This window comes from Mercenaria mercenaria, chromosome 5 (genome assembly GCF_021730395.1).
Source record: "Mercenaria mercenaria strain notata chromosome 5, MADL_Memer_1, whole genome shotgun sequence".
In the NCBI taxonomy this organism is placed as follows: Eukaryota; Metazoa; Mollusca; class Bivalvia; order Venerida; family Veneridae; genus Mercenaria; species Mercenaria mercenaria.
The window spans coordinates 41983814-42127992 of NC_069365.1; the positions used below are offsets into that span (position 1 = coordinate 41983814).

Genomic DNA, 144179 nt, shown 5'->3' on the forward strand with positions numbered 1-144179 from the left:
CATGAGAGGGAGTGTCATGCACTGGTCCCTTCTTTTGAATTACTTCCCTTTGCTGTTACTATAAATAGCTTATATTGTAACTTTTTCATTACAAGGCGTAGGGAAAAATGGAAACCACTTTTCTCTAGTACAACATGCATGTTACATCCAATTCTGAGGTGTATTTTGAGCTATCTCTACCTGGTAAGGATTTTTATATGGACTAGTAATTTTTTTTTTAACTTTTTTTTTTTTTCTCTCTCTCTCTCTCTCTCTCTCTTTAAAGATTAACTTCCCTTAGTTGTTACTATAAATAACTTACATTGTAACTTTTTTATAATTGACCCTAGGGAAAAACCAAGACCACTTTTCTGTGGTACAACATTGATGTTACTTTCAAATTTTGGGTGTATTTTAAGGTATCTCTACCTGGTAAGGATTTTTTTTGTGGACTTAGAAAAATAAAAGAATTACAATAATTTCTAAAAAAAAACATTGTAAACAACTAGAAAATTAAAATTCCATTTGCAAATACAGGTGCTAGTGTAAAGAAATTTGCTGTGACGGGCGTATATTGTGACATTCTGGCACTCTTGTTTAATTGATAAACTTGTCAAAACAATTGTAATTAATTAATTATTTTATAAAATAATTAGGCACAACCCTGCCCTTAGCAGAAGTGATAAATTAAGGTCACATTTTGTGTTCAGTCTGAAATGTTACGTTGTCAAAGTGTCATCACTGACAGGGTCCTAAAATCCTGTGGAGGGGACAGGAGTGTTCTTTTTGTATCCTATACAACATGTACAAATTTATAATAGCCCTTTCCCATCAGAGACCATCATATTAGACAAGGTTCATCACTGGGACACCAATAGTTTGCGGTGCACACCATTTTTGCTGAGTGGATGAGGAAGTGGACATAGAATCTCTCGATCCTCACAGCTGTGGGTTAGTAACATCATTCTGTAAATTGTTCATCCTGAAATGATGTCAGTTGCAACACCTAGGGTCTTAATTCACAATTCAAAGCTGAAAATTCTGTCTGTCGGTCAATATGTAGACCAATCCATTTCTGGATGATAACTCAATAACGCTTAGATCTAGGATAATGAAAGTTGATGGGGAGGTTGGTCATGACCAGCAGGTGACCCCTATAGATTTTGAGATCTGTTGGTCAAGGTCAAAGCGACCTGGAACAGTTAAATGGTTTCCGGAAGATAACTCAAGAATACTTGGGCCTAGGGTCATGAAAGTTGATAGAGAGGTTGGTCTTGACCAACAAATGACCCCTATTGATTTTAAGGTGAGTAGATCAAAGTTCAAGGTCACAGTGTCCTGGAACAGTTAAACGGTTTCCGGACTATAACTCAAGAGCGCTCAGACCTAGGATCATGAATGTTGATAGGGAGGTTAATCATGACCAGCAGATGACTGCCATTGATTTTGAGGTCAGTAGATGAAAGGTCAAGGTCACAGCGACAAGGAACATTTAAACTGTTTCCAGATGATAGCTTGAGAACGCTTGGGTCTAGGATCACGAAACTTTATAGGGAGGTTGCTCATGATCAGGAGATGACCATATTGATTTTGAGGTCAGTATGCCAAAGGTCAAGGACACAGTGACCCAGAACAGTTAAGCATTTTTTTTGGATGATAACTCGAGAACGCTTGGGCCTAGGATGATGAAAGTTGATAGGGTGGTTGGTCATGACCAGCAGATGACCGGTATTGATTTTGATGTCAAAGCTCAAGGTCACAGTGACCCGGAACAGTTAAATCATTTCAGGATGATAACTTGAGTACACCTGGGCCTAGCACGAAATTTGATAGCGAGGTTGATAATGATCAGCAGATGACTTCTATTTGTTTAAAGGTCAGTAGGTCAAAGGTCAAGGTCACATTGACCCAGAACAATAGAACTTTTGTGTACAGTGTCCAAATAATTTCTGTTCCTTGTGCAGTTACTGAATGCATTAAGAGGGGGCGGGGGTTCATGTCCTATAAGCTCTTGATCTCTAGCTTTTTGTCGAGTCCGCATGCGGAAGCGAAGACATAGTTGTCCAAATGCCTGTTCGGTGTATGTGCGACAGTGCATGCGTCCGTCCGTATTTTTCCAGACCATAACTTTGACATGCATGCAGCAATCTTGTTTATATTTGGCGTACATGTTAACCTAAGTGAGACGGAGTGTCATGTGCAAACCCCAGGTTCCTATCTCAAAGGTCAAGGTCACAGCTGGAGGTCAGAGGACATGTCAGATCTTGTCCGGCCCATAACTTTGACTAGTCTGGCTACCGACTAGATAATCTTCTTTCTTTTTTAGAAAAAATAATTCTTTTATATATTCTGACTTCATCAGTCTTTGCTCTAATTATCCAAAATTTGAATAGCCTCTGATCTCCTATGAACAAAACAAACGGTCTGAACACAGACTAAACTTTGACATGCATTAAGGAATCTTGTTTATATTTTGCATTTTTGCATAAATGTTTAATTCAATGAGACTAACTCTATCTCAAAGGTCAAGTCACAGTTAGAGGTCAAAGGGCGGGCTCGACATGTTGCCCGTGGGCATTTAGTTTTGTACTTTGATGTAGGAAAACAGTAAATGCACTGTCATAAATCGCAATCTTTCTACTAACTTTGCAGCAAATTTAACGTGACTTTGATCATGCAGTAAAAAGTTATGCCTCTGTTGAAAATAGTAATCTAGACGAACCCGGCGCACACTGATCATATTTCAACGACGTTAACGACGTCATGACCACCGGGATGCTTTCATTTATGTTTGCATTAACTTATTTTCGTAACTTTCTATATTAAGTTTTACTTAAGTTAATTGGATAGAAGTTCGTTTTAAGAAAGATTTGGAAATAATAATATTATTAATATTTTGCTTAAGAATTAATTTCTATTATATAGAAATACTTTTATACAAGTTTGTTTCATATGAATTGTCAGAATCATTTAAGTTTGGTTTGACTAGTGGTACAAACTTACTGACTTAAAATTTGGCAAGATATTATTATAAATAACAAAAAAAAAAATAATATTGTACAGGTAGTCAACAGTTACAACGTTTTTGAGTTTTTGAAATAATGCAGAAAATCATTTCCAGCTTTCATAGCCAAATCATTGGCTTATCGATGAAATTGTCTCCCTTGAAAATACGCTCTCGGCGTTATCGATTTCTTGATCCTTTGATTTTGCTACTGTAGAGATATATAGAAAATGATTTTTAGCTCATCTGATTTTTTGGGGAAAAAATGATGAGTTATTGTCCTCACTTGGTCGGCGTCGGCGTCGGCGTTGCCCGGTTAAGTTTTATGTTTAGGTCAACTTTTTTCCTTAACTATCAACTTGAAAGCTATTGCTTTGAAACTTGCAACACTTGTTCACCATCATAAGCTGACTCTGTACAGCAAGAAACGTAACTCCATTCTGCTTTTTGCAAGAATTATGGCCCCTTTTTGACTTAGAAAATATCAGATTTCTTGGTTAAGTTTTATGTTTAGGTCAACTTTTCTCCTGAACTATCAAAGCTATTGCTTTGAAACTTGCAACACTTGTTCACCATCATAAGCTGACTCTGCGTTGTAGTATAACAAAACTTGTGAAAGTCTTGGTATTTCTATGATTCTGTTTTATCGAGACGTGTTTTTAGATTTCGCAAATCAAGCTATTACGTGAAGATCATGAGCTCATTTTGGAATTAATCAACAAACTGTTTTCCTATTTTGTTAGTTTAAAATGTACAAAAATGTAAAATATTTAAGCTAAAATGTAGGTTTAAATGTATAAGTTGCAATTCTTCAATTCTTTATGTTTTCATGACAGATGTCAAAACTTTATTGTTACCTCAACTTTGACACATTTATGCAATTTAATTTTTGATAGTGCAGATTGTGCTAAACGGTTTCTAAATGTATTTATTGTAAGGTCATTGTGATCTTCTTGATAATTTAAATGTTAAGCATTCCTGACTGATAAGGTGTTGATTGCTGTCAAAACTTTTTAATATTTTTAATACTTGTAATTTTATTTCCATGTACACTTTCGTGAATTTGAGTGGATTATGCTGTTAATTACAGTCACAATAAGGGTCATTTTAATTGGTCAGTTATTATATGTTAAGAACGAATATATTTTCAAGCAGATTTCTAAGTGAATAGATTTGGATTTATAAAGTAGAAACATTGTGGTTCTCCACTAGAACACTAAAATTGTCAATACTTAAATCTTTTTTCTAATTGTTATATTCTTTGGATATCCGTGTAAAAAATGTTGATTGTTGACTTTAAACTGCGTGGTTTCCACTGAAGAATAATAAAGACGAAAATCTGGAACTGTGTTTTGTAACTTGGACGTAATATGTAGTGCCATAGTACCTAATATTCCATTTAATCAACGGCATTTCAATATTTCTTGGGATAGATGAATGATGATTCATACATTAGCATGTAAAAGACATTGATTTTACGAGTATTTCAGTTGATTGTCAAAGTAATGTTATTCAGGCACCAATGGTCACATTCAGTCTGAAAATGTGTCCCAGTTCTCTCGTTTTAAGTATGTTATTAACTGAAAAAGATCATGCTGGATCCTACAATGTTCAAAAATGAGTTTTACACTTTCTGTAACATTTTTTGTAGTAACAGATTGATGAAGAAAAAGTTTCTCCTTAGATCGACCCTTTTTTCCATTTCGTTTCACTTTCAAGTATACATTTTGCTTTCTAAGATCATTTAGCAACTTTTCGCTTGACATTTCTATCAGCATATCTTCAATATCACCATTTAACCAAAAGAACACGTTTCTCGCCTTTAGTTGTTCTTTTCTTTTAGCACTCCAGTCTGGTTTCCTTTGGTTCTTTTCGAAATCTTCTTTCCCTTCACATTTGTCTTTTGATTTTGTTCGCAGTTTAGATCCAGAGTTGTGCACTTTTGCACCACCTTTGTCACCATTCACATCTAGGTTTGTTTGTGTCTGTTTGAGTTCTTCTTCATTTGCATCTCGGTCAACAATAATTAGATGACCTAATTTAAGTTTATCTTTACTACATACATCGTGACAAAGTGTCATATTTCCTTTACCATTCATTTTCACCAAAGTAAGTTCTGAAAGCGATGCTTTCAACTTGCTGTAGCTTTCTTTATCGTTTTGGAATATGTTGAGATGCTCAAGCTCGTCAGCCAATATCTGACGCCTGAACTCTGTCAAAAACAACAATTCTGAATCTCCTTCAAAGAAAAGAACCTTTTTTGCAAATAGAATATCTGAGACATGGTCTGACGTCAGCAATCGCAATGTCTTCATGTTAACATTGTTTGTTTGTGCGTCGACAATAGATCTGCCCGAAATGATATGACAATATTCTTGTCGTCGCTTGAAGACGAAGCAGTTTGATAAAGACCAGGGTGTTATTAGTGATGTGTGGTGCGTTGTCAGAATCACACGTTTTTTATGTTTACTGATCACTTGCATCATCCGATCAATATACTGCGGGTGCATACCTCTGTCTGGTTCCTCGAGGATTATTGTCCTATATTGTTTACCAGACATGAGAATAGAAAATATTTTGGCCTCAAGAATTCCCTCTGGAGTTTTCAGCAACGCATACTTTCTCTTTGGTAAATCAATTTTTCCATCGACTAATTCAAAAGTATAGTCATCAGACTGTGTTATCATTTTAAAAATGTCCCTTTCTGTATCTTTATCAAATTTTGTTTCGTCAGAATCTTCTAAATAACATTTGATTATTTCACATCTTTTTTCCGCCTCCATGTAATTATTTTTTCTTTGGTTTGGATGAATTCGTGGGCTTTCAGACCACTGTAATGGTCCGATTGAACGCAGCGGAAATGTAAAGACAATTTTAGTTGACAGAGTTTCCAGCAATTTCTGGCAGTCGTTACACTGTTCCTTTTGTTTTGGTTTGATTTCCAGTACATTATTTCTACGAAAAACGGCACCCAAATATTTTTTTATATCTTTGCCTGCCGACGCTTGTTTTGTTACTGCATCGATGAAACGTTTCCTCTTGTCCGCAAATCTATCGCTTGTTATGTCATTTAAATCAACACTTTTTATGCGACAGTCATCGTCAGTTGACCAAGTCACTCGCATCAGGTTGACATGCATAGGTCCAGACTTCTTCATGACAAACTTGTAAAAGGTTTTGACCATTTGTTTATCTACAATAAAACAATCATAACGATCGTCTATATCTGATGAATTAAGACCGTTTGTAAACACGTTCAAACAATCTGAAAATATAATAAGCTGACAGCTATTCAGATAGTGTATATGGCACGCGAATTGCACAATAATTTACGGAACCTTTGTCTCCAAATGAGAACCTAGGTTTTCGGTTGAGAACTTAGGTTCTCGGTCGAAAACTTATGTTCTCACTTCAGATCACAAGTTTTTCAGAGAACTTAGGATCTCAGAATATTTGTGCAAATGGCCAATACTTAATACAATTCCCAGATCATCTTCTGGTGCAGTTTTAATGTAATCGAGCCAATAGGTTTTTATTGACAAATAAAGCATGACAAAGGGTGCCTTGGTTTCGATTGGATTTTCCTGAGATAGCAGTTTCCGAGGAATTGCCTATAGAAAGATTTTATTTTTCTTACTAATTGATCAGTAGTTACAAAACCCTGTTGCAAGTAAAGTATAATGTAGTATGTATTAACGTACAGCCAACGAAATCCAGTCAGCTGAGGAACTGACCATCTTAGGCTCTCTGTTTTAACTGGAAAGAAAAAGAAACTTGCCATCTGAATTGAAAACTAGCATTCGACTCGGAAATTTTGTTCATTTTTCAATTCAAAAACTAGTTTTTGAACAAGACTTGTGATCTGCAGTGAGGACCTGTGTTCTAGGTGAGAACTTTTAGGTTTTGACTTGAGCACCTAGGTTCTCACATATCACTATAGGTTCTGGGACTTTTTATGCGATTAGCGTGCCATAAGTGTAGAAAAAGTCTGGTCTTCATGTTTGGACATTCACTAGCATGTAAAGTACATACAGTTAAAACGAAAATTTCTATATTTTATCATGAATTTTATTTAGAGTGTGACTCTTTTTATAAACAAAATCATCGAGAACCTGTCAAACTGAAGCGCTGAAACTATGATGTCAAGTGTCATTTTTGTAGCATTTATTATTTATTTTCATCCGTTTATACTTCTTTTTCCTTTAAAATGCACTTTGCGTGACCAATGTAATATATGAATGGATCCCTCGGAAGCACAATGTGTTGATTCAGAAATGCTATTGAAGTAGCATTGCCGTTTACTTATTGTGCGTTTTGATATTAAACATTTATTAAAATCAAAAAAACTGAGAATTTTAACATACCTTTATTTAAGCTGTTGGTGAGCCACATCCAACAATGGACGATAAACCCCCATAAATACATCATAAACCACATAAATCGTCCATTTTCAGTTTCATCTTTATCATACTTCTTTTCATGTTCAGGAATGACGACGATGCCACATATAACATGTTTGTCTTCGGTCGCACCATCATCAAAATTACAAATAAAATAGGACATCTGATTGGTATTAGGCAACGATGAAACAGATGTACTTAGCTCTGCTTTCAAGCATCGGCGAATTCCTTCTAAAACAGAACTTTTGCCTGAGCCATTTTCTCCAATGAAAGTAACATGTCCGTCATCATAAAAGTCCAAAACCTGATACCCCTCAAACTTCACAAAGTTCTCGAAACAAACAGAACGAAGCATGGCTATTGGTATCATAAATCTGAAAAAGAACGAAAAGATTTTCATTCTCTATTTAATTAAGTTACCCACTGAAACCACTACTTGTATATGATTCCAAGATGTGGAAATATTCTTACCTTTATTGTATGTTTTTGTCTTATCTTATGCTGTAAACAGATTAGACCTACCATGTACTTTTAATCAGAGCTGTTTCAGATCGTTCAGCACGATACTAATGTTGTTTTAGTGGTCCTAATTAGGTTTTTAAGCTAAAACATTTCGGCTTTAATGTTTCCAATACCAGTACCTTCCTTGTTTGGCGCTCAGCATTAAAAGGGAAACTTGCTTCACTTCTCTCATACCCTTAGGGCGATGGATTCAATCAGGAATGAGATGTTGAGAGGTATTAGTATAACTTGTAGAAATTGATTCACAATGGACCAAAATAACTTAGTATAAACCAAACTATATCTATTTATTACTTGTTTGGAGTCATTTGCTTACAGTACATGTCAGACTCTCATTCCAGTTATATTCTGCGTTCAAGCCATATTTTTGTCACGGTCACAACCTTTGGTCTGACGGGATCCCCGTGGCCGAGAAATTTAAGTCGCTGACTTCGAATTACCCAGGTTGCCTGCTCGTGTTGCAATAGCGCACTGAGGGGCACGTGGGTCTTCCTCCACCATCAAAGCTTGAAAGTCGCCAAATTACCTGTAATTGTGTCCGTGCGACGTTAAACCCATCAAAACAAACAAACTCTCGTATGACACTGGTACTGATTTATCCAGGAAGCATACAAAGAGTGATTAAAATAAGCTTTAAGATTTCTTTGAACTAAAATGAATGAGTATACACAAAACGTACTAAAATGGTGGCCAAAATTCTGACGTAAAAGACTACATTCATGGGACATAAACTGGTCCAGGATAAAACTGAATATCCAACCAAAATACAAAAAAAAATGTTTATGGGACGTGGTTTCATTTATATTCTAAGGCGAGTATACATAAAAGTGCAATTGTTAAATTAGCACATGTGAAGCGAATTGCAGCTGCAGACAGTGTAGCAAAATTTGCTTTAAAACAATGTTTTTGAAAATGCTAAGTCTAACACTGAATGTAGACAAAGCAACTACAGTATTGTGTGTTTATATTTGTTACGTTCAATTTGCAAGTTTTTGTTTCTTTGTTTATCATATCTAAAATGTTGCTTCAGTAATATTACCAGATAAAACTTGTGTCAATATGTTGTTACTTACCTCTTCTCAAAAAGTTAGACAGGTTACACAGGTTACTATAACTGTTTTTCAAGAACGGAACCAGTAACGGACAAATATTATTCTCTTTGGGGACCTCAAAAACTTATTTGTAATCTGGGCCATTTACATTTGAAAATCTTACTAACTGTACATTAGGTTTTCAGTGACGTAACAGAATTACTGAAGCGTAGTGGATAGAAGATAAAAGGCTAAAGTGCATGACTGGTGATTAATCCCTCTGCTGTTAGTAGCTACGCTTTCTTATGATGGTTTCTTATGATTCTTTGATGGTGCGGTGACTGCTCATGTGTGAGACTCCGTGTCATAAATTCTACAATGGAGGGAGGGAGTGGATGTTTGTCTTTCAGATTGCTAGTTTTACCCATAAAACTTGTGCCTTCAGACAGGTTCTTGAAGACATCGGTATACTGATACATCGGATTAACCCCGTTTATGCATACAGTAAGTTTTGTCACTTATATTAGAGCTTGTCTCAATGGTAATTATTTCATATACACTGTCTTTTCTAATCAGTTTATCCTTTTATGTACCCCTACTCCCCACTCCAAACATACACACGCACGCACGCACGCATACACACACTTTTCTCCATCCCCATTTATGATCTCTGTCATCTGCTATATTTCCAGAACATTTTCTATTTATGGTTGGCTTATTTGCGATGTGTCGCTCTGGATTCGCTTGCTGTGCTCAATTCAGGGAGTCAGCTCTTATCTTTTATATTTTAGTAGGGAATGCTTAAATTTTATGAGTGGATGAAGGAAAAGCTATAAACGTTTGACGCAATTTTGAGTTAAACAATATTTACAATTTACCACACATTTAACGAAGGAAAGATAGTAAATGAAAGCTAGAACTTATAGACATCTTACATAAATAATGTTGAACTGCATTTAAAGCAAGCATTAAACAATTTACAGATTATGGTTGACAAATATATCACTATACCATTATGAAAATGACACAGAGTAAATCCAATGAAAAAGTCAAATAATGGTACATTGTACTATTTACTATAATTTGTATGGCAATCTTAAAGTATTTATAAGTATAAAAGACTAAGTCAAATCAGGTTAAGGTATCCGGTACTCTAATAAGCAAGTTCTATATAAACAGTGCTATTAAAATGTATCAAATATTGATACCTGGTACGCTCATATAATTTTGGTATCATTTAAAAGTGTATTGTCTAAAGAAAAAGAAGACATAAAGTGTAAGATTTATCATTTCACAATCAGGTAACATGACTGTAGTGATTCTTGAAAATTATTATGGCCATCTTATTTACTAATTCTTACTCAGCAGATACATCGAAATGCTATCTTTATGTGGATACCTTATGAAGTTTTAGCAAATAGTGACATATTTTGATAATGGAACATTCGTTCAATTGGCAGTCTTTCCAAGTCATGTACATTTAGTTTAATAAAAATATCAGCATGAAGCTTCGCGATTTTAATGACATGTTATTCAAAGTCTTGTAAATGTAGTGGTAGAATACACATACCCTCCCATTTTGATGACGTAGAAGGATTTTGATGACGTAGAAGGTATGTAGCCGTATACGTTAGACAAAAACAACAAATACGAATATCTACTAGGGAAAGCAACGTTCCAAAACGCAGCAACGTTTATCACTCGGACGAGCACACGACCAATACACACGTACACGCACGTACGTACGCACACACGTACGGAGAGAGAGAGAGAGAGAGAGAGGGAGAGAGAGAGAGAGAGGGGGGATAAAACGAATAAAACGCAATACAATGAAGCACGGCAGAATCATCGCAAAGAAATCGGAAACTCTCTTAACACTAGAAATGAAATGCGTAAAGGAGAAATTGTATAATGATTAAAAGCCAAGACTATTCGAATTATTCGGACAGTTGTATATTTAGTAAAGAGACATTATTAAAAGATTTCAACACGTCCATTTGAAGAGCGATTATCATGGGAAAAATATTTTATGGCGGCCATCTCGGATTAGGTTGCCATACTGTACTTTTTTATGTTTGCATATAGAGCTTAACTGTAGCTAAATATTACTTTCTGCTACATTTTGAAAAACATTTTCTCGCCGTGTATACAATGCTAGAGCATTTTTACAAAGATGTTAATTACGGCGGTCATTTTGAATTTTGGTGGCCATTTTGAATATCTACAACCTGCTTCCCAATCAAAAATAAAGAACAATACATTCATCTACAATCATGCCAAGTTTCATAGTTTTCACAGGAAGTGCACAAGTGTTTCACGAATTTCTTGGACTAAATCCTTTATTATTTACATTATACTGTATTGCATCTGACCTCGCCTATACATTTTTGTTAACGCTTTGAAAAATCAATGCTTCTTGCTTTGAATATAACGATTAAAATGTTAATGTTGAAGATATAATAAATTTATGATTTAATCTTTCCAAGAAAACGCCAGTCTGCTTAATATGGTCTTTGTAAACTGAAATGGACATGTCAGACCGGCTACACAAATATAGTTTAGTAACTTACGCACACATTATTATCCAAAGTTATATTATAACGATTTATGTTCCTCGAAAATTTAACAACTCAGTCAGCGAACGCCTTAATAACAGTCTATAGAAATAACTGGTTGATTTAGTTTGTTTTCGTTATTACTTGAACAATGATAATACAAGTGCATATTGGTCTTGACGATATATATGTATTATTTGTTTTTTTTCTCCTATCAATCTAACATAAACCACGATATACTGTTGTGCACAGTCCCTCTAATCTAAAGCATATGAGCCACGCCATGACAAAACCAACATAGTGGCTTTGCAACCAGCATGGATCCAGACCAGCCTGCGCATCCGCGCTGTCAAAGCCTATTGCAATTAGAGAAACCGTTAGGGAACAGCATGGATCCTGACCATACTGCGCGGATGCGCAGGCTGGTCTGGATCCATGCTGGTCGCAAAGTCACTATGTTGGTTTTCCTATAGCACGGCTTATATACTGATTAACTTCCCATGAGATTACGACAAGTATCGAAATATCATCGATTTATAGCGTACAAATTCCCCATTATCTACGTTTAACTATTTTTGCCTTTTTATAAATGCGGTTATATAATGTTTATTTAAAGGCACCGCTCCATAGCTTAAATCTGTTAACATTAATGCAATATTAGATGTGATTTGATACGTGTACTTGTACGACTACGTGTAGTGAAGTCCGTTAGTTCTATAAATAAAAAATAAGCGTCTACTGAAATTGCGTTCACTTTGATAAATTTACACGTCTGAAACGTGTAAGTGTGTTTTTACCGTTACAATTTAACCAGTTAGACAAACATTTGTGAATAGCTTGCAATTTTCGAAATTTTAACTTTCAAACAGAATAAAGAAGAAAACGTTTCAACATGCATACCGGTACAAGTATGTAATAATAAACGTCCAAGAAACCACATTTTTGTTAGTACAAAAAGAGTCGCAAGTCAAAATTCTACCGAGAGTTAAGGTTCTGGGCCATCTTCCTAATCTAATGTTGATAAACAAATCTGCACAGTTTTCAAACCTAGTGCTCTCATATTATGCAAGGGAAATAGATCTAAACAAATAGAATTCAAATTTGCTAAGTATGAAAAGGGCCATTTCTATAACTCTTTCTTGGCCTACTTACACATCTAATAATGATGAAGAAGCGTGTAAAGTTTTAAAGATATAGTTAACTTAGTTTTTTAGACTCTGAGTGCACATATACATACGCTTTAACCATCACCGCTGGTTAAGTGGCCAAACACCTTTTATATTTTATTTCAAAATTTAGACGGACTGAAAAATAAAATAAATTATATAAAATGGTTTAAAACAGATTTATCACATCAAAAAAGATTTGATTCACAATATCTTTTTATTTCATATAAAGTATTATAGCCCCACTATGAAATATGCTTATTATCAACAGTAAACTATGGGACTGGTGCTGCTTCTATCTTAACAGAAGTCATAGGGTTCTAACTTCTAATGTACCACAGGATCTATTATTTTCTTTGCTACTTCTCAGACAAGAATAATAATCAAATTTTATGCACTGTTCCTTGCAAAAAATAAATAAAGTCTATGGGCTATTCAATTTAGATAGCGTAATTTCGCTAAGGCATTTTGAAAAAAAAGATGATATTATTTTGCAGAGCACCGTCCTCCACTTAACGTAAGTTCGCTAAGAGCAAATAAGATATAAATTATTGGAATCAAGTGTTATTAGTACCAGTTCGTTAGTTAGGGGATAAGTGTATATTAAGAACTTCGCTTACGCCAATACCTGAAAAGCAGACACTTTGAATGAGGCTGTTATTTTCCAATCTGACTAAAGTACATCTCCAATTAACGATACTCACATTGGATCTGAAGACGTGTTATTGATAGCCTCGTTCTGACGACACTTCTGCTAACCATTCAGAGCCTTACTTACAACATTTTGTATGTGAAAGTAGAAGTTTAAAAAATCTATATTTAGCCTAGTTTATTATGACGGCCGCATCATGACTGCGCCGTTGAGTTTTGAGAATTAAAATAGCAATATCGGAAATCTAATATATACAGAAGACGAAGTGAATGAGTCATTCTCAGATCTTCGTTTAGAAGATCAAGTTTTTTAGTCAGATTGGTTATTTTCAAGATTGAAAATAGCGTAGTTCCGCTTATACACTACAGAATAATATGTTAGTTCACGTCATCCTTGAAAGCAGATTAATTGATAGGGAATCCTTGGAGTAACTTATTGTTTATTTTCATGCGTAAAAATCGCAATTCTACCTTTTTAAATTTCTTTGTTTGGTTTAGAGTGACATTGCAACAATTTAGGTCATATGGCAATTGTCCAGCTTTTGTTGGTGGAAGAAGACCCTGGTGGCCCCTCTAGACTTTTTTTAACAATTATATTACGCCGAACAAACAGTACAAAAGTTCTAGAATGCATTGTAACCTAACTGATATTCTTGTCTAGATATTTTATCCACTGCACAGGCAGGATATAATACCATCGCTTATTACATCTGTTTTTAGTCATGAGATTATGAAAATAAATGAATAACATACATCTGCTCTTTACACATACAAAAGGTGTCAGTAATGCTTTTCAGTGAATGGTACATGTTACACCTGAAATGCGGAAGAATATGTATTATTTATTAAATAAACGATAATGGTTATTAAGAATATACTTCAACGAAGACAAAACAAAATGTACATGATAACTACATGAACATAAAACTGTTTGCAACCTGGTATAAACACGTTACAATATATAGATATCGCTTGAACTGAGTTTGCCAATCCAGGGTAAAATTTGACAAACTAAGGGCCATAGCGCCAATAAAAAATATTGAAAATGTCAATAATTGGCACAATAAGCCTTGGCACTGATTAATCCTGTAAGGTTTGGTAAAAAAGGGCCCAATAAAATATATAATGTCATAAAACTCGACAATTGCAATAACACCATGGAAAATCGGAACATGCCGAGGATGTCTACAACTGGGCCTGGCAAAGGTGTTAATCCGCATTGCTGTTTCACAAGATTTGCACAGATGATCTTTGTGACATACAGACAAACTAATAAATAAACGGACAAAACAGTATCGATATGTCTGCACACCATGTATCATTGAAGGTTCTATGTACACCGTATGTACGACGTATGAATACATCTGCGTATGTCCCTAAATTGTATCTTGTAATATGTGTAAATGTTGAGTTTTGCTCTGAACATTCAGCTAAATTTGAACACATGGTTACATGCGAAGAGGTCAGAGAGCTTATATTTACGCCACCGTGCAATTTTAATGTAGATGTTTTAAGGATACAAAAATTGCGTAAAGTAACGAAAAACGAAAACATTGACGAAAATTAGAGTGCCAGGTCAATACTAACGGACAATACCTGATTAAGTTTTACATGTGCAATAAATATGCATATCTCGATAGTCTAGCGGTTGAGCGTCCGTTTCAAGTGTGGTAGGACTGGGTTTGTTCCCCGGCCGCATCATATCAAATGCGTAAAACTTGTACCAGTACCTTCCTTGTTTGGCGCTCAGCATTAAAAGGGAATTTTTCTTCACTTCTCTTATACCCTTAGGGCGATAGATTCAATCAGGAATAAGATGTAGAGAGCGATTAGTATCAATTGTAGACTGAAACTGATTCACAATCGACCAAAAATAACTTAGTATAAACTAAACTATCTCTATTAATTCTTTGTTTGGAGTTATTTGCTTACAGTATATATAAGACTCTTATTCCAGCGATTGTGCGTTCCAGTCCCATTTTTGTCACGGTCACACCCTTTGTGTGACGGGATCCCAATGACCGAGAAATTTAAGTCGCTGACTTCGAATTGCCCAAGTTGCCTGCTTGTGATGCAATAGGGCACTGAGGGGCACCCGGATCTTCCTCCACCATCAAAGCTTGGAAGTCGTCAAATTACATGGAATTGTGTCCGTGCGATGTTAAACCCACCAAAACAAGCAAACTGTCATAAGACGCTGGTACTAATTTATCCAGGTAGAGTATAAAGAGTGACTAAAATAAACTAAAATGAATGGGTATACACAAAACTTACTAAAATGATGGCCAAAGTTCTGACGTTAAAATGTAGATCTATCGGACATTAACTGGGTAAAACTGAATATCCAACCAAACTACAAAAAAAAATGTGTATGGGACATGGTCTCATTTATATGCTAATACATAAAAGGGGTCGATTGCCATTGTTAAATAAGCAAATTTGTTACGTTTTGAAACTGTACAATAGGTTTTCAGCGACGTAACATAGGCGTCGTGGATACTAAGAAGATTATATAATAAACTTTGTAAAGCATAGTGTACGACTGGGGATAATCCCTCTGCAGTTAGTAGCTACGCTTTCTTGTGATGGTTTCTTATGATTCTTTGATGGTGACTGCTAATGTGTGAGACTCCGTGTCATAAATTTTACAGTGGAGGGAGGGAGTGGATGTTTGTCTTTCAGATTGCTAGTTTTATTCATAAAACGTGTGCCTTCCGACAGGTTCTTCATCGGTATACTGATACATCGGATTAACCCCGTTTATGTATACAGTATGTTTTGTCACTACTATTAGAGACTGTCTCAACGGTAACTATTTCATTTAAACTGTATTTTCTAATCAGTTTATCCTTTTATTTACCCTTACCGCCGATCCCCGCTCACCCCGCTACACACACACACACACACACACGCACGCACGCACTTTTCTCTATCCCCATTTATGATCTCTGTCATCTGCTATATCTTTCCAGAACATTTTCTATTTATGGCTGGCTTATTTTGCGATGTGAAATTGTATGATTGAATGAATTGAAAATCTATAAAATTTTGAAAGACAATATTTACAATTTACCACACATTTAACGAAGGAAAGATAGCAAATGGAAGCTAGAACTAATAGACATCTTACATAGATAATGTTGAACTGCATTTAAAGCAAGCATTAAACAGTTTACAGATTATAGTTGACAAATATATCACTATCCCATTATAAAAATGACAGAGTAAATCCAATGAAAAAGTCAAATAATGGTACATTGTACTATTTACTATAATTTGTATGGCAATTTTAAAGTATTTATAAGTATCAAAGACTAAGTCAAATGGAGATTTAAGGTATTCGGTCTTTTAATATGTGTGTGTGTGTTCGGGTTTAACGTCTTTTTCAACAATTTTTTAGTCATATAAACGACGGTGTCTACTTGTAGCAGTGAGCACAATGCCCAACTTTATAGTGCTGCCTCACTGGAATATCACGCCGTAGACACGTGACATGATACCCCACCCAGTCACATTATACTGACACCGGGCTGACCAGTCCTAGCACTACCCTCTTAATGCTGAGCGCCAAGCGAGGAAGCTACTAGTACCATTTTTAACGTCTTTGGTATGACGGTCTTTTAATAAGCAAGTTCTATATAACCGTGCTATTAAAATGTATCAAATATTGATGCCTGGTAAACTCATATAATTTTAGTATCATTTGAAAGTGTATTGTCTACTGAAAAAGAAAATATAAAGTGTAAGATTTATTATTTCACAGTCAGATAACATGACTGTAGTGATTCTTAAAAATATTATGGTCGTCGTATTTACTAATTCTTACTCAGCAGATACAATTCTTTCAAATGCTACCCAAGAGAGAGAGAGAGAGAGAGAGAGAGAGGGAGAGGGAGAGGGAGAGGGAGAGGGGGCAGAGAGAGGGAGAGAGAGAGAGAGTGAGAGAGACGGGGTGCAAAACGAACAAAAAAGAATACAATCAGGCATGACAGAAACATCGCAAAGAAATCGCAAACTTCCTTATGGAAAACTAGTAGTGAAATGTGTAAGGAGAAATTATATATAATAATAACACTAAGCTATTCCAATTATTCAGACATTTGTATATTTAGTGGAGATACATTTTTCAAAGACTTCATCATAAAGCTAAGCAAGCGACATTTAACAACTCACCAAAGATCTTCAGTTTCTGTTGTACAATATCTAAAAACTGAAATTGAAAGTAAGTTTTAAAAATTGTTAATTTTTCATTTTATACATGTTTTATTACAAGCTTCTTCAATCAATTTAAAGCGCGTAAATCGGGGGCCAAATGGGCATTATTTCACTCGTGGAATGAATTTTACATAAAATAGGACACGTTTCATGCTAATACTCGCATGTTTTCGAGTTGTTTACTTGAAAACGAAAGTAGGGTGTTTATTCTGCGGACCGCTTTCTGAAATGCGGCAATATGAGGGTACCTGACTTCAGTTGACTTGTATTTGACTGCATACTATTCAACACCCCTTTTTCTTTTCGTTTTCTTGAAGCAAATGTATGGATATCTTGTGGAAAATAGGTCTACGATGGAGTGAAAATCTAGAAACAGTAACAAAATTGGTCTGAAGTAGCTGGATTTTATATGAAACAAAGAACAAATTCTTTTATTGGTATATAGCCTATAAGAGCTGAAATAAGACTTTTCTTGAAACACATCACAATTAGTCTTCATAGTCACAAATCGATTGTATATGTTATAAAATGATGTTTTCAATGCAAAATAATCATAAAATTTGAAAAAATTTGAATTTTGACCATATTTTGAGTAGATGCGGATATTTCGGCAGCAATTTCTGCAATAGAAAGGCCAATATTTTGTCTCCAGAATGTGTGAAAATGCACAAAATGCGTCCGTTTGAGTCATATTCATGACGGAATGAATGATATTTCAGAATCAAAGTGAAAAATAATGCATACAGGTGAAACTTTTACCAAAATTTACAATGAAGCGCGCGACCACAGAGCCTAAATTTAGCCCAGAAAATGGGTAGGGGGTGGCCTCACTTAAATGTCTATATTTCTCTAAAATCTTGAATTTTCACAATGAAACTTGTTAACATGTTCGGTATTACATCTTTCTTGAAAATAGAGATGAACATGTTATGAAATTTGATAAAAAGATATCTCCTATATAAGAGCTGAAATAAGACTTTTCTTGAAACACATCACAATTAGTCTTCATAGTCACAAATCGATTGTATATGTTATAAAATGATGTTTTCAATGCAAAATAATCATAAAATTTAAAAAAAATTGAATTTTGACCATATTTTGAGTAGATGCGGATATTTCGGCAGCAATTTCTGCAATAGAAAGGCCAATATTTTGTCTCCAGAATGTGTGAAAATGCACAAAATGCGTCCGTTTGAGTCATATTCATGACGGAATGAATGATATTTCAGAATCAAAGTGAAAAATAATGCATACAGGTGAAACTTTTACCAAAATTTACAATGAAGCGACCACAGAGCCTAAATTTAGCCCAGAAAATGGGTAGGGGGTGGCCTCACTTAAATGTCTATATTTCTCTAAAATCTTGAATTTTCACAATGAAACTTGTTAACATGTTCGGTATTACATCTTTCTTGAAAATAGAGATGGAAATGTTATGAAATTTGATAAAAAGATATCTCCTATAGGTTATAATACAGTAATTCGGTCCAAAATGTGCTTCCGTGGTGTAGTCGAAAGAAGTCCCTAATAAATAGATCCTAATTTTTCCATTTTTTCGCGCATTTGCGCATAAATCGGGGGCCAAATGGGCATTATTTCACTCGTGGAATGAATTTTACATAAAATAGGACACGTTTCATGCTAATACTCGCATGTTTTCGAGTTGTTTACTTGAAAACGAAAGTAGGGTGTTTATTCTGCGGACCGCTTTCTGAAATGCGGCAATATGAGGGTACCTGACTTCAGTTGACTTGCATTTCACTGCATACTATTCAACACCCCTTTTTCTTTTCGTTTTCTTGAAGCACATGTATGGATGTCTTGTGGAAAATAGGTCTACGATGGAGTGAAAATCTAGAAACAGTAACAAAAAAGGTTCTGAAGTAGCTGGATTTTATATGAAACAAAGAACAAATTCTTTTATTGGTATATAGCCTATAAGAGCTGAAATAAGACTTTTCTTGAAACACATCACAATTAGTCTTCATAGTCACAAATCGATTGTATATGTTATAAAATGATGTTTTCAATGCAAAATAATCATAAAATTTGAAAAAATTTGAATTTTGACCATATTTTGAGTAGATGCGGATATTTCGGCAGCAATTTCTGCAATAGAAAGGCCAATATTTTGTCTCCAGAATGTGTGAAAATGCACAAAATGCGTCCGTTTGAGTCATATTCATGACGGAATGAATGATATTTCAGAATCAAAGTGAAAAATAATGCATACAGGTGAAACTTTTACCAAAATTTACAATGAAGCGACCACAGAGCCTAAATTTAGCCCAGAAAATGGGTAGGGGGTGGCCTCACTTAAATGTCTATATTTCTCTAAAATCTTGAATTTTCACAATGAAACTTGTTAACATGTTCGGTATTACATCTTTCTTGAAAATAGAGATGAACATGTTATGAAATTTGATAAAAAGATATCTCCTATATAAGAGCTGAAATAAGACTTTTCTTGAAACACATCACAATTAGTCTTCATAGTCACAAATCGATTGTATATGTTATAAAATGATGTTTTCAATGCAAAATAATCATAAATTTAAAAAAAATTGAATTTTGACCATATTTTGAGTAGATGCGGATATTTCGGCAGCAATTTCTGCAATAGAAAGGCCAATATTTTGTCTCCAGAATGTGTGAAAATGCACAAAATGCGTCCGTTTGAGTCATATTCATGACGGAATGAATGATATTTCAGAATCAAAGTGAAAAATAATGCATACAGGTGAAACTTTTACCAAAATTTACAATGAAGCGACCACAGAGCCTAAATTTAGCCCAGAAAATGGGTAGGGGGTGGCCTCACTTAAATGTCTATATTTCTCTAAAATCTTGAATTTTCACAATGAAACTTGTTAACATGTTCGGTATTACATCTTTCTTGAAAATAGAGATGGAAATGTTATGAAATTTGATAAAAAGATATCTCCTATAGGTTATAATACAGTAATTCGGTCCAAAATGTGCTTCCGTGGTGTAGTCGAAAGAAGTCCCTAATAAATAGATCCTAATTTTTCCATTTTTTCGCGCATTTGCGCATAAATCGGGGGCCAAATGGGCATTATTTCACTCGTGGAATGAATTTTACATAAAATAGGACACGTTTCATGCTAATACTCGCATGTTTTCGAGTTGTTTACTTGAAAACGAAAGTAGGGTGTTTATTCTGCGGACCGCTTTCTGAAATGCGGCAATATGAGGGTACCTGACTTCAGTTGACTTGCATTTCACTGCATACTATTCAACACCCCTTTTTCTTTTCGTTTTCTTGAAGCACATGTATGGATGTCTTGTGGAAAATAGGTCTACGATGGAGTGAAAATCTAGAAACAGTAACAAAAAAGGTTCTGAAGTAGCTGGATTTTATATGAAACAAAGAACAAATTCTTTTATTGGTATATAGCCTATAGTTATAATTTACTGGCTAACACACACTCTGGGAAATAAAAGGTTATATTATGCAGACATATTAATCTTCCACTTGAAACACTATAAATTTCCGTGCAATGACTTTTGTTTCCTTCTTCAGTTATGACAAATAAGGAAGTGATAAAATTATACTTAAAACAAAAAATACTTCAGTCTGCTTTTATGGTGTTGGTTGCGTTCTGTTCTTCCAAAGGATCTTTTCGCAGATTTTATTATTTATCACAACAGCAGTCGTAAAGTTCCGTGTGGCGGCTGTTAAAAGTTTCCTCCTTCTTAAACTTGATGTCGTTTTATTTTCTAGTCCTTCGGGATCATGGAGAACAAATAGAACTCCACATAAGCCGGATTGAATTCTCACAATGTTGTAGGATTAAAGCGCATCTGCTCCTGAGAATGAATACACGAATATGCAGTATATAACTTTATTATATATCTATATAAATTCTGTCAAAATACAGCTTGTATTTTACAAGAAAATACGAACAGGCAGAAAAAAATCCGTATTGTACCTTTTTTTATTGCATGTTGCCGGATTACTATCATTTAATAAGCTTGACCTGACAGAGTTCTATAGATAGCGCACTCAGAAACTACACTCAGTTATATTTCAACATCGATAAACTGTTAAAACATTGAAGATTTCGTTCGATAACAAAACGACAAACAAAAAGGTGTATAAAATATGTCATTATAACAGTAGCTAGAGCTGGGTTTTGTATTCTCTTGGATTTTGCCAGGTCGGGTCACATTCGGCGCTTGCGCGCCTCGTGTAATCCGACCTTGGCAAAATTCACTCGAGCCGAAAACATAATAACCTTATTTTATTACACACGTTAACTTACTCAACAATCCCCTGTGCTGCATATGAGCTCGTTTTTTTTTTTGTGTCTATGCTTGTAATTTACAAGATGGTGGATATTTATTTTTGGAAACAGCGTATGTGCTAATTATTAACATTTAGTTCAGGAATGTAATACCGATTAAACTAACCTTTGTTATTCAATTGTAATAGTCTCACAATAGAATTCTTAATTATAAGCAATTTTGATGATTGTTCATCAAGGATATGGGCGCTGGGTGTCAGGGTATTAGAAATAGTCGTTTATTTTTCTGTTTGTACTACAATACGGCAACTCATGATTTAGTTAGCTGAATTCTTCACTGAATGTCTTTTAATAATAATGCCATTATTGTCCTTTGTCTCTAAACGTTTTAATCAACACACGTGTGCTTTCATTTGCTATTATTTTATCGCTCATGAGTAAATACGATGAAACATTGCCGATTTTTTTGATGAACAAACATGATCAGAAATGTAATGGCACAAAAGATAAATATTGTTTTGACGTTAATCTCTCCAATTAATGCAATATATTGCAAAACATTACCATATACTCACAAATATGCTAAAACTATTTTTAATTCAACAATATTTGGTATAAAGGGCTTTTTAACTGAGTTTAACTGATTGAATTCCTTCCAGAAGTTTTAATTTAAATATATCTCTTATTACCATGTACGATATCTTACATAACGGTAAAATGTAAATGTTAAAGATATAATAAAATTATCATTTAATCTTGCCAAAGAAATACCAATTTGCTCAACATGATCATTATAAAATAAAATTGAAACACAAATGCAATTTAGTAACTTACGCTCACATTATTATCCAAAGCTATAGCATCACGAAAATACTTATAGATCATTAAACGACAACTCTGTCAGCGAATACCTCAATAATAGTCAATAAAATAAATGGTTGAAATATTTTGTTTTGATTACTGTATGTATAAATCATTCAATTTTGATAATACGAGTGCATATTGATCTTGACGATTTTTTTTTCTCTCTCTATTTTCTAACATAGATAATGATATACTGTTACCTGAGTGTGCACTATCCCTCTAATCTAAAGCACAGACTGATAACTATCCATGTGGTGTCGGCAAGTACCGAAATACCATTGATTTATAGCGTGCAATTCCCGATTATCTATGTATGACTATTTTTTATATTTTTTATTAATACGGTAATATAATGCTCATTCAAAGGCACGACTTTATAGCTTAAATCTGTAAACATTAAAGCAATATTACAGCCTTGTGATTTTATACGTGTATTTGTACGAGTAGGTGTAGAAAAGCCCATCATTCCAATAAATAACAATAAACTTCTACAGAAATTGCCTGATAACTATTCGAGTAGCTCACTTTAGATAAGTCTACATGTTTAAAACGTTAAGTGTGCTTTTACAGGTACATTTGAACCAGTTATGCAAACATTTGTAATAGCTTGCAATGTTCGAATTTTTACCTTTCAGACACTTTTTAGAATAAAGAAGGAAATATTACACTATGCGTACCGGTACACGTATGTAATAGTTAACGTCCAAGAAACTCACTTTTCTTAGTATAAAAAGGCCATAAGTCAAAACTCTACCAAGAGTTAAGGTACTAATCTAATGTTGATAAACAAATCTGCAATGTTTTCAAACCAAAATGCTCTCATAATATGCAAGAAAAGAAGATCTATAAAGAAATCTTTTAACTACGGAATTCAAATTTGCTAAGTATGAAAAGGGCCATTTCTATAACTGATTCTTGACCTATTTACTCATCTAATAATGATGAAAAAGCGTGTAAAGTTTTAAAGCTATAGTTAATTTAGTTTTTGAGAAGTGCACCTAAACATAAACTCTAACCGTCGCCGCTGGTCAAGTGACCAAAACACCTCTTAGATTTTGTTTCAAATTTCAGACGATCTAAAAATAAAAATAATTTATATAAAATGGTTTAAGACAGATTGATCACATCAAAGCAGATTTGATAAAAGCCGCCAGATTCACAATACCTTTTTAGTTCATATAAAATATGATAGCCCCACTATAAAATATACTTATTATCTACAGTAAACTAAAGTTCGTCTCTGTTTCAAAATGTTAAAGCAGGTTTTGTCTATAAACGTAGCCGTACACAATGATTTGCAATGAGAATTATATAGTTTATCATCAAATAGATTGTCAAAATTACTGTTGATAGGTGCATTGAATTCTTTACTTAATTTCATACAAAATGGATATTACAACAAGACATGTTTTCTATCTTGATCATCTTCAGCTGAAACAGGTTCTTTCTTGTATAGATAAATTTCATACCTCCCAGTTTCTAGTCTATTTGTGTACACCACACCAAAATAAAGCCATAGCTCTACGATAATGAAATGTTTAATATTGTTTTACGTACTTTTCGGTCTCAATGACGGACTTAAACATTCTATAGATTCTTAACTTAATTCTACCCTTTCCCGTAATTGAAGATACACTTTCTATTTCTTTCTATTCATGAACTTTTACATCAAACATTTTCTTTTCAACATTGGCTTCCACTGCTTTTTTATTCTCCCGTTTTCCATTAAAGTAATTGTGGTCTTCAAGGTCAATTCTTTAAAGCGTTTCTCTAATACGCAATAAACTGTTCCTACATTTGGTGATCTCTTTCAAAATAGAACAGTATAAAAGATTTTTATCATTGTATAGGCAGCGTTACAAACAAATTTTCAGCTCTTATTACAATACCTAGGTTCGTACACAATGAACAACAAACATCAGTGTATAGATCAGCAACTTAGACGAACACAATTATTATTATCTTGCGCAATTACTTATCTGAAACGTATGTAAAGACCAAGGCTATTCAATTCAATTTAATATTTATTTACTGTCAGTACACATAATAACATTACAAACTTAAGCTATGTATAGCTTTTGACACAACCAAAAATGGTAATTATACATTGCATGACAAATTAATTGAATAACAAATTTGAGAATAAAGGGCATCTACTTTTTATTATTAAATGCGATCGTATTTGAAAGTTCGTATTAAAACAGCGGCGCTCCAACTTACAGGAATTTTTGATGCTTTTTTAATACAACGACATAACTTAGGTCGTATGTTGACTGTTCAGTTTTGAACGATGAGCCCATATGTCAGTTCGGGAAGTATTTCAGGCACGGTGTAAGAGAATCCTTGAGGATTGTTGAACCAAAAGCAGTGACGGTCAAAATCAGCGAACTTACCCTTTTGGGCACGGAGCTGCTTTTCCAACCACGCTGTATACATTCTTCTGTCATGCCAATAGATCTAGTTAAAGTGCATTCGTTGCATGAGACCGACTTCTATTTCTGGTATCGTATTCTTTAAACTTACAACAGAAGTTTAGCATGGTTGTCTCAAATACCTTAAGGATTCATATTAATACTGGGAATAAAATACCTCCTGAAGCAGAGGAATCCAGGATATTACAAACATTCTAAAACGTGTGTTCATGTTACAGAACATGCATCTCGTTTTTATGTTATGTTATTTGCCCTTATCAAATAAAGATTCTATTATTATTATCACCATCATCATCACCATCACCATCATCATCATTATTGTTATTATTATTATTATCATTATTATTATTATTATTATTATTACTACTACTACTACTATTACTACTATTATTCTCCAATCATTCAAAAAAATGTGGAGTCATTGTTTTCAGCTCAAATAACTCTTTGTCAATAAATAATTTGCTTCAGTTTAATCAGTTTGTGAGATTTAATAACTTACCTGCATTTATATCAAAGATAATTAGCTGTTGTATTATGAACGTTACAGTGTCTTTAAAAATATATGAATGTATAAATTTGGACATATACTTTGACATATACTTCACAAATAGACATAAAACACGCAGAATGTCATAAGGTGTAGTATATATTGCCAATAAGCAATAACACCGTGCATATCCATGTAATCACACATGAAAATACGAAGAATGTCACAAGAGTATAGTACATATTGCCAAAAACACCTTGCATATCCATGGAATCACACATAAAACACGCGGAATGTCACAAGGTGTAGTATATATTGCCAATAACACCGTGAATATCCATGGAATCACATTTTAGGGGTTACGCTTACCCATGGTCTTACATCATGAAAAGTGCACGACACACATTGAGGGTGTACTAGTCTCCTAACTACGGATAAAATAAGGTGAAGTATTAATAAAAATAAGACCACCCACGGACAAGATCATTTGAGCATTAAAGAAACTGACCTTCAGATCGTACGACAACATGAAAGAAGAGAATAGTTTTAGATATCAGGAAATTATTGCTTTATTGCTTAAGAAGGCTTTGAAACTAAGTTACTGACAGATTATATGTTATGGAAACATTTTACTATTTCTTTTACTTAGAATTGAAACGCGTGCTTTTTTTTGCCGCGCGGCCCGGATTCGATTCCCGACTTAGGCATGATTTTTTCTTGATTTCGCATTTTTTAGGATAGATCAGAAACAAAAAGCTCACGTTCTTATGTTCATAATATGATGAAACGTCAATTTTAAACAAGATCAATTTAAGCTCAATTCAGGAGCCCGGTCCATTCAACATCATACTAATTACACATTGTTTGATAGTGTGATATTTCCCGCATATTAACTGTGATCTTACTGTATGTACACTGTGTATATAACAGGCTGAAGGAGAAACTTCCCTGCATATCGATATATGTATGTGCCTAAGAACATAATTGCATAGAATACAAATTTCACATGAATTTATTTGAAGCTTTTTGCCAGCATAGATGAAAACGCTACATTTGAATATAAAATTAGACAACAACTCTTTTTTCTGGGGATAAAAATAAGTTGTGAAATCAACATTGACATGTTGTTCAAAAAATAATTCTTGTGACGTAACGTAATTTCTCCTTGTAAGACAATAAGATTGATATATGATATCATTCTTAAAAACTCTAATGGTAATAATAGGATTTCTTAATATCAATTTTGATTTACTCATCTTCAGTCATATTGTGCCATCAAAGTTCGGTTAATTACAATTTTTGATTCAATTTGCCACTGAATGAATATAAAACTATCAAAATATCTTAGCTAAGCATAAAAGTAACATAAACATCTACAAAATATCAGATTTTTTATCAGAATTAATATTTGCTTGCTGCTCGCAAGAACTGTAGTTTCTACACGGCCTGTGGTTTTGGCGGAGACGATATCTTAAATTTGCACAAATGTATTTGAATGTTTGTTATTTCTGTCTCTTTCAATCGGCTCATGAAATAATAATACTTAGATCACCTGTTTCTACTATTTTCGTAATAACAGAATTTCCCTCGAATTTACGACGTGAGAAATCTGAAAAACATTTAAATATAGACGACGACTTACGGGCGGCGTATATTCATTATTTACTTTTCAGTGACGCCAAACTGTAGTGCGAGGAGAATGCGTCTTTTTTCGATTACAAGGACCTAAGATCGAATCTCGTAGGTAATTTTTGTGATTTTGCTCTATTTTTGTATATTCTGAATTTTTAAATTTCATCTTTATCAATGATCTTACATTAATAAAATTCGTTTTAAAAATCTGAATTCAATATCTAGATAGTTTAATCAATAAATTAGGGATACGTATTTATACATTTAAACACGGGGCTTCTTATGCCGAGTTCTTGAGACCGCTGACTTCAGTCACTTGCCCCTCGCAGCTGTTGGTTCGAAACCTCGCCTTGGGTGTAGTATTTTTTCATGTAAGTTAGCAATCCAGCTGCCTTACGGAAGGATGGGGGTTCTATCCAGAAACCCGCTTGTGCCCGAAATAAATCAGAGGGGCACCTGAGATCTTATTTCTCCATAAAAAGCTAGAAATTCGACATTAGACCTATAATTCTGTCGGTGTGACGTTAACTACAACCAAAATATTTAAACAGTATATAGGGCCATAACTGATTTCATTAAATCCTTATATATTTTCATGATTCTGTACAAATTATAAAACGTACTGACAGAAATATTATCAAAAGTTGCATTTAATATGAAGATTTTCTTTGTTTCAGTGTTAGAGCGAAATACACTTAAAATCAATACATTTTCATTTTGAAACTTAAAACGAATACATTTCGATTTTCATTCATTGAATTAAAAAATATATGTTAACCAGATTGTAGTTCGTAGCAGTAAACAATTAATAACAGTAATCTGATCGTCATGAAAATTGTAAAAGGTCAGTCTGACTACAGAAATAAAGAATAAACAATAATTATAAAGTAACTTACGCGCACGAAATTGTCCCAAGTTATGTCATAATGACAGACGTTCCGCTAAAATATAAATGTATATAGATACTTTAATGTGAAATAAAGTGGTGGTTACCACAAAACAGTCGATACAAATCAAATTACGGAACATTATGTTTTGGTTACTGTAACTATGAGCCATTCAATGCTTTGATAAAACGTGTGTAATTTGTCTTAAGTTATTTATTTTTTGTTCTACGATCGAACATAGGTAACAATAGGAAGTTCGTTTTGTGCTTCCCTGTCAATGGGACTGAACTCATGACTTTTGCCAATAATTATCTTTCTTTAAAATTGAAGTTTGCCACATTATGAATGTTAGAACCTGCGGTTTTGTTTAACTCTTCAATACATTAATGTTAATTCAAGATGTCGTCGTACAAGCTGTAGGTTAGTTTCTTTAATGCGGATATATAATGCTTACTAACTATGTGCACATTGTTATAACATAATACGATTATCATCATAGAAATTTATGGGCGCAGATCTACGGATCACAGGGTCGTGTTTTCGATCATTTTAAGTGACAACTTGATAATAGACATTGTGTCCGAAATCATTCCTTCACCTATGATTCATATGGGGAAGTTTGCAGTAGCTTGCGGAGAACAGGTTTGTACTGTTACAGAATCCAGAAACACTGGTTATGGTATCTTCCCACCTTTACATAACTGAAATACTGTTGAAAACGGTGTTAAACATAAATCAAACAAACAAACAAATAAACAAACAAACAAACAAAAGTCACTAAAGGACACTTATTGCTTTAGTGATCAGCAAGTCAAAGGTCAGGATCTCATCGAGACTGAAAACGCTTTCCGATGACTCACCTGAGGATTCTAAGTCTGTCAAAGGTCATAATATGGAAGTCATTGTTAATCAGTGGTTGGAGAAGGTTTGACATATAGCCATCAAACTTCATAATATCATTGGCTATGGTAAGTAAATTACCTCTATCAGGAGGATAAAGGCAAAGGTCACAGTGGCCTCGAGATTGAAAACAGTTCCCGCGCAGTAACTTGAGAATTAATTTGCTTTAGAAACCTATAGGATGACTGCATGTGGCTAGTAGATGACTCTGCAATGGGTCATAAGTTAATAGTAACTGTAAACTAAATATGGTTTCCCATCGATAGCCGGGGAATGGTTCGGCCTACGGCCATCAAATTTCATAGCATAATAGTTATGTCTGTAGTTAGTAGTCTAGGGGTCAAGAGGTTGACGTTCAATGTCATACTGACCATGACAATAAAATGTGTTTGGATCTATTGTTAGAGTATGTTTGAAACTACGGCCATCAATGTTAATTTTATAGTAAAATTGATTATGGTCATCAGGTGACCCCTATTAATTTTTGGGTAATTAACCATCAAAGAAACCATACTCGAGACTGAAAATTACCCTTATAATTGCTTCCGATAGGCCATCATATCGGAATAAATTTACAATCAGCTCTCGCATATGTAACATTGACTACTGGACACCTACCAAGTTTGGTAAGTTCGTGTTTGGTACCATGGGTCACGCTAGCTCTTTAGGAAATAGTGTATAATATACACAGTGTAAATTTTAACAAGGATCACTTTCAAAAATCATCTTTTAATTTTTATTTCAAGTTTAACCCAAATTGTGACCAGCAAGTGAAATTAGTGTATTACATCGCACTGACATAAACAACTTTGAAGGCACATTAAATGGTTTTTAAAAAGTTTGTAAATAATGCTAAAATGCAATTTATGCACCTTTAAAATAATTGTACAGTACGAAATGTAGTTGTAATATTCTTTGTTAAATTCATTCGTCACCTATCATGATAAATGGAAAGATACAACAACAAACAATTACAATACATCTTCGTCCTATGAATGATAAGTTTTTGGGTTTTTTTCGACTTATGTGTGTGCGTGTGTGTGCTTGCTTGTGCGTCTGTGTATCATGGGCAGTGCCTTACAGTGTTGTTGCTTGTCTGTTTGTTTATTTAAGTTAGTTATGTATGTGTGTGTGTTTGTCTTTTGTACGTGAGTGTCTGCGCGGGTGTGGTTTACGTTGTAGAGTAACTGTGATTAAGGAACGTAACATTCCCTTTTGAGTATTCATCCTTATTCCACTTTCCCCTTCAACACACCCACCCCTTCTACCTCCTACCCCTTCCTCTCCCTTTTTCTTTATTGTGCTATAATATTTTACCGTTACAGCTTCTTTTTATTGTAGGCCTACTTTGCAAATGTGTGGCTCTGTGGCTGTGTTTGTGGTACTCTGTGTTTCCTGGAAATCTACCCTTACCTTTTATCTTTTGCCTGATGTAAAATGTTTAATGTCTACTCTTCTGACATACAGGTCAGTTTTCATGATTGTATTCATGTGCATATATTGCAAACGTTCTTGCCATATTAACGATCACGTGTTGCTTAATTGTTTGAAATAACAAATGAAATATTGTACAAACATCATTAAAATAGTATTCAGCGATGAAGAGCACATAGTTTAAGTGACTTCTTTCAGACGTTATATTCAAATATATAATTCATATAATATATTTTATTAAACAAATAGTAATATAAACTACAAAAATATACAACATTATACAACTTTCTATCATCGTGTAACAGGGCTATACTTTGAAAGTTACTGCTTTACCTCTTTGGAAAATATCAATCTGATTAATAATCATGTATGCACATTTCGTAGAAATATCTCTCGAAGCTCGTTGTTTTCTCAAACACAATGTTTGTTCTATTTTTCGGAAATTTAAAATAAAACAGTCATGGCAATACCATGTGATTATGGTGCATTATTATTTTGTTTAAGATAACGGTGTCTTTGACCTTATAAACATTCCACACTTGCTTACGTTTCATACAGCACATTACCGTGTACCGCTGTAAGTATTGCATTTCAGCTCAAACTTCGGATAAAATAGGCATGGATCCATGGTTGTCTTTCATAAACTCTATATAAATCTAATCATAACATACAAGCAAACACTACAAATAGAATTTCTAAGGTTTCGTATAAACACATTCATTTTATACGTATTACCTAATGTTGAAATTATCAATAGATGACAGAGTACCAGGTACAAGCTTACTTTAACATTGTATTTGTCTTCTAAAACTTTAGTTCATTGCTATGACTATTTTGTTATAATTCAAAGATACCTTCAGGCGTTTGAAGTTGTCTTAAACATGACAAATTACGTTTCGTAAATATTGCAATTAAACGTTTCCGCTAAATTTATATTTTATTTACATGTGACTCATGTACCATCACATACTTAATTCACATAAGGTACTTGTGATATTGTGGCAGAATAATAAAACAATATTCTAGGTAACCGCAAGCATTTAATGTAAAAGTTGCCGTTGTTGTAGTCTATGGCATAATAATGACGACATTTTAAAGGGAGAGTTGAAGAAGTTCATGCAGCTAAGGTATTGGCCCGTAACTTAAACGTACGTCGCATTTTATTTACTCTTCACAAGTAGATGAATAATATATGTTATAAATAATTCTGGCTGTGGTATATGGTATTTTGTGTTATCTATAATTTCTAGAATCAAAGATTATGACTTCCTGGATAGCATGCCAAACGTATTCTGTCTGTACCGGTTGTATTCAACTGTGTAACATCCATAAAGCAAATACAACTGCAATGTTTTTGCTTTACACAACGTGTCATATGGAGATACTTATTCACAAAGAATACTTATTCACAAAGAATAAATAATTGTGTTTGAAATAACATATTTAAGGAGATGTTCCCTTATATTCAAAACCTTGTGATAAACGATTGCACATTAATATTGCAGGTACCAATTATCGCACGTGCAATTTGCATAACACCGAGAAAAGATATTCTGCACTTTCCTGGATAGCCAACAACTTTAGCAACTTACCATTTTCTCACAGTTAGTACATTTTCAAAATAGTTTTACTAGTGGAATACTGACACTGAACGAAAAAGCAAAGCATGAAGCTAAACGTAAATCAAACATCAGTATATATCACAATTTGATTATGGCAACTCAATATGAGTTATAACCGCATATAACTCAAATAATCAAACGCGGCTTACAAAGTCTCATTACACTTGTTCTGTAATAATAATAGCACAAAGTGGTAACATAAAACAGGATTACAGAGAATAAAATGTAACTGACTATTAACATGTAAAAGTAGAACCGGTATAAAAAGGCATCACACCACTTGTTAGGCTCATGAAGAGTCTGTACAAAGTTTGGTTCTGGTTTTGCATAGAACCATACATTGCCTAGGATAAACCACACTATGATAAAAATATTGAGCACAAAATCTGTAAATCTGACTGAGCGTGATAAAACGGCATCACCGGAATCGTCGCCATCTTGGTCGCTTCCGTCGTCGAGCGATTCATAACTCGGGGATTTCCGATGACGTAAAAGGATGAATGCTATTTTTAGTAAACCAGAACATCCTCCAACGGACAGATAGATTGTCATCATATGTTTTTGTGGACATTCATTTCTGTAAGTGCTTCCTGAAATAGAGAGGTAATGGTATGATAACATGTGAATACAGTACGCCTTTGATAAGGAAAAAGCTTTGCTTTAGAAGAATTCACAGACTTCAGAATGTGAATTCCTGTCCTATAATGATCTAAGAACCGCCGTTTGTTAAAACGTTTCCATATTGTACTGCAGAACAGCCAAGACTTTGTCGTTAGTATGTAGAAACAAATGTTTTCTGTGTAAACAAACTACAGTGGGCATCAATTATTTAACATTTTGAATGACTTTCAATACTTTCCAGTATTATTTAAATATTACATAGAATACTGTCTGCTAAGCTAAGAATAAAAATTTCAAATTGCATTGAAGTGGGTGATTATGTCTGTCTTAAGCTGATATGCTCCTTTGCAAAAGAGCTCATTTAAATGCAAATTAACAAAATGGAGATACCAGAAGTAATTCCTTATTTTTCCTTTCATCTTCTTATTATGAATTTTGATTGGCTTATTATGTCAGAGTTTCCGATGTTAACGACGAATAATGCGTCTTTTCATTTTTATAAGAATAATATAAATGAAATCTTTTTTCATGCTCATCTGTGAAATACTGAAATTTATCAGTGAAATAAAATTGATATTTTCACCGTTTCAAACAGTGAAAATATAATTTTTATTTTTCACTGGTACGGAACTACATTTGAATGCGAAATGATATGAATTATAAATGGTAGGAAATTCCTTGTAAAATATTCTGCAATAAAGGTAAAGATGCAATAAAACAATAAAAGGATCATAAATATTTACATTTTATGATAATAAAATGTATAAGAAATCAGGAAACGTAAGAGAACTATTTATAGTTTTTCTACAAAGGCATCTTGACGTCACGACATTATGACGTTCTGATGCAATGCACGTGACGTTGCGCGGACAAACTGAATATAATTTGCTTAAAACCATTAAAAATGCATAAAATAAATAGAAAATGTGTTTGTTTCAGTGTAAGATTGAAATATATTTCACTCGTGAACATCATAATTTACATTTTCACGAGTGGCTGCGCCACTCGTGAAAATATTACATTATAGTGTTCACTCGGTGAAATATATTTCGATCTTACACTAAAACAAACAAATATTCTCTATATAGTTATTTACAAAGTCTCAGTCATAAGCCGATTTGGATAATATACTACATGTAGATGATATTGATATACCCTCTTTGCCATTAAGTACAAGTTCTCACTAAAATGATTCACTACCCGTCTAATATGTTCGTTTTGATTTTGAGCTTTTTCAACATAAGAACAGTTGCGCTTCTGTGATCCCTGTCCGTCTTGACAGGTCGATATTACGATAGGATTTTTGCTTGAAACAACGAAAACGACACAGGTTTCCGAGCATCACTGCGTGATTTTTGTCTTCCTTTCTGTGCAGATAAGGAAATGTAAGCTGGGAACAAATGTTAACTAATCAAATATCTTGTATGCCGCGGAATAAATACTTTACTATGTGTTCGACAAAGATTACTTGAAACTTGGATCTAAATCTAAATCAGTCTAGATCTCTACAAACTACATATATATGTAGTTGTATATGAAAAAAATCTTTGAATCGAAACAAAGATTTCTGTAACAAATGAGTCTAATTGTTGCATTTTATTAATTTGGCCCAGGAGTTTATCTACCCCTTGGCTTCTTGCATCTATCATTTTCCTCGTTTTAGACGTAATGCTGATACTGTTTACAGTAAGGTCATAGTCAAAGATCTTTGCGTGCCTGTTATGTTAAATAGTAGCACAATATACGGGCCGATGATGACATCCTAGCAATAATTTGGTACTTGATAAGTATGACAAATGTAAATGAGCTTCACTTTAGAAAAATGTTATAACGATATTCATTTCTGTGAACTGTTTTCTGAAGAAAAACATTTGCACGTGTGAATGGTATTAAATGATGTTTGTATAAAAAGGTAATCAAAGCATCAAATAGACACTAGATTTGGCCAAATTACCGGGCTTTAGTTATTAAAATGGTAGCAGAAACCATTGCAAAGTTGGTACAGATTACAAATGATATGTAAACAAAGAGCTGCTTTTGTTGAAATATATAAGTATTATCTGTAAAATATTTTTCCAACAGTACTTCAATACATCATTTTGAAACTCATCAGAACAAAAAAAATATGAATAATGAATTTTAACCTGTGCAACAAAATTTCATCTTATTCCAAAATATGACTGAGATGTATAAATTGCATTAAAATCTTTCAAAAATGTATACATACCAATAAACAGCATAGAAAGCGGCAGAACAGAGAGAACTACCAACATGCACTTTGTAACAACTGAAAGAGTGAAAACTGTTAGAAATATGAATTTTAGGTGTCGCAATAACTTTTCATTTTACTAGGGTTAAAATTAGTCTGATCCTACCTGAGGGTCACTTGTTCATAGTAATAATTTAAAAATCTCCTTGTCTGCAGCTGCAAGACCCAGGGTTTAAATATTTTACAATTATCATCGTCTAGTGGTCCTCTTCCAAGTTCGGTCAAATAATGCCTCTTGGGTCGAAATTGGCTAGCCCCTTGTGGGGTCACTTATTCAACACAAGTCTATATAAGAAAAACTATAACTTCAAAGCCAAAAGCAGCTTAGATATTTGGCTTGAAATATCGTGTAGAGGTCCTCTACCAAGTTTATAGAAATCATACCACTGGGACTGAAATTGCCCCTGTCCTGGAGATGACTTATTTACATTGACGTTTCCAGGAAATTTAACTTTATAAATATATTCTCGTCTAATATTGCAAAACCCTGAGCTTAGATATTTGTTATGCAGCATTAATTTATAATTCTCTTCTAAGTATTTTTTTCAAATCGTGCACTTTGGGTCAAAATGGCCTCTTCCTGGTTGTATTTTGTTAAATTTAGACATATAAAGAAAAACCCTTTAAAATATGATAAAACTGGACAAGTATTAAAAGCATTTCATTGTTTATAATGATATTATAATAATACACTAAAACATACTCTGTGTGGTACGTTCAAATTAATCCGCCTTGTTTTATATAAACAGCGTAATTTCCTTAGATAGCATTTTGTAAATAAACAGACTTAATAGAAGGAAAACCCGTTCAACGAACATAAGTTTCATTTCTTATTGACATTCTAACCTTTAGCCTGCTGGTGGCAAGTGATTCTTTTGCAACTAGTGCAGACCAAGATCAACCTACACATCCGTGCTGGCTGATCATGGTCTGCATAGTTCGCTATTCAATCAGTAAATTTTCCGTGAAAACCCCTTCGAATAATAAATGGTACTGCCCAAATTAAATGATGGACCAGTCCATTTTAAAAGTTTAGCAGACTAAAGGCTAATAATATAATAGGCCTACCTAATCGGTAAACAATATCTGTTGTTTTGTTCACAAAATCAATTGGGCCAGCTGAATATTCCTGCAATAGTGACAGCTGATGGCTGAACTCAGAGTCTGGGGCAGGTGACGTGCAGCTACTTGGCCCCGAAAACAAGTTATTCGCACCAAGGCTTGCATTCTGAAAAGAAATAAAACATAACCTTTGTTTTTTTGATGTACGTATTGCATGCTGTCTTAATGTTTAGAGACGTTTAATAGAACATGACCACGTAAGCATATTTTTTTTCACATGTATTAAATCAAAGAAAGCCCTCTCTGAATTTATTATACATGTATTCCAAAATGCATGTTGGAATATACTCAATTATAATGCATTTGAAAATATAAGATTTTAAAATTAAACAATGATGTTTCAAGAGAATTTTTGTGTCTCAGACTTTTTTAAATGATGAAAAAATAAATAAATATTCTAAAATAAAAAGGTCAGTTTATTTATCCATTTCATAGATCTTGTTTCCAGTGTCATATTGTAAACGCTCAGCAGCTTTCAGCACTTAAAGTTAATTGCATATAACGACTTTAGTCCATTATTTTTGTTCTCATATTCTCCCTATTCATACTACTAATACTAATTTATACGAACTGAACATAGACAATGACATGTTTTACAAAGTGCAAGTGTTGATATAACAAGATGGGAAACTCTGAAATTTTCCATTTCAGACGGACGGACAAGCAGCCTTTGGTGGGGATAGTAATGCTGAAATGCTTTTGTTTCGAAGTTTCCCAGCTTGTAATATAAAGAGCATTTATGGTAAAAAAGTGCATTTTTAAGCAGGTGTAAGAAAGTAGGAGTGTCGTCCTGATCCCAAGTGTCTGTGATTTATAATTCGGATGATTAGACATAATCGACGTGGCGCATCATACGATTTGAAATTAGAAATTTCAAATATTAAGCTTAAACTTTGACAAATAGTGTTTGGAGGCGTCTCTCATATATATATATATATCAAAATCTATAGAAAATATATAAAAGCTAAATAATTGTCAGGACATACAAGGATTGTTCAAATATGAATGCATCTAAGCAAATAAAAATGTATCCTTGATAGATTTCAATGATAAATTTATTTTGGTTTTCTAATCCAATTCTTGAAAGCATTTTCATAGTCTTTCCTAGGTATACTATGAAGACACTGGAATATTGCAGAACCGAGGTGTTTACGCTGCACAAATTTTCGAGCAGTAAGGTATTTTTTTGAGCCTTGGGAACAAAACGAAGTCACACGGGGCAAGGTCAGGCGAATAAGGAGGGTGAGGGAGCACAACAACCTTTTCCTGCTTCAGAAAGTCTTGTACAATAGACACCTTGTGCGATGACACATTGTCATTTAGCAATCTGACATTGGTCAAACCAGTTGCGGGTCTTCGATTCTTGAAATATTTCTTCAGTTTTCGAAGAATTTTAGTCTTGTAAAACTTCGCATTTACGGATTTGCCTTTAGGTACAGCAACCTGAATGGCAGGACCCTGAGTTGTGAAGAATATGGCATACATTACCTTCTTGACACTCATGATACGCTTTGCAATGCATGGTCTTTTGCCAGACTTTGTTGCCCATATTTTGTTCTGAATCTTTCGTTTGGGCTCAAAAAAGTGAACCCGTGTCTCGTCACCAGTGACGACATTTGCGAAAGACCGTGCATTGTAATTTGGAAACTGTTTAAGCAACAATTTTGCGCATTGCATGCGTGCCTTTTTCTGCTAATCTGTCAACATATCGGGAATCCATCTAGCACAGATCTTTCTCATTTTCAAATTACGTTTCAGAATTGTATGAGCTGCTCTTAATGAGATGCCAACCATACTAGCTATTTGCCTAGCAGTGTATCTTGCATCAGTAGCAACTATTTCTTTCACTCTAGCAACCATCTTGGCAGTTATTGCTGTTTTCGGCCGACGGCCATGTGGTGCATCTTCTGTTGAAACTAACCCACATTTGAATTTCTTAAACCAACGAATAACTGTCGGAAAAGACATTTCATTATGCCCATAAACAGAACATATTTCATCAAAAATGTCTTTACACCCTATGCCAAGAATACAACGATTCTTAATATAGGACCGTATTTCAACGGTGTACGCTGACTTTCTAACTACTTTTATATTAGTATATACGAGTAGGCAATGTTTAGCACGATATACACAGCTAAAGTGAACGGATTTTAATGGGTGTGGTATCAATGTAAAGCTAACATGTTTATCTACTCAATAATCTTAATTTCCTTGTTATTTTCGCATTATTGAGCGAGATAACGTTCTAGATGCATTCATATTTGAACAATCCTCGTAAATATCTATACTACTGAAATCTCTTAAAGTTTGTCTATTACAATGTATTATCTGTGTCATATTATTGTGTGAAAAGATGATTTAAACTTGTAACACATTGAAAGTTGAATGTCACGTAAAGCAAAAAATTCTAATAATGTTATGTGTATCGACTGATTGTTTGGCGGGAAACGTAAGAAAGATGTTGCATGTTAACTTGTTAACTATAGAAATTCAGTTCCTTTAACTTTTTCTATGGGTTCAGGGGAGAGCTAATATCAGTTTTACGAAAAATTAGCAAACAACTGAATGCATTTTTCAACATTTATTGTCACAAAAATCTATGTTTGTTTAATAAATAATGTACAGCCAATATTTCTTGCAAAGTTTTTAGTAACATCAGAAAGTTTCTTTTGCTTTAGTGCAGTTTATCGTTATAAGATACACTTTCGTCTTAATTTATACTGTAGTTCATAAAACTAGCAGTATTTTCTTCATGGAACATCATCTAGTGTTTCTTCATTCGCGTTTAACCAGTGAAACATTTCATTCTTTTTTGCTTAATTACGAAGTAAAATCAATAATTGACTAATCTCTGAAATTGTTTTTTTTTTTTTTCAAGGAGTTTGCTATAGACGGATAATGAAGATTTATACAAATTGTTACGATTAACGAATCTGTGCAGCTTTCTACAAGTAATTCAATATTTCAAAGTAAATTAGTCTTTACTTCTACTCTTTCTTCACTTACAGAATTTAATTCGAGTAATATTTCCGTGCAGTATTTGAAATATGGCGAGGAAATATGATATTTTAAAGGAAATGAAGAAAGTTTTATTTGACTGAATACATTATTTACAATAAAAACAAGTCGCTGAAAGTGAAATTATATCGTGTAAGCAGGTGGCTGCTTCTCGTATTATACTCATAGAAATTAATACAGTTTGAATTTCTATCTCAGCGGAGCTGTTATAACATTATGCTTTCATCTGTGCCGTTAAGTCGATACATTTCAATTATCCTCTCAGAGTTTGATTCTAAAATATAATAATAGGTGACATTCTGTTTCCACAGAAGTATCATTATTGGAAATAGGAATTGTTTTTGATAAAAGCACATGTTTTCTAATTTACTTCCTTTAAATGGAAGGGTTATCGTGTCATGACATATGTAGGACGAAACAGATTGAAATACAATAATGTTATTACACAAGTTGATCAACTCACGTAAGATGTATGGGCAAACAAATGACTTTGAAATTAAGACATTTAGACAGTATTTTGAAGAATTCAGAAAACATTTTTTTTTTACTTAATTATTCATTTTATTTGGAGTCATATTTACCAAGTAATAGGCGTATTGACTTTACTAAAAGACATATTAGTGAGTGAAACTATCGAAGTATTTGTTTCATTATTATAGTTTTGTCAATATCAATATCCTTAGGACACCGGGCACATTTTTATGCAATATCGCCAGGCATATGTATGTTTTTGACAACACAGAAAATGACGTCACTCGACCTTCAGCTATTTCCGGAAGTAAAGAAAATGAAAGTTGGCATGCAAAACTTGAAAACGAAAGTCGACTTTGGATTGGTCGATAATCAGGGGTCACGCGCAGGGGTCACCCCGTCAAAATGTATGCGCGTGGACTTCCACTTTATTTTTTGCTAATGGGGAGTCGATTTTCAGCATTTTCTAACGATTTGAATATACCTGGGCTTTAGCAAGACATGTCAGTTTGCATCTAAGAAAATTTATTTGAATTCGGAATAAACACAAATCCCAAAGGGGTCCGTAACGGAGCAAGGGTACATAGAGATTTTTGGAACTTCGTCAAATCGCTCACAAGGTCCTTTTCGATGTTGTCTGGAAGTGTCAGTATAAGTTTCGGTGTAAGATATTTCCGTATTTGAGAGCTGCAGACCTAGCCATTTCAGAAATATTTCGTGTAATAAATGTTGATTCTATGGAAGCGTGAAAGAGCCATCAGACGCTAATACGTGTTATCGCGTTACAGGTGCGGAAATGTTATGGCATTATCTTTATTTTCTTTGGAGAGCTTTGTTTGTTTGTATGGTCAAACTATTGTAATTTATAATTATTTCTTTGTTAACTGGTTTCCTGCTACTAGTATTATTCATAATCTATAGATAATTTATAATCACGTTTTTATATAAGAACAGGATTTGATTTTATTAGTTTATATTTTAAGAATAAGCTACTCGCACCTTTCAATATTCTTAAGATGCGACTAAACCCAGCGGGCATGCGACGTCGAAACGACGTCGGTTCTAAGTTGTTATTAGGTCGCGACGTCGACAACCAAAATACAACGTCTTCCCGACGTCGAAAGTGCGACATCGGTTCGACGTCAGGTTTCGACGTTGTATCGACGTTAAATTTTGGTCGAAATTGTAATTGTTGCAAGTGGACCTGGTTCACGTTTTACAATAAAATTTAGTCATTTTCTTAATTAATAAATTAATCGGAAATGGATAAAAGATGCATCGCAATTTCTCCAGGAACTGCATTCACTAGTTTACCTCCCTTGATAAAGTATGAGTCACCGCTAGGAGACGATTTTTCTGAAGTAAACATTGTACTTTTTTTCATACTTTTTAAATTATATACTTTTTAAACTCATTTTTATCATGAATTAAACTTAAATGAATCACAGAAACTTTAAAAATACGAAAAAAAATCTTTTTTTACTTAACACGCCAAAAACCCACGTTCTATATTCATTTCCGGTTGTAAACAACGAGAAACGAGCCAACAATTATACTTTCTAAATCCAACAAAGTTATCACTAGAGAAATTGGAATCAATGAAAGTTTCACATAAAAGTCCTGATTTAGGAAACTTCGATATCGACGCTTAATTATAGCTTCTAGAAGAAAACCATTATGAAAAATAGGTTGTTTACATGTTGGAAACCCGACGTTGAATCGACGTCGGGTGTCGACGTTGTTTCGACGTCGGGGTTTCGACGTCTAAAAAACTTACATTTTCAACCAAAACACAACGTCGAACCGACGTCCGTATCCGACGTCGTATCAACATCGTTACGACGTCGAATGCCCACTTGGAACGTTTGACTCAACAGGGCACATTTGTATTGCTATGCATGTTTATTCTGGTCAAATGATTAGCCAAATCCTTCTGGTGTTGGAAGTTACCGTCTCACATAACACATGCAGGGAAGAAGAAGGTCACGTTCCCTCTTGAGCAGGACTCGACTTTCAAGAAACAACACATTATTGATAGCGAATACGAGGATGAAACAGTGTTGGCTAGTCATCTTACTCAAGAAACAATTAATTCTCGCCATCTTTATTAAATAATGATAATTACAGTCGGGAAAAGTCTCCATCATATCAACAAAATGTTGAACTCCAACCATCGCCTCATATCACAATACCTACGCCCCCGCAATATATATCTATTGACAATAATAATGATCATGTATCCCGTTCTCTACGTGCAAATGCGGAGGGTGATCAACAGGTCAGCCGTTAAAGGGATTAGCGGGAATTGGGAAACGGTTATGATTACACAGAGTGTTTGCAAATAACAATTTAAAACTTTTATCATTGATTTTTTGTGGAGTTATCTCAAAGTTAAGATGCCCTCAATTTGTTTCTTTTATTAGCAATTATGCAATTATGATATTATAGGGTTACAGGAAACCAAAACAGGTGATACTGATGAAATTTGTGTACCTGGCTCCATTGTTTATATGTATAATAGAAAGCTAACAAATTACCGATCAGGCGGTAGAGCACTTTTAATTAAAGGGAAAATAACTCAATATATCAGAGTTGATGGCAATAATGAATGTAGTCTAGTAAAATATTTTACTATATCTAAAGAATTATACAGCTCGGATAATAGTTCATATGACGAAGATTTGAAATGTAGAATTGTATATATACCGCCCGCGGGCTCTAAAGTAGCACATAATGATCCATTTTTTGAGATTCAGATATTTCTTAAATAGCAAAATTTATCTGTTGTTTGGAGATTATAATGCACGTTGTGGTAATCTTTAAGATTATATTAATGTTGACCATTTATATCAGAGTTGTATGAGTTACAAGATCTACAAACCGAGAACAAATTTCTGTTTATATGACATTCCTTTGAATAGAAATGATGCTGATACCATTGTTAACCATTATCGAAATCAACTGATTGATCTGTGTAAAAAATAACAATATGTTTCTAAGGAATTGTAGAATTGGATACGACAGTTTAAATCCAAAATTAACTTGTAAGAATTCAAGTACATTGGATACTTTCTGTCATCATCTTATGATCTTAAATACACTATTGACTTTAAAGTTCATGAATTTTGTAATTTGTTTTCTGATGTACATCGTGCGCTAGACGCTACAATTAAAACTAAATCGGACGCTGCATGCAGCACAGTTGTATGATGTGAACCTGTAATAAAGCCCAAAACATGGTTGTGGGATTTTAAAAAGGCCGAGTTATTTGTTGAAAATCTTGATATTTTAAAAATTTCTAAAAATCGAAAAGAAGCTTTACCAAATGGTTGAACATTATACTGTAATACAAAATGAACTAGATGAAATTGTATCGAATATTTCAACATTGTTTAACGGATGCCCAAAAAGTTCTTTTGGTTTAATCACGCAGACAAAAGAAAATACAGAGAATACCAAAAACAATTTTCCATGGTTTAACAGATCATGTAAAGTCGCGAGAGATAAATATCATAAAACTAGGAAAACTTACAATAAATATAAAACTCAATATTTTAAAGAATTATTAAAGTATGTAAGTAAGCAATATAAAAATACGTTAAGGAAGGCGAACAATCAGGATTGAACAGTTACGGTAAATAAAATATGCTGACCCCAAACGATATTGGCAGTTCATAAATGGAAAAAAAAACGCTAAACAAGATAACATAGCTCCTCTTCACGAATTTTATAATTATTTCAAAAATTTGAATGAAAATGTAGCTGAAGACAGTGAAAGTAATGAAGACGAAAATCACGTGAATATAAATGTTACAATAAATGAGGAAAATAATGGCATAACAACCGAAAAAGAAATTTTAGATGCTGTCAAAACTCTCTAAAGGAATAAGTACCCAGGGGTGGATGAAATTTTAAATGAACAAATTAAATACTCTATTGGTCCGATGTTAAATATTGTTAAGAAATTGTTTAATAGTGTTTTAGATAAAGGGGTTATTCCAGAAAGCTGGACATATAAAACCAATATATAAGAACAAGGGAAATCCAAAATTATCTGAAAATTATCGCCAAATATCACTTTTGAGTTGTCTTAATTTTTTTTAATGTATAATAAAACAAAGACTAAAGAAATTTGCTGATAGTTCGAACTTGATACATAAAACGCAAGCAGGTTTTCGTAAGAAATATTCAACCATTGATAACATATTTATCCTTAAAGGTCTAATTGATGTTGTACAGTCAAACAGGAAAAAAACTGTTTTGTTGTTTCGTTGATTTCAAACAAGCTTTTGATTCTGTGTGAAGAGTTGGACTCTGGCAAAAATTGAGACAAGAGAACATAAATGGGAAATGTTTTGATATTAAATAAAGTCTTTATAATAATATAAAGTCAAGAGTAATAAAATCTGATAGATGTACTCCTTTTTTTGATTGCCTTGTCGATTTGAAAAATTTGACAATTTTTTTATTTTCAATTTTCTGAAATGATCTTGAGAGTTATTTACACAATAATGATGTAAATGGAGTTTCTAAAGATATAGATATTGAAGGAGCACATCTTTATTTGAAACTTTTTATTCTACTTTACGCTGATGATACAGTAATTTTCGGCGAAAGTGAAGATGATCTTCGAAATGCCTTAAATAAATTCAAGGAATACTGCGACCATTGGAAGTTAAACATAAATGCAAACAAAACTAAAGTCACTGTTTTCAGTAAAGGCCGTTCAAAATGTAATAGATAATTCACAATGGGAGAAAGTGTTTTGGAAATTGTAAATGAATACAAATATCTGGGTATATATTTTAATAAGAGTTGTTCATTTTATAAATCAAAAATAAATATTGCCGAACAAGCAAATAAAGCAATGTTTGCATTACTAAGAAAGATCAAGTCGTTGGCTCTACCATTTGATCTACAAATTGAACTGTTTGAAAAGAAAATTAAACCAGTTTTATTGTACGGAATTGAAATTTGGGGATTTGGAAATGTTGATGTTTTAGAGAAAGTCCAGCTTAAGTTTTATAAATATATCTTTAACATGAAAAAGTTTACTCCGTCATATATGGTATATGGAGAAACAGGTGTTCTACCACTCAAAATTCATATTAAAAGTAGAGTTATAGCTTACTGGGCCAGACTTATTGACAATATAAGTAATGAGGAAACGACACAACTTTCATCAAAAGTATATGTTGTTTTAAGAGAATTACAATCCAAAAATATAGTGAAGTCACTATGGTTAGAAAATGTAAAGCAATATCTATTTGAGACTGGTTTCTCTGGAATCTGGTATATATACAAAGTTTTAACAGTAGTAAATGGCTTATAAAAGCAACGTATCAAAAGTTAAGACATATATATATACAAAACTGGATATCTGAAATCAACAATACGTCGCATTCAAATGTCTACAGATATATTAAGAGTAACTTCTCAAGAAGTCCATATATAGATAAACTACCTCTTTATTTACCTAAAAAGTTGTGCCTATTTTTAACAAGAAATCATCGCCTTCCGATTGAACTGGGGCGATGGCAAAATATACCGGTACATGACCGAATATGTATTTATTACAGAGATACTGGAGATGAATTTCATTATATTTTTGTTTGTCCAACATTTGAAACCGAGAGGAGAAAATACATAGATAATTACTGCAGGTATAGACCAAATATGTTTAAATTTATCAATTTGTTAACATCTAATAATATGAAGAAACTTGAAAAACTAAGTATTTTTTGTGACAAGATTATGCAACACTTCAATAAGACTTATTCTTATTTCTTCCAATTAAACTTGGATAACCTTTGTGTTCAAGTCAGTGTGAAGTTGTTAACATGTTATTTAACACTGTAAAATGTTGAACATACTTAAGATGATACAATGTTTCAAGTTTAAAAATACGTTTGTTTGAATTTATATGCACTTTGTATATTATCTTGTAAATGTAATATAGACGTTTTACATTATGCATTTTGTATATTAGTATATGTTATCATACTGCTGATGCTTCCCGCTATTGCGGGACTTATGCATTTATTGTAAATAAAATATTGAAAACTCTTGAAAAGTCACCCGTCAAAGCAGCTTCAGTAATTTATACAGAAACTAAACGAGCCGTGCCATGAGAAAACCAACATAGTGGGTTTGCGACCAGCATGGATCCAGACCAGCCTGCGCATCCGCACAGTCTGGTCAGGATCCATGCTGTTCGCTAACAGTTTCTCTAATTGTAAAAGGCTTTGACTGACTAGACAGCGCGGATGCGCAGGCTGGTCTGGATCCATGCTGGTCGCAAACTCACTATGTTGGTTTTCTCATGGCGCGGCTCATATATAGAATTGTGATATGCGATTACATTATTGTTTGGTATAATGGGATCGTCATTCTTTATATATGGTCTCGTATATAATATGATTTAAGGTGAAATGAATGTGTAATGTCAAATGCATAGAACGCTAACTCTTTAAACATACAATAATAAATGAGCTAAAGAGATACTAGAATGTTGAATTGTGCATCCCCAACTTTATCCTTTAAATAAACGGTCAGTTGCAGAGGACTGCTGTAGAGTTTAAATCGACTTTTTTAATAAAATCTCAGTTATTATGTCTAAATGTTACAAAGTTACAGTAAAGTGTCAATAAATCCTTTGCATACGTGATGAAAAAATGTTGCGAAGTATCCAGTTTATTAATTTAAATCAGAAGTAAATAACTTTCCCAGAGAAAAAATAATATCTAATGCCATACAACTCCCGCAGAAACAAACAAACGACACAGCAAGATTTATTATCAAATTATTTCAACTCCCAAGAGAGTCATTAGGTATATCATACAGTTCTCCTGCGTAATAGCTCGTTCTGATACTGTTGGCTCATTACTGTATATGATTATGTTATTATATATTAGAATAATTGGTAGGCAAAAAATGGCTAAATGTTTCATTAACGGTTAATTAGTTGAGACATTCAATTCTATAACATTGTTTGCGTAATGCAGTTCGTTTTTTCCTCTGATTGCACCAAGGTTTCAAGATTTTTCTATTTCACTCAACACGTGATATATTTAAATATGAGGTAAAACACCATATGTATTCAAATATAAACGGGTTGCAAAAGTTGATTGGTTGTTATATCTCTAAATCAAAAATAAAGCCTCGGCAAAAATATTCTCTCTAATCACACTTAGACAGGAGAAATCAATATTTTTATCACAAAATCACAGTATTACGAAATCCATTGGAAATCAACAAAATAACAAAATGAATTAATAGCATAAATACTATGGCTTTTCCAAATTGATCATCTTGTGTGATTTGGAATGTGAAGCTTTGCGAAAGAGGGAAAAAGAAATCGTACTTTTTCAGCAATTTCAAGTACTAATTAATATTTGTTTCCGAGCAAAGCATTTTAAATGCGATGTATCATAAAAGTTATGTTGAACATTGTAGATGTCCTATCTATCCGCAATAGAGCAATCAGTCAGAAACCCTGAGTACGTATTCCATTTTTCGACGAAACATAATTTGGAAATTAAAAGATAACTTTATATTACAGTTTAAGAGCAAACTAATACTTGTATTTTTCATTCAAATATCAAAATGGTTATGCTCAATAGAAATCTTCAAAATGGCGAAGAAACTTTTAATATTCACAGAAAAATATATCAACAAGAGGGCCATAATAGCTCTATATCGCTCACCTGTTATCATTGCACTTAAGGACAAGAAGGTCAAAAAATCATAATCAAGATCAATCAAAAGAATTATGAGAAAATATAGTTGAAATTTTCTTAAAGTTACTTCAAATAGAATGATTTTCAAATCAGGCCAGTAGTTTCATACAAGAAGTTTTCTGTATAGCCATATGGGAAATGAATCCCTCCTCCAGGCGGCCACTTTTTCAATGAATCAAAACTTTTGAAGGAATTTGGTAGAGGGTCACCCAAGAATCATTTGTGTAAAATATTTTGAAAACGGACCGGCAGTTTCTCACAAAAGTATTTTCAAAGTTCTATATAGGCATATAGGGAAAATAAGCAAAACCCCTTGGGGGCCAAAGGACAGGAACAACAAAGGGAAGAAATTTAACCCAAAAAAATTCTTACAAGGTACAGTATGTCAAAATACACCTAAAAACTGGAGGTACCATCCATGTTATACCACAAAAAAGTAGTCTCGGCTTTTCCCTACGGCCAATAATAAAAAGTTACTAAATAAGCTGTTTATAGTTTAGTGCAGAAGTTTAGTGACCACCAAACGCTGTTACACCGACTTGAACATCATTTTGGAGTCACAGACAAAGCACTTGCATGGATGTCATCATATCTTAGTGACCGCTATCAAACTGTGTGCGTTGACGGTGAGTTGTCGACGCCTATGTTGATGAAATACAGTGTGCCCCAGGGATCAGTGCTTGGTCCAAATAACTATATCATGTACACTAAACCCGTGGGTGCCATATGCAGACGTCATGGACTTCTACACCATTTCTATGCCGATGACTCTCAATTATACCTATCCTTTAAGCCGATAGAGGCTGTAGCTAGAAGTGATGCTTTGCGCCGCATTGAGAGCTGTCTGGCTGAAATTGTCTCGTGGATGCATTGCAACATGCTGAAGCTTAATGCTGATAAAACGGAGGTAATGCTATTCACATCAAAGCGTAACTCCAAGTACATTGATGACGTCTCTAGTAAGGTCGGTGACTCTGTGATAAAATCCACAAAATGTGTTAGGAATCTTGGTGCAGTACTTGACAACAATATGGATATGGAACAACAATTCAACTCTGTGTGCCGGGCTGGATATGCACAACTTCGCAGAATAGGTCACATCAGACGGTATCTTACCAGTGATGCCACAAAGACCCTTATCAACAGCCTGGTTACTTCACGGGTAGACTACTGTAATGCCTTGTTAAGTGGTGTTCCAAACAGCACACTTAACAAGTTGCAACATGTCTAGAACACGGCAGCTCGCGTCATCACCAAGACGCCCCGTCGCAATCATATAACACCGGTTCTGAAGGAGCTCTATTGGTTGCCAGTAAAATACAGGGTGCAGTACAAGGTTCTGACCCACACATTTAAGGCTTTACACAATCAGTCCCCTGCCTATATTAGGGATATGATAGAAGTGTATAAACCGGTCAGAAACCTAAGATCACAAGACACGCTGTCACTGGTTATGCCAAAAACTAAAACCATGATGTATGGCAATCGCAGTTTTTCGTGCACTGCTCCAAAGCTCTGGAACTCCCTTCCCGTAAAGATCAGGGAAGCTGACACACTAGCTGCTTTCAAAAGCCTGCTAAAACCCCACTTCTTTGTACAATATTTTGTTAACTGACCGATACATTGATGTTTTTTTTCTTCTTCTTCTTCATAAAACTGCGTAGAACATTATTTTATCCTAGGATGACCTAAATACTTTTAAATATGTATGTATGTTTGTCTTGTTAAATCTATACGTTTTACATTTATGAATTTTGTTGATGTGGAATGCAATATTTTTGTATGGGTATTTGTTAGTATTTTTGCAATTTTCCGGTGAAGCACTTTTGAACGTGTACACGTGCATGAAAAGGGTGCTATATAAATGTGGTATAATAATAATAATAATAATAATAATAATATAGTAACATAAAAGAGAAGTAATTAAAAACTAGATGTGTGTCCATAGGACACAGGCCCCCCCCCCCCCCCCCCCCCACTCCTGCCACTGTAACATTGTTTAATGACTCAGGTTAAACAATTTTTAAGATGTTTGCAACACGAACTTTTAAGAATTTTAAGTGTATTTTTCACTTAGTTGGCCATAACTCTGGCCTAGCTGAGTAAAATCCTAAAAAGAACACTTCATAGGCTATAAAACAATCCTCTAATGTTTTATAACATACATGTTTAACAAACTTTTTTTTGAGTAAGTCTGGACAAGAAGTCTGGTCTTGTGTAGTGAAATAATGACTGTAGGTAAAATATTTTCGGAGCTACGCGCAACAAAACATTTAAATGACAATTTTTCCTATGTCAGGGGGCATAACTCCTGCAATACTGAATGAATCCGAACACGAAACCTCAGGTGCACAACTGCACATGCTGACCAACAAGTCTGTAAACTTTGGTGACTCTAAGTCAAATACTTTTGGAGCGACACAACATTCAAATGACAACTTTTTAACTAAGTCAGGGGCCATAACTCCTACACGACTGAATGAATCCGGACGCGAAACCCCAGGTGCAAAACTGCACATGCTGACCAATATTCCTGTAAACTTTGGTGATTCTAGGTCAAATATTTTCGGAGCTACGCGCAACAAAACATTTAAATGACAATTTTTTCCTATGTCAGGGGCCATAACTCCTGCAATACTGAATGAATCCGAACACGAAACCTCAGGTGCACAACTGCACATGCTGACCAACAAGTCTGTAAACTTTGGTGACTCTAAGTCAAATACTTTTGGAGCGACACAACATTCAAATGACAACTTTTTAACTAAGTCAGGGGCCATAACTCCTACAATACTGAATGAATCCGGACGCGAAACCCCAGGTGCACAACTACACATGCTGACCAACATTCCTGTTAAGTTTTGTGACTCTACGTCAAATACTTTTGGAGCTTGGCGCGTCACAACATTAAAATGACCAATTTTTACAAAGTCAGGGGCCATAACTCCTACATGACTGAATGAATCCGGACGCAAGACCCCAGGTGCACAACTACACATGCTGACCAACAATCCTATAAAGTGTTGTGACTCTACGTCAAATACTTTTGAAGCTAGGCGCGACACAACATTCTCGGAAGGACGGAAGGACGGACGGACGGACAAGAGCAAATCTATATGCCCCCACCACTCATGGGGGGCACAAAAATATTGTAAGTGAACAAAAGAAGGGTCTGCCAAATAAAAACAAGAGCACTGCAATTCAACGCAAATGCAGAGCAATATACTCACAAAACAAAGTCATATGACCTTTGACCCCTAAATGTGACCTTGACCTTGGAGTGAGCCATCCGAAACATGCGCCCTGCACGTCGTTTCGATGAGGTGAACATTTGTGTCAGGTTTCTTTGAAATCCTTTAAGGGTTCAAGAGTTACAGAGCGGAAGGGAAATTGCTAACCAACAGGCAGACAGACAGACGGACACCGAGGCGATAACATAATACGTCCCATTGGGCGTATAAAAAGGAATCGAGATCTTATGGTGATACAAGTTGTGTGCAAGTTTGGTTAAAATCAAATCATAAATGAAGCTGCTATTGTGCAGACAAGGTCAAAATAGCTAATTTTGGTCCTTTCAGGGGCCATAACTCTGGAACCCATTATGGGATCCGGCCGGTTCAAGAAAAGAATCAAGATCTTATGGTGATACAAGTTTTCTGCAAGTTTGATTAACTTCAAATCATAAATGAAGCTGCTATTATGCATACAAGGTCAAAATAGCTAATTTTGGCCCTATCAGGGGCCATAACTCTGGAAACCATAAAGGAATCTGGCCAGTTCAAGAAAGGAACCAAGATCTTGTGGTGATACAAGTTGTGTGCAAGTTTGGTTAAAATAAAATCATAAATGAAGCTGCTATTGTACAGACAAGGTCAAAATAGCTAATTTTGGCCCTTTCAGGGGCCATAACTCTGGAACCCATTACGGGATCTGGACGGTTCAAGAAAAGAACCGAGATCTTATGGTGACACAAGTTTTTTGCAAGTTTGATTAACTTCAAATCATAAATGAAGCTGCAATTGTGCAGACAATGTCAAAATAGCTACTTCTGGCCCTTTCAGGGGCCATCACTCTGGAACCTATAACGGAATCTGGCCAGTTCAAGAAAAGAACCAAGATCTTATGATGATACAAGTTGTGTGCAAGTTTGGTTAAAATAAAATCATAATTGAAGCTGCTATTGTGCAGACAAGGTCAAAATAGCTAATTCTGGCCCTTTCAGGGCCATCACTCTGGAACCCATTAAGGAATATTACCAGTTCAAGAAAGGAACCAAGATCGTATAGTGATACAAGTTGTGTGCAAGTTTGGTTAACTTCAAATCATAAATGAAGCTGCTATTGTGCAGACAAAGTCAAAATAGTTAATTTTGGCCCTTTCAGGGGCCATAACTCTGGAACCCATAATGGAAACTGGCCAGTTCAAGAAAGAAACCAAGATCTTATGGTGATACAAATGGTGATACAAGTTGTGTGCAAGTTTGGTAAAAATCAAGTTATAAATAAAGCTGCTAATTTGCAGACAAGATCAAAATAACTATTTTTTGCCCTTTCAGGGACCATAACTATGGAACCCATAAGGGATCTGGCCAGTTCAAGAAAGGAACCAAGATCTTATGGTGATACAAGTTGTGTGCAAGTTTGGTTAAAATAAAATCATAAATGAAACCACTATCTTGCAGACAAGAAATTTTTGGCGCACGCACGGACGGACGGACGACTGACGAAACGTGATCACAAAAGCTCACCTTGTCACTATGTGAGGTTAAAAGCAGTTTAACTCTTCCGTCTCGTTGGAGCGGCAGAGTATTTCCGTCGATTCCGAATTAGAGGTTCCCGCAAAAGGCCCCTTAAGCTTGCGTGGGGAAATAGTCATACCACACGCCTTTAACACTTGACACTTAAGTGATGCTTTCTGCATTCAAATCTTGTTCGATTAAATTGTGATTGTAACACTAGAATGTTTTACATTCCATAATATATTTCATTTGCAGATGAATATCTAGTTCTTTTATCTTATCCACAGGCCATTGCAATATTGCCTATTTATTTTTTCCAAGCTCATTTTGCAGTAAGATACTGTTTGAGAATTTAAATGAATGCAAACCGTATTGTAAGCAAAGACCAATTTGCGACTTTTACAGTAAATTACACTCTCAGTGTAAGCGAGCGTGACAAGCAATCCTAAGTCCTTTTCTGAATGTAAGACATAGTCAAGAGTAAAGGAAGCATATCAGCACCAGCAGAAGCAGAATGTCTGTTTCTGGTAAAGTGAAAAAAGTCAAATACTTAAATGTAAGTACCCTTTTCCAGTCGGAAATTTCAACACTGTATTCCAATGAGCAAAACATACTGTGATTGATTTGGTTCTGAGTCATCTGGAAATCACTTTGAAGATACAGCCACAAAAATAACATATTCTTCTTTATCCAAGATGCAAGCATTTCACTTTATGTTTGCAATTAGTCTAAAAGTAGTTTTGAAATCTGAGAAATCAATACATGGCAATTTCAACCCTATTAGCTTAATGTAAGATTATAATTAAAGTCCATATTAAATGATGTACTCTATCATTATGATTTATTTCGCTAACCTCACCATGACTACTATGCTCTATACGTTTCAGTTATATTTTAATATAATAGAAACAACATCATATTTCTAGTTTCAGATATCAAAATTCAACATCTTAAAATTAATGACATTTATCCCTAGAGGAATAGTTGCTGCATCGGCTGCTTCATGGACATATACATGAGTCTATCGATTGACTTCTCAATTTCAATTTAATTTCATTTTATATTGAATTAACTTGAAGAGCTTGTCTCTAGTGTTCTATTAAAATGTGTGAAATACCTTAATATTTTAGTAACTGTAAATAATATATGAAAATAATTGGATCCATTGGCAAAGTTTCTGAAAATGAGACCCATGCGGAGATGTAAAAACAGTATCATCATTTTCCAAATAGTGACAATGTGGAGATGTGAGCTGTTCTTTATGACAGTTGGTAATAACATCAACTTTAACAACATATTTTATATACGTTTTATCTGTTACACTGTACTGTGACGTAACTATGGATGCGAATAGTTGTATAGGTTGCCTTATACAACTGTTTTCATCAAAACGTTGCTTCTATTTACTGAAATCATATTTAAACCGTTTTGTTACAACAGTTTATTAGATATATAACTAATGGCGAAAGATCCATTAGTACGTATTTACTCAATTCATTTAGCACTATTTCAGACTCTTAAAAATGTTTAAGTTTCATTACTTCTATTTTATGTAATCTTTTTTTCTTTCTGTGATCTCCTAGACGAGACGAATATTTAATGACAAGGCTAGCAAAAGGGTATAGTCATTTACTTTATACTTTTTTATTTTTGTTTGATTGTGAAGCAAGTTCTACATCTTATATTAATCATTATCGATACCTCATTCAAGATGGAATACATCGCCACAAGGGTATGAGAGAAGAGAAGCCAGTTTCCCTATTTTAGTGCCGTGCGCCAAGCAAGGGAGTTACTGATGTCATTTTCTACGTCCCTGGTATGACGCGGTCTGGGCTCCCGCACTCGAAGCGGACGCTCAAGCACTAGGCTATCAAATCAATTAAAGTCACCATCAGTTATTGTGTAAGAAAAATGACTTTATGTTACAAGAAATGTTTTATAACGGTTATGACATTACTAGTTATATAGTATACATATTTTCAATCTCCCTTACCTTACTATTGGTACTGAAACGGCAATATTGTTGCATGTTGACGTTCAAATTTCATATCGGGTTTGTGACCTCATTTTATTGTGTGTCCTTGTGTTAATGATGACCCTGGATAGCTCACCTGAGTAATATGAGATACCTGTTTCAAATGTCAAACTGATGTTAAAATATTAAGAAAGTAGGTCGGTAGGTCGCATTCATGGTCACTGAAAGTCAGTTTAGAGATCGGTGTTCAAAACTGTATATTTCATTCAAATTTCAAGGCTGTATCTTAAAAACACACAAGAAAGTATGTCAGTAGGTCTAGGTCACACTCAAGGGAACCCTAATTACTTGGGTCATCAGATAATTATAATTAAACAGTCTAGGACATATGATCAGATATTTTTTAAGAATTTTGTTCTATATACCTCATATAAAAACTAAATGGCCCTCCAGGCGGACCTCTTTTCGCCCCAGGGGTATAATTTGAACAATCTTGCCTAGCCCTTGATCTTTCAGTCAAGAAGATTTATAAATATTTTTTCCTATATAAGTCTATGTAAAATTTGAGATCCCAAGGGCAGGGCCTCTTTTTACCCTAGAGGTATAATTTTGGCAGAGGACCACACGGCAATGCTACATACCAAATATCAAAGGCCTAGGTCTTGTGGTTTAAGACAAGAAGATTTTAAAATTAATTGCTATATAAGTCTATGTAAAACTTGGAACCCCGACACACGACGACGACGGACATCGAGCGGTCACAAAAGCTCACATTGAGTCTTTGGCTCAGGTGAGCTATGAAGTTAATTTACGTCGATATTTTAAATTTTTGGTGTGGTTATAACAGAAATTTAAAACATTTATAAAATATCAAGAAGAGCAGATACACATGTAACAAAACTATATTGTTTGCATAAAAAATATGCACTTGCTCTTTAACGGAATAATACTGCTCTCATAAAGTCGCGTAATATTTCCGCGACAGAACTCGTGCATATTCCTCCATACAAAGCTAATTACTGTTACATACACACTATGCTTTCGCGGACAGTTGCAACCACAAAATTAATATATTCATCCCTAAATGTAACACCAATATTTTTAATTTTATCGAATGCTGAATGTGCCCTCACGCATTTACGGACCCGTAACTGTATTTCTTGTTGTAAATACATGATGTGATTTAAAAATCGTAAAAATATGATAATAAACGAAACAGTTTGATCATATGGCAGACACTAAGTTTAACAAATTGCAACCATCGCATTCGCAGTCCTTAAATGTCATACTTATATTCAGTACTATTGCATTATTCTCCCTTTGGCGTCATAGAGTCCATTCAAGGTTCAGGTATAAAAGAGCTTCGCTTAAGCCGATGTGCGGGAGCAACATGGCTGTACACGTTACAATATCTTTAATAAACAGACTCATCTTATATAAATAAAACAGAGTATGACATTATTTTTCTTATTTGTGTAGATTATCTCAGTAATGTGATGATTTATGTATCAACATACTGAATAACAGTAACCTGTATTACTGGGCATTACCGACAGAAAATGACAAACGGTAGTGTAAAATATAACTCCCGACCAGGCTCACTATCTTTACGATAATGGAAGATGCTTCTATCTAATAACACTCTGACAGCATTGTCCATTATTGTTGTCTATTTTTGCGATTTTTTTCATATAGGTCAAATATCACGAACAATAGGTAGGGAGAATTACAAAATGTCAAACAGGATTGAGTGTCCACAAACGCTTTATTAGCAGTACCGTTCGACCTGAAACAAAATCAACAACTAACTAACCTCTGTATTATTTTCATGGTGTTTTTACTTGCGCATATGCTATAGATGGAGACAAGTAATAACGATTCAGAAATCTGCGCAGCTCTTTACATGTAATTCAATATTCTAAAGTAGATTTTCTTTGCGTCTGCTCTTTCTACACGTACAAAATTTCATTCGAGTAATGTTTCCATTTATTATTTGAAAAATGGCGAAGAAATATGATAGTTGAAAGGAAATGAAGAAAGGTTGTTTTAGACTGACTATATTACTTAAACTATAAACAAGTAATTGAAAATGAAATTATATCGTCTTAGCAGGTGGCTGCTTCTCGTATACGTAATTCATATAATTTGATTTTCTATTATCAACGGAGTTTTTATGATATTATGCTTTCATCTGTGCTGTTGAGTCGATACATTTCAAATTACCCTTTCAGAGTTTTATTCGAAAGTATATGACAGGTGAAATTCTGATTCCACAGAAGTATCATTATTGGAACAAGGAATTGTTTTTGATAAAAACACGTGTTTTCTAATTTGCTTCTTTTAAATGGAAGGGTTATCGTGTCATGACATGCGTATAATGAAACAAATTAAAATAAAATGATATTATTGCACAAGTTGATCAACCCACCTAAGTTGTATAGGCAAAAACAAAGGACTTTGAAATTAAGACATTTAGACAGTATTTTAAAAAATTACTTCATTCTTCATTTTATTTGGAGTTATATTTACCGAGTAATAGGCGTTTTGACTTTACTAAAGCACATATTTAGTGAGTGAAACTATCGAAGTATTTGTTTCATCATTATATTTTTGTCAAGTATCAATATGGAATTATCTATATTTTCTTTGGAGAGCTTTGTTTGTATGGTCAAAATATTGTAATTTATAATTTAATTTATTTCTTTGTTAACTGACTTCCTGCTACTAGTGTTATTCATAATCTATAGATAATTTATAATCACGTTTGTAAATGTACTTTAATTTTTATATTAGAACATAAGTTTATTCTATTAGTTTGTACTTTTTAAAAAAGCTACTTGTACCTTTCAATATAATTAGGATGCGACTAAACGTTTGACTCAACAGGGCACATTTGTAATAACTATTGCTATGCACGTTTATCACGGTCAGATGATAAGCAAAATCCTTCTGGTGTTGGAACAATCACTCGTCAAAAAAGCTTCAGTAATTTATACAGAAAATAAATATAGAACTGTCATATGCGATTACATTTTGTTGGTATAATGTGATCATCCTTCTTTATATTTCTTTTTGTTTTGCAAAGGCTTATATTTTATTTAAACGGTCTCGTAAATAATATGATTTAAGGTGAAATGAATGTGTAATGTCAAATGCATAAAACGCTAACTCTTTAAACATACAAAAATAAATGAGTTAAAGAGATACTAAAATGTTGAATTGTGCTTCCCCAATCTTATCTATACCCCTTATGAATGAGAGACACCACGTGCGGATGAACGGTCAGTTGCAGAGGACTAGTGTAGAGTTTTAATCGACTTTTTGTATAAAATCGCAGTTCTTATGCCTAAATGTTACAAAGTTATAGTACAGTGTCAATAAATCCTTTGCATACCTGATGGTAAAATGTTACAAAGTATCCAGTGTATTAATTTTAATTAGAAGTATATAATTTTTTCAGAGAAAATAATGATATCTAAATTCTACATTTCAGTCGTTGGAGTTTTAGCACAAATTACAAGCACCGTATGTATCGATTGCCATACAACTCCCGCAGAAACAGACAAACGACATAACAAGATTTATTATAAGATTATTTAAACTCCCAAGAGAGTCATTAAGTATATCATACAGTTTTCCTGCGTAATAGTTCGTTCTGATACTGTCGGCTCATTACTGTCTATGATTATGTGTTTTTTACATTAGAATAATTGGTAGGCAGAAAAAACAGCTAAATATTTCATCAACGATTAATTAGTTGAGACATTCAATTCTATAACATTGTTTGCGTATTGCAGTTCGTTTTCTTTTTCTGATTGCACCAAGGTTTCAAGATTTTGTTATTTCACTCAATACGTGATATACCGGTATTTAAATACGTAGTTAAATAAACCCAATATGTTCAAATATAAACGGGTTGCAGAAGTTGTTTTTCTTTGTTATATATCTAAATTAAAAATAAAGCCTTGGGAAAAAAATTCTCTCTATTCACACTTAAACAGGAGAAATCAATATTTTATTACAAAATAATAATGTTACGAAATCCATTGGAAATTAACAAGATAACAAAATGAATAGCATTAACACTGTGGTTTTTCCAAAGTGATCATTTTGTGCGATTTGGAATAAGAAGCTTTGCGAAATAAAGGAAATCGTACGTTTTTCAGTAATTTCAAGGACTATTTAATAATTGTTTCCGAACAAAGCATTTTAAATGCGATGTTTCATAACATTTATGTTGAACATTGTAGATGTCCTATCTTTCCGCAAAAGAGCAATCAGTCAGTAAACGCGGAGTACGTATTCCATTTTAAGCCGAAACATAACTTGGAGATTAAAAGATAACTTAATATTACAGTTTGAAAGCAAACTAATACATGTATTCTTCATTCAAACATTAAAATGGTTTAGCTCAATAGAAATCTACAAAATGGCGAAGAAATGTTTAATATTCACAGAACAATATATCAAAAAGCAGTTTACCTCTTCCGTCTCGTTGGAGCGGCAGAGTATTTCCGTCGATTCCGAATTAGAGGTTCCCGCAAAAGGCCCCTTAAGCTTGTGAGGGGAAATGGTCATACCACAAGACTTCAACACTTGTGATTGTTTCCTGAATTCAAATCTTGTTCAATTAAATTGAAATCGTAACACTAGAATGTTTTACATTCCGTAATATGTTTCGTTTGAAAATGTATATCTAGTTTCTGTATCTTTAACAGATATTATCCACAAGCCATTGCAATATTGCCTATTTAATATTTCTAAGCTCATATTGCAGAAAGACACTGTTTGAGAATATATGCAAACCGTATTGTAAGCAAAGACCAATTTGCGACGCACTTTTACAGTAAATTACACTCTCAGTGTATTGCACTCAATGTCACTGTCTTACAGCGTGCGTGACAAACAACCATAAGTTCTTTGCTGAATGTAAGATATAGTCAAGAATAAGGAAAAGCATACGAGCAGCAGCAGAGTATCTCTTTCTGGTAAAGTGAATAAAATATACAAAAACTTAAATGTAAGTACCCTTATTTCAGCCGATAATTTCAATACTGTCTTCCAATGAGCAAAACATACTGCGATTGGTTTGTTTCTGAGTCATCTGAACATCACTTTGAAGATACAGCCACCAATAAATATTCTTTTTTATCCAAGATCCAAGCATTTCACTTTATGTTTGCAATTAGTCTCAAAGTAGTTTTGAAATCTTAGAAATCAATACATGGCAATACGGACGCTCAAGCACTAGGCTATCAAGGCGGTTAAAGTCACCTCCAGTTATTGTGTAAGAAAATTGACTTTATGTTACAAGAAATGTTTTATAACGGTTATGACATTACTAGTTATTGTATACGTATTTTCAATATCCCTTACCTTACTATTGGTACTGAAACGGCAATATTGTTACATATTGACGTTCAAATTTCATATCGGGTTTGTGACCTCATTTTATTGTGTGTCCTTGTGTTAAAAAGGTCATGATGACCCTGGATAGCTCACCTGAGTAATATGATTTCTACATGTTTCAAATGTCAAACTGATGTTAAAATATTATGAAAGTAGGTCAGTAGGTCGCATTCATAGTCACTGAAAGTCAGTTTAAAGATCGGTGTGAAAAACTGTATATGTCATTCAAATTTCAAGGCTGTATCTTAAAATAAAAGTAGGTCCGTAGGTCAAGGTCACAGTCAAGTGAACCCTTATTACTTGGGTCATCAGATAATTATAATTAAACTGTAGTCTAAGACATATAATCAGATAAATTTTGAAGTGTTTTGTCCTATGTAACTCATATAAAAACTAAGTGACCCTCGGGGCGGGGCCTCTTTTCGCCCCAGGGCTATAATTTGAACAATCTTGTTAGTGAGCCAATAGCAATGCTACATACAAAATATCAAAAGCCTATGCAAGTCAAGAAGATTTATAAACATTTTTTCCTATATAAGTCTATGTAAAATTTAGGAACCCTTAGGGCAGGGCCTCTTTTTACCCTAGAGGCAAAATTTGAATAGTTTTGGTAGAAGACGACAAGGCAATGCTACATACCAAATATCAAAGGCATAGGTCTTGTGGTTTCAGACAAGAAGAGTTTTAAAGTTGTTCCTTATATAAGTCTATATAAAACTTGGAACCCCCGGGGCGGGGCTTCTTTTTACCCCAGGAGCATAATTTGAACAATCTGTATAGAGGACCATTAGCTGATGTCACATGCAAAATATCGAGGCTCTACGCCTTGTGGTTTTGGATAAGAATATTTTCCTATATAAGTCTATGTAAACCATGTTGACCCCCAGGGCGGGGCAATAATTGACCCTAGGAGAATAATTTGAACACCCTTGATAGAGGACCACTAGATAATGCTACATGCCAAATATGAAAACTCTATGACCTGTGGTTTTGGACAAGAAGATTTTTAAAGTTTCCATTTCGATTGCCACGAGAATTCTGCATGGATTTTTATTCTTTGGGCAATTTTGAAAGGGGTTTACCCAAGGGTCATTCCTGTGAAATTTGGTGTAAATCTGCCAAGTGGTTTTGAAGAAGATTTTTTTAGAAATTTTTGACACACGACGCACGACGGACGACGGACATCGAGCGGTCACAAAAGCTCACCTTAAAAATCGTAAAAATATGATAACAAGAGGACCATGATGGTCCTGAATCGCTCACCTCTTCCCACATGACCCAGTTTTGAGTATGACGTCGTTTTTTCTATTATTTGACATAGTGACCTAGTTTTTGAGCTCATGTGACCCAGTTTTGAACTTGATTTAGATATTATCAAGATAAAAATTCTGACCAATTTTCATGAAGATCCATTGAAAAATATGGTCTCTAGAGAGGTCACAAGGCTTTTCTATTATTTGACCTATTGACCTAGTTTTCGAAGGTACGTGATCCTGTTTTAAACTTTACCTAGATATCATCAAGGTGAACATTCTCACTTATTTTCATGAAGATCTCAAGAAAAATATGGCCTCTAGAGAGGTCACAAGGTTTTTCTATTTTTATACCTACTGGCCTAGTTTTTGACCGCACGTGACCAAGTTTCGAAACTGACCTAGATATCATCAAGGTGAACATTCAGATCAATTTTCATGAAGATCCATTGAAAAATAAGGCCTCTAGAGAGGTCAAAAGATTTTTCTAATTTTCCTAGTTTTTGATATAAGTTGACCCAGTTTCAAACATGACCTAGATATCATCAAGATGAACATTCAGACCAACTTTCATACAGATCCCATGAAAAGTATGGCCTCTAGGGAGGTCTAAAGGTTTTTATATTATTTGACTTACTGACCTTGTTTTTTAAGGCACGTGACCCAGTTTCAAACTTGACCTAGATATCATCAAGGTGAACATTCTGACCAATTTTCATGAAGATCCATTCAAGGGTATGGCCTCTAGAGAGGTCACAAGGTTTTTCTATTTCAAGACCTACTGACCTAGTTATTGATCGCAGTTGACCCAGTTTCAAACTTGACCTATATATCATCAAGATAAACATTCAGACCAACTTTCATACATATCCCATGAAAAATATGGCCTCTAGAGAGGTCACAACGTTCTTTCATTATTTGATCTACTGACCTACTTTTTGATAACACGTAACCCACTTTCGAACTTGACCTAGATATCATCAAGATGAACATTCTGACCAATTTTTATGGAGATCCATTCAAAAGTATGGCCTCTAGAGAGGTCACAATGTTTTTCTATTTTTAGACCTACTGACCTAGTTTTTAACCGCATATGACCTTGTTTTGAACTTGACCTAAACATCATCAAGATGAACATTCAGACCAACTTTTATACAGATCCCATGAAAAATATGGCCTTTAGAGAGGTCACAAGGTTTTTCTATTATTTGACCTACTGACCTAGTTTTTGATGGCACGTGACCCACTTTCGAACTTAACATAGATATCATCAAGTTGAACATTTAAACCAACTTTCATACAGATCCCATGAAAAATGTGGCCTCTAGAGAGGTCACAAGGTTTTTCTCTTATTTGACCTACTGACCTAGTTTTTGACGGCACGTGACCCACTTTCGAACTTGACCTAGATATCATCAAGTTGAACATTCTGATCAATTTTCATGAAGATCTCATGAAATATATGACCTCTAGAGAGGTCACAAGGTTTTTTCTATTTTTAGACCTACTTACCTAGTATTAATCGCACATGACCCAGTTTCAAACTTGACCTAGATATCATCAAGATGAACATTCAGACCAACTTTCATACAGATCCCATGAAAAATATGACCTTTAGAGAGGTCACAAGGTTTTTCTATTATTTGACCTACTGACCCAGTTTTGAACTTGACCTAGATATCATCAAGGTGAACGTTCTGACCAATTTTCATGAAGATCTTGTGAAATATATGGCCTCTAGAGAAGTCACAAGATTTTTCTATTTTTAGACCTACTGACCTAGTTTTTGACGGTACGTGACCCAGTTTCGAACTTGACCTAGAAATAATCAAGTTGAACATTCTGACCAATTTTCATGAAGATCTCATGAAATATTTGGCCTCTAGAGAGGTCACAAGGTTTTTCTATTTTTAGACCTACTGACCTAATTTTTGACGGCACGTGATTCAGTTTCGAACTTGTCCTAGATATCATCAAGGTGAACATTCTGACTAACTTTCATGAATATCCCATGAAAAATGTGACCTCTAGAGTGGTCACAAGCAAAAGTTTACGGACAGACGGACGCACGGACGGACGGACGGACGACAAACGACGGACACCGCTCGATCACAAAAGCTCACCTTGTCACTTTGTGACAGGTGAGCTAAAAAATGAAACAGATTGAGAGTTTGCACATACGGCATTTACTAAGGTTAACAAATTGCAACAATCGCATTCGCAGTCTTTAAATGCCATATTTATATTCAGTACTATTGCATTATTCGCCCTTAGGGGTCATAGAATCCATTCAAGGTTCAGGTATAACATAGTTTCGCTTAAGCCGATGTGCGGGAGCAAAATGGCTGTACACGTTACAATATCTTTAATAAACAGACTCATTTAACTTAAATAAAACAGAGTATGACATTATGTTTCATATTTGTGTAGATTATCTCAGAAATGTGATGATTTATTTATCAACATGCTGTATAACAGTAACCTGTATTACTGGGCATTAGCGACAGAAAAAGACAAACGGTAGACAACATGTAATTGCCTCTAGTTTTGTTGTCAATTTCTTACTATTTCTGTTTCTGTTTCTTTCTTTTTATACTAGTATCTCCAACTACGGATATCTTTATAGATAGTTACTTTACAACTATGTTATATTCTTTAGTAAACGTATGTAATTTTTTCCAATGCAACTGAAGTTTTATATTGCCATGGACTATGTATGCGCATTATTGTAATAGGGAGAGGACAACCTTAAGCTTATAAAGCTTCCTGTCCGATCCTTCATTATATGTTTGTAATCATATTGTAAAAATGTTGCAAAATAAAATATGTTTAAACCAAACGGTAGTGTAAATTATAACTCCAGACCAGGCTCACTATCTTTACGATAATGGAAGATGATTCTATCTAAAACACTCTGACAGCATTGTCCTTTATTGTTGTCTACTATTGCGAGTTTTTTATATAGATAAAAAATCACGAATAATAGGTAGGGAGAATTAGAAAATGTCAAACATGATTGAGTGTCCAATAAACGATTTATTAGCAGTACCGTTCGACCTGACACAAAATCAACAATTGGCTAACCTCTGTATTATTTTCAGGGTGTTTTCACTTAAGCATATGCTATAGATGGAGAAGGAAGTTTTATACAAGTAATTACAATTCAAGAATCTTCGCAGCTCTCTATAAGTAATTCAATATTCTAAGGTAAATTTGTCTGTCTTTGCGTCTGCTCTTTCTACACTTACAGAATTTCATTCGAGTAATGTTTCCATTCATTATTTAAAATATGGCGAAGAAATATGATAGTTTAAAGTAAATGAAGAAAGGTTATTTTAGTCTGACTACAATATTTAAAATAAAAACAAGTAACTGAAAGTGAAATTATATCGTCTAAGCACGTGGCTGCTTCTCTTATTATAGTCATAGATATTCATACAGTTTGATTTTCTATTCTGAGCGGAGCTTTAATGATATTATGCTTTCATCTGTGCTGTTACGTCGATACATTTCAATTTGTTTTGTTTTATAAAACGCTCTGGATCTGTTAATCAGAAATTGTGAAATTGAATTCCATGATACCACTGAATTTTTATGGAAACAGTTACAGAAATGATTGCTGCGACCGCGAAGTGTAAGTTACCTCATGCGGTGCATTCTGAGGTATATATGAGCATAAATATTTGACAATTATAAAAGTTATCCAGTTCTTCTAAATCAGAAACTTTCAAGTGCTACTTACTAATGGCATGAGAGTAAAGCATAGTAATCGCGATGTATTATAAAAGTTATGTTGAACATTGCAGACGCAACAGAGCAATCAGTCAGAAATCCCTGAGTACGTATTCCATTTTTCGCCGAAACATAAATTGGAGCTTAAAAGATAACTTAATATTACAGTTTTAGAGCAAATTAATGCTTGTTTTCTTTATTCAAACTTGAAAATGGGTTTCGATTAATACAAATCTTCAAAATGGCAATGCAAATTTAATATTCTAGAACAATCTGTATAAAGCAGTTTACCTCTTGCGTATCGTTGTAGTGGCAGAGTATTTCCGTCGATTCGGAATTAGAGGTTCCCACAAAAGGCCTCTTAAGCTTGCGTGGGGAAATGGTCATACCACACGCCTTCAACTCGTGACACTTAAGTGATGGCTTTCTGAATTTAAATCTCGTTAAATTAAATCGCAACACTAGAATGTTTTACATTTTCCATAATAATATGTTTCGTCGTCAACTGAATAACTAGTTTCTGTATCTTTAACAGATATTATCCACAAGCTATTGCAATATTGCATACATATGTTTTCCAAGCTCATATTGCAGTAAGACACTTTTGTAGAATATATGCAAACCGTATTGTAAGGATGCACTTTTACAGTAAATTACACTCTCGATGTATTGCACTAACATCACTGACTTACATCGAGCGTGACAAACAATCATAAGTCCTTTTCTGAATGTAAGACATAGTCACGAGTAAAGAAATCATATCAACACCAGCAGAGTATCTATTTCTGATAAAGTAAAAAATAAGCAAATACTTAAATGTAAGTATCGTTTTTTCAGTCGAAAATTTCAGTACTGTATTCCAATGAGCAAAACATACTGTGATTGATTTGTTTCCGAGAAAGAGCCACAAATATCATATTCTTCTTTATGCAAGATCCAAGCATTTCACTTTATGATTGCAATTAGTCTGAAAACTGTTTTGAAAACAAAGTCATGGCCATTTCAACACCGTTAGCTTAATGTAAGATTATAATAAATGTCCATATAAAATGACGTACACTGTCATTATGAATTATTCCACTAACCTCACCATGACTACTATGCTTTGAACGTTTCATTTATAATTTAATGAAATAGAAACACACTCATATTTCTAGTTTCAGATCAGAAAATAAATTACATTTATCCCTGGAGAAATAATTGCTGCGTCAGATGTTTCATGGACATGTACATGAGTCTATCGATTGTCTTCTCAATTTCAATTTAATTTCATTTTATATTGACTAAACTTTAAAAGCTTGTCTCTTGTGTTCTATTAAAATGCCTGAAATTCCTAAATATTTCAACTGGATTCAATTGGCAAAGTTTCGATAAATGAGACCCATGCGCGGAGATGTAAAACAAACTGTATCATCATTTTCCAAAGAGTGACAATGTGGGGATCTGACAGTTGGTAATATCATCAACTTGAACAACATACTTTTATATACGCTTTTATCTGTAACATTGTACTGTGACTTAACTATGGATGGGAATATCTTGTATAGGTTACCTTATACAACTTTTTTCATCAAAACGTTACTTCTATTTACTGAAATTATATTTAAAACGTTTTGTTACAACAGTTTATTAGATATATAACCAATGGCAAAAGATCCATAAGCATGTACTCAATATATTGAGCACTATTACAAATGCTTAAATGTTTAAGTTTCATTACTTTTATTTGATGTAATGTCTTCTTTTCTGTGACCTTCTCGACGAGACGAATATTTAATGACAAAGCTAGAAAAAGATATAGTCACATACTTTATACAAATTTATTTTAAGTCGATTGTGAAGCAAGTTCTTCCTCTTATATTAATCATTCTCGATACCCCATTCCTTGTGGAATCCATCGCCACAAGGGTATGAGAGAAGAGAAGCCAGATTCCCCATGTTAGTGCTGTGCGCGAAGCAATGCAGTAACTGGTGCCATTTTTCACGTCCTTGGTATGACGCTGTCGGGGATCGAACCTATGACCTACCGCACTCGAAGCGGACGTTCAACCAGGCTACCAAAGCGGTTAAATTCACCTCCAGTTATTGTGCAATGAAAATTAATTTATGTCACAAGAAATGTTTTATAACAGCTCTGGTATTAGTTGTTATTAGTTCCCTACAGGTTGAAAACTGGTTCACAATCAATCTAAAATAAATTATTATAAAGTAGTGTCTATATCCTTTTGCTAGCTTTTTCAATAAATATTCGTCTCGCCAAAGAGGTCACAGAAAAAAGAGATTACATTAAAAAGGAATGCGCTTTTCCGTCCGTCATTTCGTGCTAAAACCTGGACCCCTGGCTCAAAGGTCAATGTCACTATTAGAGGTCAAATGCCAACATGGCTTTTTTCCTGCCCGGTCCATAACTCTGCCATCCATAGAGGGATTTTGATATTACTCGGCTCAAATGTACTTCATAATAAGACAATGTGTCATGCACAACTTTCAAATCCCTAGCTTAAAGGTCAAGGTCACAGTTGGCAGTCAAATGTTAATATATTGAGCACTATTACAAATGCTTAAATGTTTAAGTTTCATTACTTTTATTTGATGTAATGTCTTCTTTTCTGTGACCTTCTCGACGAGACGAATATTTAATGACAAAGCTAGAAAAAGATATAGTCACATACTTTATACAAATTTATTTTAAGTCGATTGTGAAGCAAGTTCTTCCTCTTATATTAATCATTCTCGATACCCCATTCCTTGTGGAATCCATCGCCACAAGGGTATGAGAGAAGAGAAGCCAGATTCCCCATGTTAGTGCTGTGCGCGAAGCAATGCAGTAACTGGTGCCATTTTTCACGTCCTTGGTATGACGCTGTCGGGGATCGAACCTATGACCTACCGCACTCGAAGCGGACGTTCAACCAGGCTACCAAAGCGGTTAAATTCACCTCCAGTTATTGTGCAATGAAAATTAATTTATGTCACAAGAAATGTTTTATAACAGCTCTGGTATTAGTTGTTATTAGTTCCCTACAGGTTGAAAACTGGTTCACAATCAATCTAAAATAAATTATTATAAAGTAGTGTCTATATCCTTTTGCTAGCTTTTTCAATAAATATTCGTCTCGCCAAAGAGGTCACAGAAAAAGAGATTACATTAAAAAGGAATGCGCTTTTCCGTCCGTCATTTCGTGCTAAAACCTGGACCCCTGGCTCAAAGGTCAATGTCACTATTAGAGGTCAAATGCCAACATGGCTTTTTTCCTGCCCGGTCCATAACTCTGCCATCCATAGAGGGATTTTGATATTACTCGGCTCAAATGTACTTCATAATAAGACAATGTGTCATGCACAACTTTCAAATCCCTAGCTTAAAGGTCAAGGTCACACTTGGCAGTCAAATGTTAATATTGCATGAACAGGGTCTGTTTCGTGTCATTCATCAAGAGATTTTGATATTACTTGGCACAAATATTTTCCATGATGAGACGACGTGTCATGCGAAAAACCCGGATCCCTAGCTCAAAGGTTAAGGTCGTCACAATTGGATATCATATGTCAACAGGGCTTTTCTTTCCTGTCCGGTCCAGAACTCATACTTCAAGGGATTACAATATTACTCGGCAAAAATGTTCCCCATGATAAGACCACGTGTCACGCACAACACCCAGAACCCTAGCTTCTTAAAGGTCAAGGTAAAACTTAGAGATCAAATGTCAATATGATTATTTCCTGTCCAGTCTGTAACTCAACATCCTTAAAGGGGTTTTAATATAACTTGGCACAAATGTTCACCACCATGAGACGGCGTGTCATGCACAAGATTCTGGTCCCTAGGTCTACGGTCAATGTCACACTTAGAGGCCTAAGGTCAGATACAGGAATGACTTTGTCCGGAGCATTATGTAACTTGACACAAATGTTCACCACCATGAGACGGATCGTCATGCACAAAAACCAGATCCCTAGGTCTAAGCACAGGTGGTAGTAACGTACCTAGTATACAGTATAGGTCCATGAGCCAAATACACTTAAATTTATTACAATTATAATGTTTTCTGAGACATAAAATGACAAAAAGTTATTATGAGCCATGAGAAAGGTAGATATGAACATTTTGACATGTGCAGTGCTTCCAGGTCCGTATTGTTTTCAAAACAATATTTCCTTATATGATTGGCCGTCTTTTGGGTAAGTGAATAATCTTTCAGAAAAAGCCCAGTTGCAAACCGTTTACGCACAGCGAGCGAGCAACGGCGTAAAAATGATAGTATTTTCTCTATCCCAATAAATCCCACACATTTTCCGCACCAAAGTCTCCCCCCAAAACACATCAAGTACACCGTGTCAGTTAAAAATAGCATTACAAGCGGTCAGAATATGCTAAATGTAAACTAACAAGACTAAAAACAAGGTTCAATCCTACTTAGTTACTTACAAGTTGTTATTTAATTTGAATTTGGTAAATAATCTTCGTGAGCCGTCGCTGTTAGTTTATTTTCGGGTACTCTTCGGATTTTATCGCTACGTTTGAAATACGTAAACTGTCTCCGCCAATGAAAATTGTCTTTACAACTACCGTCTTGTCATCGGTAATCATGGCAGGCGAAGGTAATTTGTGAAAGCGAAAAAGTTAAATAGCGAATCTGTAAGTAACAAAGTAGGATTGAACCTGATTTTCGGTCTTTTTAGTTTGCATTTAGCCTGTTCTGAACGGTTATAACGTTATTTTAAACTGGCACAGTGTGCTTGGTGTGTTTTAGGGGGAAGACTTAAAATGTGTGGGATTTATTCGGATAGAGAAAACACTACCGTTTTTACGCCGTTGCTCGCTCGCTGTGCGTAAACGGTTTGCAACTGGACTTTGAAGTAAGATTTTTCTGAAAAAGTATTTACTTGCCCAAAAGACGGCCAACCATTTGTAAAGAAATATGTTTTTGAAAAAAAACTACGGACCTGGAAGCAATGCACATATCAACATTTTCATATCTACCTTCCTCATGGCTCATTGTCACAGGGGCAAAAAATTTCAAAATGACTTTTTGGCATTTCTTTCTTTAGAAAACATAATAATTGTAATATATTTAAGTGTATATGGCTCCTAGGTACGCTACTGCCACCTGTGGGTCTAAGGTCAAGGTCACACTTAGAGGTCAAAGGTCAAATTCAAGAATGACTTTGTCCGGAGCATTTCTTCTTCATGCATGGATGGATTTTGATGTTACTTGGCACAAATGTTCAACACCATAAGGCATCCTTGTTTTTAGAATTACTTCCCTTTGTTTTACTATAAATAGTTTATATTGTAACCTTTTTTTACTGGCCGTAGGGAAGAATTGAGACAACTTTTCTGTGGTACAACACGTATGCTACATCTAATTTTAAGGTGTTTTTTGATCTATCTCTTCCTGGTAAAGAGTTTTTGTGTGGACATATTAATATACAGAATTCTTTTAGGGTATAACTTCCCTTTGTTGTTACTATAAATAACTCATATTATAACATTTTTATAATTGGCCAAAAGAATTTCCATATGAAAATACAGGTGCTAGTGACGGGCATATATTGTGACATTCTGGCTCTAAACACTACTAGGTTTATATTAATAGATGTTATGAAACCATCAACAACTGTAGGTTTTTGTATATGCAAATTTTAATCCAAGTGTTTTGTTAATGCATATTGTATATATAGGACAATATTGTTTATACATCATTGACAGATATCAGTTTATTATGTTATACTGCAGTAAAGAAAATTAGGTGCCTTCCAGTAGGGGACTTTGTTTTGCATGGCAATACTTCATTCACTTGTAACATACGTATTTTCAATCTCCCTTACCTTACTATTGGTACTGAAACGGCAATATTGTTACATATTGACGTTCAAATTTCATATCGGGTGCGTGACCTAATCTTATTGTGTGTCCTTCTGTTAAAAAGTTAATTAATTCCGATATATTAAATTTCTGGTGTGGTTATAACTGAAATTTATAACATTTATAAAATATCAATAAGAGCAGATACACATGTAACAAAAGGATGATATTGTTTGAATCGAAAACCGTGCACTCGTTCTTTAACGGAATAATATTTCCGCGGCAGAGCTCGGGCATATGTCTCCATACAAAGCTAATCACCCTTATATACACACTATTCTCTCGCGGATAGTTGCAACCATAAAATGAATATGTTCATTCCTAAAAGTAACACCAACATTTTTTATTTTATTGAATGCTGAATGTGTCCTCACGCATTCACGAACGCGTAACAGTATTTCTAGTTGTAAATACATTATGTGATCTGTAGATGTGATTTATAATCGTAAAACATATGTTAATAAATGAAACAGATTATCATTTTATCATACGACAGTATCTAAGTTTAACAAATTGCAACCATCGCATTCGCAGTCTTTAAATGCCATACTTATATTCAGTATTATTGCATTATTTGTCGTTTGGGGTCATAGAATCGATTCAAGGTTCAGGCACATGTATAAAAGAGTTTAGCTTAAGCCGATGTTCCGGAGCATAATGTTTGTACTGGTTACAATACGTGTAATAAACAGACTCATTTAAACAGAGTATGACATTATTTTTCTTATTTGTATTGTATGCTTCCGAACGATTTCTCAGAAATGGATGATTTATTTGTCAACATACAGTGTAACAGTAACCTGTATTACTGGTCATTACCGACAGAAAAAGACAAACGGTAGTGTAAAAATTTAACTCCCGACCAGGTTCACTATCTTTACGATAATGGACGATGCTTCTATCTAATAACACTCTGAAAGCATTGTCCATTAATGTTGTCTATTATTGCAAAATTTTGTATAGCTAAAAAAATCATGAACAATAAGAAGGGAGAATTAGAAAATGTCAAACATGATTGAGTGACTAATAAACGATTTATTAGCAGTACCGTCCGATCTGATAACACTAAAAGTTACTTCGTTTTGCTCAATTACTCATAAGGATATCTCTGTTATTTAATTTTGCAAGAGCAGTATAACCATAAGCGCTCCAAAAGTAAGTGGTCTGAATTTGACTAGAATAGTTAATAGAATTACCGAGAAATTTGAAACAATAGGGCCACGATGGCCGTATATCGCTCACCTGAGTTTAGTTGCTTGTTTGATGAAATTTCTTTGCTAAAGTTTCAAAAAAAAAAATCTATGTGAGTAAGCCATGACAAAGATTATTCAAGATAACTACTGAAATCTGTTTAAGTTATACAAGTGGTACAAACCTCTTCGCTGTAACTTCAAAAACAAGAAAGTAAGTCAGTAGGTCAAGATTAGGACTATTCAAGATGAGTATTGAAGTCTGTACAGGTGGTCCAAATTTCTAGCTATGAGGTAACTTCAGAAACAAGAAAGAAGATCAGTAGGTTACGATTAAAACTATTCAAGATGAATATTGAAACCTGTATCAAACATTATACATGTGGTCCAAATGTCTATGTTATAACTTCAAAACCAAGAAAGTAAGTCAGTAGGTGAAGAATAAGACTATTCAATATGGGTATTGAAGTCTGTATCAAAAATTATACAGGTGGTCCAAATTTCGATGCTGTAACTTCAGAAACAAGAAAGTAGGTCAGTAGGTCAAGATTAAGACTATTCAAGACGGGTATTGAAATCTGTATCAAACATTATACTTGTGGTCCAAATTTTTTTGCCATTGATTCAAAAACAAATAATAAGTCTATGTAAAACAAGAGACCATCCGGTTGTGGCCTACATTGACCCCAGGGTCATGATTTGAACACTCTTGCTAGAGAACTACTACAGCATACCACATACCAAATATCTAAGCTCTAGGTCTTATGGTTTCAGAAAATATATTTCAATGATTTCCTTATATAAGCCAATGTAAAAACTGTTGACCCTGGGGCGCAGTCGATTTTGACCCCAGGGTCATGATTTAGACGTGATAGTTGACCACTAGACAATACTAAATACCAAATATCTAAGGTCTGGGCCTTATGGTTCTGGACAAGAAGATTTTTAAAAACATTTCCTATATAAGGCAATGTAATACAAGGAAACCCCTGGTCGTGGCGTATATTGACCCCAGGGTCATGATTTGAACAACTTGGTAGAGAACAACTAGAGCATGCCAAATACTAAATATCTAAGTTCGGCGCCTTATGGTTTAAGACAAGAATTTTTTTAATTTTTTCCCTAAACGAGTCTATTTAAAACATGTTCCCCCTGGGACGGGGCCAGTTTTAACCACAGGGGATAACTTGAACAATCCTGGTAAAGGACTACTACACAATGCTAAATACCAAATATCAAAGCCCTAGGCCATGTGGGTATTGACAAAAACCTTTTCAATATTTCCCCTATATAAGTCTATACAAACCATGTGACCCACAGGACGGGCCATAATTGGTCCTAGGGGGATAATTTTAACAATCGTCGAAGAGGACCACTAGATGTTGCTACAAACAAAATATCAAAGCTCTAGGCCCTGTGGTTTCGGATAAAAGGGTTTTCAAAATGTTTCCCTATATAAGTCTATTTAAACAATGTAACCACCAGGGCGGGGTCATATTTGATGGTTTAGGAGATGTTGTTTAAAGGAAAGTATCAACGGACGGACAGTCGATCGATCGAAATAGCTCATCTCGAGCACTTTGAGCTCAGGTGAGCTGAAAATGCGACATTAAAAGCATTAATTCCGGTGGACCAAACTACATTAGTTAATTGTACGTTTACGGGAGTTTCTATAATCGTCTATAACGTATTTCATTCCAGTTGTCTTGTCTTGAATTAACAAATGTTGTTAATTTCAACAGTTCCAAATCAGATTTTTTATTTACCTAGTAGGGAAGATGTTGAGAAAGCAAAACAAGCGTATGATTTGTTTTTACATAATGCAAAATGAGCGTAGGAAAAGATTACTTCCTGGTTTATACCTCTAATTCTTTGCATTAGCATTAATGAGACAAAAAGTTATCGATAATGCGAGAAAAGAAATGATGAAGGAATAATTCAAATAATTTATTCAACATTTTTTATTTTCTTCATTCTGTCGTCTCGGCGAAGCTTTAAAAGCAAGTGTTATCGATATTCTTTATTAATAAGTTTCATCTAAGAACTGAACGGATGCCTAAAAAAAATCTTCTTTTTGCATAATGATGCAGGTAATGAATTTCACTTTTCGTTTACGCATCACAAAGGACAAGGTTCGCTTAAACTTTATATCGCCTACACAATTCAGACAATTTTCAAATTGGTAATAAAAGAAGAAAAAAAGTTTGCTACCAGAATATTTATCTTCTATAGTGAGTTTAGCTTTTTTAAAACAGATTTATTATTTTTTTCAAAAGATGTCACTGGTTATTGCTGAAACCACAGATTTTTTAGAAAATGGACAGTTTTTTTTTTTTGCCATATTTAGGTCACATAGGAATGTTTTAATTGTGAGCACAGTCACTGACCATAAAAAAAATTCCCATAGATCCAGCTTCTTTCACAGAATTTATTGTCATTTTTTAGTTGTGGTCGACAGCCGGCCCATTTTGAAAATTTCTGATTTGTTAAAAAATTTAGATAAAGAATGAATGTTTCCCATACCCGTAATGTTAAAAGTATTTTCATTTACGTCAGATATTCTCTCCATTTGGAGACTTTCAGTTTTTAGGCCATTTTTGGACAAAAGTGAACCTTCTCCTTTGTTAATTTTAACCCTATCTTTTTTCAGACTGGAAAAATAGTTTTCTAGCACAAAAATAACAATAATATAACTGTCACAAAAATCTTAGTATATATGTCGACTTGATTACTCAGACTTTTCGCGCTAACAAATGTTCCTTAAAAAATCTGTATTGTCGCAATTTGATGTGTTTTGTAGCACTATAGACATGTATCAGATTACTTTATATATCTAGCTGTGTTTGTCGTGTCCCCATTGAGGTACATATTGTCGATAGTACATGCCACCAGAATTCACTGTATGATGATGAAAATGATACTTCATGTCAACCTATGTCGGAAAATTAAAACTTGAAATTTAATTCAAAACCGGCAATGATTAACGGTGTATATCATTATTATCATAATTATTTTTCTTGTTATTATGCCTCATTTTAACTGATACTTCAATTATAAAAAAAAAAAACCTAAATTAGGAATAAACATAGTTTAAAATTTTCCTCCAGCGACGTTAAGTTTTAGAATTTTTTTTCAAAATGATAGCAAAGCTAGACTCGTTTTGTCAGGTGACAACTGTGCCTGTTATAAACTACGGCTTTGACGTGCGAACTGGGGAAAGAGCACTCAGACACAAAATTTTGACAAATGACATGAGAGTCCGTATCCATCAACAATAAAGGTCTGAAACTTAGTCTTAGATATCAATACGAGACTTGCTTTTTTATCTCTTTTTTTTTCTTGCAAAATAAGTATATATTTCGATGACCATATGCACAACTATGCCTTCCACATCTGCAGCATCCTTAGTACAGCTTCAGCGGTTATGTAATCAAAGTGTGCCCTTATTCATTACCACGTGGTTAATGTAGAAAATGCGTATGTTTGGTCCTGATGTTTCTGTTTGAAAATGTTCAAATAAAAAAGCAATACCGTCTTGTAGCTTATAGTCTAATGTACCACGGTAATCAGTCAAGAAGTGTTTATTTAATAATCAAAGTATCAGTTGGTCAGTTTTCTTGCAATATTATTTTGATAGGCTTTATCGTTTAACTCATTATTTAAATAATAACATTTTAAAAAATGAATTAAGCAATAAAATGGCTATTCGATATGTGATTCGGAAACTATGAAAACTGTTACTTCATTGGTATCGGCTATCGAGGACGACAACTCGGCCTCTCGGCCTCTCACAGTAGTTTTATAGCCGCCCCTGCCACCTAGAGAAGATACTTTTGAGTGTTCGCCGGACAACCATAAATGACTTTATACTATACTATGGAAAAAATAAAAACCACATCGCTTTTCGATAGTGCGGCTTATTGTCAATCTTCAGAGAAATAATGTTAACTTTAAAGCCACATAGACTCTTTTTAAAGTTACCATATTTGTCAATTATCATTTTATTGATCATTGTAAAAATCGTCATTATCTTGAAAAAATCAGACAGAAGCCCTAAATTACTTTTAATACATTTTGATGTTTGGCCATAATACTCATGCAGAGGTTTCATGATCTCTTAATACGTTTTGAGAGTAAAATAAATAGTAGATATGCTTTTGACGATTTAATGTCAAAGTTTCAATCTTCAAGAGTCTTTATAGCCGCCCAATTATTCGAAGATATAAAATATTCAGAAAGCAGTTTACCTCTTCCGTATCGTAGGATCGGCAGAGTATTTCCGTCGATTCCGAATGTGAGCTTCTTCCAAACGGCCCCTTAAGCTTTCGCGGCGAAAGAGCCATGCCTTGACTTCAGCACTAGACACTAAGTGAAATGTATTCCAGATTTTTCAATATAAATTTTCAGCTACAGGTTTTTACTTCCATAACAAGATTTTCCTCTTGCGACATTAATTTCTAGATTAGTGAAAGTTTCTATATCTTTATTGAATATATATTATATATATATATATCATCAACAAGACATTTCAATAGTGTATATGTTCATTTCCCAGGCTAATATTGACGTTAGACGCATTCGGATTGTTCATATAAATTATGCAAACCGTACTGTAAGCAAACCCAATTTGCAAAACTATATCAAACAAAGCACTTCTGTAAAAACACACGTTGTTAGGCTCAATATCCCTGTCTTAAACATTTGCGAACTTGTTCAATGTCAGACAATTTATTGTTGTTTTTTTATTTTTATTTTTATTTTCACTGAAAGAAAGTTTTATCTTAGAGTACAAATTTAAATGTAGAAATAAGCATGACAATACTAGAGCAGAAATAGTTACCGGTCTATGTTACAATACTGAAACTTTTCATTGGTACTTGTTTTCCTTTTCGTCGGCACTTCATAAAAAAACAAACTATTCTATAGCGTAGAACATTATGCGCTTGCTATGCCTATTAAATTAATTTGAAAATCACAGAGGAAACATACATCCCAAATAAAATATACCTTTATATCCAAAATGTTTGCAATTTTCAAAGATCATTAATATCTAACGGTAAAATGTAGAGATATTCAATTCAGATGCTGATTCTTCTATAAAATACGTTTCGAAATAAAACTCTCCCGTTTAGTTGTTTAAGTCAAGTTATTTTAAATGCTTATATGCTTTGAAATAGAGCACTCTTTCATTTAGAATAATGAAGCTGAAACTCACCATGACAACTAATGCTCTAAACGTTTAATATATAATTTAAGGAAATCAAAACAGTATCCTATTTCCATAAATGTAACATCTGAAAATTAATATTATTTTATCCCTAGAGGATTGGCTGCCATGTGAGATGTTGTTTGAATTATGTACATGTGATTATCGGCTGACTTCTCAATTAAAATCTAATTTCATTTTATATTGATCAAATTTCAAGGGCTTTGTCTCCTGATTTACATGCATATTTTAAAACATTGTTTCCAATACAGTCAGAACCACGCTGCAGTTTTATTCACCAGTCAACTGTTTACAGACGGTGGGTCTTCAAAGTAAAATATATGACATTTCTTCAGTGTGACAAAATACCCTTCTAACTAAAACTCTTTGTATAACAGACATTCAAAATGCTATGGTGAGTGTCTTTGTGCTCGCAATACATAAATGACCGTTACTTCAGATAAAAGGTCAAATGCTGTAGAATGCGTTACGAGTGTACGTACTAAAGCAATAGTTTTGTCTAACCTAGTTTGTACTACACACAAGTTTATGAATAATTGTCGCCCTACAAACAAAATTTAGGTACATACGAGTCATCTTGACAGTTCGTCGGTCTTCTTGCTCAGATCTTGTGGAGAGAACTACTTTCACATTTCTTGGTGTACTGGTGGTTTGTAACTATGAAAGCTTGACCACAAATAGGTGTAGAAGTGCGTGTCCTGTTTTATGGGTCGTGTCCAGCATTGCAGGTTGTTTTGCCATTCACAGCAAAATTGTGCTAACCAAACTACCTTGTTTGTCGATACGAATATTTTGGGTAGAGATATAACAAAGTAGGGAACAATAAAAGTGTTATAGTTAAATGCTATTTTCATGGCCATAAATATTTACTTAATCCGTTAGAGTATAAATTTTAGTCAGCTTGACGATCTGTTGTATCCTCCCCCCTCCTCGGCAACCAACCCATCTCCCTTACTTTGTGGAGCATCCGGTGAGACCAGTGACACTTAAGAACTGACAATATGTTTATATGTAACACACTCTACACCGGACTGCTGGCTGCTCAAAGTTCTTAGTGCAGCTCATGGTGATCTTTTTGCTGTCGGTCGTATCGGTCTTCCTCCGTTGATCAGTAATTTTCTTCAGTAGTATTCTTCTAAGTTAGCTAAAATAAATTAGATTCATAAAGAAATATGGTTGCTATGGCAAACCGTAGGAAAACCTTTAAAGTTCTTCTTTTGAACCAAAGGTATGAAACAAAATTAATTAACAGAAATTATCGCATTGAAGTGCAAAATAGTTTAAATGAAGCCTGTTCCTAAAAGATTTGAGTCCCCAGGGGCAAAGTGTTTTTTTTCTTCTAAATAATCTATATGAAAACTTCAAAAATCTTCTCAGTAACTGGTTGTCAGAATTCAGAACAATTTTACAGAAATGATCGTTTTGAAGTCATCTACCACAATAGCTGAAATGAAGCCCAATCCTCAAAGAAAAAGGCCCAAGGGGTTGAGCTTTTTGCCTGTCTTATCTGTATGGAAACTATGAGAAAAAAAACTAAACTGCTTGGCCAATATTAATCAAACTTCACAAGAATGCTTATTGGATAGTCCTCTACCATAACAGCTAAAATGATATGGATCTCCTCAGAACTAATGGGGACATGACAATCAAAAGGAACTCTTCAGAATTGTGGTCTGAAACCAGTCGCCAGAAATAAAAATGATTACCTGGAGGGACACTAACTTTATTGGATTTTACTGTGGCACAAACCAGAAAGTAATATGGGTTGTTTCATTAATTATGTTAAGCAAGAGGTTCATTACTGTGCTGTATCGGTCACATGAGTTCGTATAGATTATTCGCGAGACAGGCTTGGATTCAGTGTTGTTATATTTTCTGGTCCTTTGGGATCATGGAGTCCATTCAATAGATGTGTAGTAGAGTTCCGCTTAAGCCCGTGCTAGGGGACGTGAGAGGTGTTGCACATTTTATTACATCTCTTGAACAGACTCAATCAAACCGAGTCTGCTTTTTTGTTTGCATTCGGTACTTCCAAGGGATCTTTTTACGGTTTTTATTATTTATTTCAAGTATCAAATGGTTACTAAGCTGTTTGGTTGAAGGACTCCCTCGAATAGCAAAGGGACCAGCATGGTACTAGTAACCAAAATGTAGCCCTGTGTGTACAATGAAGGGCAAATCAACAGGCTTTAACAATTTGAATCTATGAGACACTAGGTTCAAGCAGGAGGATGTTTAGATTGCATGGGTTGCAACATGTGAGATCAACCAGAATCGTCTTCATGTTAAGTAAGTTTTCAGTTTGTTTTTGAAATTTCAACATCCGATACTGTTACACTTAATATAATTTCTCACTGGTTGGCAGGTTTGGTTCATTTTGATCAAGGTCAAAAGTGTTGTTACATTCGTCACATTGAAAAAAATGAATTCATTTCTCAGAAGAGTGGCAAATTTGCACTGGTTTCTCAGACAGTGTAATAATGTTGGTTTTACGTCGCTTTGAAGTCATATCACGGCGGTCAGTTTATACACCTTTCCTGGGCATACTAGCCCATCGGTACAAGTTTTAAAAGGAATTGACACCTTGTTTTACAGGAGGATACGTTTGGCTAATCTCACACGTTACAACGCAATGCGCGGGATAAAAACTACCCTCCTGCTGCAATCTAGTGTTGGAAAGATTTCAATTGTTAAAGCCCGTTTTACCGCCTCTTAGTATACACCTTGGATTTGATATTATTTGCTAGGACACACGCTGGACTATGCAGTGGTTGCGATTCGTTCACTCTACCACTGAAGGCAGCCTTCAAGGGTAGTATAAAGTTAAAAGCTAAAGTTTGTGCAAACATCAAATTCGCAGTTGTGTTAATGGGACTCATTTTGTTAACTGCGCTCTTGGTGTTCCTTGCACTAACTTATGTTTGTACTATATACTTATATTTATTACAAAGGACGATAGCAACAATAGAAAGTACGTTAGTCCTTAGACATAAGTTGTAAGATGTAATACCTAATGCATAATTACGCAAGAGCTGATAAATAAGACGTTAGACGGATGTCGTTAGTTTTCTTCCAGTGTATGTGTAACTTCACCATTAAAAGCTACTCCAATAAAATAGAAAAATAAGGAAACTTCCAAACCGAACTATAGCACTTCAGCAGATAAGTGTCCCTTTTCAGCTGAGAATTTCGATGAAAATATTCTTGAAACGTGCGTGTGATTGTTGCTAGAAATCAATGATTTGCTTAAACCCAGGTTAAATTCATGTGCAGTTTCCAAGTATCTCCATTGTAAGGCAAAGGAATTGGTTAAAACTTCAAAGAAATGTCCCCAAACCAAATCTGCATCATATCCAATGGTACTTGACACTTCACAGATTTATGCCCATTTAAATTTATAGTGACTGTTACTACAAGTGAATGTTGTCAAACGTCACACAAGTGTTTCCCCATCCGAACATTTGCCACACCATAAGTCTTGTCTTTACTTTGACAGAAAATGATAAAAACAATTATAAAGGCTGACATGAACATTTATCTTCGACACTTGCAACAGATTTCACAACTCTTTTTATGTCATTCTAATAGAGTTATGTCCCTTTCAATATGAGTTTCAAGCCCAAATACTTATTCAGATACTATTATCGCAAACTGAGTAGAATTTTATATACATTTTCACTACTACAGTTTGTTTGCATTCAACACTACCAGCTCTTTTGGGCGAGTGAAAAACTCACTTTCAACATCTTAATACCAGAGGGACGAAATGTGAAAATTTTGTATCACAGTCATTACTGTCATGCAATGAAAACTTAAGATTTTTTCATTATGTTAACAAGTAATTTCTTGAACAAGTGTTAATAGATCTCTTTAAAGCATCATGAACATTTATGGAAATTTGAATACTAAGGTTTGAGCAGTCTTTCTAGACATTCAAAGTCTCGACTACATATCTTCCTACGAGAACCACACATTTCACAGCATATATTGACATTGTCTTAGTCAACTTTCTTGTCAAAATCAGGGCCATCAAATACTTCGGGAACAAAGTACATTAAATCAGACGGGGGCCTCCATGGCCGAGTGGTAAAAGTCTTTGACTCCAAATCACTCGCCCCCCACCGATATGGATTCGAGCGTTGAATTATTTCTGTGAGGAAGCCATGCAGCTGTCTTACGGAAGGTCGGTGGTTATACCATACCCAGGTGCCCGACCGTGTTGAAATAATGCACGGAGGGGCCCCTGGGGTCTTCCTCTACAATCAAAGCTGGAAAGTCGTCATATGACCTATAATTGTGTCGGGTCGACGTGAAACCCAACGAAACAAACAAACAAACATTACATAAGACTTTTGTGTGCGTATGGAATGTAGATTCCACTTAACAGCTATTCTGTCAAGCTCTGTAAAAGAAACAAAACTTTAAATATTCCACATGTAAAGGATTCAGTTCATCATATTCGTTATTGACCTTCAGATCTCTAAAAATGCAAATCCACCATTGTATTTCTTGAAGTCCTAAAGTTTCCCAACAAGCAGCTATTCTTTGATTAGAAACATTTTTTTCCGTAAATAGAACTTTTGAGACCAGACATACTAACTGTATTACTGTGTCTGAAGAAGGGCAAGAGAACTGCTGAGGTTGAATTTTCGGTTCCATTAATTAATTGTCACAGCAGAAGATTGTAGGGACAATACTAAGCATCTTCAACTTCGCAATAATAGATAGCAAGGAAAGGGCTGTTCTTTGAAACTTCTAACCAAATTATTTACCACCTGTAACCATCTACAGCAGCAGTAATACAAAATCCATACTTATCTTATCCCTCAACATTCGCAATAAAAGTATTGTTCTGTCAACTGTATTCTTATAGCTTCTGTAGCTGGTGAAACTGTTTCTGGTATAATAGATTGCATAACGTCTGCCATCAGACAAGCAGAAAATCGTTAGCATTGCTTCAATGCTGATCAGCAGGCCCTGAAACTGTAGTAATGCATATGATTGGAAATGTACTTTTAGCTCACCTGAACAAATCTCACGTGCAGCTTTTAGTATGGTCGTTTGTCTATCGTCTGTAATTAAGGTAATTCTTGCATTTCCTTTCAAGAGGTAAGGTTTACCAGACTGCATATACTTGAAAATTTACCTTTGACCGATCGTTCACAAATGAACGGCATGATCTGTTGCTTTGCGTTATCATCCATTTCCTATCAACAAGTTCAGTTTTCCGCTTATTCTTGTTACCAGATTGATTTTCATGAGCACTCATAGTAAGACATTTAACAGAAAAAAACGATAGTTATTATAAATATCATTATGATAGCAACTGCAACAATCACAACTGGCATCATAATATTCTACAGATCTTACTTTTTGTACAATTTTTATTATTGCTTAAGTGTTGCAACTATGAGTGAAGTGTAACATTTCATAGTGTGTAAATGGACCATTTATAATTAAGTTTGTGAACTTTGGAGAAATATGGAAACGATTGCGAAGCTACTTTGTAGAATACCAAAGCACTGATTGCTAGATATCATCTTGGTATAATTTAATTCTTTTGGTTTCTGCTATTTTACGTTTCAATATTTTCTCATTTTTAAATTTTTGGAAATACAGTTCACTATACGAATACATTTGATGACTAAAAAGCACCAAACGTTTTGCTATATTACAAGAAAATTATTACAAAATAAGACATTGTCAAATTGTCGTTGCAATGTATTGGAACATAAATTTGATAAAAATACTATCAGTATTTCTTAGCTGATACAAAAAGTATGACATACTTTTAAACACCGAGTTACGGAAGCCTATTAGGGACACTTTGTCTTAGTTTTTATGCATTAGCTCATATGTATAATGTATTATGTGTTACGTAGTATTAACTACCTCATAGAAGTTACACGTAAGGTAGAAGCGAAGCGGGTAATGTTAGTAGGTAACAGAATGGCAGATGGAACAAGATGATACGCGAAAATTTGAAGAAGAAATTACAGATGATGTAAGTATATTTACTTGTACATGTACATGATGTTAAAAAGCCTTTCATACGTCATACTCAAAATGTGTCATACTCCTCCCCTCCCGCATGACGGCAGTAGATTGGATAATACAACAAAAGAACGTGTCCATCAGAATGTTTGTTACAGGATGATAGTGGCCTACGATAATACCTGAGTCATTTGTTTTAAAGTAGAGTGACGACTTTCATAGAATTATGGACGGATAGACAGAACATAACAGAACAGTAATTTATTGATTCAACTTGAACATGTACAATTCATCATTATAAGATCAAAATATACTAAAACATGCATAAAAACGCGAGAGTGACATTTAGTTAAAATTCATTCAACATTGGTTACAACGTAATCTGCCGTGAGAATCAAAGTCACATATGTGATGTTTAATCAGGGATAATCCTCCTTCGGGAATAATACAACAGCAATATAAGCTACTATACGAAGATGAATACTGTTACATCATACAATCTACTCAATCATTCAGTTGTATTACACGTTGAATAAGCAAGACAATACTGTCGTCTAGTATAATTATTAAGTTCTCTTGCTATATTTTCTGCTTATTGTGTTATTGTTTCAATCCTGCTCATATAATATAACGTGCCACGATTAATCAATTTCACGCACGAGCAGTTCATAGGTGTGGCCATTTTATAGTTTAAACCGGTACATTCCTCACTAGTAACTCATCAGGTAACTCGGCAATTCATGTAAAAAAGACGCACCCTCCTTACCTCAACACTGTTTTAGAAGAATTTCTGCTGCCGTGCTATATAGTTTCAGCATCAACACACATAATGTGCCAAAATATTCGAAGCTTATGCAGGCATCTTTAAGAACTCTTAAGAACACACTTTTTATATTTACTGAATATCAGAAGCGTTCAATAGTACGTTAAGTACAAACACCTTTCATGTGTACTTTAGTATACACGCGTGCAACAGTGCAATTGTTTATTTTCCTGCCAAACCTCATGATTCTTAGATTCAGATAGCTTAACAATATCATCCTAATGATTTAAATTTCAATCGACAGCCGTGACTTTTATTCTCGGTTTGGCTGGTGGGTCCAATAAGCAAGTTCAGTAGTAGTCAGTTTTGGCAATATTATTCTCATTTAAAAAAATAACCGTTGTCCAGGCGAATCAGCTTAGCTTCTAATTAAATATGATCAACAAAACTGGTATGCCTTTAAATGGCGCTAGTGCAGGGGCTGTATCGCAAAAACCCAAGCTCACTTCCTAGGTTGGTCGATTGGATTATTATTGGTGTAAGGGTGAGCGTTCTGAACCGTTAGAAGGGGCCTTGACCTAAATGGCCCACCCTTTTAACAGTCCTCGAAATGACTGTAACATATTTGGAATAGGGTTTATCAACTCTTCGGCCAGTTGAACAGTGATCCGTCGAAAATTGAAACTGTAATGTACTTGTAGGACAGTACATATGCTAAATATATAAATATACTGGTGGATCATTTTGCTACAAACCTCGGTAACACCAGGATCTGTTGAAAGAGACATGACCCCACCCTGTTTCTTTTGTTAAGTATGCAAATTAGTGATAGTTCAGCATTGCGTGGTACAATAAGCCCAATCCAAACCTAGCAAATGAGTCTGTTATACAATGACAGATAAAACATAATACCAATATATAAAATACAAATATTAATTTTGCAAACACAATTCTCCTACTTTGGCATTGGATTCATATTATTTTGTTTTTCTTTTAAGACGTTATCATTACGTTGTCAATTCGTTGTGCAGTAAGCCTCGGATATTCTTTAGATGGACTTGCCTAACACTTTGCATTCTCCTGGCATTGCCTAGTGCATCTGTGCTGATCATGATAGCTTCAGCATCATAGCGTTGTCTATGTTGTTTCTATTCATTTTAGATAGAAATTTTCAGTGCATACTTTAATTTATGATACAATTTACTGTTTAATCGCTTGAGATTAAACATTTTAGCTAGCGCAAAAACAAAGCTCCGCAGATTTCCAGGAATTACGTTGAACGGGTCATGTGATCGAATTCCAAGAATTAAACTGAACGCGGGTATAAAAGGCAGAAAATCAATACTTGCATTCTTTCACGCTCGACACTTTAAAGAGGTAACATCTCTGACCATTTATATTTATTTTTATTTTGTTTTATTAAAAATATGATGTAAATGTTCATAAAAACAATGTTAAAATAGATATCTACGTGCCATAAAGAATAGACATAACGATACATTTTACCAGTTACAAATAAGATATATATAAAAATGATAAATAATTGCTAATATAATTGATCTACAGTATTGATGATGATTATGATGATTACGACGATGAAGGTTATGTAATGGTGATGTTATTGTTGATGATAATAATGATGATGATTATGATGATGAAGGTTATGATGATGGTGATATTGTTGCTGATGATGATAAAAATGATGTTGATGATTATGATGATGATATGACTAATGATGATGATATGACGATGAAGGTTATGATGATGGTGATGTTGTTATTGTAGTTGTTGATAATAATAATGATGATGTTGATAATGATGATGATGATGATAATAATAATAATAATAATAATAATAATGAGCCTAATATATTGTAGCTCTAATTGTCTCTTTCTATGGGCTATTTTCAAACTTGTCCACCCGAACACCATCGAGATGGCAAAGAGAAGAGAAGAATTGCGGAGCAGTTTGGAGGAATGAGAAGTCGGAAGCGGGTGATTAGGGTCGTAGGAGTGCAGACGGAGTCGGGAGGTCTGGAAGCAGGCAACCAAACAAGACTTACAGCATCATTCAGACAAGCAATTCCCAGGTGATTTACTTCACACTTGTTCTGAAAATATGCTTGTTTCTCATATTAATATAAAACGTAAAGAGAAAATATGAAGCTCATTGAGCTGCACCATTTTATACAAAATAAACGAGAAGAATCAAAGTAAAAGTTGCAAATTCTTAACGCCATCTATACCCTCAAACACCCGAGTGAAGTTCACAGTTTATTACAATACATGTCCGATATTAGGCTTGCAGCTTCAAGTTCCAAACGCTAAAAGCAGGTATACGATAAGCAGTTTAGGCTGCAAAAATCATTTTCTGACAAACTACAAGGTCGATCCGGAATTATGAATGTTATCAATGACTCCATTACATTTAAGAGATCAGTTTATTAACTTTTCAAAATCGAAAAATAAAAAGTTACAATTACAATAATGGATATTGTGTAAACAGCCAGTGCCAGTACACACACGCATGTTTAAGATGCTAAAGCCCGCATGCAGCCATCCTCTGTAGAAATTTTTATCTTCCAAGGTCTCACTCGCTCTTGCATGTTAACCATACGCGCCCATTAAGGCCGCTTAACACTGGAGTATTTTTAGGGCTAGCGCCCAGAATCAGCTCCAAGATATGCTATGGGACCCCGGCAAATCTCCCATTAATTTAAAGGCATTAAAGGAGAAACTTGCGGACTATCCTTATAAACACGATGCACAATATATTTTAGATGGTTTTGTTATCGGGTTCAAATTACATTACTCGGGTCCCAGAGTTCAGTTTTTTTCAAAGAATTTACCATCGGCGGAAAATAATGATTCAATTTAACGGTAAAAATTGCAAGAGGATTGTGCACTAAGGAGAATTATAGGCCCTTTCTCCTTTCCACCTCTTTCTAACCTCAGAATAAATCCAATAGGTCTTGTTCTAAAAAAGACTGGAGGTTGGCGTTTAATAACAAACCTATCATTCCCATCTGGTGACAGTGTGAATGATTTCATAGAGCTCGAGTGAAAAAAACATGTAAAATATTCTCCTTTTGACAATGATGTTAACATGGTCCAAAAATTGGTACAGGTGCTTTTATGGCTTAGGCCGATATTTCTTCGGCTTTTACCTTGTGTCCAATCTGGCCAGGTGATTTTGATTTACTCGGTTTAAAGTCACGTGACGGATACTGGATACAAATAAAAACATTGCCCCAAGGAGCATCTCGCTATGAAGCAGTCACAATCACAAAATTTTGATAATTTATTAGATGATTTTTTCAAGGTAAGCCACTCCTATCTAAGGCAAACCTTTGACGATATCTGTTTTCTTAATACAAAACAAAAACGAGACACTGAAGCAGTTACTCTCGGTTACTGTTTTTCAGAGGATCAGCAAAAATGCCTTCATCTTCTGTGCCCGGCGATCCGCTTTTCGGCACTGACATCTTATAACCTGAGGTTCCGTTGCCGGGACAGAAAACGCACTTTTCAAAAATAACCTTTGTTCAGCTGTAATGTGAAAGCTGACGTTGTTTGGCTTTTAAACACGCCCTGTAATAATATCCAAAGAAAATTCTATTAGCATTAATGATGATTTATTTTAAAAAGAAATGATATTTTTGTTCTAGTTCTACTACTTAAATGTTCATAAAAATAATGTAAAACCCAACCTTCCCGCCACAGTTCATTTGCTTTCCAGATTGTGTATGTATTTCAGGGTAAACAGAAGTAATTCCAGGCAGGATCACGTCATAGCTGGAAGACGATGTCAATGAACGCTCAAGCATTTCCTTAAAAAGACTCTATATACATTATGTTGTATACACTTGTATAAGTTTACAAGTTTACTTTAAACAGATTTGGAATTATCTTCATTTGTTGAGACTCTTTCGTAAAGATATGTTTGGAATCTCTTGAAAGGACATTTGTAATGGGCAGAAACAGCACAAAATTATGTTTTAGCTACCAATGCTGGAGCAGAACGCTGACTAGTTGTTTTCATTTTCTATGAATGTGGTTGACATCTCGTAATACTTTATCTTGAAACATACCAGCCATGGCCAAAGTATGCCATTACCTTAATGAAATGTACAAAGATTTAATTTCTTGTGGTTTTGTCGTTAGATAATATGCCATGATATTTAATTAATTTTCTGTAATAATATCATAATAATAAAATCAAGGCCTTATCCAGTTTAATCAGCATTGGTTATTTAATTTTAATAGTAAGGAGCGATAAGCCACTCTTACTGACATTTAAAATCTATTTCACATCTCATATGGTTGAAAAAAGATGCCTTTAAGAGTAAGGGTGAGTTGATCTCTTCTTATGTTCTTGTCCTACTAATATATCGTGGTATTTACAGGATACGGCTGGTGCAAATATATATATTTAATTGAAAAATTATGATATACAAACGATGCAGACAGAGCATTTATTATATGTTAATTATATTTACTATTTACATTTGTTTAATCTTTTAAGCGTAAGATACTGGAACACATGTACGTATGATGTGTTTTGTTTATATTATCCGAATTGATAATCTGTAGAGAGAAAAAAAAAGAAAAGCAAAAGCACGCAGTGTTTCTCAGGATAACATATAACATTTAGCTTGCTGTATACAACATCGTTATCCTCCCTTTTAGGGCTACCTGCTACTAAATAACTGAGAGAAAAAAAGGCAAATGTAAACGCACTTACGAAAGAATTAAGAAATCATTCATAGTATCGAAACATAGCATTAAAGTTTCGTTATGAGCTTTTAATGAAAGCTAGATGTGAAAGTTTCTAAATGCATTATACATTACAAACGATCAGGTCAAGAACTGATGTACACACATTTCTCCATTTAATACAAGCAATGCAGACAGATCATTTATTTAAGAAATAATGTATAGAAGAATATCTGGCGACGTTTAATCAATTTTGAGTGTCTTATTTAAGTTAAAAACAATTTTGCTGTACATTATTTCGATTCTAATATGCCCTTTGTCTAAAAGAGAAATTAAAATACAGTGGCGCTCCTTCTTGGTCGCAACAAAAACATTGACGTTAAACAGAAAGAAGCATATTAGAATATATGTTTAATAATCATTTACAAATTATTTGTATATTGCTTTAAACATTTCGTTCAACATTTAAGATAATGGTAAATTTGTGCATATGATATACAGTTGAACTTCAATGGCTCGAACTCGGATCTTTCGAACACCCGTGATCGCTCGAACTCTTCGCCCGCTCCCGAATTTATTCCTTCTTTATTCTATATAGTTCTACCTCGGATCGCTCGAACTTCGAAAATTCGAACTCTCGAACTCATTTGATGGTCCCATCGGCTTAATTACAGTAATAATTACACCTATTCATTCGAACACAATTTGTCGCCGGAATGGATTGTGTTTACAAAGTTTTTTTCACACCTCTGCCTGACATTCGCCAAACTTCCCCTATAACCGTCGCGTTCGTAATTTTCACACGCTTATGTAATTAGCGTCGGTATACGACAAACAAATGAAACAAATAGCAATGCTTAAATGGGCTTTGATTTATACGAATAAAATTATTTAAAATAATTGAGCAATGTCTGTCTTTATTTTTTCTGCATAAAAAAAAAACGGGAGATCCGATATCAACTTTATACTGATTTAGCATGGCTAAACAACTTAGTAAAGGCCCCGGAAACGAGGCAATAGCTAAGGCGGCTACTGGAAAGTATACATATGATAATATTTGTACTGGACTATGATTCATAAAACTCAAACTAATTTCCACGGGACCCTCGAGTTCGAGCCATCGAAGTTCGACTGTATTTACATTGTTCTAACTGATATTTGGTGAGAAATAAAAAGGAAAGTACAGGCAAGCAGGGCATAACATAAAGCGTTTAGTTGCTGTATACAATACCAATATCCTATGATTTTTAGAGAGTCGCTCTAACTAATTCTGAACAAATTTTACATAAATGAAAACGACATACTATGATAACATGATAATATAATTATACAGTATAAAACAGTGTATTAAAATTTCGTTATTCACTTTTTGTGAATGTTCGATACGGCAGTTTCTAAAACAATTATACATCATGAACTATCAGCTCAAGAACTGATGTACACACATTTTTCCATGTCGTTTTTAGAACATATTCTTCATTTTCAATGGTCCATAAAATTCTAACATTGGTTTTGAAGAGCATTTTCATTGTAGGCATCATAAATTCTTCGTCAACATGTTCCTTTAACATAAGTATAATTGGTTTATTGAGTCTGTATGCTTGATCTAGTTCATTATGACAATAGCGGCTGTCACAGTAATTGTAAGATACAACTGCAATCACTACAGAGGCCCTCTCTATACATCTTACTGTTTCATCTCAAATCATGAAACCTGGCCTTAAATACTCATCGCCTGTACATACCAAGTTTCTTTCTATTCTAGTCATGACTTTCAGATTTTCATTCAATTGATTGTATACATAATCGTCTATAAAGTCTTTATCATCGTTGCTATACGACAGAAATGTTACAAATTCAAACTGGCCTTGACCATCAATCAAATGTTGGAGAACAGTTTCTAACTTAGCCATCATTTGCGCCTGTTTCCTTCTTTTATAAATTACAAAAAATGAAACAAAAATGATCAACGAAAGAACACCAGCTGATGTGCTTGTCGATATAATTATGGTTTTCCTGTTACAGATTTCCTGTATCAACTCGATTGTTTCTGTAGTGATTATCTCTTTAGTTCCATCTTCATTTGAACATGTCAGATGTTGTGCAGAGAGATTAAAAAGATTTAAATTGGTGAGCCACTGAACAGAACGTTTTGTCTCGCACTTAGAGCAAGAAAAGGGATTGTCCTCTAAAAGCAATATTGCACTGGAATACGTTCGGCTGGAGATTCGAGGGATGGAATTTAATGTTTTTATAGATTTGTCATCAAGCACTTTTAGCTGATTACCTCGTAAATCAAGAATCCGTAACTTTGTCAGATGTTGTAATTCAAACGCAATTTGATTCATTTTGTTAGAAGACAGATCGATTTCTTTTAATTCAAAATTGTTTTCAAACAGACGCTTCGGAATAATTTCTAAGTTATTTCTCGATAAACTGACCCTGAATAAATGGGTCAAAGATTGGAATGTTTCCTCAAACAGTTCAAAGCTCTCCTGTACCATCTTATATAGCTGATTTCTCGATAGGTCTAGTTTCAAAATATTCGGTAGGCATGCAAATGCACTAGGATGAACGAATTCCATATTGTTGTCAGAAATATCTAAATTTTCAAAATTTGCTGCCTTGTAATAGGGGCAAAATATTTCGATATCAAGTCTTTTGATATTGTTGTGTCTAGCTGTTATCTGTTTAGTATGCCAAGTGAATGGTTTATCTAAGTAAGCTTTGCAGTTTTCAATCCAGACTGAATTTAACATGGAAACTATTCCTGTCGCATTAATACGTTTAAAAGCAAATACGAGTTCCATGTGACCTCTAGGATCAATATTGCTTTTGATTGTATAGTTTGAAATGAAAATCTTTCCAACTGGTCCACTGATCCAAGCTTTAGGAAAGACAGTATGACTAACGTCTAACATATCTATATGCACCAGATCATTTACTTTATTTCCTTTATGACAGGTGTCAGTTATTACTGAAATGATAAATTTAAAACTTTTAAATATTTAAAAGCTTGCGAAACTGCCGTAAAATTAAACATTGATATTTGTGACCTGCTCACATCAAGGTGTGTAATGTTTTTACTCTTAAGGGATAATGAGAATGAAGAATCGAAGGCACTGGCGTATCTGTTATTACCTAAGTTTGACAGTAACAGTTCCTGAAGCCGAGGTAATTTCGCTGTTCCATAAAGGAGTGGTATTATTTTTTTCAAACTAACTCTTGTACAGTCACTAAAGTCTAACGTTTTCACATTATCAAGCCCAAGAAACGCATCAGAATCCAAATGGTAAATATAATCAGTCACACGGATCTTTAAAGTATTTAGCAATTTTAGACCATTAAAGCAATTTGCTAAAAGTCCTGTCTGACGATCTGCATTAAGTGACTCATCATGTAACTCCAAGTAATCGATCCGTCCCCAGTTTTCACTTTGAAAGAACGAAATGTTGATGTATCTACTTTTGCTAAAAAAATTTAAAAGTTTGACTTTTGTTATTCCATTTGGTATATCTACAGGAATATAATTACATTCCAACGTGTTAAACTCCTTTTTCACACAGTAATCACAGAGTACTATAATAATTGAAGATGCAAATATCATACAAATTCGAGTTATTTCGCCCATGTTGTAATTGTAATGATGTGATAAACGTTCGTGTGAATAACAAGCGAAAAGATAAATCAAGGATAATTCATTTTTAGTTGTTTTGTTTCTAACACGGAAACTTGCAAGTTATGTTCTAATCGAAAGCTACAGTCTCATATGCTTTGTATAGTTTATATATATTTATATATATATTGTATAGTTTGTATAGACATTATTTCTAACGTTCCGAGTAATTCATAACTTTTTCAAATTTTAATTATTGAACATAATTTTACATCATCTTTGGAAAAGGTCAACTATCTATTGTTGACTCAGTTTATACACATATATGCATTTTTTGGAAGATGTAACGTATAAAAAGAGAGAAATTCTATAAGATAGTGAAATTATTTCAGAGGTGATCTTTACTGACGAAAGTTTTGTTTAAGCAAAGCTTTTACCAATTTAAAACTTATCATGGATGTCCATGTACGCAACATTGCAGAACAATGTCCAACTAAGATATAGATCTGTACTATTTTAAACATTGACGAGCCAGCAGCTTTAAGAAAAGTGTTTTTACGACATAACTCGGTTGCTTAGTTTCTGAATTATGTGCAATAATTTAATGAAAATAAAAACGAATCAAAACAAACAAAGAGTGTGATTCATTATCTGTTTTTCATGTATGTACTTCCTTCGTCTTTATGATTAGTTACTTTTAATCTTTGATCTCTAATGTTTCCGTTTGTTCATTTTATCAAAATGTATCAGGATAAAAAAAGTATAGAAAATGTACAAAATTAAGAAGATGTTATTCATCCACTGTACTTTTTACAGTGCCGCACTAAAACAACCCCAAAATAACAACATAGACCGGGACTAAAGGATAATAATGTTTTTGCTACATATCTGACACAGTGAGATGGAATAAAAAAGGCGCTTTGTTAAGGAGTCATTTGCAGCAAAGAGGTCACTGCAAAATATGAAAAGAAAGTTAAAAGGAAAGGAAATATTATTACCAACACAAAATATGAGAAAAGGAGACAATCACAATCAATTCTTTACTAGAGTTATATTGAGATTATATGAGACTTTACTTATTTTGAAATCTTTCTATCATTTTAGGAATAAAAGGAATGTTTAAGAAAATATCGTATGCATGAGTACAATTCTAAATGTCATATTGATCCACTGTCAGAACCTTAAAACAAATGCATCACATGATTCATGCTCTGTACGTTTTCTTTCTGTGCTGCTTTTCTATTTATTATCGTTTACGCTGAAAATGATAACATACGAAAATTTGACTGTTGTGAAACCCACAGAATAGACCATGTTCCAATTTAAGGTATTGGACCCGTAATAGAGTACCTTCTTTTTGAAGAGTATTCAATTCCTACTATAAACCTACTTTGACTGCAATTTTCAGGGGGGCGTAGGTTCAAGCCCTACTGGGACCAAATTTTTTCTTTCTTATTTTCCTTTTTTCTAGCAGGTTTTACAACTTTCAAGACTTATTACTGATGTATTGTACAAAAGTGATTATTTTTTCATTTAATAAGCAATTTCTTGCTGTTCAAAGTGAATTAACCTCTGAAACAGAAGGGGGTAGAGTTAGAAATCTTTAAAAATAATGAGTCACATGCGGTAAAAGTTCTCTATTTTGCCTTCATTCTTTAGATTACATATTGTGGAAGAAATGTAGGTAGGTTTTACTTCTGCCCCAAGGTTATTTTTGCATGAAGTGAGCAAAATTCAAAACAGACCCACAGGATTCGACCTTAATTTTCCAATGTTGGAGTTAGAATTCTGTCTCATTAAATCCATTTACATGAGGCACCCAAGAAAAAAATGATATTAACATTTTTATTTTGTGTTTTATAGTTGTTTACCAATAGTTTGATGTTCCTTTTATCAAAATTGATGCTATACTGAATTATCTGCAAATGTTTTAGATAGTGTCCATCACATTGATATTTGTCCCTACTTGAGCTTGAGGAAATACCATACATAATACAAAATTTACAAAAAACGGCACGGTAAAAGTTGTTTAAAATTTGCAACACAGTGCGAAACACGGTTAACTTTAAGAATATACCAAGCAAATGCCATTTTTTAAACATTACTATTAGGGGTCCAATACCTTAAGTTAGAAACACTGAAAGGTAAAGACATAGATATGTATTATAATATCTTTTGAGAAATACTTAAAAGATAGATAGGAAAAAACAAACCATAAAATGAAAACTTTAAATTACTTATCAGGTTTTGACTGACGTTCAAAGGAAGGTACAGTTCCTGAAAAAAAGAAGGACCCGTCAACAGGCAAAAACCTATGAAATTTGATAATCGTAACCCGAAAACGCTGTATTCATTGGCTGGAAACTTACATATTGACACCAAATACAGCAGCGGTCATCCCTCGGAGCTTGAAGGTAGTAGGCCAAAGGATAATTTAGTTATTGATAGGAAATTATTTTTGTCTCGAGGTCAGACGTTTTTCTACAGCTGTAAAACAGGTCCTTTTTATCGTACAGGAGAGTCTGTTCTCTTTCCAGGAGCAGTTTCTCAATATATTTACCTTGTGAATCTCATTTCTGATGGGTTTAACATTTCAAACAAGAGTGCCAGAATGTCACATTATACGCCCGTCATGTAGATGTTACAGTAAAACATATTATGTGTAAGTTTGGTAGACAGTAAGCCCAAACAATGACATATCTTATCTAACTACCAGGTTAAAAACTTCAAGAGTAATCTATTTATAGTAGCAACAAAGGGAAGTAAGTCCACGAGAAATCTATATTTTGTTTTCCCAAGTCCACAAAAATTAACTTACCAGGTAAAGTTACCTTTTTTGGTAGTAATATCTATATTGTACCACAGAAAAGTGGTCTTGGTTTTTCCCTACGGTCAATCATAAAAAAGTTACATTATAAGTTATTTATAGTAACAACAAATGGAAGTTAATCTTTAAAAACTCTAAGTCCACATAAAAATCTTTACCAGGTAGCAAAAGGTCAAAATACACCTAAAAATTGGTCTTGATTTTTCCTACGACCAGTAATAAAAATACTAAAATATCAGCTAGTTATAGTAACAATTAAGGCAAGTAATTCTAAACTAGGGACCTGGTTCTTGCGCAGGCCACTCCGTCTCATGATGGTGAACAATTGTGACAAGTTACATCAAAATCCCTCCATGCATGAAGAAGAAATGCTCCGGACAAAGTCATTCTTGTATCTGACATTTGGACTCTAAATGTAACCTCGCCCTTAGACCTAGGGACCTGGTTCTTGCGCATGACATTCCGTCTTATAATGGTGAACATTTGGACCAAGTTACATCAAAATCCCTCCATGCATAAAGAAGAAATGCTCCGGACAAAGTTGTCATTCTTGTATCTGTCCTTTGATCTCTAATTGTGACCTTGACCTCAGACCTACGTACCTGGTTCTTGCGCATGACACTCCGTCTCATAATGTTGGTGAACTATTGTGCCAAGTTACATTTAAATCCCTCCATGCATGAAAAAGAAATGCTCCGGACAAAAAGTCATTCTTGAATTTGACATTTGAGTGTGGCATTGACCTTAGTCCTAGGGACCTAGTTCTTGCGCATGACAATCCGTCTCATTTTGGTAAACATTTGTGCTAAGTTACATTAAAATTTCTCCATATATGAAGAAGAAATGCATCCGTCCACCCGCCAGGGGTGACAATAATACGTCACGTCTTTCAGACGGGCGTATAAAAATTCTTTGTTTGTTGACAATTTCGCTAAAAGATTTACATACTTCTCCTTTAGTATTTCTTAATTTGATCTTTATATTCATTTTCATCAATTATTGACGACTGCAGTGTGCACGCCTTCTTCATGTCTTAAAGTAAAGAGCGCATGGGATGCAGGGAGTAAAATGTACTAGTCCCTTAAGGCTATAATAAAGTTTTATCGGAGTTGTCTACTTTAAAAAAAAAAAATATTTTACCAAAGATCTCAGAAAATTCAATTTCAGAAAATGGTACTTATTTCAGACTGTTCAATCTGGAACATGTTTTACTACACACATATCTTAGTAGTTCTTTCTTGGAGTTTGGTTTCCAAGTTCCATTGCCTATGTAATAAGTTGAGTCTAGTTGATATATTGTTGTCAAACCTTGAAATGTTCGTGCAATTAATGTCCTTTGCCACTTAAACATGAAGATAGTATGTATAATTTTTATTGCCAGGTATTAAGTATATATTTTCCTAAAAATATATATGTACATATTTTCCTAAAACTATATATTATGTACATATTTTCCTAGAAATACATATGTACATATTTAAACTACGGCCTATCAGTATTTCTACAAATCAACTGATATCTTGTCCTGCGATATTCGTCATCCCACTGGTATTTGAATTTAGCCAAGCGGCTGTGAACACTAAAGCACAGTTTGTTATTCGTCATGCGGCGGATTAACTGTACATTCCTTCCATTAACTCAAACTGGAGAAATACGTTTACATTCTTGAACTATTTGCCTTAGGACTAAAGCTTTTTTTTTTTTTAATTGAATGCAAAGTCAGTTAATAACCCGATAGACAAGTAATCATGATATATGGAGCTTGAATATGCCATATCGTACACAGAAGGTTTTAAATTTGACCAATTGTCCTGCATTCGCTAACAATTCCCTTTTCTCACGCCAACGTTTATGTGTCTCAGCTTAATTCTCCTGTGTCTAAAACCAGGTTTATGTTTAAGCATGTCTTTTCGGAAATGTAGTATTTTCCTGATACAAATGCTGTTACTGTTTTCTACCCTAATTATTCCTAATAAACCAATGGCTTAGATTTTCTTTAATACATGTGAAAATTGTTCTGGAAAGAAAATACTATGCCGGTCAGAGAATGTTCAGGCGTCAGACTTTAAAAACACCCCATCTATAAACGGGAAAAGTGTTATGTAAGAATTTTTTTAATGAAAATATTAATGAAAAATGCATAATAGATTAACATATTATGACGGTAGCTTTTCAGTACTAAACGAAGTGTGACTACCGCTCGTTAGACATAAAGAGAGTCATTTTTGTCGTGGGACATTCATTTAAATTGTTACAGGGTGAAAGGATAAATATATTGATCAGTGTTTTTCAAATGATTACCAGTTGATTTTCACGTTGCTAAACGCAAACTCTGGTGACATGGACATATATTAAAACGTTCAAGTGGTGATGTCGAATGTTGAACCCTAGAGCCACTGTATAACCAGTATATGTTCTGTGACACATTTATACCGAAATAAGTGGATGGTGTTTGATATTGATGTTCCACAGCATTTCAATGAACGATTTTAACCATTAACCTGCTAAGTTTCTAAAATGGACTGGTCATTCAATTAGGGCAGTACCACTTATCATTCAAAGGGATGTTCACTGAAAATTTATACACTGAATAGCTAACAGTGCAGACCATGATCAGACTGCACTGGTCGTAAAGGCAGAATCAATTGCCGCCAGGAGGCTAAAGGTTAATAAACGCGTATATTTGAGATGAATAAAAGTCAATGCTGAATTTAATAGATAGACACTAAATTGATTTAAAGTTCGGAAATGTAGAAAATTGTCCATGCGTTTGTTATGTGCTTTATCATGTAATTACATTTATTTTTTGTAAATGCGCGATGTGAATTCTGTATTAGTGCATTGCAGCACGAGCTACATGTGCACAGATGGCAAAGGTCGCGCTTCTAGTATCACAAAAGAAACCACGATATTGGATCAGATTTAATAATATATACATTTTTTAGGAAAATGTTTAGTTTAAAACGTCATCATCCTATGGCATTGTTTTGGTTGGGGTTTGATACACAGTCATTTCTGTATTCCGATTTTCCATGTGATCAAAACGACTAATAATGAAATCGTATTCAGACTGCACAGTGTGTCAGTACTTTTGACGGTAGATATAAAACAAATGCTTTTATCTTTCAACGGGTCGTTCAGTAAACATAGCTAAATTGATGCATCGTTCAAAACGGAACATATTCTTCTGGTACAAATGCATGTCGCTGTTTGGAACAGATAGATAATTAATTGTTTTATTTTTTTTTGTATCAGTTTAACACTGATGATGTATTTTCATTCTGTTTTTACCATATCAATATTTCATTGAGCTGCACTTGATTTGGAACTATTCTTGTCACTTTGCAGTTATTTATAGTCATCATTTATAATTAGTGTACACGTTTCTTACAGCGCAAAATATTATTTCTCATTTATTTTAAAAACCAGAAAACATGTTAACACATAATAGAATTCTATACCAAGATATAATGTCTAGCAAAACCATGATGATTAGGATATTTTATAACGAGGAACTCAACAATCGTTGATATCTTACTTATTTTACAAATATATTTAGAAATGGTCTAATGGTCTTTTACTTGATATATATGCAGTTCTCGCCATGAAATGTTATTCTTCATTTATTCTTATCCACACTACTCAACAAGAAATAAAAATAATACAATATTAATAAAACATCTAACTGTAATGATGATGTTGACAGATATAAAGACGAGTGAAAATATCTTCGTTTGTCTGTTAAATAGCTTATCTTTACACGAACGGTTAATATGAAAATAAATCAAAACTTCCTAGTTACATGAAAATGAGGAAAACCAAGGTAGCTGTTTATGATAACGCGAAGCAATGATCCATGCCGTAATTTTGTGAACGATCTAAAACGATGCAGGTCAACCATGTGACAAAATTCATGGTGATTAAAGCATAAGTATAATAATTTGTAAACCAAAGAAAATGAAAAACGAATCATAATATACGGCTGCCATATAAAAGTAAGACTCTTAGTAACTTTTCAATGTACAACCATTTTAGGATTTTATGCGTTTTATTAAGAGTTTTATTCCCCCCCCCCCCTTCCCACTGTTATGAAATTTGAATAATGCAATTTAGGTGATCTCAAGTCAAATACAATCGCAAAACCCTGTTCTGTGTCAGAAAGACCGGAACTCTAGCCAGGCCGATGATATACCGACGGCGATTTAGGGACGCTAATCATTTTCTCTCAACTTTGTAATGAAGCTTTATACGGTGCCAGTTACAGGACACGAATTGTGCAAATATACGTGTTAAATTCCTGCAAATTGGTGATATACAATACAGACAGACCATTTATCATCATAAGTAAATAATTAGTTACTTATTACTTTATTTTATTATTGTTTAAAAATGTTCGTTTAACATTTATATAAAATGATCATGATGTGTTATATATATTTCACTTGCACAAATTGTTGTTTTTGAAAAAAAAAAGGAACACCCACACAGTCAGGACATACCATGATAACATTGAGGTAGTTTTGCACGTTCGGATCGAAATGTTTTCTACAATATAGAATTCGATTAAATTCTGATCTTTCAAAACTTCGGAATATTCTTAGAAGATTAAGCAAATAAAAAGGATAGTGACGTTTGCTAGACTGATTTGAAAAATTTGGACCTCACTCCTAATGGGAGTCTATGGGAAAATTGTAACTTTCATAACATATTCGCGAAGAGAATTTTATCTACTATGTAGATTTTAATGAAACTTCTCATAGTTGTAAATCAACCTATGGCCTGTAATGAGATGAAATGAAATGTATAGGTCCGTGTGTTTATTTTTGAGATATTTGGCCATGATTAAAAGGAACCGCACATTTCACGCTAGTAAGACATTATTTTGAATTATTTGACGTGTCAGATGTTTTAAGTCTTATTTTTACTTTACAAAGATAGTAGCAGTGCTATTGTAATAATTTACTCATAGACTGCCGCTTATTCGTAAAATAATTTTCATTTCCGTACACCGGATCCAGGCATTGTTTTACAATTTCCCGATAAATGACTTGATGCTTTATAAACTTGAATGATCGCACGACATGTCATATGCGTAAGACTTCGTGATCCTGTCTTTTAGATATAAATTAACATACGAGACAAATCTATAGCTAAAAATAACTGAAAACACAAATACGATAAACAAACTACGACAAGATTAAGCTATAAAATAGAAACAGTGTACAGATATATCTTTATTTACATTTTGAAATAAAAGATATGACAGTTAATGAGCAAAACAAAGATTTCATATTATACATCACGAACTATCAGCTCCAGAACTGATGTACACACATTTTGCCATGTCGTTTTTAGAACATATTCACCATTTTCAACGGTCCATAACATTCTTACATTGTTCTTGAAGAGCATTTTCATTGTAGGCATCATAAGTTCTTCGCCAACATGTTCCTTAAGCATAAGTATGATCGGTTTATTGAGTCTGTATGCTTGATCTAGTTCAGTATGACAGTAACTGCTTTCACAGTAACTGTTAGATACAACTGCAATCACTACAGAGGCCCTCTCTATACATCTTGCTGTTTCATCTAAAATATTGAAACCTAGCCGTAAGTACCCATCGCCTGTACATACCAAGTTTCTTTCTATTCCAGTCATGATTTTCAAATTTTCATTCAGTTGATTATACAGACACATTTCTACAAAGTCTTTATCATTACTACTGTAAGACAGAAATGTTACAAATTCAAACTGACCTTGACCTTCAGTTAAATTTTGTAGAACATTTTCTAACTTTGCCATCTTTCGAGCGTGTTTCTTTCTTTTATATACCACAAAAATTGAGACACCAATGATCAGGGAAAACACGCCAGATGATATGCTTGTAGCTATAGTTACGATTTTTCTGTTACAGATTTTCTGTATCATCTCGACTGTTGCCGTAGTGATATTATCTCTAGATCCATCTTCCATTGAGCAGGTAAGATGTTGTGAAGAGCGATTGAGAAGATGTGTGGTGGTAAGCCACTGTATAAAACGTTTTGTCGTGCACTTGGAACAAGAAAAGGGATTATCCTCTAAAAGCAGCAATGCACTTGAATAACTTCTGTTGGAATTTTGAGGTATAGAATTTAATGTCTTTATAGATTTCGCATCAAGAACATGTAGATGATTACCTCGTAAATCAAGAATTCGTAGATTTTTCAGGTGCCACAATTTGAACGTAATTTGATTCAATTTGTTATGAGACAGGTCAATTTCTTTCAACTTAACATTATTTTTAAACATACGCGTTGGAATAATATCTAAGTTGTTTCGTGATAAACTGACCGTGCATAATTTAGCCAAAGACTGAAATATTTCCTCAAACAATTTTGAGCTTTCCTCTTCCATTTTAAATAGCTGATTACCTGACATATCTAGTCTTGAAATATTTGGCATCACGCATTTCAGTATACTAGGATGTATAAATTCCATTCCGTTGTTGGATATGTCTGTATGTTCAAAGTTTATTGCTTTGTAGTTAGAACAGTGAATGTTGATATCAAGTCTTTTTATGTTGTTGTGTCTTGCTATCACCCCTCTTGTGCTCCAAGTGATAGGGTTTTCGATATTGACCTTGCAGTTTTCAACCCAGACTGAATTTGGCACAGAAAGTATGCCAGTCGCATTGATAACTTTACAAGCAAAGAAAAGTTTAAGATGGCCTCTGGGATCAATGTTTTCAATAGTATAGTTTGAAATGATAATCTTTCCAAACGGTTCACTGAACCATGCTTTAGGAAAAACAGCATGACTACCGTCCACTATAAGGTTCATATGCATCAGATCGCTTACTTTAATTTCTTTTGTAAATACGTCACCAACTGTTGAATACGATAAATTTAACACTTTCAAGTGATTCAAATCTTGTACGATAGCTGTAACGTTAAACATTGATATTTGTGACATGCTGACATCAAGATGTGTTATATTTTTACCCTTTAGCGAGAGTGAAAATAGAGAATCAATGGACGTGGGTGGTCTTATAATACCAAAGTTTGACAGAAATAGTTCTTCCAACCGAGGTAATTTGTCTGTTCCACGAAATGCTGGTATTATTTGTTTCAAACTAACTCTGACGCAGTCATTTAAGTCTAACGTTTTTACAGTGTTAAGTCCCAGAAATGCATCAGAATCCAAATAGTCAATATTATCAGTCACATGAATCTTTAAAGTAATTAGCATTTTCAGACCACTAAAGCACTTTGAGAATAATTTTAGTCTTGACTGACCTCGTCTTGTCTCGTCGTGTAGCTCAAAATATTTTATCTGTCCCCAGTTCTTGGATTGAAAGAATGAACTGTTGATATTGCTAAATCTAACTTTGCTTAGAAAATCAACGATTTTGACTTTTGATATGTCCATTGGTATATCTACAGGAATATAATTGCATTCCAAAGTGTCAAGCTCTTTTTTACACAAAAATCACTACTAATAACTGGTGAAGAAATTATCAAACAGATTAGAATCCTTATACCCATGTTGAAACTGTAATGGAATGCTTGATGAACAAGAAACGCGGTCATTTATCAAGGAGAATCTCTATTTGGGTCAAACTGTTTATCTAACATGGATACAATTACAAATGTATGTAATGTGTCCTAAAAAGCTACGTCCTCATATACTGACCCAAATTTTGGGGATGAAAGAATGAAATGTTGACTGATTTGACTTAATTTATGTTTGTTTACTAAATCAACAGTTTTCACTTTTAATTGGTATATGTACTGAAATATATTTGTATTCCAACGTGTTGAATACCTTTTTCGCACAATAATCACATTACACTGTCATAAAGGGAAAGGTAAAATACAGTAATGATACGATACTTGAAGCGAAATTCAAGCTTTGAACATCGTTTGGTTTAGGGTTATTTATAGGTTTAGAAAAAATACTCTAACTTGGATACACATAAAGCTACGTAATCATATATCGTATAAATACACCGTAGACATTTGAGCCGCACCATGAGAAAACCAACAGTGCATTTGCGATCAGCATGGATCCAGACTAGCCTGCGCATCCGCGCAGTCTGGTCAGGATCCATCCTGTTCGCTTTCAAAGCCTATTGCAATTAGAGAAACCGTAAGGGAACAGCACGGATCCTGACGAGACTGCGCGGATGCGCAGGCTGGTCTGGATCCATGCTGGTCGCAAACGCACTATGTTGGTTTTTCTCATGGTGTGGCTAATTTACAATATTATTAATTGCTTTCGCAAAAAAAGAAAAAAGATCACATGACTGAATGGAACCTTTCTTGACCTCTGATATTTACTTCTGACAAGAATAAAAGAATTAACCTCTCTCAGTAAATCTGGTACGGTAGCATTTATTCCACATAATAAATGTTTATTCCACAGAATAAATGAAACACAACTGAATTTCTCCGGCCGTAAGATCTTTTTTCTTCAATTTTATTAAGGGACATTCGCTTTTGTCATCGTAAAAGATAAGTAACGTCGGATAAATCAACTACTTTAGGAGTTATTAAGTACCGTAGGATTTATTCCTCATAGTAAATTAAGTACCACATGATTTATTACTCTTAGTAACCCCGACTGAAAAGGAACTAATGTTTTTAAAACGCATGATCTACCGTTGGTACACAACATTAAGCTTCCATTACATAAGACAAACAACAGAACAGAGTTTCTGCCAAACAGTATACATACAATCACATTTACATGTTAACTATCAAAAGGACAATGTCAGATGCACTAGTTAAAGCATAATGGCTACAACACTCTCCTGAATGAACAATGATCGGTTAAAATATAAACGAAGATTTTATATTTTTAACCGATCATTGTTCATTTCATGCAGTTCGTAAGATAAATGGTCGAGACGTTTGCATAATTTACACATGCGTTTTCGTGCTCAGATGTTGAACACTGACCTTTTACCATGAAAGATAAACTGGCACTGCACGTAGTCATCTGATGTGGTACACAATTCGGTCCATTTATACGGATTTTCACTAGTTTTGCCCGGCATTTAATGGAACCTAATATTCTGTGGCTTTCTCGTGTTTTGGAAAAGTAGTAGTCTGGAATAAGTTTGTGGATTTTTTGTTAGATATTAAAAGTTATAGAAATTTTAATATTTTAAAATTAATGTCATACAAAATGAACTAGTTTTTCATAAAATGCTATCACCAAAGGCTCTATATTATGCTAAATCCGAAGGTACTTTCAAAATGGAAACGATGATATATCAAGGCGTATTAAGCAGTTACGGAATTATTTGCATGAAACCTATTATTTTCAATATATTATAGCAATTATATTATCGCCTCTTTTAAATGCAAACATACCGAGTACGAAAACAAAGGGTGTTCAGTACATTTACACGATAAAATTGAAAATATGCCTTCATTTGTTTTAATTTAAACGTTTTTTAAGGTGGCATGGGAGCGCGTCCCGGATATGCAAAGATTTCCATTTGTATTTAATAAGTTAAAAAGCAGCAGTACTTGTGCTTTATTCTGTAATATTGCAGTAATGTGTGAATTAATATGATAGTACTAAGTTTGACCTGTTATTAATTTTATAATGAAATAAGCATTTATACCTACCCACATCCTCTTAAAATTAAGGAAATTTCGACATTGTTTACTCATGAAGACGACATATAGCACACCAACGAGATCGCAAGGATTAAGTCAAATGTCAAAAAGTTTATATTTGCGTCGAAGTATCTTGAAAGCTGTTCATTAAATAAGCAAAAATTATTTATCTCCTCAAGATGACGTGCATAGTGCACAACCCAAAGGTAAAAGTTTAGATCGGTTGTCTTAACCGCTTGAATAATTTAGATAAAACTGTCATCAATTGTTTACGTCAACTTGACGACTTGTAGAGTACATAATCAAAATCACAATCACGAAGTCTAAGGGTAAAGGTCTCATAAGAGGTCAAAGATCAAATGAATAAAATGTGTGTCTACTTCGTGTATTCTAAAGCACTGGAATGACTTTAATTAAATTAGCTTAAATTGTTAAGCTCATACAGACGACTGAAGAATGCACAACATAGGTCGTTTTAGCCAAAGTCATGGTCACACTTAGCTTTTGTGTCCGTACTAAGAATTAAAACAGATGTCGCATCAATTTCGCATCAATTTCAATATTGTGGTCTATCTGCAAAGGAGATTACTAACAAAAGAAATCTAAGATTGTTTTGTTTTAACCACCCTACCACCAACTTACAAAATATATACAATTTTAACATCAGTTATCAGTTAATACTTAATAAAAAGGGATAATCCGCCAATAGCTTTAAGGAGAATTCAGATTATAGCATATGTCAGTTGCCATGTGACTGAATTATGTACAAAAATTGTAATAACCAGGAGGAAATGAATAATAACATCGTTATCTTTAGATGATTAATGTACTTCCTTCTCTTTAAGTTACCTTAAAATACTACCCAATGTTATGAACACTGTTTGGTAAGACATTTGAGTCGGTGATTATTTCTGTTTTAAGCTTATATCATTCTACAGAATTCATTAAAATGCAAATTAAGAAAATCGAGGCATCAGGAGTTCTTCCCTTATTTTCCTTGTGTTTAAAATTAATGTAAAGTGTCAGTGTATTTTATCTAAGCAATATTGAACAAATATTTCTTATTTACGTCATTAAAAAAAATGAAATTAAAGCTTTATAATCTACAAAGTGACAGTTGTGCGCCACAATGCCGTGAAATTAACTTGACTATAACAACGTATTTACATTCACTACTGGTTGGCGACCTAGAATCCCGGACAGTCGCGTTAACGCTTATTTCGGCGTTCTTTTTCGGCGACGCCGTCTAAATTCGTTTTCGTTACCTATGCCACGTGACTTCAGTTTGCAAATCAAACTACGCATTATAGATAATTTATCAAAATGGAAGATTTATGCAACACTCTGCCTGATTGGACGAGAGTGTCAATTTCTTTCACTCTGTTGATTGTGCTACGCTGAGTGAAATGTAGACAAAGCGTTTATCCTAAACGACGCTGCTCACAGTTTTAAAGCTAACTTTGGCTCAGTATATTTAGCAAGAATATTGATATATCTCAAAATGATAAGTAAGATTAATAAATATGATAAAAACCTGTTCAAATACCAACATATATCAAATTAAAGAAAGAACTGAATACGGTCTGCGTATCACATGAATAAGGGTGTGATAAGAGTCTTTTATGTAGAGAAGTGCTTTTTAAAAGATTTTCCGCTTTTTACAATTGTCGTCTGTATATGAAAAGGTTTCTTTCTTTTGTGACTTATTCAGATTGCATATTAAAATGAGTACTTGTTTGCTTTGATATATTTGTTATAAATTATTTAACTGATTTATTATATATGAATATTTTTAGTACGGTATGCAAATATTGAACTCAGTTGAAATCTGTTTCATTATATATATGCTATATAATGAATGAATCTCATTACACTGAAATGAAGGTACGCTGTATATAGTTTATCTATATGATAGACTACGGTTAAACTTTGCTTACAAAACAGAAATATTGATATAATTGTATGTTTTTCTTGACCTTCACTTTTTTATAGTTGTGACGTCATTGTCCAAAGATTCATGAATAGCGAATATGCTTTTGTTAAAGCGGGATCAGTTGGCCTATTTTAGAAATAAATAAAAATAATAAATAAAAAAATCCTTTAATTGATTTTTTCTCATGTATTCTAATCAAACTTGATTTGTAGCATCTTTATTAGGCCCGCAGCCAACTTTGTTCAGCTGGGACATTTGACCCCTTTTAGGGGCTGCTAGAGCTAAAACTAGAAATGCCTTTATACAGCGTCTCATGAACAGCTTGTTGGATCTTTGTCATACTTGGTCTGGAGCATCATTATAAGGTCCTCTTCCAAATTTATTTATACAGGAACTATGGCCCTATTAGGGACCACTTTAGCTAAAAGTAGATATGCCTTTCTTCGCATTAACCACTAAAATGTAATGGATTTTGATCAAACTCGATGTGTAACAATATCGTAAGGTCTCCTGATATTTTGTTACAAATGGGGATAGGGACCAATTTAGCTAAAAATATAAACACGTTTAATGACCTCTTCTCATGAACCGCTTCATGAATCTTCATCAAACTACTGCTGTAATTATTGATCTAAGGATAAACGAAACAAAATTGCAACCCTACGAACCCTTTTTGCGAAAAATTAAAAGAGAACCATTTAAATTGTTAAAGTGCGGTGTTTAATTTTGCAATTTGAAAAATGTTAGATGAAAGATGACTGTTAGATGAAAAATTCATAAACTTCTTTCCTTATTACAATTCGCCGACCATCATTTTTAAAGATATTTCTTGTTTTATCATTTGTTGACAAATACACAGAGACTTGCTTTATGTGCAATATCCACTGCAACGATTGCAATTAAGTAATATTTACAAAATTGGGATATTTACATTTGTTCACGAAATGTTGTGACAGCTCTTACTGGGGGAAGTTGCATGTGCTTTCAGTGCGCATGCGCATACTTGTTTTGAGGCCCCAACATTATTCAAGGGATACTGGACTACAATCTGCTAAAAACAGACGAAAACAGAGAAAATTGCTTGTTTAAAAATGATCGAAATGGGTAGATAGTGCCAGGCTTAAATGAAAATTTTCCAGAAGATAATTGCCATTATTTATTTCTTAAGTTGAAAAGATGTATTTAATAGGCAGGGTCACGTCAAAAAAATCAACCAAAGGGAGAAAGCTCGCACAGTTTTAAGCAAAAAAATACAAAAAACCCTGAGGTAATCCCCCCCCCCCCGACGCCCCACCCCTATATTGGTTGAAACAGAAATGACGATAATTAGCGTTTTCCTACTGTCCGTTTTTCTGGGTCCTGCAACACGCTAAAAACGTTGAGTTTACGTACCCTCTTTCGGGCATCAGCGACTTGTTCAGTTTATTTTTAGATACAAACAAATTCGCGTTTTTTGACACGGAAAAAATGAACTTGATTCAGGTAACATTTCATGGATCTTGCATTGAAAATGAAAATATGACAGCTGAAAAGGTTGTAAAATTGTCCGAATCTGTATATTTTTTACATGGAAAGGAAACAGCGTTCTTTTTTCCGTATAAACAACATTTGTATAATGATATCAAGGTAGACTCTTTCCGTGAGATTGGACGCGCGGTCTGACGTTACTTGCAAAATAAATAAATAAAAAAATGGACAAAGTGGTGTCGTTTGAAAAATTCTTTCTAGGTTGTACACCGAAATTTTAAAAGGAACATAAGATTTCATATCAAATTTGAATCAATACGACTATATTAATTTTCAATTGATTTAACGATAATATATGAAGAAAAACCCCACAGGATTTGTATTTTTATTGGAAGGTGAATTGCAATTGAACGTGGGTGGATCTTTTTGGCTGTTCTATCTATGTGTTAAAAACATCGATAGCTTTACATTTATTTTGCCTTTCTGATACTCGTGGAAAGTAAACCACTTATATTTGTAGCAAGCTATTGTAAAAAATATATATATTAATACTTACTGATTGATACTTTTGTGCATTTATACGGGTATAGACCGCATTTGGACATCTTGCAAATCGTCAAAGAATCGCTAGCGCGATTTATCGATATACGCACACAAATAGGATTTAGTTCTTTAAGAATCTACTGTATAAATACACATTTGTATGTTTTATTTGCTTATCTTCTAAGATATGTATAAGAAAATAAATATATAAAGCATTTGTTAAAATAAACTTGCTATGCATACCGACAAACGATCCAGATCTATTACCGTATGTGCAATAATAAAAGAGTTTATTGTACGGAAAAGTTGTATGAATATATGGAAACATTGGAAATGTTTCCTTTCCTTTACCCGGAACGTTTTTTTTTTCGTTGATTTGCCGTCAAAGCCGAACTGCATCCAACCATGTCAAATGACTCTCGTGCTGTTAACGACAAATACCGATTCATGCATTGATTGTACAAGTATATTGTTTTTTATTACAAATGCCTCGATAGTTGCTCTTTGTTTTTTCGACTCAAAATAAATAATCACATGTTTGACGTCGTGGGAATGAAATAAAGTCATAACATAATGTTGGTAATACACTAGTGTAATGACGTCCTTTTTGTATAGAAGACGTTGACCGAATTGACGTGGTCTATAATAGGTAACGGAAGAAGTTTTGATGTTTACGCAGGAAATGCTAACATGTGTTAAAAAGAATATAACAGTTGTGACTTCCCGCGTATATTTTATTAAATTCGGAACCTCATATTTTTACTTTTAATGCAACTCGTTATGAAAAGACACGTATGTAATATCCTCCTATTACGGAAAACGATTCCGTTACGCTTCAAATGATTAAAATAAACGGAAGCGTTGTTGTTGTGTCGCATTGAAACGTAATGACGTCACTTCTGTTCAAAGAAGTTAATCTCCCTTCATTTACGCTACGAAAAACAGAGTGGTACAAAGATTTTGTTTTTGCTTTATTTATTCTAGTACACTAAAAACACGGTATGCAAGAAATATAATCTTCCACCAGGTATAGGTACAGATTGTTTTTGTTTCGTTTTTGTTAGTTATAACGACATATGGCGACTTTTCAGCTTTGATGGTGGGGGAAGACCCTAAGTGCACCTCAATGCATTATTTCATCACGAGAGGGCACCTGGGTAGAAACACCGACCTTCAGTAAGCCAGCTGGACGGCTTCCTCATATGAAGTATTCAACGCCCCGAGTGAGGCTCGAACCCACATGAGGGGCAAGTCATTTTAGTTTCCACTGCGTGTGTTAGAGATTCACCCGGCGGGGATTTCTTTTGTTTACATTGTCCCGTGTCTTTGTTGGAGCATTGTGGGGTTAAGAGTGAGGTTGGATGTGCACCATTAACCGGTTTAAGCTCCCCAGTGGTGTTTTCGCCACTGACCGTTCCAAGGCGTGCCCCACTGTGTTCCTTTATTTGTTCGTTTTGTCCTCGTGTGTTCGCTTTATATGCGAGTGTGTGTGTATTGGCAGCGTGCACATCTGCGTGCTTTGAGTTTCGTTTTGGGGAGGCTGCGTTTGAGGAACATGGCATTTTACCTGTTTGATATTTATCCTTGTTTTTTTTTAAGTCAGAGACCTTAACCACTCGGCCACGGAGGCCCAGGTACACATTGGAATATTCGGCTCTCGGGTAACCGTTTTAGCGGAAACGAGGCGACAACAATCAAAACAGTTAACCTTGAACACATATTCCCATCTGCACCTACAATCAGTGACAAACTATAGAAGCATTATAGACAACGTGATTTCACATTTTGAAAATACAGTGGAACCCCTCCAAACCAAATAAAAATTTGAAAAAAGTGCAGAAAAGAAAGAACACGATGTATATTGCCATTGCTTTTTATTCTTCAATATGTAACACAATAAACTGTTGATCTATTTCATTTATTTTATTAAGCTAAATTTAACATCTAGTCTTGACTACGGTTTAGCTTTGAAACGTACTAAAGAACTGAAGACCTGACAGAGAGAGACAATTATGCAATAAAGCAATATTTAATGGCCAGTATTTTTAGCAAACGTCAGCATGTCTTTGTTTGAATGCTGTATTTGTATGTCCTTTTTTATTGTTACAAACCACTGACCAGAGAATGAGTTCCGTTACTAATAATGCGTATAGTTTTAGCACACATAGTAAATCATTTGTTTTGAATAAGGATTATATACGAAATGAGGATATGAATTAGCAATACCTCATTTTTTTTCGGACGACACTTATAAAACAATTTGTGCGCGTTTTCCTTTTGTATTTTAACAGGCTTTTTAAAAAATTCTATTCATGAACTGTGTGCTACCAATGTTGTCTATGTGGAATGTAACCGTGTGTTGCATCTTGGTGCAAGTTTGATTGACGATACACGCAATTTTGCTGATGTTGCATGTTGATTTCTTAAATCTATTTATAGATATTTCACTTTGCATGTACATCTATATGTAATAAGATTCTTAGAAGTATGAGTAGAAACGTCATATTTTAGTTGCAAAATATGGTAAGACTATTTAATCTTAAAGTGTATGTTCTGTTCATTGCAGCTTTTTATGTGAGATATTCTGTCTTATAAAGCAGTAATTTTCTTATTTTCTCACTTGAGCATCATGTATGTTCTCAAATTCACACTTTGTATCAATATACTAGTAACATTTCAGTTTCTTTCCCCTGGAACTACATTTAACAAATATCTGACATAATAATATAATATAATATTTTCAGAGGTTTTGGCACTTACAAATGTAAGTGCAAATATAACTGCATTTGCTATAGACGGAAAAGGGGGGACTTAATTGAGAAACTATGATTTATGAGCTTGTTTGTCTCTCAGGTTAACAAGTGATTGAATATTTCAAAGTTAATAAGTCTTTATTTCTACTTCTCCTGCCCTTTCAAAATTTCATCCGTGTAATGTTTCGATGCAATATTTTAACATTTGAAATATTGCTGGGAAGTATGATATTTTTGTTGTAAATGAGAAACGTTAAATGAGACACAAATAACTGAACAGTCAGATCAGGTGGCTGCTTTATAATCGCATGAATCCGTAAAAGTTTGAATTTCTTTTCTCAGCGGAACGTTTAGAGAAGTATTGCTTTTGTTGTGTGTTTAAATTGATGCATTTCAATTTTATAAGTTTCAAGTCAAATAATGTATAAGAAACACGACAGTATGTTTTGTTCGAAAACAGTTTTAAAGTCAAGAAAAGTAAGTACTGACTTGGAGTTGACTTTTGTTTCGCAAAAGAGACAATACACTTGTCGAGTGGCAAAGTCAAATTTTATTACTGAAAGTAATATTACCACCATATATTAATTTTGTGTGAATATATGTCTCCCAATTTGCTTCGTTTAAACTGAAATGTGTTCTGGCCATGGCACAAAGACATGGACTGTAAAATTATACACTGAAATTTTGAGTACGTATGCACCTTTTGATAAAATAAAAAAAATCACAAAAGCATAGGTTATTGTATGTAACTATAACTTATCAATATAAAAAGTAAAAATGTATTAATTGGCCATAAATTCACCTCACAGGTGACACAGAAGTAAATGATATCACAATGGCCATATTTCTAGAAACTCATAGAATTAAACCTTCATCATTTTTATTAAAACAAGAAAAATAGCGAACTGTATTCTAAGCGTACGTGTGACCTTTGTCTTTGAACTAGGGGTTTATGTCTTGCAAATGGCATATTGCCTTGTTATCGTAAACGTTTATTTCAATATGTAAAGATCCATCCATGCACATGGAAGTTTTTTAGACCGGTCAAGGAAAATACAAAGTATTCAATCTCGAAGCGTGACGACCTTTTGGCTAGGGTTTTAGGTAGTGCTCCTGGCAGATTATCATGTTATGGTTGGCGTCAATGACTGACTTTGACCTTTAAGATAGACATCTGAGTCTTGCGCTTGACACATACATTGTCTGGTCGAGGTAATCGTTTGTGCCTAGTTGTTTGACTATTAATCCATGTATACAAAATTTATATACTGGACTAGAGAAACGACCTTAATGAAGTTAAATTTTTTTTATCTGGGTCTTGCGTACGTCTTGTTATAGTGGGCAATTGTTTTAGGTAATTTTGAAATTGAAGAATGCACGAGAAAGACCTAGGTCAGCTACGATTTTTAAACATACATTCATATGCACTTATACGAGTAGGATTGTGGGGTAGTTCATAACAGTATGCCACTAGCCTCTGAACTAAGTTATACCTCATAGAAAGCATACATTAATTGCATAAATAAAACGTTTAAAAATGATATCATATCTCGTACTTGGATACATCTTCGTGCAGTACAAATATAGAGAGGTATGAACGTGGTATGGATTAATACACTGCAAATGACAAATGTAGCAATTGTGGTAACAACACCAGACGTAAAGGCAATACATAAAATTCTCAGTTAGAACAAACCGCTTGGCAAGACATCATCCTGTCAAATCTGAATTTAAGAAAAAAAGTGGGGTATACACAATCACATAGACAAATTAAAACCTAAAAATACAACAAGAACAAAGTAAGCAACAATAATGATAACAAAATACATGATAAAAAGAACTGTTGCTAGTGTAAAAAGATATAATTAAGATTCCTTGGCAGGTCAACAAAAAATTACATTAAGAACAAGTTAAAATAATGACTTTTATATCATGGTCAGAAACAATGACGACTGTGCATTGTTGGATCTGTTGTATAAAGCTTTGCCAGAATTTAAATAACTCATGCCAGTTATTAACATCTTGAAATTAATTGCAAACACAGTGTTGATTGCTATAGTGTATAACCTCTACTTCTGAGAAGTGCCTACAGACACAAACGGCAGATCAGGCGTTATTTTGACTCCCAAAAGACAAATTATGTGTAGGATGAATTCTCATCTACCCAATATTTTGTTCTGAGAATATTTTCTATAACAATTATTACATTTGACTTTGTAGTATTTGTGGAGAAAAAGTCATGCACATGATTTGATGTTTACTTACAGACTTATGACAAAACTACCCTAGTAACTGAAAAACTACACAGAGTTAAGAAAAGCTTATAGAAGTCGGGCCCATAGAAGCTGCTTTCTAATGTTTAAAGTCGAACATCACATAAACCCAACAAGGTCTTTCTTCTTCGTTTTGTCTATGTTGATTCAAAGCATAATTACTTAAAAAACATAACGATAGTCTACAGATAATATACTTTAAATAAGAAGTCTCCAACTGTCACCTGAGGTTTACTTTAAACATATTAGTTGGAGAAAAATAGGAAATAAAAGAAAAAAAGCGAGGATAAGAAAGGAAGAAATGTATTTCTTATTATCCTGAACTATAGTCTGAGTTTCACCTATTACTGGTTGTTAGTCAAGGCTGTGTATTTTTTGAGTTGTCAATGGTGTGTTATGGTCAACAGGATGCTTATCATGATAACATTTACATGTAGGCACGTATGCAAGATCCTTATTATATATTTACGCATTCTGAGAGCAAAATAACTACGTGCTTTTTACACTTCAGTCTGAAGATACTACAATGACAAGTAAAATATGTAAGATTATACGTTGGAAGTACAGAATGCACCCAAACAAATTAATATCAGACTCCCTGTGACTGAGTCTGTTCGTGTAGAGTAACTGAATGCGTAACACCCCTTACGCCCCTTAACACCGGCGGTTGTGATAGTTCATAAAATGGGTAAGAAGATCCTTTGAAAGCACTGAACGCAGCCAAACAATGACAGCAGACTCCTTTTGACCAAGTCTGTTCATGATAAGTATTTGAATGTGCAACATCCCTCAAAGACACGCTTTTCATTTAAAGACTTTCAAAGATAGTTTACTTCTTCTTGGGCCGGCAGAGTATTTCCAAATAAATGGTTCCTTCAAATGGTCCATTTAAGGTGCATATGGCAAGAGTCATTCCTCGGTTTCTAAACCCGAGTTTTTAGATCAAAATCTTATTTCATTCGGTTCAAATCTACAATCAGAGGTTTTAGTTTAACAGATTAAGTGTTTCCTCTTTCAAAGTATAAATAGTTAATGTATCTTAACTAGATTCTATCCGCAAGATATTGCAATAGTGTTCAGTTTTAATTTTCAAAGCTTGTTTTTTGTTAGGCACCGGTACATTGTTCATATAAATTATGAAAACCATTTATTAAGCAAGCAGCCATTTGCGTCAATTAGTAAGGAAAGTATTCTAGTTTGCAGAAAAATATAATGTTTCGGCGTTCAAAAATCCCTGTCTCAAATAATAACTTACTGGTCTAATTAAAGACGAGACAAAGAGTTTTTCGTATGTAAATACTCCTCAGTCTGTCGACAACTTCTAGACAGTATTCCGTAATGTAATAATTGTAATAAGATCCTTTAGCAGCAAAGAACGCATAGAGGCAAAGATTGACTGAGTCTGTTCATGAGAGGAAATGAAATGTGCAACACACTTCACGCCCCTTTCCCCCGCCCTCCCGCGCAAGCGGAATTAATTCTGTTATAGTAATATTGAATGCAATCCATGATGCCAAAGTACAAGACGATATAACACTAAGTCCAAGTACAGTACTAAGAGATCTTTGACAGCTTCCACACGGCACTTAAAGACAGTTGTGATAGTTAATAAAATTTACAAGAAGATTCATTGGAAGCATAGAACGCATTTAAGCAAATAATAACAGTCTTGGTTTGATAATTTGATTGAGTAAGTTCATAAAAGGTAATGAAATGCACAAACACTTTGGGTTCTGATAATCTGAGTTACTTCCCTTTGTTTTTAAGACTCAATTAAATTTTGTCGGTCCTAGTAAACATACACATACTTTCAACCCAAAGCAAGTATACTTTTAATTCAAATAAATTAAAATATGATAAAACAATACCTAAGAGATTTAATTTGAGTCGAAACAGAGTATTTGTCGATAGTATAAAAGTATAAAATGTACCAACTTAAGCATGTTAAGTGTGTTACATTGCTACTAATGCTTCGATGGTATATTTTGATATTTTTTTAAATATCGCCCTACACTGACTAAACATTTTATGCCCATAGAAGGAATGTTTTCTTAAGAAAAAAAAACAGAGGAATATGTTTCATACGGTCTACAGCCGCTCACCTAGCCTATCCAAACCCAATGCGATGAAATGTGCAATATATTTCATTTGAAAATAACAAAATAACATTAATCCAGAATAATATGTTTTCTCTTGTTTAAAATCAAGCCATCTACCAATATATTTTAAGTTTTTCTGAACAATTAGTTTTACAAATTCGAGGTATCAAATTTAAATTTTACCGACTTCCCATTATCATTAAGTGTCATTATTTTACATTGATATATGCTGTCAAACGAAGCACGGTATCAATCATAATTATAAGCCTGAAAAGAATCGCCGTAAGTAATGTTATTTAGAAACTCTTGTTTCATCATCAATGTACAGTAAGTTGAAATAAATAAGTCTAAACTTAATTATATTATTTTACTGTTCAATAACATAAAGCATTTGCATGACCATGCCCATTGCGAACTCCCTGTTTCGTTAAAAGAGTATAATGGAGAATTACAAACAGCTATGTCCAGTTATATTTTTAAAACTCATTTCTGGCACCTGAAGGTTATTTTCACAACAAAAGCAAGTCCTACAAGTTCAAAAGCATATTGAAATGTGTTAGATAAATTTTGGCCGGAACGCACCCTGACGTGATAACGGACCGTGGTATTTACATTGCTTGCTAGACAAGTTTTGTCTTGTTTATGGCTTAGTTTTTGAAACCATATTATTTAGTCAAGAAGGTTTGGTGAACCTAAACAAAAAACGATACATGTAGCAAATCGGAAGAGAAACAAAGCACCACAGCTGTGCATCGTTGCCCAGAATTACCTTTAAAGTACCTTACGCACATATTTGTACATTGATAAATGGTTTGTGCCTCACGTGAGACATTTTGCGATCATTTGAGACCTAAATACAACTTCAGTCTTACTGTAAGTCAATGACTTCATCAAGACCTTAAAATTCATATTGATTTTATGTATCTAAATTGTGTAATCGGTTTTTGAATTTGTTTACACTTTATATAGGTTCATGTTACATTTGAGTATGGAATTGTAATAAAGCTAGCTTCCAAGTAAAGCCTGCCATACATATATAAAGTTATGGCTTTTTGGCGGAGTCGAAAAGGGAAACTAGTGTTCCCTAATTTAACTGTCATTTATCGCACATGGCAAGATTGTTAAGTTTTGATAAATCTATTTTTATTCAGTCATGAAGACTTTTATCTGCCAAGTAAATTTTGATATTTTGACGTTACGTTGGTGGTGGCTGCCCCGGAAAGGTTGTCATAACGTCACTCAAATATCAATTACGTTGTTTCTAAAATATATATTTCAAAGATATGGATTCGAATTATGTCTAAACCGATTTGTTTCAACATATATTATATCCAATGACTAAAATGAATAGCGATAAAACATTTGCCATTATGTTGACACAGTTCCATAATATATTGTATTTTATGTGGCTGCATTCGCGTTTAAGTTTGATAATACCAAAGAGGCTACTACATTTAAACGATTTAACTACTGACAAAATCCAGAGCTTTAATGTAAATTCACACTTGAATAAATGTCATCTAACAGAAACTCAGGGCATTCCAGTCTTTAATTAATATGTAATTGTAATGGTCATGATATGTTTTCTCTTTGTATTTCGCATACATTAATAAAAAAATAAAAGGTAAAAAAGACACAGAAGCACCGTCTAGCAATTAAGATTCTGACCAATGCATCGACTAAGTTGAAGCCTGTTCAATACAAAGGTGCACAAGGAACACATCACATCACATCATGTTCGTTAATAATAACAGTAGTCAAATAAATAAAACTGGTTTATTTGCTTGTGTATTCTACGCCTCTATTTCTCAGAATTCTAATTCACTCATAAAATGTGTACAATGCTTTTTTGGTAAAAAAAAATTGAAAACATTCGTTCTCTTTCACAATTTACAAGAAAAAGCCATAATTGTTTGTCATTAAAATAACTGTTCACACTAGTAAAATAATACCTTAATGTCCAACTAAAAGACATTTTATAATCACATCAATGATTGTAAATAGTGCTTAAGAAAACTAGGTTAAAATGTAACGTTTATACATTTCCAAGAAAGAAAACTGTGGAGAGCATTCATAAAACTTCGATATGATTACTTTTCCTGTGATATTAATGACTAAATAAGCATGGCATTATGGTCTATAATTGTATGCGTCCACCAGCTGTACCGAAAACCTTTTTAAATAGAAAGTCTATTTTGGTCTACAAAAAATTTCAGTTTCTTGGTTTACTTTACCTTTTTGTGGCACTTTTGTATTGAATGAAATGTATTGGTGAAATTCAATACGTTTTTTATCCTACCACTGAGTCAATATATTTTTTGTAACAAAATCCTGTCCCGGTGAAATTATGTTTAACTTCGCGTAGACAACAGGAAATTTTCTTTTGTGCGGTATGGACAATATTGAATGGTGCATGTTTCATTAAAAATATTTACCCTAAGTAGAAGGAAATATTAAAGTTGATAGAAGTGTCAGCATTAGCATCTTTCCATTGTCCTTAAATTAATTTTGTTTTAAATGTGACACTGTCTGTCGGACAAATTGTGAAATATCGAGTTTATGTTTCAGCTGGAATGAAATTCAGTTTCATTTTTCACAATGTAAACTATAAAAACATAAAATATCTTTGGATTTAATACGTTATTTTTTTCATATTCTTTGTACCCTAAAGTCAGTTCAGTGATGTAACAGTTTGCTTAAATCCTTAAATACAAGGTCAGTTCCCTTAGTAAAAGACGGGTTAGCACCTCGTATTTGAAGAGCAGCCTCAAAACAAATATGGCAGCCAACTACAATAGCATGTGTTTGATGCGATAAAAATATTGAAATATTATAGTATCCAGGTAACTGAGTATAATTCTAATAGTTCCTTGATGTAATTATCATGATCTATTTTACATTTACAGTAATGATGTTATGTATTGCACATCAAATATGTTGTGTGGATGTGTAAAGGTTTCACTTTAAATTTGAACACACATGCATAATCTGTATAATGTAAAGGTCACTTAAAGTGGAATATATCCTTGATGTAACAATCCTTGATGTAACAGCGAAAAAGTCGTTACAGCAAGGAGTGATTTTGCTACATGAAGGAAATTAACTCATGATATTACTGCGTAGAACTTTTATTTTTTAATTTCATGTACTCTTATGTGTATACACTTGTAGATAAATATATGTCTATCAGAGCTAGAGCGCTTACACATGAATCCGTGTAGTAGTAATAAATAAAAATATCAGTTATTAACTAAATTGTTACATCAAGTAGCGGGTATTGTTATGTCAAGGAAATAAATGGCACAAAATACTGAAAATATGTTCTGTTACTGCAACAGAATGGGGGACTTTACAACTACTTGAACATGTTTTTGCACTGGTTATTCAAATTCTGAAAAAAAAAAGATATTTTATTGTCAGTAAGTGAAAAAGAAACTGTTATAGTTAAGAATTGTTACATCAATGAAAGTTTTTGTTACATGATGGAATGTATATATTTAAAACCTGAAAGATGTGATGTACTTGCAGTATAATGAAGTAATACTTGCTGGAGTTAAACACTTGCATCTGGCGAAAGAGTGAATAGTTATATTTCCCATTGTGCAAGGTAGATCCTGAATTTTGACCTCATCGTTACATCAAGGAAAGCAATTGTTACATTAAGAAAATAAAAAAAAAAAAGATTTCAGATATTGAAAAGTGTGTTTTAAATACATTTTTAGATTTAATTGCAGTATTTTTTGTCTTTGGTCATTTGTACATGTAAATAGGCTGACAAGAATATATATATATTATTATGCAAGATATACTGTTGATCAGGAAGCGGCAAATGACGTTACTATATATGTATATAATATGACAAACATTGAAAAGTTAAACAAAGAGGAAGCTAATAGAAATGAATATACGTTGAAAAAGTTAGTTGTGACTGAATATGAATATATATTGCAAGAAGCTGTAGAGCATAATGAATGTACAAAGAACGAACATGTATGCATGAAGGCGATAGTGAGGGAGGTTGCAGGAGTAAGGGTGTTGGTGAGAAGGAAGGCGTTGAGTAAGGTAACTGCGAGACACATTGTAGGAGTAGTGGGGTTGGTGAGAAGGTATGCAGTGATGCTGGTAGCAGCGAGACATATTGTAAGAGTAGTGGGGTTGGTGAGAAGGTATGCAGTGATGTAGGTGGTAGCGACACAGTTCGAAGGAGTAGTGGGGTTGGTGAGAAGGTATGCAGTGATGTAAGTGGTAGTAAGACAGTTTGTAAGAGTAGAGGGTTTATGAGAAGGTATGCAGTGATGTAAGTGACAGCGAGACAGATTGTAGGAGTAGTGGGGTTGGTGGGAAGGTATGCAGTGATGCAGGTAACAGCGAGATAGTTTGTAGGAGTAGTTGGGTTGATGAGAAGGTATGCAGAGATGTAGGTGGTAGTGAGACAGTTTGTAAGAGTAGTGGGGTTGGTGAGAAGGTATGCAGTGATGTAGGTGATAGTGAGACAGTTTGTAAAAGTAGTTGGGTTGGTGAAAAGGTATGCAGTGATGCAGGTAACAGCGAGACAGATTGTAGGAGTAGTGGGGTTGGTGAGAAGGTATGCAGTGATGTAGGTGGTAGTGGGACAGTTTGTAAAAGTAGTTGGGTTGGTGAAAAGGTATGCAGTGATGCAGGTAACAGCGAGACAGATTGTAGGAGTAGTGGGGTTGGTGAGAAGGTATGCAGTGATGTAGGTGGTAGTCAGATAGTTTGTAATAGTAATGGGGTTGGTGAGAAGGTATGCAGTGATGTAGGTGGTAGTGAGACAGTTTGTAGGAGTAGTTGGGTTGATGAGAAGGTATGCAGTGATGTAGGTGATAGTGAGACAGTTTGTAAAAGTAGTTGGGTTGGTGAAAAGGTATGCAGTGATGCAGGTAACAGCGAGACAGATTGTAGGAGTAGTGGGGTTGGTGAGAAGGTATGCAGTGATGCAGGTGGTAGTCAGATAGTTTGTAATAGTAATGGGGTTGGTGAGAAGGTATGCAGTGATGTAGGTGGTAGTGAGACAGTTTGTAGAAGCAGTTGGGTTGCTGAAAAGGTATTCAGTGATGCAGGTAGTAGTGAGACATTTTGTAAGAGTAGTGTGGTTGGTGAGAAGGTATGCAGTGATGTAGGTGGTAGTGAGACAGTTTGTAAAAGTAGTGGGGTTGGTGAGAAGGTATGCAGTGATGCAAGTAACAGCGAGACAGATTGTAAGAGTAGTGGGGTTGGTGAGAAGGTATGCAGTGATGTAGGTGGTAGTGAGAAAGTTTTTAAGAGTAGTGGGGTTTGTGAGAAGGTATGCAGTGATGCTGGTAACAGTCTGACAGATTGCAGTGAGGTTGGTGAAAAGGTATGCAGTGATGCAGGTAACAGCCAGACAGATTGCAGTTGGGTTGATGAGAAAGTATGCAGCGATGTAGGTGGTAGTGAGTGAGTTTGTAGTTGTGGGGTTGGTGAGAAGGTATGCAGTGATGCAGGTAACAGCGAGGCACATTGTAGGAGTAGTGGGGCTGGTTAGAAGGTATGGAGCGATGTAGGTGGTAGTGAGGCAGTTTGTAGGAGTAGTGGGGTTGGTAAGAAGGTATGCAGTGATGTAGGTGGTCGTGGGACAGTTTGTAAGAGTAGTGGGGTTGATGAGAAGGTATGCAGTGATGTAGATAACAGCGAGACAGATTGTAGGAGTAGTCGGTTGGTGAGAAGGTATTCAGTGATGTAGGTGGTAGTGAGACAGGTTGGAGGAGTAGTGGGGTTGGTGAGAAGGTATGCAGTGATGTAGGTGGTATTGAGACAGTTTGTAAGAGTAAGAGTGTCGGCGAGAAAGTATGCAGTGATGCAGGCCAAAGCGAGACAGGTGGCAGGAGTGAGGGGACATGTGAGGAGGTATACAGTGATGTAGATGATAGTGAGACAGTTCGTAAGAGTGACAGCGTTGTTGAGAATGTAGACGAAAGCCAGACAGCTTATAGGACTGAGAAAAGTGATGAAAATATAAAAGGTGACACAAGTATTGAGAAGATATATGAAGTAATAGATAAACATGTCAGTGTACCTATTGAGTATTATGTCGGAAAACATGTTATTGTAAATTTTAATGGACAGCCTATGTCGGTCTTGTAACAGAGGCATGTTTATCCAGTGTATTTGTACAGTGTATGTGTCAAAACGGTAGAATCAGTGAAAACTCTTTATGTTGGCCAAAAAAGTTGAAAGACCAGAGTTGGTATCATCTGCACAATGTCATAGCTTTTGTCGGCTGTGTAAGCATTCCTGGACACAAAAAAGAAACAAGTATAAACTTGATGACAAATTATGGATGATCTATTTTTCACACTGTTGATCAATATCAATATTTTCATAATGGAATGCATCCATATTGACAGTTACTATTTATTTCTTAAACTCTATTAAATCATTTTTCATCTTCTTTCAGAACATAGATACCAAATTTTTATTTATCTTTTTTCTAAAAGAAAAAATGTGTATGAAAAGTTTTAATCCTGAAATATTTCCTTTCTGTAACATAGGTAATTCCTAGATGTAACATACACACCAAGAGAGACTCAAACGAACGTAAGGACTCAGTTCAATACATTTGTTTTCGATCCATAGTACAGTTAAGCTCAGCAAAACATAAAGTTTAAGTACAAGTCATGATTAGGTCCAAATTTTTGAAATAAATTAACTAGATTTCCTTGCTGTAACACAAAGGTTTCTTTCATGTAACAGGCACACCTAAAATGCTGACACATGTTTATTTTATGGATACTGTTAAGACAATATTCAGTTGTGTATTTTGAGTAGTATAGAATTGTTTTTATTTGCTTTAGTTAATCTTTTACAGTTTATTATCAAATATGTTGATTTTCCTAATTGTAACAAAATCACTCCTTGGTGTAACATCAGTTTCCTTGACGTACCATGTCTCTTGTTTCAATTAATTTTTATTGTCATATAATGAACAGCAAACATTTATGCATTAAGCAGTAGACAAAAGTCAAACTATGATGCAGAATGAAAGGCATCATTGCATTATGTATATAGCTGTGTAATAGAAACAGAATAGCATTCTGTTCTGGTAATTATATCTGGCGCAATGTGTACAACCCAAAAACGAAGAAACACAGTATCATTTTTTCCAAAAAAAAAAATTAGTGTAATTTCAGACCTTAATTGAAGTTTCAGATTCGTTTATATTATATTTTGACATTGTTTTTAAACTACAAAATTCAAATAAAACATTGTTACATCAAGGAATTCCATGCTGCTTGGTCTATTTTTAAATTGATTGCTGCACTTAATATTGTCAATTAAGGGTCATCTAAGTGCATTTTGAGCAGAAGGGTCCCGTATGAACATGTACGTAAGAGTCGTTGGCCTGTTACAGCGGTTCTTTATTTTCACAACTATAAGGTCACAAATGTTGCAAAAAAATGTTTGACTCCACTACTCTTTATATGGCAAAAATTAGTATGTCGTGTAAACGTACGCTTTACAAGAAAGCCTGGCCCTACACGACACGTGATGACATGCTTCATTCAGTCGTCTTTAATTTTCAAATCTAAACATTACCAGATTACCAAATATCGTATGATGATATTTACTGTTTGAACTTTTATTTGAAATAAAATCACAATAATAACGCATTATTGTTTTACTTTTTGTGGTCACTGTACATCAGAAAAGGCAGAATTCATAGATTACACAAAGTATTGCGTCCAGAGTCTATATTTATTAAAAAGTCAGAATAAATAGGTTCTAAGATTATTGCCTTTCTGGTCTATGATAATTTTATTGATGTGAATTCATTTGAAAGGTTATCTCAGAAAACAGTCTACAAAACAATACTTTACATGTTTCACTGTTTCAAAACTGAAAAGTCAAATCTCATTAATGAAACATATGTTTGTGAACGTTTAATCACTTTTTATCAATTATTTTATGGAGGTGAGTTCCTTTGAAATGTTATCTCAAAGTCACTTCTTCTGCATTTTGCCTACTTCACTGTTTCAAAGGTATCAAAATTCATGTGTAAGTCGATTTGTTTCAAATTCAAATTTAATACATACCATATCTAATAACTAAGATTAAAAAATACAGTTTTTTTATGGACAAACAGTAATACGTAGCAGCTAACTAAGTAATGTTGGCGAGTAATGGTGATCCTAACCATACGACACAATGAAAACAGACTAGGCGAGTAATATAATACAAAATACAACGTTACAGTAGTTGCAATCGATGAAAGATAGTTCAATCTTACATTAAAGATATCCAATAGCCATCTATCACTATAACTCATATTTAGGTTTTTACTTCAAATGTATAAAATCCTCATCACATGTATTTAGATTAACGAAATATATAAATGAGCCGCGCCATGAGAAAACAAACATAGTGGGTTTGCGACCAGCATGGATCCAGACTAACCTGCGTATTCGCTAATAGGTTCTCAAATTGCAATAGGCTTTGAAAGCGAATAGCATGGATCCTGACCAGACTGCGCGGATGCGCAGGCTGGTCTGGATCCATGCTGGTCGCAAACCCATTATGTTGGTTTTCTCATGGCCGGCTCGAATTAAGTTTGCATAAAGAACTACATTTATAATTAAATGTCATGCGGTAACAGCTGACTTAAAAACAGCCAGTTTATATTGGTAGTACACATTTATACTGTGTTTATCTATACATGTATACAGAGTGTACTATTTTAAACCTACTGCATAACCCTGTTGGTAATCATAAACGTGTTAATTTGATGTTTACATACACTATATGAAGTAATTATTCTTGTCTTTAAATATGAAATTTTAACCTAATATACCTTTAAATGAAACATCCATATTGTTTTACAGGCAGACATAATGTTTTTAAATCATATTTTGTTAATGATTAAATGACAGAAATTCTGACATTGATGCATTTAAAATATCATATTTCCCCGCCATATTTCCAATATTTGAAACACTAACCGATTGTAATTAAAATAGAATCAGACAATAATTTTGCAGCACGCAATGACTTTTTCAGTGGCAAGGGTTATATATCATATTTCTTGTCTGTCAGCCATTAATTAATTTTCAAGGAACTGAAATATTTTTAGTAAGGTTATACACAACATCTATAAATGAGCCGTGCCGTGAGAAAACCAACATAGTGGCTTTGCGACCAGCATGGATCCAGACCAGCCTGCGCATCCGCGCAGTCTGGACAGGATCCATGCTGTTCGCTAACAGTTTCTCCAATTCCAACAGGCTTTGAAAGCGAACAGCATGGATCCTGACCAGACTGCGCGGATGCGCAGGCTGGTCTGGATCCATGCTGGTCGCAAAGCCACTATGTTGGTTTTCTCATGGCGCGGCTCAAATACATTCGAGTAAATATGAATTGTTTGCGTGTCTAGACAATTCACGTCTTAGCTGATATATTTTAAGGTCATTTTAATTATTTAAAAGTACCTTGAAAAGTTTTGACACACTGTAAAGTAAACCCTAGCAGTTTAAAAATACCCTAATCAAAGTTACAAAATTCCCTGATTATGTACATAACAATTACGCAATTCAAGTCTGAAATACACTGAGTTTCTGTTAAATGAACCTAACGGTATTTCAAGTGTGTAGAAATTCATGAATTTTACATTTGTCAATATTTTACAAAAATGGCAGTTTGATGCATCCATAAAAAAAAACAACCTAACAGCTGAATTGAACATTATCAACTAAGAACATTTATTTGAATCAGTCAAAACTCTTGGGGATTATTTGTGTTTGTGTTTAGTGAAATGTAAATCAAATACGTCAACCAAATTTGGAGGAAAATTAAAAGGCTTTTGTCCAAAATTTGAGGCATGAAGTATAATTCGTTTGATCTCACAAATAAAAGTAACATATAGTCTTACAGATAGTAGTTATATGAACAGTGAAAAGTCACACAGAAATAACAATTTAGACAGTTTATTCAAACAAATTATCAGTTAAGTAAGGCGATTTTAAATTAAATACTTAACAAAATTGCTAGATATTTTAGATATTTTCAGTGTCTCATTTCAGTTATTGACGTTTTAAACCAAATACAAACTCCGTATATTTATTGATTAACATACTGCATAACCTTGATTGCTTAGTATTGTCGACAGAAATAGACAAATGGCAGTGCGCATTTTATTAGATCGCTTCTACTCCCGGCAGACTCAGTACCTTTACGATGACGAACATGTTATCAGTTGTTATTGCCAATATTTTTTTTATCTTAGAATAATTTGATTTATAGTGATTTTTGTGGTATTGGTATTTATAAACAAGATGATCATGATGGCCCTAGATCGCTCACCCGAGTAATATAACTAACATGTCATCAATAAGAAGAAAGAAGGACAGAAGTTGAAATGCATCATTAGTATTGAAATATTTGTGAACAGGGTCAATACTTACGGACGACGAACGACCAAAGACGCCAAGCAATGACCGGTCACAATAGTTCACAAAAGAATGACCAATTCTCATGAGTTTCAAACTTACAATCTGGCCTCTGGAGTGTTAACAAGATTTCTTTTTTAACTAGCCTAATAACCTAAATTTTGACCCGACTTGACCCAGTTTTCAAACTGGTCTAGAGATTATTAAGATAAACATTCTGAACAAGTTTCATAAATGTGGCCTCTAGAGTGTTAACAAATGTTTCCTTTGATTTGATCAGGTGACCTAGTTTTTGAACCCACATGATCAAAATACGAACTTGACCTAAAGGTCATCAAGACAACAGTCTGACCAAGTCTCATGTAGACAGGATTATAAATGTAGCCTCTAGAGTGTTAACAAGCTTTTCCTTTGATTTGATCGAGTTAACTAGTTTTTGACCCACTAAACCGAGATTATAACTTGACCTAGAATGTCAACAAGGGTTTCTTTTTGTCTTAGTCTTGTGACATAGTTTCTGACACCACATGATCCACTTGGCATAAAATCATCAATATAAACATTCTGACCAAGTTTCATGAAGATAGATGAAAATAAGTATGGCCTCTAGAGTGTTATCAAAAGTATCCTTTGATTTGTCAGGATGGTCTAGTTCTTGACCCTACATAATCCAGATTCAAACATGACCTAGAGGTCATCAAAACAAACATTCTGATTAATTCTCATTAGTTTCAAACTTAAACTGTGCACTCCATAGTGTTAACAAGATTTTGTTTTGATCTAGCCTATTGATCTAGTTTTTGACACCACATGACCAAGTTTCAAACTTGACCTAAAGATCATCAAGACAAACATTCTTACCAAGTTTCATAAAGATTCCTCTAGAATGTTAACAAGGCAAATGTTGACGGATAACGCACGACACACAGTGGACGACGCAAAACGCGCGACGGACGATGATGGACGCCGGACAATGAACGGTCACAACAGCTCACCTTGAGCACTTCGTGTTCAGGTGAGCTAAATATTCAGGGACAATTGTAGGCAGATGCACACGTTTTACAAAACATGTTCTAGTCTTTATTATTCTGAGAATGTTTTCCATTATTGTTTTTATTATAAAGCCTTTCCGCCTGTAACGTAATATAACGTACTAGTATTAGCGTCTGATGGCCCTTTCACGCTTCCGTAGAATCAGCATTCATTACACTAAATTCATTTTGATTTTTGAAATATTTCTGAAATGTATATGTCTGCAGCTGTCAATGACGGAATATCTAACATCTGAGGCATATACTGACCTTTATACACAACATCAAAAAGGACCTTTTGAAAGATTTGACGAAGTTCCAAAAATCTTCATATACCCTTGCTTTGTTACAGACCCCAGTGAGATTTGTGTTTATTCCGAGTTCATTTTTTTTTTCGTAGATGAAAATCTGACATGTATTTTCAAATCGTAAGAAAATGATGAAATTAATCCACCATTAGCAAAAATAAAAAAATAAATAAAATAAAAAAAGTCAACGCGCATACATTTAGACCGGGTGAACTCTGCGCGTGATCCCTGACTATAGACCAATGCAAATGCGACTTTCGTTTTTAAGTTTAGCATGTTTACTTTCATTTTCTTTACTTCCGGAAAAAGCTGAAGGTCGTCTGACGTCATTTTCTGTGTTGTCAAAATCATACGTATGCCCAACGAGATTGATGTGCCCGTCGTCCTATAAAAATGTCCCGAACAATAGGCAGGACATGATTCAATGTTTAATTAACGTTTTTTCAGAAGAGCCTTAAATAACAAAAGCAGAAAAATGTTTTTTTTTATTCCGCTCAGTGCTTCACCGTGAACTTTTTTTTTCATATATTTTTAAAATTCGGAGATCACAGTGTTGAAATTGTATATTCAATTAATATTGTTTTGAAATATTCCTAGGAGTAGGTAATATAACGAAATCGATAAAGTCTGTTAGACAGACTACTGTAACAAAACCTATTTCAATTTTATAATTTTAGAAATTGTAAGATGCGCATCGGAAATGAATGCTTTCTCTCAATAATAAATGATATGACATTTCATGCCGCTAATTCACTGTATTTGTATCTACAAAAGGTTTGCTTTTAAATTTCCAATGGTACATCTGTTTGCCAAAAAAAAGTAAAATAAAATGATAAAGTTTAATTTCAAGCACACATTTACCTCATTTGTAATGCTCATGTGGTCAAGTCAGTTGTTCTGTACTACTGGTGTCTGAAGATTAGTAAATCGTACGATAAATTACGCGAAAACCTGTTCTGTTAAGTAATCTAATAATTAATTATTCAGTGTCTGGAAACAACATTATTTCAACTCTCTTTTAATAGACGTATCAAGAAAGTAATTAGACAATAAATTGTTTAAAAAACCGTTAAAACTATTTAACCACATTATGGGGGACGGCATTTCTAACTTTTACCTCTGCCAACAGTTTTATAGTCGCCAAGCTACATCGGGCAAATATTTATGACTGTTCCGGAACATCTACAAAAATGCTATTTCAATATCGCCTTTCTTATTAGCAGTATTCGCCTTCAGTTTAAGGATATTTTGTTTTTGACTGATTACATCAAATGATATTAAGCTTTAAAGCTTTATTAACATTTTATTTCATATGTACATCGATGCCAAATATCATTCTGATATGTCAGTCTTATGTAAAGACTTGTTTTATCCTATTGTCAGCAATAGAACAATCCGTCGGAAGTTCTAAATGTCACATCTGTGCAGTCAGATCAAGATCTGCACTGTTTGCCTTTCAGTCAGTATCTTTTTGGTAAGCACCCCTTTAAACAGGAAATTATACTGTCCGAATTAAAAGATTGACAAGTTCATTGCAGAAATTTAGCAGGATGAGGGTTAAAATGTGATATTTACATTCATAACATTTTATAGAAAGAAATAAACGTTTATCTTCGCATAAACAACATTGGTAAACAATCAGGGGCGATAAAAACATAAATAAGAAATGGCGTTTGTTCAAAACAAATATTTGAAAAACGGCAATTAAGATTTATAAAAAAATGTCAGTACTACCTTTTCTAATGGTAAAGATCAAAACGTTATGCAATGCTTTTACTTGGATCTAAGGAAATTTTAATACAACATTTTTACCATTTTGCAAAAAAAGCAAATTAAAATTTTACGTTGTCGTGTCTTTTTTATCTGCCTTGGGGAGATCAATAAGCGATTATTTATTATTTGATTTTGTTATATTTATGAAAATTAACCGAATATTTCTGTCAAATTAAATGAATGCATTCTATATGAACATAGAGCTTATTTGGTTTTCTGTCAATCCATCGAAGAATCGCTAGCGTGATTTTAAGGAATTGCCAGAAGACACAATGTGGTGTATACCAGTGTAAACACGCAACAAATAGCATTCAGTCCTGAGAAGGCTGTTTCATATCTAAGCAAATTTGTTTGAACTGATATTGCATGTATATCTAAAGACCAAAGTGCTTAATTAAAGCAGATTCATTACATATTGTATATAACCATAAACTATGCTTAATTTTCCTCACGCCTAACAAATAACGCTGTCACGAAGATACCGTCCGCTTTTAGTAGACCATCATAGTGTATTCGATGAGTCCGTTAATTGAATTTGCTGCAGTTCAGTGTTTAAATATACACTTTTAATGAACTGCAGTTTACAGAAACTCAGAGCATTCTACACTTTTGTCATTATTTAATTGTTATTGTCATGATATATTCTCTCTTTGTGTTCCACATGCATTATTTAGTAAGAGGCATTATTCGAACTTGCTTAACATAGCAAAGAGCTTAGCAATAAAGACTCTGAATAATGTGAAGACGTTTTAGATCTAGTTTACGCACTAATGTCTCCAAACATTGCGCAAGAAACTTACCACATGTACTGCAACAGTTAATGCGGTCAATATAAAACGGATTTTTATTGTTATTAATAATGCAGTTTTAAATATTATATTTAAAAACTGTTTAAAAATTTATTATGATTTGCTCTAAACAGTGTAACATTACAATCTTCCAAATTATTGATATGGATAAGTCCTAAATATCATATATGACAATAGTTATACAGATACATGTTTTACATTGCACCGTCCGGAAAGCATGAAAATTGGGATTAGACAATAGGATACTGGGGTTGAAGTATGTGTCGTTTCCAGCGGGAAGGTCGTAAAAAGAAGTTACACAAAACTTTTAACCTTAAATCATATTAAGTAAAGCGGAGGTGTAATTGATAAGGTGTCGGCCGCTAAACTATTAATGTCACGACCAGGCCGAGCTAAATTAAGTAAGTATAAACTAAGCTAGTGAATATTGTATTTGAATAATACCGACAGGTACAGCTGCATTAACTTTTAAATATTTTCCTTTAATATTTCGAAATGAATTGCAAATCACAGCTATTTATTAAGAGGTTGACGATATCATTAAGTGAATACCTTCAAGCTGGTTGTATCGGAATTAAACTATAAGGTCAGCAAGGGATGTTATTAAAACTTTTAACTTTCTCTTATATCTACCTTATTTAAACTTAATATGCTATCGGATTCATGTTCCCACTATCTACTTTCCAAGAACTATTTTAATAGTTCCCTTAACTAATAATGGCACGTATTCCTGTCCATAACACCGGGAAGAGTAATGTGACAGTGACGGTGGACAGATTTGTTTTAGAGTGTTTTAAAATTTTAAATTGATTATGCATATATAATTGTGACATGATTGATCATTTGTTTTAATTTTAAAGTTTCTATACTGCAGTAAGCAATGACTCGAATTAGACACCCTCTGAGTAAACAGCCTGTAGTAGTAATGGCTATTTTACAGAATCGAAATAAATCATGTGAGCAAATAAAGTTGCTACTTTTTAAGTATATTATTCTTCATAAATTGACTGAACTTTGCTTAGCGAAAGCTGAAGAATATGAGACCACTCGTTCATCTAATGGATAAAAAAATTGTATTTCTTCTGTACATTTATAGAAGAATTACAAAAAGTAACAAAACAGTGATAAATATGCAAAAGCAAACAAAAGCCACATTCAAAGAGCGCAGTCCCCTCAAATCGTATTCCCACAACAACATCTTATAGTCATGAAATAAAAATGTTTTAGCAGATCAAAAACGAGATTTTTACACTTTTATTTGGATCTTCGCCACTAGTGACACTACTACATTTGGTAGATATTCTGATCTTTCACTGAAAACAACACAAAATCCTATAGGTTTCGTGCATTGTTTTCCCACACATTTTTCACCTTGAAGTAAGGAGAGCGGAGATCTAGTGGTGAAGTTTTCTGAGATAACCTTTCAAAATGAATTCGCCTCCATAAAATTATCATAGACCAGAAAGGCAATAATCTTAGAACCTATTTATTCTGACATTTTAATAAATATAGCGCATAATTCCATACGATATTTGGTTTCAATGTTGCGAATCAATCATTAGAAATGATAGACAAAGATCAATTAAAAATATAAATTTTCGTCATTTAAAAGAATATTGATCGGATATGTTAATATTCCTGATAAAAGTCTTACACGGAATCTACACAAATAAATACCCGCCTTCTTTACACCTGTGTAAATGTCAGCAATAGGATGTATCGCCTGAAAATATGGATGCTGAAGGATACACCTTCAGATACTACCTAAGAGTGCACTGACATGAGGTAATGTTTAACATGTTAAACAAAAATTGCAAATGAAAATGATCACAATCTTATTCATTACAAAAATTCAAGTTTTGTGTTTGTCAAACTGTTTTCGAGACGTTGATTGAAAGTACACTTAGAGCTCTGCATAAATGTAGAATCTTGGCTGCTATAAAGGAGCGTATGTAAGACAAAATTTGCAGATTTTAATTGCACAATTACTGGCTGCTGGAGCCCTGCAATTCTGTTTGACTTAAAAGCTAATCAAGCTGACTGTCCGGCAGGGACATTTGACTGCTAGGTCCAGAGTTGGACGCAATACTTTGTGTAATCCACGAATTCTGCCTGTAAAACAATAATGCGTTATTATTGTGATTTTATTTCAAATAAAAATTCAAACAGTGATAAAAATTATCTACGATATTTGATAATGTTTATATTTGAAAATTAAAGAAGACTGAATTAAGCATGTCATCACGTGTCGTGTAGGGGCAGGCTTTCTTGTAAAGCGTACGTTTACACGACATACTAATGTTTGCCATATAAAGAGTAGTGGTAGGATAAACAAGAAATGTCATTAAAAATGATGGTCGGCGAATTGTAATAAGGAAAGAAATTTATGAATGTTTCATCTAACATTCATCTTTCATCTAACATTTTTCAAACTGCGAACCTAAATACCGCACTTTAACAATTTTAAATGGTTCTCTTTTAATTTTTTGGCAAAGGTTTCGTAGGGTTGCAATTTTGTTTCGTTTATCCTTAGACGAATAATTACAGCAGTAGTTTGATGAAGATTCATGAAGCGGTTCATGAAAAGAGGTCATTAAACGTGTTTATATTTTTAGCTAAATTGGTCCCTATCCCGATTTGTAACAAAATAGCAGGAGACCTTACGATATTGTTACACATTGAGTTTGATAAAAATCCATTACATTTTAGTGGTTAATGCGAAGAAAGGCATATCTACTTTTAGCTATAGTGGTCCCTAATAGGGCCCAAGTTCCTATATAAATAAATTTGGAAGAGGACCTTATAATGATGCTCCAGACCAAGTATGACAAAGATCCACCACGCTGTTCATGAGACGCTGTATAAAGGCATTTCTAGTTTTAGCTCTAGCAGCCCCTAAAAGGGGTTAAATGTCCCAGCTGAACAAAGTTGGCTGCGGGCCTAATAAAGATGCTACAAATCAAGTTTGATTAGAATACATGAGAAAAAATCAATTAAAGGATTTTTTTATTTATTACTTTTTATTTAATTCTAAAATAGGTCAACTGATCCCGCTTTAACAAATAAATTAAATAAATTTCACACCTATAAAAAAGTGAAGGTCAAGCAAAACATACAATTGTAATTATTTCAATATTTCTGTTTCATAAGCAAAGTTTGACCGTAGTCATATCACATAGATAAACTCATGCAGCGTACCTTCATTTCAGAGTAATGAGATTCAGTCATTATATAGCATATATATAATAAAACAGATTTCAACTGAGTTCAATATTTGCATACCATACTAAAGAAAAATATTCATATATAATAAATCAGTTAAATAATTTATAACCAAAATATATCAAAGCAAAAAAATACTCATTTTAATATGCAATCTGAATAAGTCACAAAAGCAAGAAACCTTTTCATATACAGACGACAACTGTAACAAGGAAATTCTTTTAAAAAGTACTTCTCTACATAAAAGACTCTTATCACACCCTTATTCATGTGATACGCAGACCGTATTCGGCTCTTTCTTTAATTTGATATATGTTGGTATTTGAACAGGTTTTTATCATATTTATTAAACTTACTTATCATTTTGAGATATATCAATATTCTTGCTAAATATACTAAGCCAAAGTTAGCTTTAAAACTGTGAACAGCGTCGTTTAGGATAAACGCTTTGTCTACATTTCACTCAGCGTAGCACAATCAACAGAGTGAAAGAAATTGACACTCTCGTCCAATCAGGCAGAGTGTTGCATAAATCTTCCATTTTGATAAATTATCTATAATGCGTTATCAAGTACTTTGATTTGCAAACTGAAGTCACGTGGCACAGGTAACGAAAACGAATTTAGACGGCGTCGCCGAAAAAACGTATTGAATTTCACCAATACATTTCATTCAGTACAAAAGTGCCACAAAAAGGTAAAGTAAGCCAAGAAACTGAAATTTTCTGTAGACCAAAATAGACTTTCTATTTAAAAAGGTTTTTGGTACCGCTGGTGGACGCATACAATTATAGACCATAATGTCATAATTAATGCTTATTTAGTCATTAATATCACACGATGCTAATTTGACAGGGAAAGTAATCATATCGAAGTTTTATGAATGCTCTCCACAGTTTTCTTTCTTGGAAATGTATAAACGTTACATTTTTAACCTAATTTTCTTAAGCACTATTTATAATTATTGTCAATGATATGATTATAAAATTTCTTTTAGTTGGACATTAAGGTATTATTTTACTAGTATGAACAGTTACTTTAATCACAAACAATTATGGGTTTTTCTTGAAAATTGTGATAGAGAACGAATGTTTTCATTTTTTTTTTTACAAAAAAGCATTGTACACATTTTATGAGTTAATTAGAATTCTGAGAAATTCACCGTTTTGAATCGAAAATCAAGGATAAGAGACAAATGTTATGCTAAAAAAGGTTTAAGGGACAATGCCCTGAAGAAAACAAAATTTTATTAGTGGGACGTGACGATTAAAAGTGGTCAGGAAAATATTGCTGACGACTTGTGTTACAGACATGAAAAATAACGTTCAGTCATATTTAATGAATTAAAGAGCTCCTTGATAGGGCATCAGTTCAGTGTCCAATTTCTTCAATACGACAGGAACATCATATGAACAGTATTTATTTATTCTTAGGAAGGTGTAAAATGCATTTAATGGTGAAAAACATTGAATCAATGGTAATAACGAATAGTATTGATCAATTGAGTGTGATATGACAGCATCATAATGACGTTGGGCCGCTTTTGAGGTGATGGCGTTGCCTAGGAGACGACAAACAAATATTGTGTGTGTTTTGAAATCTGTTATGTAGGTATTTGCATTCAGTATGTTCATATCCGTCATATTTTCAATTTTTAGCAAAATGAGACTGGAAATAAAGAAATGAGAGCACTTTTCCGGGTATTTATTGAACACCCCTCGTATGTATGGCAGGCTTTACTTGGAAGCTAGCTTTATTACAATACTCAAATATAACAGGAACCTTTTTAAAGTGTAAACAAATTCAAAAACTGATTACACTATTTAAGTACATAAAATCAATATGAATTTTAAGGTCTTGATAAAGTCATTGACTTACAGTAAGACTGAAGTTGTATTTAGGTCTCAAATGATCGCAAAGTGTCTCAGGTGAGGCACAAACCATTATCAATGTACAAATATATGCGTAAGGTACTTTAAAGGTAATTCTGGGCAACGATGCACAGCTGTGGTGCTTTGTTTCTCTTCCGATTTGCTACATGTATCGTTTTTTGTTTAGTTTCATCAAACCTTCTTGACTAAATAATATGGTTTCAAAAACTAAGCCATAAACAAGATAAAACTTGTTTAGCAAGCAATGTAAATACCACGGTCCGTTATCACGTCAGGGTGCGTTCCGGCCAAAATTTATCTAACACATTTCAATATGCTTTTGAACATGTAGGACTTGCTTTTGTTGTGAAAATAACCTTCAGGTGCTAGAAATTAATTTTGAAAATATAACTGGACATAACTATTTGTAATTCTCCATAATACGCATTAACGAAACGTCATGCAAATGTTTTATGTTACTGAATAGTAAAATAATATACATTGTAATTAAGTTTAGACTTTTTTATTTCAACTTACTGTACATTGATGATGAAACAAGGGTTTCTAAATAACATTACTTACGGCGGTTCTTTTCAGGCTTATAATTATGATTAATACCTTGCTTCGTTTGACAGCATGTATCAATGTAAAATAATGACACTTAATGATAATGGGAAGTCGGTAAAATTTAAATTTGATACCTCGAATTTGTAAAACTAATTGTTCAGAAAAAAATAAAATATATTGGTAGATGGCTTGATTTTAAATAAGAGAAAACATATTATTCTGGATAAATGTTATTTTGTTATTTTCAAACGAAATATATTGCACATTTCATCGCTTTGGGTTCGGATAGGCTAGGTGAACGGCTGTGGACCGTATAAAAAAAAATTCCTCTGTTTTCTTCTTAAAACACATTTCATGGGCATAGCTTTTAAAATCTAAAGTGTTTAGTCAGTGTAGGGCGATATAAAAAAAAATATACCATCGAAGCATTAGTAGCAATGTAACACACTTAACAGGCTTAAGTTGGTACTTTTTATACTTTTTATACTATCGACAAATACTCTGTTTGGATTCAAATTAAATCTCTTAGGTATTGTTTTATCATATTTCAATTTATTTGAATTAAAAGTATACTTACTTTTGTTTAAAATGTTAGGGAAAGTTTACTAGGACCGACAAAATTTAATTGCGTATTAAAACAAAGGGAAGTAACTCAGATTATCAGAACCCCAAGTGTTTGTGCATTTCATTACCTTTTATGAACTGACTCAATCAAATTATCAAACCAAGACTGTTATTATTTGCTTAAATGCGTTTTATGCTTCCAATGAATCTTCTTATTAATTTTATTAACTATCACAACAGTCTTTAAGTGCCGTGTGGAAGTTGTCAAAGATCTCTTAGTACTGTACTTGGACTTAGTGTTATATCGTCTTGTACTTTGGCATCATTGATTGCATTCAATTTCACTATAACAGAAATAATTCCGCTTGCGCGGGAGGGCGGGGACAGGGGGCGTGAAGGGTGTTGCACATTTCATTTCCTCTCATGAACAGACTCAGTCAATCTTTGCCTGCTATGCGTTCTTTGCTGCTGAAGCATCTTCTTACAATTTTACATTAAGGAATACTGTCTAGAAATTGTCGATGGACTGAGGAGTATTTACGAATGAAAAACTCTTTGTCTTGTCCTTAATTAGATTAGTAAGTTGTTATGTGAGACAAGGATTTTTGAACACTGAAACATTGAATTGTTTTGGCAAATTAGAATGCTTTCCTTATTATTTTTCGCAAATTGTTGTTTGCTTAATAAATAGTTTTCATTATTCATATGAACAATGAATCGGTGTCTAACAAAAAACAAGCTTTGAAAATATAAATTATTTATACTTTAAAAGAGGAAAGACTTAGTTCATTGAATTAAAACATCTGGTTGTACATTTGAACTGAATCAAACAAGATTTTAATCTAAAGAGAACTTACTTTTGTGTCGGGCTGAAAAACAAAAAAGAATATCTTTTGCCCCGCGCAAACATCTGGGATCGTTTGCAGGAAGCGCTTATTTTGAATCGACAGAAATACTCTGCCGAGCCAAGATACGAAAGAAGTAAACTTATTTTTGAATATTTGTTCGTCTTTAAATGTTAAGCGTGTCTTTGAGGGGTGTTTCACATTCAAATATCTCTAATGAACAGAGACTCAGTCGAAAAGTTTCTGCTATTATATTGCTTGGTTGTGTTCTATGCCTTCAAAAGATATTCTTACACATTTTATGAACTATCATAACAGTCGATGCTAGGGTTGCCATTCAGTTACCCTACATACAGACTCAGTCAAAGCGAGTATGCTATTAATTTGCTTGGATGCGTTCTATGCTTCTTATTAAACTTGTAATTTATACATCTTTTGAAGTGTAAAAAGCACGTAGTTATTTCGCTCTCAGAATGCGTTAAGGAGGTAGGTTACCTTAATATTTGTATGTGCGCATGCCCAACCGGAAGCTAACGTGACGATTTACGACGACGTTTACGACAAACTAAATGTGTTTGTATATCCATTCTTCAGAAAAAAAAATCATGAACCTGTCTCCCATCTGATGCTTAATGCTTTGATAATGCAGAAATAATGGATAAATTGCCGCAGAAACACTTCAAAACATTGTTGCTTTAAAATGACGTCATTGACGTCATGACGTTACGTGTCAGTTACCGCGCAAAATTAATAGCTTTTATTTTAAAAGTACGTAATTCTGTGTATTTTCTTTATTTCAACTATTTTTAAACAGCCATTATTTGCTGAAATATTTTTTATGCGTCTTTCGCTTTGAATAATAATCAATATTTTGCTTCTTTTATGTAGTTATATTGAAATGTTATGCGGAATGTAAGAAAATTGATGATGGTAACCAATGTTACTGGGAATATAGCTGGGTGAAAGGTTACTTAATACGACCATATTTAAATAAAAATTAGGCAGTTTGATTTGTAATACCTATTTTTCAGTTTCCGTTGATAATTTGTTACTTATATATTAAAACTAAGCTCTAAAATTGTTCAAATTTCAGTAGAAAATGTGGTTTCTTGAATTAAATTGATGTTACCATGGAAACGAAGCCCGTGACCTATATATCTAAATGTAAAATTCAAAAGTGTTGGCACTGGTCTATTAAGGAACACAGCTTCGGCTTTTTATTTGCATTTCAACAATATCCATAATTATAATAGCAGCATGCAGAACAATTTTCCATAAAAAATGTCAGACGAGGGGTACGGCTGTTAGTATTTTAAGCTGTGGAATTTGTTTAGATAAATGCAAATAACACGAAAATGTTACTTGCGTTAGAAATAAAATGTTTTTAAAGCTACATTAACAAGAAATATAATCTTATTAAATATATTTTTATAAGAAATTGCGATAAAAAACTAGATATAAGCTATTTTAAACATCTCTGTTGCCATGGTTACTTTAAACTTTAAGAAAAATAGGGTACCATGTAAAGCCGTTGGTATTTTGCTAATAATATTACCCAAATATTCCATGTTGGTCATTAACAGAATGGCACTGAAGCCGTCAAAAAACTGTTTTCATACATAGTTGTTTAAAAATGAGAGAAAATGCGTTACCATGGAAACACGAGCCCCGCGACATATACATTTAAAATTATTAATTATGCAGACTTCTACGGATAACAATGAAACCAAAATACACTTAAAACTGTTAAATATACGTATTTTCCTTCTTCTTTCTATATAAAATACCTTTGGAGGGTCATGTTCTTCAAACCTGTATAAAAATTGTACTTGAAGTGACAGAGATAAACGAAATTGAGATTGTAGCAGTAAAAACATTAAATTTCACGAAATACAAAAAATTGCTGCGGTTCAACTAATTTGAATTTACCCTGGTAACAAGGTAACCTACCTCCTTAAAATATTATAAGGATCTTGCATACGTGCCTATTTAACACATGCTATCATAATTAAAATGTTGTTGATCATAACACACAATTGAAGTTTCGAAAAACTACACAGCCTTGTCAAAAAACCATAAAAGGTGAAACTCGGACTATAGTGCAAGAAAACAAGAAACATATTTCCTCCATATTTTAAATAAATCCAATGACCCTGAGTCAATGGATTTATTCAAAGTATGGACAATCCAGGGCAAGGGAACAACCTTCATTATTATATTTCCTCCAATCTTATCTTCGCTTTTCTGTTCTAATTTACTCTTCCTGATATGTTAAAAGTAAAGCTCAGATTTTTTCTCTTCATGTTCAGCATCTTCAGAAGGAACACTTATGGTTGACATTTAACACTTGACTGATCAGGTTATGGATATACGGATACTATTACCAGTAGGGCGCCCTCATCTTGGATTCATGCATATTCATTGCGAATAGCCTCTGTGCTAATGTGTGTTTATGCGTCTTTATGCCAATCTATTGTGAATGCAAGTAATAAACAGCAGGCCGACAAGAAACAATAATTCATATAGGGTATTATTCTGTGCATGGAATATTTGATATTGTAGATTTGAGATTAATGTAGTCAATATGCATAATCTAAAGAAAGATTCCCGCTAAATAAGCACGTAATGAAATAGTCGCTGGTGGCATGATGTTTGTTACATTCAGCTACATCTATGCAATTTTCAAATGATTCCTTCATTATTTTTTATCTGTCAATATCATTTTTCCTACGTTTCGTAAATGCATACGGGTAAAATGTAAAATGTTTGTGTCTATATATATATATACAGGTGCGCATGCTGGCGTGTGTTAATCACGTGACAAAAGATCCGGGAGTGCTACTTTAATATTGCGGTCTAAACATCTGCAACATGATGCAAAACTCAAATTTTCCAAATAGACAGAAACTTGCATACATTTTGTTAAAGTTCCATAAGGCTTTTAATTTTATGTTGTTATCCAGATAGAGACTACACATAATTAAATGGTTAGAGAAACGCTACTTGCCAACATTACACACGAAATTATGCAGTCAGGGTCATAAAGGGAGATAATCAAAATAGTGCATTTTATTGTACTTTCTATTGTGTTTATTATATAGTCAACCCTATTACAAGTACTGGAGGAAATAATTATAAAACATTGGATTTAACAAAAAATTAATCTATTTTATGTTCATAACAAAAAAAATGTGGGAGCCACGTTTTAATCAAAGGCATTATGGCACTTTCATCTTGTATTTTATGAAATTTCTCACTATACCAATTGTATCCTCTTGTGTCAGTTTTTGTATTTCAGATTATGAAGGTAATGCTGTTACTATTGTTGAAAGCAATCCCGATGCAGACATATAGTTTCGACTGTATTCCTAGCACACATGGTATAACTGTTTATCATCAAATGTATTAAAATGTCATTTAATAAGTGGGAAATAAAATCGAGACTACTACTAACCTAATATGCAAGAAAATGTCAAATTGATTCATTTAAGACTATTAATGATATTTCTTACAGCTTATAGATAAAATAAGACAGAATATCCTTTGAATAGCAGACAAGGTTTGAACGAGTTTGCTGATTAGAGGAAGTGAAATGTGTAACACCCTTCACACACTAGAGACAGCACCGATTTAAGCGGAATTCTGTTATTATAATTATACAGAAACTTTAGCGGTCTCCATAATACAAAAGGAGCAGAAAGTACGGGGATACTTTTGAAATCTCCAGAATCCAAAAGGATCAGAAAGTATGGGGATACTTTTGTAGTCTCTAGTATCCAAAAGTATCAGAAAGTACGGGGATACTTTTGTAGTCTCTAGTATCCAAAAGGATCAGAAAATACGGGGATACTTTTTGTAGCCTCCACACGACACAAACAGATTGTTCTTGCGATAGTGAATGATATTTATAAGAAGAGTCTTTAGTAGTATTGAAAGCAACAAAGCAAAATAATAGAAACTTTGTTTGATCGAGTCAGCTCATAAGATTCAGAAGTAATGAAATGTGCAAAACACAAAAGAAACTTTACACCCGCAAACGTTTTAAATATAATATCGGTAGAGTATCGTTATTTGTTTTAAGTACTTTTGCTTTGAATCAACACATACAAACAATGAAGAAAGACCTTGCTGGGTTTATGTGATGTTCGACTTTAAACATTAGAAAAACCGACTCCTATGAGCTTTTGTTGAACCTGTGTAGTTTTTACAGTTTTTTTTATAAATCTGTAAGTCTGTAAGTAAACTTCAGGTCATGCACATTTTCGGGATCATTTTGTTTGCATAAATGCTACAAAGTCAAGGGCAATTATGAAGTCTTCTAGCAAGAATTTTGTTCTGAGAATATTTCTTCATAATTTCTACAGTTCGACAGTTGATTTCACCATATCACGTTTATACATCTCTAAGATTGTACTTCACACTGATGTATCCAAGCACGAAATATTATATCATTTAAAACTTTTTTTATTTATGCAACTAACATATGGTTCTCACGAGTTATAACACAGTCACGAGGTTAATTTCAAATGTATGAACCACCCAACAACCCTCCTCGTATGGGGGCCATATTTATGTATGTTTGGGAATTCGTAGCTGACCGAGATCTTTCTTGTGTATTCTTCAGTTTTAAACTAATTTGACGTAATTAGTCAAAATAACAAGAAATATAAAATACCCTGATCAAAAATTTAAATTTCATTCAGGTCTTTTCTGTAGTCAAGTCTATAAATTTTGCATTACATGGGTAGATATTCAAACAACAAGGCACAAACTTAACCTTGATTAGACAATGTATGTGTCATGTGCAAGACTCAGATCTCTATTTTAAAAGTTAAAAGTCAGTTATTGACTTCCAGGTTTTAATAGCACAATTATTCGCCATAACATGATAATAAGACATCTCTAGCCAAAAGGCCGTCATGCTTCGAGGTTAAATACGAGAGGCGGTCGGGAAGTATCCGAACTTCTTGCTCTTTCTCAAAAACCTTTCAATATTTTTCAAAAATTCTTTTTATTCTTTTCCTATGTACACAATGTACTCGCCACGTTAGTCAATACATTTTTGTCATCTTCGTGGGAGCTTTTGTATTCCCTCTGCAAACCATGAAGTAGACCTACTGCTGAGGTACCTATTTACAGCTGTAAGCAAAGCCGCCCTGGTCTAGTATTTGTTTCCTGCAAGCCTTTTTCAGGTCTCGAAATATATAAAAGTCACAGGGGGCAAGGTCTAGGCTGAGAGGCGGAGAGTGGAACATCATTTGCCATTTGAAAGACTTAATACGTTCTACTGCAGATGGTGCAGTATGAAAGGGGGTGGGGGGAGGGTGTTGTCGTGCAAAAGAAGAACATTTTTCAGGGCTAGCCTAGGACGCAACTTTTTCAGGGTTTTTTGTATTTCTTTCAAAACTACTTCTGAGTAGTATCTAGCATTCATATTTTGCCCTTCTGGCATGACAGGAGCTCGTATTATTCCACGTAAATCCCCAAAACAACCAGCATAACCTTGCCAGGAGAGAGATACATCTTAAATTTCTTTGGAGGTGGGGAACTTGCTCGTTTTAATTGCTTTGACTGAGCTTTTGTTTCAGGTTCAGCATAATGAACCCACATTGCATCTCCAGTGATAATACTGTTCAAAATCTTATTTTCATTACAGTAACTGTTAAAACGCCCAAGATGTTCTATTGCTATTGTCACCTTGGATGTTTTTCGGTCATATGTCAGCTGTTTCGGCACACACCCAGCACTTACCTTTCTGACATCTAATTTTGCTCTCCGACGCTTTACCGATCCTTAACTGATAGCTACCTCCGCGATCTGTGTTGACAATAACCTCAGCATTCGTCACCATAATAGGCGTCGCCGCTTCAGCATGCTTTTCTTGCCTAGGCTTGTAATTCACGCTTCCTCCTGAAACTAAAACCCGGCTATAAAAGGCTGAACGGGTTATGCAAGCTTTCAACACTTATAAAATATGGCAAGGTTTTCACCCTCTAAAAGTAGCCATCTGTTCTTCCAGCTTTTGGTCCATGGTAACCTTAACACCTACTTTCGCGAATGTATAATATGTGTAGGTAGCTGCTCGTGGAAAGACAGGAGCATGAAAATTCCGGACTTTTACCGACCGCCCCTTGTAGTTTGTATTTTTATTTACCGGTCTATTTAACTTCCATATACATCGATGCATCTCTATATATTGGAATGAACGTTTACGATAACAAGGCAATATGTAGGCTATTATTTTGCATATTCTAAATAAGTATAGTGACGAAGTAAGTTTCTAGAATTATCATTTACTTCTGTGTCCCAACATCTCATAGAGGTTGGCAGGGGTGAACTCACGTCCTATTGATAATTTCTAGTTAATTACAGTAACCTATGTTTTTCTTTAATGATTTTTTGTGTGTGTTTTTTTTTCTTGTGTTTTTTTTTTCTCTCGAAAGATGCAATTGTATGACAAATATTATATTGTTTTAAACTTATTTTTCAAAGTTTATTATTTTACAGCAGAGGACTTTGTGCCATAGCCAGATCACTGTTTAAACGAAGCGAATTGGAAGATCTGCGTTTAAACAAAATTAATGTGTACTGTGGCAATATTAGTTTCAGTGATAAATTTCGACGCCGCCACTAGACTAGTGTGTTGACTGTTTTTTTTTTCCGAAACAAAAGCCAACTCCAAATTCAGTACGTATTTAAATTTCCATGACTTAGAAACATACTGTCATGCTTCTTACACATAACTCTGCTTTAAACTTATAAACCCTCCATGACTAATTGAAATGCATCAATTTAACTACACAACAAAGACAATAATACAATCACATGACACGTTCTTCTGAAATTCAAACTTTTACGGATTTGTGCACTCAGAGAGTTTACTGACACTTGTTTATCATTGATAGATGTAGTCAGCCAAACGAGCATGTAGCGTTCCTCATTTACAAGAAAAGCATCATGTTTTCTGGCAATATTTCAAATATTTAAATATGCATCGAAACATTACAAGAATGAAATATCGTAAGGGCAGAAGAAGTAGAAATAAAGATTTATTAACTTCGAAATATTTAATTACTTCTAAACCTGAGAGATACAAAAGCTCATAAATCATAGTTTCTTTTGTAAATTCCCGTATCTCCGTCTATAGGGAATGCTATTTTATTTGAACTTAAGTGCTAAAACCAATTTCAGAAGTTTGTCAAGTAAAACTACATTTCCAACATAGGCGAACAAAACCAAAATGTTATATTGTTTAAGCGCGAATGTGAAAAGACCATCAATGGTTCTCAAACGGAGAAAATAAGACAAATATTTCTTTAGAGTTCAAAATATGGTTATATTATTTGTGTCTATATATATATACAGGTGCGCATGCTGGCGTGTGTTAATCAAGTGACAAAAGATCCGGGAGGACTACTTTAATATTGCGGTCTAAACAACTGCAACATGATGCAAAAGTCAAATTTTCTAAATAGACAGAATATTGCATACAT

At 34.1% G+C, this 144179-nt stretch overlaps 3 protein-coding genes across 16 annotated transcripts; all 3 read right to left on the minus strand.

The window, feature by feature from the left end:
• Positions 1-2307: 2307 nt before the first annotated feature.
• Positions 2308-28237, minus strand: LOC123557015 (uncharacterized). Of its 12 annotated transcripts, XM_053543321.1 has the most exons (9): positions 28103-28237; positions 21116-21354; positions 20744-20861; positions 19260-19377; positions 17772-17889; positions 17482-17518; positions 13362-14124; positions 7348-7757; positions 2309-6176 (listed from the first exon to the last, which is right to left on the minus strand). In XM_053543321.1, the coding sequence occupies exons 8-9, from the start codon at positions 7751-7753 to the stop codon at positions 4516-4518; spliced, it is 2067 nt and encodes a 688-aa protein (XP_053399296.1). In that variant the 5' UTR covers positions 7754-7757; positions 13362-14124; positions 17482-17518; positions 17772-17889; positions 19260-19377; positions 20744-20861; positions 21116-21354; positions 28103-28237; the 3' UTR covers positions 2309-4515. The 12 variants fall into 12 exon arrangements, with proteins under 12 accessions (XP_053399297.1, XP_045204127.2, XP_053399300.1 ...); XM_053543322.1 differs by lacking the exon at positions 17772-17889 and having other exon boundaries at positions 2308-6176; positions 13286-14124; XM_053543320.1 differs by lacking the exon at positions 17772-17889.
• A 1526-nt stretch (positions 28238-29763) lies between these two features.
• Positions 29764-76626, minus strand: LOC123557016 (transmembrane protein 272-like). Of its 3 annotated transcripts, none has more exons than XM_053543326.1 (4): positions 75706-76626; positions 36008-36167; positions 34898-34957; positions 29764-32639 (listed from the first exon to the last, which is right to left on the minus strand). In XM_053543326.1, the coding sequence occupies exons 1-4, from the start codon at positions 75799-75801 to the stop codon at positions 32176-32178; spliced, it is 780 nt and encodes a 259-aa protein (XP_053399301.1). In that variant the 5' UTR covers positions 75802-76626; the 3' UTR covers positions 29764-32175. The 3 variants fall into 3 exon arrangements, with proteins under 3 accessions (XP_053399301.1, XP_053399302.1, XP_053399303.1); XM_053543327.1 differs by lacking the exon at positions 75706-76626 and adding an exon at positions 64691-65481; XM_053543328.1 differs by lacking the exon at positions 75706-76626 and adding an exon at positions 58488-58792.
• A 23266-nt stretch (positions 76627-99892) lies between these two features.
• On the minus strand, positions 99893-101827 carry LOC128557307 (toll-like receptor 4). Its single transcript, XM_053544565.1, has one exon. It carries the CDS (start codon positions 101825-101827, stop codon positions 99893-99895), a length of 1935 nt encoding a protein of 644 aa, XP_053400540.1.
• Positions 101828-144179: the final 42352 nt, after the last annotated feature.

What these genes read in the sequence shown, in the direction of transcription:
- LOC123557015 (XM_045348192.2), bottom strand. Translation starts at nt 7,753, where the DNA reads ATGATACCAATAGCCATGCTTCGTTCTGTTTGTTTCGAGAACTTTGTG. An exon ending in CACCAACAGCTTAAATAAAG is followed by an intron (nt 6,177 to 7,347) that starts GTATGTTAAAAT and finishes GTTTTATTGTAG; the next exon opens with ATAAACAAATGGTCAAAACC.
- LOC123557016 (XM_053543326.1), bottom strand. Translation starts at nt 75,801, where the DNA reads ATGGCTCTTTCGCCGCGAAAGCTTAAGGGGCCGTTTGGAAGAAGCTCA. An exon ending in AGATATTGTTTACCGATTAG is followed by an intron (nt 34,958 to 36,007) that starts GTAGGCCTATTA and finishes TCACTCTTTCAG; the next exon opens with TTGTTACAAAGTGCATGTTG. An exon ending in GCTTTCTATGCTGTTTATTG is followed by an intron (nt 32,640 to 34,897) that starts GTATGTATACAT and finishes TCTCTATTTCAG; the next exon opens with GAAGCACTTACAGAAATGAA.
- LOC128557307 (XM_053544565.1), bottom strand. Translation starts at nt 101,827, where the DNA reads ATGCTAATTACTTTAAAGATTCATGTGACTGATAATATTGACTATTTG.